This window comes from Pinus tabuliformis, chromosome 5_1 (genome assembly GCF_031772625.1).
Source record: "Pinus tabuliformis cultivar Carrire ecotype Pingquan chromosome 5_1, CPIR1, whole genome shotgun sequence".
Classification (NCBI taxonomy): domain Eukaryota; kingdom Viridiplantae; phylum Streptophyta; class Pinopsida; order Pinales; family Pinaceae; genus Pinus; species Pinus tabuliformis.
Window position 1 is genome coordinate 254,818,421 of NC_142305.1, and position 144,179 is coordinate 254,962,599.

The window sequence follows — 144,179 nt, forward strand, 5'->3', positions numbered from 1 at the left end:
CAAGTGTGAAGACATGGGTATGTATTCATTAGCCTCTATTGTTGGTCCTTTCTCTCATATTGTTGCGATGATGTTTCGTCTCTACAGTTACCCCAATACACAGAAATTCTCAGAGGAATGGGTGTCGCTAATAGAGGCTACTTCTGATGGCTATATCATGGATTGGGAAAATATTTTGTCCAATAATTTAACTACTCAAATCCGCAGTTACAGACAGAAGCACAATGTTATTGAGAGGACTTCTCCGCCTTTCTTTATGAGTGCCTATATCATGGACGCTATTTGTTTTTCTTATGATTTCCCATCTATAGGATGGAAGTGGACAATTCAATACCCTACCCCTATTCATGTTTACCTTGATATCATGTGGGAAACCAAGTATCATCCTCATTTTTATAAAATTTGTCATGAAATTATACTCCCCATTCACCAAGAGGTCTTTGGTAGCAAAGCACCTAGACTCTCCACTGAAGCTAATAGAGACTTAAAGCCATTACAAATTTAGTGGTTTGGAGAAGAATAATTTACTTATATTTGAGTTTTTTGGTTGCCTTGCCCATCCTCATGTTTTTCCTCTTTTTGTCCCGGATAAATTACTGGCCAAAGAAATTTCCTACCAAATAGTTGGTAATGGTTTGACTAAAGTGCTCAAGGATGCCAAGAAAATTATTTGGCCTCCTTTTCCTATTTCCTGTGGTACCTATACGTTGAAAAATTACAAGCATGCTCAGCTTGAAATTGACCAAATCAAAGCCTTTAGTTTTCCAACCATCCCAAACAGGCAATACGATCCCAACGGTGTCGCAAAAGAGGTCACGACACAAGCAAGAATCAGGTAGTTTTCAAGCTAGCCTAATAAATTCAATGATTTATTTTAGATGGTTCCAGAGTATTCTATGGTTGAAAATTTGGGGGCAGAATGTCTAACTCTCGAAGAATTGAGTAAGTTCAATCAATATTGTAATCGGAAAATAGCCCATCTGTTAGAAATTTTGTTAAGACGGTCTCGACAGAATCTTGAAGTTTCAAATACATCAACCTCCTCTTCAAAGAATCCAATTATTTCCCAAGTCTCGAAGATAGCTAATGCAACTGTTGAACAAACAATGAAAGTCAAATAAGAAAAGAAGTTGGATGAAGTGTGGGAGGAGTTTAATTGTGTCTTATCAACTGAAGAAACCCAGGATGTGAATCTTACAATCAACAAAGAAACCGGATAAGCTCTAGAAACTGAAGGGACAACCTCCTTCACTGCTGAGGCTCCTGAAAAGATTATTGTTCTTGAGGTTTCTGATAAAACTACTATTGTTGAGGATATGGAAATTATCCCAGCATTTCCTACTTCGAAGATAGTCCTAAAAATTGAATAAATCCCTCCTTTGGATGTATTTTATAGTCCAAAACATAAAGCAGTAATGAGCAGGTCAAGAAAGAAGAGGAAGCTAGAACAAGTACAAGCATTAGTTTCAAGCGAGACTCCTTTTAAATATCTCTGGAAAGGAACCCAAACAACCCCTGACAAAGAGTTAAACAGAGTTTCACAGTTTGCAAGCGCTTATGCTAATGCTACTATTGATAAAGTAGCGGAAATTCAACTGCATCTGAATGAAAAATACCAGAGGATTACTCATTTAGAACAAGATCTCCAGAATTAAAGGCAGGTGATTGAGCAACAATGGCAAGCAAACCTTGCCGAATTATAGAAAAGTTTTAATGGCTTAAAAATACAATTTGAATTTGAAATGAGACACACAGATGCACAAGTACAACAACTGCAAAAAATATTAACCAGTTGAAGGAAAATCTAGAAATAAATTAAGTCTAAAAGGAAGCATGAGAACTGGATACACTCGTAACAAAGAAACAGGTTGTCTTTTGTCACAAATTAACTTTAGTTCATGTTTTGTGTAATACTAGTGATTCTTTAGTTAACTAATTGTTCGATCAATAGACATTCTATGAAGAAATTGATGAGAAAATATTTGAGCATATAGATTGACAAGGCAGTGCTGAAGGAAGATAAGTTGATCTTCCTCGAATCGAATAATCTCAAAAGGATATTGTTTTTGGTGATTGGGACATCAAAATGAAACAAGCCAAAATGGCTATTATCAGAGCTAGAAATATTACTTCAAGCTTCATTAAATATATCAATGATACTTTATTGCAAGTCAATCATGCCTAAAGGACACGTTGCAAGATATCAAAGCTCTGAAACAGTCATGGCAGGAAACATCTAAGAATAAGGTCGAAGACATCCAAAGTTTATCAAAAGTAAACCTTGAAAGTTATTGGCATTTCTTGGTGAAGCCACATAGTCAATGGCTAGTGTTGAGATGTCTCTCAAATGCAATGACTCAACTTCTTCTAACACTCAGTGATACAGTATTTACGTGACAGATGCGCATGCAACCAATTCACCACCACAACTAAAGCCAATGACGGACATATGTGGAACCAGGGAACGAATGAAGAATCAGCCTAAAGCATAGCCATGAATTTCTTGTTGCAACAGATTGCTATCTTTATCTTTGCTTTATTTTAGCTTAGTTTGTTGAAGCTTTTTTTGAAGACTTTTATTTAGTTCACTATTTTTGTAATATTAATAGGCTATTTAAACCACCTTAATGCATTTTAGAAAGGGGTTCTCTATTTTTGATAGACAACTTTGAGCTTGCACTATTGTTTAAATCCAACGTTATCTAATTGAGAAGCTGAACCGGAAGCTATCTTTTTTTATGAGCAGAGTACTGATGTATCGAATACTATTATCTTTATATTACTTCTATGTTTCATTAAAATAGGTAATGAATTTCTTATAAGTTATTTCATTATATGAATGCTTTGAAAACAGTCAGACATTGTCACTATTGATGTGTAGGATTGTACCATTTATGATTGTATACGAGATAACAAGATCATATATGTGATTAAGTTTTAATCAACTAAATTAATTAACTATTTAATTAATTTATTTTATCTTATTTGTTTTTCTTTCATAAAATGTTCAATGATCTATATTGTTGCCTACTTTGTGAAATCTTTTTATGAATCTGTTGTAGCGGCTGCAACACCCTCCATATTTTTTGGCTTGCATCCAATTTCGGAGCCTCCATTGGGTTTTTACTCGATGTTTGCAAACACTTGGGCTCACCCCATGGGATCGTGTTAAGTCTTTGCACCCTCCTTGCTTGACTGTTCAACGAATAATGTTTTTGCATGTTGGCCACATTGTCACGCTTATAGTCATGTTCTAGTCATGCACAAGGTCCTTGCTTTGTGTGTACATGTTATATTCGAAACATTTGTTGCACTCACACACAAAGTTGTATGCATTGTCGTGCAAGAATCGTCACGGTCATTCAACGATCTATCACAAGCGTCGTGCTTGTCGCTCGCATCGTCGGTCAGTCATGTCGTGTATATGTCATCTTGATGGTTTGAGACATCTTGTAGTCAAGTCATGTTGATTGTATGTTCGCAAGGTCATGTATGCATAAATTCACTTGCTCACACACTTAGTCATTTTGTTGAAGATCTGACAACCGAATCACCCTCTAAAAGTCGGACCTCCACCCTAAAATCGACTCGACCGACTATCACCTAGAACAACGCAAAAGTGTCCAACAATCCATTTCAATCTGCACTACTTGAAAGTTGATCAACCCGCCCTCCAGCTGGTCAGCTAGAGAGTTTGACCGAGTAGTGACCCTGGGTCTCACTCCCCTCAAAAATTGCGCAAAAATTGTAGTCCTTGCCTACTCCACTGATTGAGGAAATTGTGTAGACAATCCGGACAAACACCTAGTGCCCATCCCTGTCTCCCTAAAAAAATTGCACAGTTTTTCCAGCCAGCCACCCAATCAGTGGGTCGGCTACTCACCCTAAAAACTACACAGATTTCATGAGAAAACCCCTCATCTACCCAGCATCTCGCTCAGCTCAGAAACTGCATAGAGGTATTCATCAAGTCATCCTCCCAGCAATTGCGTAGTTTTTGTCACCAGCAATCCCGCAACCCACTGCCAGCTCCCTCCAAGAATTGCGCAATTTTTGTCACCATCAATTCCACAGCCTGCTGCCAACTCCCTCCAAGAATTGCCTAGTTTTTGCTGCCAAGCCCCTCAGTAGCCTGCACTGCTTCCTTCCAGAAATTGCACAGATATACCATCCAGTCGATCCAAATCCCACAGACAGTCACTGTTGATCCGGATTATCCATCTCAGTTTCCCAATGACCTCAGCGCAATTTTCACCAGTAGTGCCCGGAGCCCGCATCCCAGCTTGAAACTTTCCTTGCGCAGTTTCATAGCCTTGTCCTCTCTCCCAATCACCTGCATCCGAAATTGAACGACCATGCATCATGGTATACTATGAGGCTTATGGATTTGATGTCATCTCGTCATGAGTGATCGCAGATACAGGACCATGAATAAGACATGACATGACGACAGACATGATGAACAAGGAGGACACATGCAAGGAGATGTGTTTGCGAACAAACGAATGAATGATGCATGAAAGGATATGTGTTTGCGGATGGGTGAGGAGAATATTTCGCAAATGAACGAACATGTCAAGCATGCCAAAGTATAAGCAAAGGAGCAATATGCACATGCAACATCAAGCAAACACCAATTAGCATCGAGACTCTACACACCTTTCCATGCAGAGGTGAAGTTGTGATACACCAAGAGGACATCCATCACTCAGCAGCACTGCATCTTGATATGCACACCAACAACAGCATGAACATGCCAGCATTGTCATGTTGAGTCGTGTCATGAGTCATGTCGGCCACATCACTACTGTGGGCCATACTGTTGTAAATCAATGTAATGTAACGTGGAAGTCCAAGAGACCCACATGTCATACGAAGAGTCATGTAAAGCTGAAGAATCAAATAAGTCAAATAATCATGTGGGAAGTCGAACAGTCACAAGGGCGAGTTCTGCCCTTGCCTATAAATAACCCATCATTTGTACATGCAAAGGACTTTTCACCTTAGCTCCTCCCACATAGCCTTGAGAGTCTGTAATATTTTCTTTATGAGAGTCTGTAATATTTTCTTTAAGGAGCAAGCAGTGGCTCCAACGCCCCGCCTACGGGTTAGTGGTGTATGGTGTATCGATGTGTCTTGGAACTTTTACTTAATTCAGAAGCCTAATAACAGGTCAGCACGTTTTCACACGTTTTGTAACTATTTGTAAGATTAATCTTGAACACGTGTAATACATGTTTCCTTAACCTGTGTTAAACAATTGAGCTCATTCAGCTGTTCTAATACATATATTTATGAAAATGTGTTGTATAAGTTGTTAACGTTGTCCTACCGTGTTAGTTACCTCCTCAGACATTAGACAGAACCTTTTGACGTAAACTTGTTATAACGACAATCGCATTCACGCAGACTATCCTGCTGGGTGTTGTACGTGCTATTTTCCCTTGTGTGTTGTGATTACCGCATCCGTGTGGACTACTACTCCGGAAGTTGTGCATGTCCTATTGTGTTGTGTGTCTCTGACAGAGTTGCGAATTCCTCCCTTTCGACTAGAGACTCACTTCCACTCTCTCTCTCTGCGGTGCAAGAACCCTGACACAAGTAACACTACCACGCATTAGGCACGTGAACCTCGTTGTTCTTAGACAAAGCAAACCACTCTCATGCATTGACAAGCAAGAGCTAAGGAAAACATTTAAGATAATGGCAATCGGGCCATCGTACCGGATGGGATTCTTACACTAAATGCTGTGACGTTTAGTTGAGAATTCATATCGGGAAAGTCCCCAAAATGTTGGTGAGTCCAGCACCGTCAACAAAATCACATATAAAATAAGTGAAGAGCAGCAATTGATATGAAAAATCAGTGAAGCTCATCCCCTCTTCTCACTGCAACCTCTTCTTCACTCTCCTTAGCAATCATGGTGCCCCTCTAACTGGAACCTCTTCTTCACACTCCTTCGAAATCATGGTGCCTACTCTAGCATGCTTGCTAATGTCTATGAGAAAATCCAGCGGCTTGAATTCCGTCCACCAATCATAATTATTTATCACTATAGCAGAAGAATGAAGAAACCCTAAATTTTCATCATGGGTATAATTCACCTGCCATAATATCTGCTCTCGAATCATCCTAATACCACCAGAATTGCTACTTATTGTCTCTTCGTCCAGTACAGACCGTTCAAAGCTTTTACCAGAGGGATCCCCAATCCTACCAGTGGCTCCCCCAACTAAACCTACGGGCAAATGGCCACATTTTTGAAACCATGACAATGCAATAATACCAAGCAAATTTCCAAAATGTAAACTCTCTACAGTTGGATCAAACCCACAATAAACTTTAGTGGAATTAGTCCTAGGGTTCGAGGAAGCTGATTGAAGATCTTGGTGGGTAATGGATTTGATCAGGCCCCATTCTTCCAATATGTCAATTACATTACTCTCTACGCTGAGAAGCTCTCTGTCCCTTTGAATTTCGCTTACTGTCGCTTGGGCATCTTTGGTGCATAAACTCAGACTAAGGTTGAGGTTTATATTATGTTTTTAAGCGCTGGAAAAACTACGAGCAATGGCAACAGTGCTGATATGAAGGTTTCAGGCGGTAGGAACATGCTGCAGCGAAGTTATCATGGCCATTGCCGTCAGTGCTGAGGCCATCGCCGCTGACAATAGCGAGCTCGAGGCATTGAATTCATAAGCATCATATTGTACTACATTAACCAATTCATTTGCCTTCCACCGCATCGATGAATATGTAAATGGTACACAGATTGGCTTGCGCAATAAACGTACAAAACACTCACTTTCAATTCATGTAAAACATGTAAATATGAGACAAAATGAACCTCAATAAGAACTTATATCCATTAAAGATAAAGAATTCACTTTCGATTCATGCAAAAACATGTACATATAAAGAAACATGAACTTGAACAAGAACTTGCATCCATTAGGACCATCGTTAATGACAATTCTAAAGTCCTCAGATAAACCTTTTGCTTTGCAATAACTTTTGAAGTGTATAGCAGGTAACCTAGAATATTCTCATGCCTGTCTTACGCCTACTAAAAAAGAGCAACCCAAACACGAATTTAGATCAAAGGTACCACGCAACGAGGATTAGTTTCAGCGCCTCCTGGGCCTCCAAAGAATATATTTTTACCCCATGCTGGATTACTGCGTGGAACGTATAGAGCCGTATAACATCTGGGCTTCTCTACAATAACTTGATATTCGGGATCAAACTCAGCACTCCTGTGATCAAAGAATTGTATGGCCCTCGTATATGCGGCAAAACCATCTCCTTCCGCATGATAATCTTTCCGATTGACTTGCAGTAATCAGGTTCAAAGGTTCACATACACATAAACCTGTACACGAATTTAGATCAAATTTTTTCAACTAATTGATTGTGTCATTAAGATAATTCCCGGGTATGATTGCTATTGTGTGAATGATTGTCTGAATGTGTGACCACTAATATTGATGGCCACGGATTCGGAGAAAGGCTAGAACAAGAGGCCAATGTTCCCGAATCTTCATAGACATTCTTGAATCCCTGGTCTGTGCAATTTGGAGTAGAGAATTTGTTGGGAGTGGGATGACCAGGATTTCCTATTTGTCGCCCTGCTGCTCTGCCATTTAAATAATGAGAACTGCATCATCATAATCAACATAGATGGTCAGGGGTTTTATCAAGAGGATTGAGAGATTGAGAGGCACAATGAAGATTGCAAGAGCACGAATTTGAGGACTGACATTAGCAATGGCAATGGAAACAATAGTTCCAGTTTAATGAGCATGTGTTTTAGTTGTGGAGAAGTGTCATCATGGAGGAACAATAGTAAAGGGCATTGCGAGCACCTCAAATAGATCACTGCAGCAATAGAAAATGAAAAACCTACAGTTAGAATTCTGAATATCGTTTCCTCACAAATGGATATTAAGTAATTTGCACATAGATTCCGAATTTGGCAGTGGTTGTGATGGACTGAACAAGAAACAGTGAGAAAACATGGATAACAATAGGAGACCGTCGTTGCTTCCAACTGCGTCGATTCTCTCGATTCACTCAGAATTATGGACCTCGACCATGCAATAGAAATTTGTTATATCGTCCTTTGATGGACTCCAAATTCTAGTTGTTGTTTGCATTAAGATTTTGATGGTCTATAGTTATTAGAAAATTTGTTGTATTTTTTCTTCCTTTTTCTATAAAGTAAATGATAACTTAACCATTTTATTGGATTAAACAACGGTTCACTGCCAAGGTGGATCATAGACCGAATGGAATTAATATGATGTATTGGCAAGATCACGACAATGCTTTCGTTAAGGTGTTCTGTACGATGAAAAATGGATGTAAGTTGAGCATACCGTGAATAGTACCTAAAAGGCCAAAACATAGATATGTGGTTATATTAATTTTAGTGAAAATTTTATATTATAATTTGTTTATAAAATTTATGGTGATGAATTTATGTAATTAAGATAGTTCTTAACGAAAGTACATTCTGTTTTTATACTGTTTTTTATATTATTGGCAAGTACAGTGATTGGCACCCATGTATCTCAGTAAATAAAAGTGTGTCTATGAATGACTAGTAATCTAGTGATTACAAATGGAAAATTGATTGTACCCTTAAGCATCTATATCTTCAAGAGATCAAGTGAAAGTAAAGCTCAGCAAGGATGGTTGTCTAGTTATTTCAGGGGTTGTGGATCTATGGAAGGATCTCTCATTAGTTGTTGAAGACTTGAAAGTGGTCTGCTAGTGAGGTTATGCGATAACTTTTGGATGTTGTTCAATGAATGAATTTGAGAAATCTGTGATTTGGAAGTTTAGGAATGGTACTCATAAATCCAACTTGTGAACTAAACCTTCATGAAAGTTATGAGACAACTTGATCGAGTTCACTCTACATGTTTTCAAAAATGAATAGAGAAGCTAATGAAGACTTTGCCAAAGAAAATCAAAGACAAGTGCTCGTAAAGGGAGGGTGTTGGAGATTTAACTCCTACTTATCTTATGCATATTAAATGATATTCCTCGTCATAAAATGTAGTTATGTGAGCTATTTGATTGTTGTTTATTGTGTCTTGCATGTATGCATTTTTTGAGAAAAAGGGAATATTGCATAGATTTCTTGTTTTTTGACATTTCGAGCTAAGTATTTTTTGAGAAAAAAGGAATATTGCATAGATTTCTTGTTTTTTGACATTTCGAGCTAAGTATCATAGTACATCATCAGGGAGAGATATAGAAAAAATATATATATAATTTAGCTAACCATAATAGGAATTAAATAAATATTAACTAATCAATATTAAATAAAGTGTGTCAACTAAATGGCTTCATAGAATATATAGATTTATCTTAAGAATATAAAATATTTAGATGCATTATTTAGAGAACCATAAGTTATTAAGATTAAGATATTATATAATATAATTTTTTGGATAATTTGTATTCATTATTAAATGAAATGATCAATTTACTTTAATTTATTAAGTAATTAAATAATTATTTAATTAAAAAATTATTAATTGAAAATATAATTTACCCTATAATCATTAATGTTAAGAGTATTAAAAATTTGGATGGTTTATCATATTTTATTTTAGATTTATTATAATATAAATTTTAGATTTATTATAATATAATTTACATTTATATTTAATTTTTAATTAGGTTTATTAAAATAATTATTAGGAATTAATCAGAATGATGAGAGATTAGGTTGTTGAGTTTCCGACTATCATCTCTATTAATGTTGAGATTTATTTTTCAATTCTCTCTGATTTTCCTTTTAAAATATAATAGTCAATGGTGGATATGACCTTGGAGAGTTTTGTCTTTAGATGAAATATTTTCTCAACTAATTGATTGTGTGATTAAAATGGTATTTATATCTTAAACCAACACTTAATATATTCATATGTGATGTTTAATAGAATACAATATAGTTTTGTTTGTGCAATATTCTTTTTAAATGGTGATGAATCTCATGGAGCACCAATGGTAACTTACGAGACCCGTAAAAGATAAGTTGTGATGAAAGATTTGTATGAAGGAATGGCAAGTAATGGGGTTTATTTTTTATTCCAAGCAATTTTTTAAATGGTGATGAATCTCATGGAGCACCAATAGTAACTTACAAGGCATGTAAAAGATAAGTTGTGATTAAGTAAGGTCACACGTGGTCATTTGGCCCAGTGGTTGCGACGGCCGGCTTGTGTCCCCCCACCTGGGTTCGATTCACATTGCCTGAAGCACTGCTCTGCAGCTTATTGTACCATTTCGTGTCGCCGCTCCGTCAGTTTGCAAAGTTGCCTGCGCGCAACAAATGTTTGTCTCAAATCAGATGTACAGATGATGCATATATTGTATATGTTGCTTCTTCAGCGAGGATGCCCTTCCCCCTCTAAATATATTTTTTTAGACAACAACAAAAAAAAAAAATGGTGATCAAGTTCTGTATCCGGGAATGGCAAGTACTGGGGTTTATTTTTTATTCCAAGCAATTTTTTAAATGGCAATGAATCTCATGGAGCACCAACGGTAATTTACGAGGCCTGTAAAAGATAAATTGTGATCAAAGGTCTATATCAAGGCTGGCAAGTAATGAGGTTTATTTTTTATTCCAAACAATTTAATAAAGCTTTTGTTCGAGTACAGATGTTGGAAGAGAAAACTGAGCTTTTATTATATTGATGCATAAATTAAATTGTGATCAAAGGTCTGTATCAGGGAATGGCAAGTAATGGGGTTTATTTTTTATTCCAAGCAATTTAATAAGGCTTTTGTTTGAGTACAGATGTTAGAAGAGAAAACTGAGATTTTATTATATTGATGCATAAATTAATTACATTGATAAACAAGATAGAAAAAAAATCCATGTCTACTCAAATTATAATTTAAAACTCTAAAAACAAATTATAAACTAAAATATTGCTAGTTATAGTGTTACACCCAAAAATACTATCATTAATCATCATAACTAAAAATAAATTAAATAACACAGAATATCTTAAACCCTGATACATGTATACAAAAGCTAGGCCTCAAAATTAACTCAATTGATAGATGCTCTTTGTGCTAAAACTCCACAAGTATTTCAAGGTCAAATTTTCCTTTGGGGTTACTAGTTGACTACGCAGCTCAATCTGCCTACTATCTGGAAGAGGGGCGCAACTCCGCAAGCACCGACATAACACCCACGCCCCATCTTTCATTTAAGTGTGGGATGAAATAATTTCCTTGGAAACTGAGCACTTATTATGCTACTGTACAAATTAGTTGCATTGACAAAGAGGAGGAAGAAAGATGTGATGTCCATTCAAATTATAAATTAAAATTTTAAAAACGAATTATAAACTTTAATATTAAAAACAAAGGCTAGCCTATAATGTTACACCCAAAAATACTACCATTAATCATCATAAGGAAAAATAAATCAAATAGCATAGACCATCTTAACCCTGATACTTATGTATACACAAGCAAAGCCTCAACGGTTAACCCAATTGATAGATGCTCATGTTCGAACTCCACAACCATTTGGAGATCAAATTTGGAGATCAAATCTCCTTATGTCAATCCGCCTACCATCTGGAAATTACTGGGAAGGAGGGGGGACAAACTCCGTAAGCACTGACATACTACACCTGCCCCATTCTTCATTTAAGTGAGGTAAGGATGATCTGGAAATTACTGGGAAGGAGGGGGGACAAACTCCGTAAGCACTGACATACTACACCTGCCCCATTCTTCATTTAAGTGAGGTAAGGATGATATTATTTCCTTGGGAAAAATATGTGTACGGGCGCACAAACAACCTACCTTTTGCTAGTGCTGTTGTATATTTGATGCAGCATCATTGTTAATTATTCTTCTTTTTAATATATATGTGTCGATTATGTTGTGTATGCATCCAAAAATATATATAATATACAACCCGATAGTTATCCATAATTTCAATTCCTCGTAATGTTGTCAAAGGAATCTCGAACTGAAAATATCCACACATCCTATTTCCCAATGCATAATAACCAGCTACTGATTCTAATATAACACAGTGCTGTCATGCCATGAGAACCAAAAGATAAACAAAGTATGTGAGGCATTGATGCGATATGGACTTCAAAATGGCTCACATGGATAAAATTCCAAACATATAGGAGATGACATATTATCATAGTGAATCAAAAAACCACAATATTACCATAATTAAGGTACCAAACAAAATTATAGGAGTCATCTATTGAGGTGGAGGAATTGCCTGGACGACCAAAAGTGGTCGGAATCGAGCAAATAAATTTCAAAAAATCTTGTAGAGACAGTGTTTGAATGGTGTTTTTGATGGTGGAAATGGATTCAGCACCATCAAAAACGTCTAGGACACCTAAAATTTTGAAGTTTATAAACTATGACTTAGATTTACCAAAATCCTTACCCGATTTTCTCTAAATATGACTGAAATTTCTATAACTTTCCGGGCAACTCCTGCATCTCATTAGACTATGGCAAATTATGTTTCGAGATCTTAACATTCTTTGAGCACTTACCGCTCACGGAACTCATACGTCAGTGTCTTGGAGCAACCTTTTCTAGGCTGATTCACCATTCCTCAGGTTAATATTAATCTGTGAGCCATATGTTCATGCACTCTATAACAATGTAGTACAATCTGTAAATGCATCCCAATATAATACTCATTCCAAAATACCACGTGGATTTATGAAGCTACAAGTCACTTTATCAGGCACAAATAGTTAAAATAGGGAAATTCAGAGCAGTTACTTTCCCGAATAAACAGGTAGCAAGTTACTCTGTTATAACCATTAAGAAGGCATATAAAGCATCCTAATAGTAATAGTTCATAAGATTATTGTACGTGATACTTGCTAGAAGTTTGAAAAGCCTATCCTTGTTTGCATTGCATTTACAAGAATCATATTTGACCACATTAACCAGGAGGCCAATTCATTTGCCTTCCACCGAGTAGATGAATATGTAAATGGTACACAGATTGGCCTGCACAATAAACATACAAAGCGCTTCACTTTCAATTCATGTAAAAACATGCAAGTAAATGACAAACATGAACCTGAATAAGAACTTATATCCACTAAAGATAGAGTTTCACTTTCAATTCATGCAAAAACATGTACATGTAAAAGAAATGTGAACTTGAATAAGAACTTACATCCAGTAGGACCATCGTTAATGACAATTCTAAAGCCATCAGATAAACCTTCCTGCTTTGCAATAACTTTTGCAGTGTATAGCAGGTGACCTAGAATATCCTCATGCCTCTCTTCTGCCTATTAAAAAAGAGCAACCCAACCAAGAATTTAGATCAAATGCGATAAAACGATGAATCAAGGAGAAGAAAGGGCCATACAAGTGAATTATGGACACACCTTAGATAGGCCAGTCAAGCCATCCCTTACTTTGGGGATGATAATGATGTGAGTAGGTGCTTGGGGTGCGATATCCCTGAATGCAAGTACCTGAGACAGTACAATTAATTACATCAGCTGCAAATCAAACAGGTTTGACATCATCCAACAAGCAACAGTCCGTCAAAGGGTTCATCAAAGGGATCAATAAAAGAGAGGTTTTCAAGTACAACAACAACAAAAAATCCATCCAAATGAAATGACTTTATAGTGAATGTTTTAATTAGAATAACCTTGTAACTGTTTAGCATTATTTCACCCGCCTTTAAGAGAGATGCTCCGCTTAATGCTTATAGCAGAGAAGGTTAAACAAGCAAATCTCTGGACCCTGGGTGGCATATCGGAGAGGAATGATGTGCATGAAGGGAAGCATATGCTCAAGAGGCAGCTGTAGGCAGGTGATGTAAGTCGTGTGTGTGAAAAGTAGAGGGGATATGAGATGGTCGAGACAGCTAGCCCTCAAAGCACTGCCTCACTCTCCAAACTTTGATTTACTCATCTTGTCCAAGTATTTTGCCCAACCTAGTTCATACTGGCAGAGCCCTGGTTCATCATTGCAGTGCAAGGATTTATAATGGCAGTCTTAATGGAGGAATACGACCAACAGGAATACACACGTGGGTTTTGACAGTTAGGCTTCTCAGATGTTAGTCCAATCCCCTATCTGCTTATCTTTTGGTTCACTCTGCTTGCCAGAAGACAAGGTGAGAACTGGACTCTGGGGCATGAATGTTGGCAAGAAACTCTGGAGGATTGCATGTCTAGGGGCTGGAGGATGGCCAGAAGCAAAGGGAAGGAGACAGAGGAACAAAGCCATGGCCTGTGCAGAGGTAGGCCGGAGATTGCAAGACTGCCTCCAGTGCTGGGTCAAAACCACTGATCATTAGGCTTCAACTTTCAGTAACGGCAGCTGCAGAAGATTACAACAGCAGCTGTTAAGAAAGAGGTAGAGGAAATTGAACCCAGAATAAGACAGTGCATGGAAATGACCAACAACTAGGACGAGAAACATTTGAGTGAGTACTATTACCTGCCCAAGCAGGTAATCCTAAGAGAATTTTCTCCTATTTGATCAACTTGCCAGACAGCAGCCCCATGATGATCCACAGAAAGCTATGCCTCAGAGTGCTCCACATATTCTCCAGTCAGTGCTTTCTTCCATATAACAGCTTCTTGAACGAAGGTGGGTCATCTACTATAAGGTACACAAACCATTTCTGTGATCATGTGCTTTCATTTAATATTAACAACATTCTAGTATAACAAGCAAGTTGAGTTGGATGATTGACCACTCTTGATTGTATCCTTGCTTGCACTCTCCCCCTGGGTGGTTACCCCTTCCCCCTAGTCCAATTTGGCCTTCCTTGAAACCTTTTCTTTCCACTGTCTAGGAGGGGCACAAATAGTAGACACTGATTGAAATAGTGTGTCCAAGGTAATCGATACGTATCACTTTCCATCTATTCAAACCAAATCCATTTTCCGGGTTGATTGTCATTTGTCGCCGGTGTTGATTACCCTTTATCCTCATCTTTGAAGAAGGGCCCGAAAACTGTCCTAAAAAGTTTGATGCAGCTAAAAGAAAAAATCATATATAGCCACAAATCAAAGAAAGTGTAAAATGCAAAAATGATGGTTGGGACAAAATAGTTTGTGGACAAAATCCTAGCCTGAGCTCTCCCTCCCTCATTAACCCTCACCCATTTCCTAACATATCACGCTCCATCTAAATAAAAGGAACTCAGGCATGTCCCAACCCTGATGAGTGATACACTGCTACATCTTTAAGGGGCATCAGAATGCATCAAGCAATTTGGTTACCCAAGCTATGCAAGAACGGAGAAAAGCATTGAAGTAAAAGGCCCTCTAGAGGGATGGTAAAAGTATGTCTGGAAAAGGGGTAACTTAAGCCCCATGACTGCTCCCTCTTCACATAATTACACTCATGATGTTGGGAGTATGTCTGGAAATGGGGTAACTTGAGCCCCATGACTGCTCCCTCTTCACATCATTACACTCATGATGTTGGACCTCATTCAATTGGTACCAAGAAGATGGCATCTTCCTTGAAGTCAACCCCCTTCCACGATCACCTTTATCACATGCACATTTGGATTGATGTGTTGACCTCGGAACTAACGTTCCCCTTATGGTTGAAAGGCCTTTGCATAGCCATCCACAAAAATAAGTGTAGTAACTTGTTTACAAATCATCAACTAGAAAGACATGTGAAGACAAGGCTTGTGTGAAGTACTTTTGTGCCTCTAGCATTAAATATGGTCCACTATGATACTTTTTATCGTTTCTTTACCTAATGATGTTGATCTTACTTAACCTTAAGGGCATGCCTTAGATGTTTATTCCCACATACATTGGATATCCCTTGAGGGATGGCTTGACACTTGTCCATCCCCTTGAAAAAAATGTCTAGCCCAACACAAGAGAACTTGTGAACTTGCAACCTCAACATTGTCCCACAAAGATGCACATTGGCTATTCAAGAAACCACACACTAATGTTTGATACCTTCCACACCTCTAGGAGTTTAACGCTAAGCGCAAAAGCTAGAACATTCCCAGGAGTGGTGATATACCCCAGAGGACCCAAGACACCCCCAAGTTGGCCTTGCACATCCTTGATGGGCGTTGCCTTGTTCCAGAGCCCTAATGATGACGATGATAACTTTCGATTCTTTTGGAGGGTTGGTAAGCTCCTTGATGATAATGCATGCCCTCAACTTGCAACATCACCCTTTCAAGACCTAGAGTTGCACATCCTTGATGGGCATTGCCTTGTTCTAGAGCCCTAATGATGATGATGATAACTTTCGATTCTTTTGGAGGGCTGGTAAACTCCTTGATGATAATGTCATGCCCTCAACTTGCAACATCACCTTTCAAGACCTAGAGTAATGATGTATGGATAAGGTGTTATGGCTTGGGGATGCACCCTTTCATATTAATGAGATGACTTGGAATGAGGAGCACTCTTGGACCCTTCTTGGCACATCACTTGATCGAGTTACTAAATTTATGAGGTTGATGTCATCTTGGAGAGCTTCTTTTCCCACACATATGGAGAAGAAGGAGGCATCTTATTATGTTTTAATGTTATGAAAGCTATCCTATAGTTCGGCTTGTGACCCACTAACCTTGCAAACACTTGAAATCATTTTTTAGGTCCTATTCTTGTAAATTTACTCAATTCAACTCTATTACCCTCTTATAAATATATGGGAGTTGGATTCAATGAATCCTTGCCACACTCAATATTTCTCTTGCAAAGAGTGCGTGCTAGTTTCTCTTTTTCTCTTGAACACAATGGCTCATTATGGCAGCGAATTATCTTGGGGAGAATATGTTTTGCATGGAGAGACTTTGTTGGATTGATGAAGTGATGCTTGGATGAATGATGTAAATTTAATACTATTTTTCTTCCATTTTGTTATAATTGTAGGAATTAGGGTTTCTCTTGTGCCATATTAATGAATGTTATATCTTTTATGAACTCTTGTATTTTCATATGTGAAGTTTGTCATCAATATCCATCAAGGGAACTAGATTGCATCCCTTGACCTTAAATTCACTTGTAAAGAGCTAATCTCTATCCCCCCTCCCTATCCAAGATCCTCTTCCTTTGACCTCATCTTCCTAACTCCATATGCCCAATTGATTGAAGGCACTAGTACTTGTGTGTCAATCAAATTATATTTTCCATTTTTATATTTTATGGTAAACGAGGGTTAGGATTTGGCAAAATCTAAATTTTATAGCTTGATTTTACCTGTACTTCATCACTCTAAAATTAGGCATTGCATCTATTAAATTTAGAAAGGCAAAATCTATTGTTTCATGAAATTTTCACCCCTCATTTTAGGGCTGACGTCTAGGGTTTGTTGTTTTATACATTTTTAGTCATTAGATACATTGTGATAACATTTCACTTGGTTACCACTCAATAGCCTTGGACCTTTTGTTGATACTATCATTAATAGCCTATATTAAAGTTTTTGTAAGTTTTGGACACTCCAAAAGATGTATTATCCTAAAGGCTAAAGCCCAAATTTATAACTACAATCCTTATATTGATCGTGGCTAGTGGGAAAACTATCTTGAAGATCTATAAAACTTACCTCGGGCTCCTAGGCATACCCGATAGTTTCCCTCAATCCATCTTCTCTCTCTCTCACCCCAAGCCTTTCTTTGTTGAAGACCTTTGTAGGTTGTATAAATTAACAGGCTCCTTAGAGAGCCATTTGGCTTAGGATTCCTTAGTCATTTAATCTCTAAGTCTTGTTGGAGAATCCTCCCTTGTGAGTATAGTATCCAACCACAAAACAGCAAGGGAGAAGCCCCTAAAGTGACAATGACGACTGATCTCATTGTTGCTCTAGACCTAGAGTGCCTAGTGAGGCCTTCCACTAGGCTGCTAGATTTTTGCAGTAACAAGTACTTGACACTAAACTTTCTCGGAGCAGAGACAACAAGTGAAGGGAGACCTATTATAACAAAAGAAGAGGACTTTGTTGAATGTTTTTGTCATTAATGCCAATGTCATCTTTGAATGCTCTTAATATTCGTCTATGGATTGCATTAATCGGAAGTTGCACTGGTCAAGAAACCCTAGAAAAATGAAAAGCTCTTGTGGTGTGGTCATGATGCCCCACTTTTGTTGACTATTTTGGATAAGAAGATCAGTGAAACTGCAAATGAGACCATCATCAATTGATAGCCCTCATCATGCCAATTCCAACAGTAGGTGGCATGCCCCATAACTCCTCACAATTGAGGAGATATGCCTGGTTAAAATCTGTGCCCGAAAGTTCGGTCAAGGTCCCCAAAAGGAGGTGATGAATGCAGCTTGATGTTTGGTTAATTAGTGGCATATATTCTAAAGAAGAGTGATTAAATAGTGTTGGGCTTGTCAGCCCTCCTAATAAGGAATATCCTTATCAAATTTGGTTTGCAAAGGAGGATGTGGTCACAGGCATATTAATTAAATATTGTTATTAAATTGGCACCAAAATATTTAATTTTTGAAGATTTGAATTTGAATTTTTGTTGAGCCTATTTTGTAGGTCAGCTCCATGACCTACTCGGCATGTCAGCCCCTCTAGACGACCCATCCATCACTATATATTGAGGGTTGGGTTTCCCCTTCAAGGTATCACTCTCTCACACAGATCTCAAGCAATTACTATCTGAGACCAAGAACAGAACGTCTATCTGAAGTAGGAGGCCGAAATTTTGTTGGGGATAAGCTGTCTTTTGTTAAGATCAAATCTAGGCATCATCATCTATCATCTGCTGATGTTCTTCATTGTTTTCCTAAGGGCAGATCAGAGTTTTTAGTGGAAGCTTTGTGGACAGATCCTGGAACATTTTTGTGGTCAATACTTTAAGGTTATTCGTGGGTTTTTAGGGCTATCAATTACAGAAATATTCAGCCTTCCTTCGCACCTACAGTAGGGCTTTCTGTGGCAAGGATTTTCAGCCCTTCTGAGGCACCTTTTCCGAGGCTCTTTGGCCCTGTTGGAGAAGCCTCCTAAAGCTCAGACTTGAGGTCTGTTGCAACGTACTGAGGCCAGATTCTGCATCTTTCTGTGGACTATTTCGTATTAGGCCTGAGACTTATCTCGGCCTTCCTTCTGTGGTGATTTCAAGGGATTTCAAAGACTCATCTGAGGTGAATATTCGTTGGTTTTCTGAGGTTGACTTGGCACTAAATTGAGGTTTATTCGGACTGACTGTAGCATTGAATCTAACGTTTCTGCAGTGGAATGTTCATGACATAATTTCCGATTCCCCTGTGATTATTTGACTCTGTGGCAGGACATATCTGAGACCCCCTTTTTAATTTGTGACAACTTACAAGACATTGACTAGTTGCAAAGTCTGATCAGAGGGACACTTAGGGGTCATCTTTCAATCCTACTAAGGAAACTTGTTGAGTCGGGACCTGAGCTATTTGAGGTTGATCCGAGAGCATACCTATAGCATCATTTTGATCCTATGGAGGAAAAAAGAAATGTGCAATGTTGTGCATTTAATTGGTTAACATTATGTTGTTGCAGTGGCTGTCATACCTATGAGATTGTTGGTGTTTTGTTATAAATATATACCCTTTAGATGTATCTACCTGTAGCTGTGATCATTATTTTGCTCACAGTACTTTGTAATGAGCTTTGTATATGCTCCTGTAGCAGATGATGAATTATATGCTAGTGCAATGCAATGCAGAGATTGAAGGCAGAGTATGAACAGAGGTTTGCAATGTTGATAGTGTTTTATTGCAGGGACCAGAGGTGACTATGGCCGAGTTTAGTGTCTGAGACACAGCTAGTGCATATGGACACAACTTTAGTGAGGCTGCCATGTATACATGTGACTGACAGTGGTTTTGCAGGAGTATAGTGAAAGCATATTGATGTAGTTGTCCAATGTTGTTTTGTGTGTTGTTTGTGAGGAGACTGTTGCAGAGATCCAAGTAATTGTACGCAACTGGAGTTGTTATGTATTGTCATAAGCTACGTACTATGGTTATGATGGCAGCTTGTCCAGTGAGTTGATGTATTAGCAGAATGTGTGACTTGATGTTTTGACATTGTGTGAGAGAGTTTGTTGTTGTTGACTTAGAATTTGTCAAAAATTGTTGAGCAATGTTATTGGCTTGTGTGGGCATCTAATGAGTACTAGGGTTTACAGTGCTTCTAACTTGCTTGTTGAACTAGGGTTATGACAACATTTATATAGATGGGGGTTAAAGAAGCCTAAGTATTGGCAGAATCCAAACATGTATTTGACTGTGTGTTGTCATAAGTTCTAACTGAGTTGTATAGAGTTGGTTGTCATAATCGACAATATAGTTGTGTATTGAGTCATAGCTTGTTTCCTAGGGTTTCACATATATATGATGATCAGAGGTCTTGTTTTGTTGAGATGCTACCAAGGTGTTCTGAATATGTTTGTGAATTAGAGGTTGCCGATATGAGTTGACAGGTTGATGTAACTTGAGCAGAGTTGTTGTGGCAATGGACTTGACTGAGTTTTCATGCTGCTAGGGTTTAATTTTTTTAGCAGAAGCAGAGCAGGGATGCTAGGGTTCTCTCATTGATAATAGAGACAGAGTTGTTGTGGTGATGCTGCTGAAGTGCTGAGTGCTAAGCTTTGATTCTTGTGCAGAGAAAGTTGGTATTGTTGTTGACGTCCTTCTGCCAGTATTGCAGACCGACAAAGTCAGCAGATTGCTTTGATATTATATATTTTGATATTGAGCACAGGTGCATCTAGTCTGAAAATTGTGAAACATGGTCTGCTATGGTGAATTGAAGGTCGGAGTCTTCAGGGCAAGTGGTGGCTTGTTGCGTAGGCTGGCAGGGTGATGCAAGGCAGAGAATGGAGTCTCCTTCAAGTTGGAGCCTGAGAACGCTTCAAGGTGGCAAGGTGGTGCTAGGGCAAGTTGGAGCGTCTTTCTAGTTGGAACTGGTAAACCAAGGTGTTGGAACATCATTTTAGTTGCAACTGATAAAACTAGGGCGTTGGAGCATCCTTTCAATTGGAGCTGATAAAACTAGGGTGTTGGAGCATCCTTCCAACTGGAGCTAGTAAACCAGGGTGTTGGAACACTCTTTCAGTTGGAGATGATAAGTCTGAGGATTGGAGCCTCCTTCCAATTGTTGCTGGAGAATCTCGGAAGTTGGAGCTTCCTGTTGATGTAATCTTTAAAGACCTATATTAAAAGCATTCAGCAGTTTTTCTCCCGAAAAGGTCTCCACCTAAAAGATCTCTTTCGTACTTTCTTTGATGTTATGCATCGTTGATAGGTGTTGTTAACTGTTCATGTAACGTGATGTTGATTTATGTTTTGATCTGATGCTAATGTGATTTGATGCTCTGAAGATTAAAATTAACTAATTTAAGTGAAACACTGATTCACCCCCCTCTCAATATGTCCAACAGACCTGAGGGAGTTGATGGCAGCAGTGAAGCAAAAATAGGAAGCTGAAAACAGGAGAGAGGAATCACCCCCCAGTTCAATTACAGTTGATTCTACACCAGGGCTCTGAGTAGCCTCAGTCATTCCAGGTTCTGTTACTTACGTTTGACAATGTTGCTCATAGATATAACAAGCTTGCTTGATTTAGCTCTAGGGAGATATAGGCTCTGTTTTAAGACTTCAGTTCTCTGTGATGGACTTAGAAAAGCAAAACTGATCTCAGAACAGCCCCTTATTTTTAGACTAGGGCACAGACTGTTTGTACTTTTTTCTATATATTATTAATAGATGTACTCATTAAATTCCAAAAAAACAAGCATATCTCTGGCCTGTATGAGTACAAGAATCATTAAGATGAGAGTAATGTTTCTTGGTTTTCTTCAGTTACTGCAAGGATGAAAAAGAATGAAAAATTAAAATATGTTAGGTCCATGATTGACCAAATGCAACCAAGGAAACTAAGAAGGCAGTACCAAGAGACCTCTGGACTGAAACAGTATATAGTATATAAAATAGCTGTAATGTATGGCTGAGAGCGAATAACTTCCAATCTAAGAAACATATCACACGTAAGCCAATGGTCAGACTGAAGAAACACAAGTGTCAGCAAGTTAGTTTCGATGAGAATTTTGTCTACATCTTCATGAATCATCACTCATTTCAAGCATATCTACTAGATTGGTTTTCACATGTGAGACTTGCAGACTATGACATTAATAGCATTATACATTTGCTGAGTAATCACATATAGGCAACAGCAGGTTCCAAATCAAGTTAAGCAGTTATCCATGCATTTGCTCCATTAAGTTCTCTGCCTTTCTGCTAGTAACTTGTACAATTTTTTATATGTTGTAAATTAATAGAACAATAATGCAGCCTTTTAGAATAATTACTATAATGTGCAAATCTTTTAGAAATGCATCGTCTTTTTGGTCTTAAGGTTATCTTCAGGAATATTCCTTTATTTTGAGTTAAATTTGCAAATTTATTAATTAGTTCGCAACAGATTTATATGATGTGGTCATTAAGATATTCAAGAAAAACGACGTTGAACCAAAGCTTATAATGAGTGACCCATTTTTGCCTGAGGCACAGCTAGTAACAACAATACTTTTGATATGGTCATCTCTGCAGAGACTAAAAAGGAAACATTAGTTGTTGAGAATGATGTCGGAAACATTACAAAATGATGTTTCAAAGAAGGACATGTAGTTGGCCCCATTCGGTTGTCGAACAGACAGCTTTTTCTATGTTATTGTCTCCTTTAGTTACCTTAACAGATTCTTCAGTTGGGCCTTTAGTCAGTAAAACAATTAGGCTCTTTGGAAGATCATCAAATAAAAAAGTTTGGTCTTTAGTTTGACATCCTTCATCATTCCCAGTCGTTACCAAATATCTCGAAGCAACAAATTCACTATATTGATTTTCTATTGTTCATGGCATGGAGTGATTAATTGGTAATTGTATCCATTGAATTTGAAATCTAATTCTACAAAACTTTGAAATTAATCTCTTTATCTTCAGTGAATATTCAGTTTGAAAATTTACATTTAGCCTATCCATATATCTATCAACTGATCTGATATTTGCTACATTTCGAATGGTGTACATCTACTAGTTAATTTTGTCCCTACTAAGATTACTTTTATTCTTCGGTGAATTCACTGTAACAGTATTAGAACATTAGGCAAATTTAGGCTTAGGTGATCAAGTTAGATCTCGGATAAACATTACTGTTTATTTAAAAGGAAAATAAAGATCACCATCATTTCAAATAATGATACCATTAAGGTCAAACAAAATGAGCCTATGAGCATATCTTCCTCGGATGCAAGGAGACAAGTTAACAGCCCAAGACACACAAGCATCTCACAGGAGTGGAACTCTGCCCCTTCCAGACCATCAGCAAGTCATTTCAAGTGGCATGGTTTGCCTTGAATAGCAGTGATGAGTCAACCTGCATTTGCAGATAACAGCTAGTGATCGCTGATCTCACTGACAGCTGATAACTGATTTTTGATAGGTTTTGCCACCTTCAAGTAAAAAATTGAGGCCAATTCTATAATATACACACAAAGACAATTAAATCTAAATTGAATAATGATTATTAGGTTAATGGAACCAACAACTCTTTGCCCTTTGATAGTTAGCGATTTAAGAATATTCACAAGTAATTGAACAGATTTGACTCTAGAAAGGATTTTTACTATGTCAAATGCACCTGTAATTTCTTTGACCATGGATAGCTGCCAGTTAGCAAATATGCAACTCTTTACATGTGATGCCAATTGAATAGGCATTTGTTGTTACAAGGTCAATTCTAGGTCCTAGTTTGGCCCTCAGCAGACACTGCTTGTGAAGCACACACAATTAAATACTGAATTGACAGATAATATATATATATATATATATATATATGTATACATATATTAGAAATTGAACGATGATTCTTATAATGGAAGGGACCCTAGCTTAAATACAGCCTTGGGTACCTTTACATGAGGGGGCATGATCTTTTGATTGTGCCCCTTCTTCCTAAATTAAACATGAAAACATATTTATTTTTTTTACGTAACATTGTCTTCCTCTCGAAAAAATGTTTTGTCCTCAAAGCATAGGTAACAAAGGGTGTTGTTGACTGAATGTTTTTGTCTCCCAAAAGTCTTCTTCTTTTGGTAGGTTCTTCCACTTAATAAGGTATTCTTTGATTACTCATGATCGCAATTTCATTTCCCTGGTGATGATGATTCCTTATGGTTCTAAAATGATTTTCCCTTCATCATTTAATGTCGGGAGTGTTGTTTGCGCCACTTGGTGTTTGCCTAGTTCTTTTTAAGGCAAGATACATGGAAAACATTGTGAATATGGTTTTTATCAAGAAGGCTTACGTTGTATGCTACTTGGCTGATCTTTTTGTTAATCTAGTATGGTCCATAGAACTTTGTTGTCAATTTGTTTTTTCTCTTCTTATGTAATATCTCCATGTAAAAGGCGGCAATTTTTTCGATCCATTTTTGTTGTTCTGTAGAAAGTGTTTTCCACTGGAGAAGGTGTTGAAGACTATTATGGTAATTCGTATTAAAAACTTACTTCCCAAAAGAAATTGTCTCCACTTGGCTAATGCATACATAATGATGAGCATTTCTTTGTTGTATTTAGACTTTAAACATTCCCTTTTATTGAGCTCCCTGCTTTCAAATGCTATTATATGGTCATCCTACATCAACATTGCTCCTATTTCAAAACCTTAGGCATCACATTCAATTACAAAAGGCTTTGAAAAATCTAGAGTTGCTAATACTAGTGAATTGGACACAATTTCCTTTAAGGTTTCAAAACACTTTTCTGCCTTATCATCCAATTGGAAATAGTTCTCCTTTAAAAGGTTTGTTAAAGGTGTGGTTACATGAGCATAGCTTCGAATAAATTGTCGATAGTACCCTGTCAACCCTAAAAATCCTAGTAATGTGGTGATGTTAATTGATTTGGGCCATTCTTTTATAGCCTCGATCTTATTAGGATCTACCTTTACTCCAACCTTGGATATTATGTGCTTGAGGTACTCTACTTCTTCCTTCCCAAAGGTGCATTTGGACATCTTTGCATAAAACCGATGTTCTTCTAGTATGGTGAGAACTTGTTCTAGATGTTGTAGATGCTCCTTCCTTGTTTTACTATAGGCTAGAATATCATTAAAGAAAACTAGCACAAACTTCCTTAAATATGATCAAAATACCTCATTCATGGTAGCCTGAAAGGTTGTTGGAGCATTAGTTAACCCAAAAGGGATTACCTTAAACTCATAATGACCTTCAAGAGTTCGAAAGGCAGTCTTTGCTATGTCCTCTAATCTTATTCTAATTTGGTAGTATCCGTATTTTAAGTCCAATTTTGAAAAATATTTGGCTCCATGAAATTCATTTAGCATTTTGTCTATGAAAGGAATAGGGAACTTGTTCTTCATCGTTATCTTGTTCAATCTTCTATAATATACGCATAGCCTAAACGATCCATCCTTCTTCCAGACTGGAACCACTAGAGCAGTGTAGGGCTTCCACTTTTTGTGATGATACCACATTTTAAGAGATCTTGGACTAATCTTTCAATTTCAGTCTTTTGATGATGTGGATAACTATATGGCTTGATGTTGATGAAGATTGATCCTGACTTGACTTCGATTGTGTGCTCAATTTCTCTTTCAAAAGGCATCTTCAGTGGAAGATCTTGGAATACCTTTTTGTGTTTTTGAATCAATTCTTGAACTTTAAGTGGTTCTTCGCTAATCAATTTTGAAGCCAACTCTTCCATCTGATGACACTGCACTACATAGTACACACATTGGTGCTCCTTTACGGATCAGCGTCATCATCTGGTGGGATGATATAATTTGATTCTACGGTGGTTGAAAACCATATAGCTTATATTTTTGCCCCTCCCATCTAAACTTTATAAATTGTTTTTAATGGCTGGCAGAATAAGTGCCTATGGTTTGCAGCCATTGGATACCTAGGACCACATCCACTCCCCCAAGCGGTACAGTGTAGAATGGGGATTCTATATTGTAGTCTTGAATCTGCAATCTGATCTTATGACATCTTCCTACTTTTTCGATTTTCTTCCCATTTGCTCTTATACCAGATGAAGCACACAAAATTAAATACTGAATTGACAGATTATATATATATATATATATAGAAATTGAATGATGATTCTTACAATGGAAGGACCCCTAGCTTAAATATAGCCTCCGGTGCCTTAACATGAAGGGGCATGATCTTTTGATCATTCCCTTTCTTCCTAAATTAAACATTAGAACATATTTAATTTTTTTTACATAACAGCTTGACTTGTTGGATTGTTGGTTGATTATCAAATTCCAACAATCCAATTTTGTCATCATTACCTTCCAGCAATCTCTCTCTCTCTCTATGTTGTTCCAAATGGACAACTTTTCTTTTGTGCCTAAAGACCTCTTCAACCAAATGATTCCTAAGTGTGACCTACAAAAACAGATTCATCAACTCAACTAATAGCATAACAAGCCACTCAACACTCTAAAAATAGAGGTACACTTAATTCATAAAGCCTTTCATCTCTAAAAAGACAACCATGTTGGACATTGGGTTTAGTGCTCCCCGTGTGTTTCGTGACATGGACTAACTGCCTCTCATGGATCCTAACTCTGGTGATTGTAGCAGAGACTAATGCCTACAGGTTTTGGTCTAACGGCAATCGTGATTCTAACAAGTGGTATCAGAGCCATGGGTCTCGAGTTCGAAACTCGCCCAACTCGCACTGGGGGGGAGATTGTTGGACATTGGGTTCAGTGCTCCCCGTGTGTTTTGTGACATGGACTAACCACCTCTTGTGGATCCTAACTCTAGCGATTGTAGTGGAGACTAATTCCTACGGGTTTTGGTCTAACGGCAAATGTGATTCCAACAAACCAAGAAACTTTGAAGGCATTCGTAAAAGTAACTGGGAAAGAATTAACCAAAATCTAGATGAAGTTTGAACTTACAAAAGAGAACAATGTTAAACCAAGGTCCTCAATTGAAATCACAGGAAAATAGTAGATCTATGTGTTAACGTTTGTAGCTCACGCAAGTACTTCCGTAGAGGCTTAAGTGTCTAGGTATGTGGAAGCCACCTAATTGACCCTTAACCTTAGCAATTACTTGCAATTGACGTTATAAGGAAAAAATGACTTAATCTAATTAAATGAAAAGGTTATTTGCATTAGTGAATTACATGAATCTCAATCATTGATATCAAGTAATATTGAGATCTAATCTCAACCATCGATCACTTTGGAGATTAGGGTTGTGGATTCAGCCAATAACTCAAACTTATAAAAGGAAGGCTATGCTAAGGTAGAAAACAACTTGAGCACAAAACAAAGTGAGATAGTGAGATCTCAATGATTGGGTGATGAAGGAATTTCATCCAAATTGTGCAAAGTTCAAAGAAGAGTGTAAGGGGCAACAAGGGAAGGAGTGGGAAAGACTTCAAGATAGTTGCCACAGTCATGTGACTAGCTAATGAGGGCCCCAACATCCTGAGCATATAGATGTAGGAGGGAGCCATCATGGTGGCATGAGTTACCTCTTTTATCGGCTTGCTTTTTCCATCTCTCTAGCGCACCTTTTACTTTCTATGATTTATCTTTATTAGGTGCATAGCTTAGAAGCCAAGCTTGCTTTTTGTATATTTCCACTACCCATTAAAAATGAAGCAGTTTATCACTCATTAGGGTTGGGACTTTCAAGAGTTTCTTTTGTTATAAAGCATTAAATGCTTAATGAACTAGATGATGGCTAATGACGAGGGTAGAGCTCATGCTATGCTTTTGCCCGCGCACTAAATAATGTCCTAGCCATCTTTTGCATTTTACATTTTCTTTCATTGTGGCTTTATATGCTTTTAACTTTCCTTTAGCTACATCAACCTTTGAGGCCAAGTCATTAAGCCCTAACTCAAGGATGTGGATAAACGGTGCCAATCCAAATGACCAATGACCACCAGCCCAAAAAAATGAAAATGGATATCAGGGAGATATGGAAAATGTAAGTATGGATTATCTTGGACATGCTACATCAATCAGTGCTTCCCTAGTAGTGCCCTTCCCAAACCCTTAGGCCTCAAAGGAGGTCCCACAATACTAGAGTTAATCTCCCAAGTGAAGTGAGGTAACAAGAATAGAATCAAAGATCAGTCAATCATGCAATTTGCCTCGTGATCCATATTGGTATGCCCATGACATTAAATGAAAACACATGACTGCAAAATGGTTAAGTACATGTCGATACTTGACAAGAAATGATAGATGGGAGAGAGGTCTGACCGGAGAAATACGTGGAGGATCTGAGCATAATGTTATGTGTCGATCATATAGGGCTATTGGCTAGCTGACTATCCAAAGAGGAAAACTTTTCTCTCAGGGGTTACCCACTTTTTGGTGGGTAACATTCCAAAAGTTGATATGACCCAAACATTAATGTCGTAGTTCATTAGTGTTGTCTACACTAGAAACCATCGCAAATCTACCTCGTCTTAAAGAAGATGAAAATTTCCCCAACTTTTACATATGGTCAAGTTCATCACAATAGTCAAAAGAAACTATTTTAAAACCATCATTCATGTCCTCGATAACCCATAAATATCACCAAAACTCCATCGTATTGTAGGTATGAGCGACACATTATATAATAAGAAGACTCGATCCCATTCCTAGAACACTAAAAGCTTCCCCAAACTTAGTGTTGTCGATATGAACATTGCCACATATGGAAATAGGTAGGGTGGAATCATCACCAATAACAAATTCCTCTCCATTATATTACCTTGCTAGTTGAGAGTAAGAGTTGGTGTTTTGTCACATGCCTACTAGCTCCACAGTGAACAACCCATTCTAATGGAGAAGTGGAGGCCCAATATGCACTATGAGGGTCCATTAATTCCTTTATGGACAAAATAGAAAATCATGATATCGTTGTTGCCCTTATAATGTTGGAAGAAATTGTCATTGATGTCAAAGGGTAAATGAACCAACACTTGTTTGATGATATGTGTGCACAAGTTAGTGAATTTGGATGCAAGAGAACCCTTGATTGGTAGCCCCTGTGACACCATTTCGTTTGATAGGTGGTATGTTTTGTGGGTCCTCTTGGCTGAAGAAGTATTTAAGGTCGAAGTTTGATACCCCAAATGGATGGGTGTCTCACCGGCTCCTACCCCACAAATTTATGGCCTTAGTAATTCATTGATGCCCCTAGAAGGAGGTCATAATTTGGCCCCTAATCCTTGTGTCCAAATCGGCCTTGAAGAGAGTTGTTCAAAAGACAAAAATTAAATTTTTTTAGGAATGTAAGCCTCCTCATCCAAGTATGATTTCCTCTTATAGGTCGGCTAGATAAAAGTTTTGTTTGTATTGTCTATGGGTTGGTCATCGCCATTGCAGCCCTCCCTACTTCATGTATAAATAGAACATTTGGTAGCCCTCCTAAGACACCAAATTCTCAAGTATCAATTCAAGAATTCCTTTGGTTTTATACTATTGAAAATAGCAGCGAGAAAGGCCTTCTTGACTTGTGCATGGTCGAGAAAGACCTCGATCAATCCTTCTTTAGCATGCAGGAGTTTGAGGACAAGTCACGGAGAAGTTAACTCGTGCAAAATTTGGAGGCTCAGTATTGTTTCTCTCCAAGTGTGAGTTTATATTTGGAAAAGGACGAGTGAGTATCTCAGTGTCTATTTGAGGCAAGGATGTGTTAGAAGAGTCAGCGCAACTTAGTTAACAAATAAATCACAAGTCCAAGTTCTAAAAATTAACTTGCCAGATTTAGCATGAGTCGAATAGATTAAAAGGAGGTCGAAGGCACATCATTGTATCATTATTGTTGAGCACAAGTTTGTGTGAGAAAGGGTTCTTGCTAGCAGAGAGAATTTTCCTTGTGATGTGAACTAGGATTTAGGGAGAAATTCCTAAGAAATAGGGGTTCACATTTGCGCTAGGAAATAGGGATTTTTAGCGCTAGAAAATAGGAGCCAAACAAGACAAGGAAATAAGAGCTAGGTCAAGTTCTTGCCATGAGGTTTCGAGCTAAGTATTAGCAGAGAGAGCAACCTTGTTTTTTGTTGAAACAATTTGCCTCGTAAAGAATTCTATTTGCTCAATTATTCTCAATAAAATCTATTGGCAAGGACAGGGTTTTCCCAGTTTGGTTCCCTAGAAAAAATATTGTGTGACTATGTTTTTATCTCTGTTTCTATTCTACTACTTATTTAGAGTAGAGAAATTTTGTCTTGGGGAATTGAAGTTAGTTTCAGTTTGTTCATCATAGTAGTTGCAGAATTTCAAAGAAAATCTAAATGGTATCAGAGCAAAGAACAGTGTAAAGACCAACACCAAAAAGATCATATTTGTGAAGAACAAAGATCAAATTTGTGAAGAGCAATTCTTTGGACAAGGAGGATGGCATACCAAGGATTAAGATCATATCATTGTTTAGACAAAGCATCAAACTTCTCCTCATGGAAGGAAAGGATCACAATAGTGATGGACGATAATGGGGTAGGAGAGTTTATCAAGAATCAAATCCTGCCTCCTAAATATCCCCAACAGTTGGCCCAGCATACTGAGAATGATATCAAGGCAAAGAGGATCATTCTAGAGGGGGTCAAAGATCATATTATTGCTCATCTCTATGAGAAGAAGACAGTGTTTGATATTTTTAAAGCCATTGTGGATCTATTTCAAGGTACAAATCATGCCAAGACATTAGCTCTTAAGGAGAAGCTAAGGAGCATCAGGATGAGCAGAGAAGAGCCCATTGTCACATATCTTTTGAAGTTCACTTAGGTTCGAGATGAGCTACATGGTGTGGGTGTCACTGTACCAAAGAGTGACCTTGTGAGCTTTGCTCTACTAGAACTTCATATGTCTTGGTATAATTTCCAAGATGTTGTCAATGGACAAGAAAATTTTCCTCGTTGGGAAAGGTTATGGACTAACTGCGTTCAGGAAGAGATCTGGAGAGGGATTGGAGATGGTAGATCGGCAAAGACAGAGGACGAGAAGAACTTTGCTCTAGCAGTCAAAGCCAAGGGTAAGAAAGGCAAAGGGAAGGTTGAGTCCATATAAAAGGGCGAGAAGAAAAAGAACGTTCTAAGTAAGATCAAGTGTTGCCATTGCCATGAGTTTGGGCACTATGCTACTAAGTGTCATAATTGGAATAAGAGGTCCAATAAGAATCATGCGACTACATCAACTAAGGTAGTAGATGGGTTTGCTTCTCAGTTCGAGAAAGATTTCTCATTGATAGCTTGCATGGCAAGCTCAATAGGCAGCAGCACGTGGTATATTGATTCCGGAGCATCCTTCCATATGACCAAGAACAGGGAGTATTTCAACCAATTGGAGGAGAAGGACATGCAAGTTCATCTTAAGCTAGGAGATAATGGGAAGTATGCGACCAAGGGAGTTGGTACTGTCAGCTTTGAGAGGGAGTCTAGGAGCTCTCTCCATCTCAGATATGTCCACTGTGTTTCAAGCTTGAATAAGAACCTTGTTTCAGTAGCTACCCTTGAGGACAAGGGATATGATGTCATTCTCAGCAGAGGTAAGGCTTACCTCAAATACTTAGTTTATGGAGCAGTGAAGCAAATAGGTGTGAGGACGGTGAACCTTTATAGATTGCAGGTTGAAACATGTGCAGTCTTGAGCAGCAAGGCAAGTGGTGAGCATTGTAGAGATGTTGGAAAACTTTGGCACAAGCGCATGGGACACTTGCATCATGGGGCGTTGAAGATTCTTCAGCAAATAGCCACAGGGTTACCAGCATGTAGTTTTGATAAACATGATGTCTGCCAAGGGGTGCACACTTGGCAAGTATGCCAAGAGTTCTTTTCAGGGCCAAGACAGCGGAGTCAAATGGATTTTGGAGCGGTGGCATTCAGATGTATGTGAGCCCTTCTCTTCTTCGTCTCCTATGAGACACAAGTATTATGTTACTTTCATTGATGGTTATTCTCGGAAAACTTGGACATTTTTTATGAAGAAGAAATATGAGGTCTTAACCAAGTTCATGGAGTTTAAGGCCTTGGTAGAAAACCAGACCAGGAAGGAAGATCAAGGCAATGAGGAGTGACAATGTTGGAGAATATGTCTCCAATACCTTCAAGGAGTTGTGTGCACACTGCAAAGAAGGGCATTAGAATTGATGGCACCCCATAACTCTTTGCAAAATGGGGTGGCTGAAAGGAAGAACTACAATATTGTTGGAGCGACCAAGGCCATATTGCATCATCAAGGATTGCCTATGTTCTTGTGGGCAAAGACATGCAACACTACAATATTTCTCCAGAACAGGAGTCCACATAGGGTTCTTGGTCGAGTTACACCGAAGGAGGCTTTCACAGGCAAGAATCCTGATGTTCCACACTTTTGTATCTTTTGCACAAAACTTTATTGCCTTGTGTCCAAAGATAGCAGAAAGAATACAGAGCCCACAACTGAAAAGGGTATTTTCATAAGATACAATGAGACAACTCGAGCATGCAAGGTGTACTACCAGGATTCAAGAGGACGGTTCTCAGGCGGGATGTGAGGTTTGCAGAGTCCAAAGCTCTAAGGGAGTCCTTAGAGCGAGAGCAAATTGGAGTACCTGAGATGGAGGAGCTACTTGCTCCCAAGAAGGAGCCTCAACTAGTTGGTAAGAGGCTTGCACAACAGGATGCAAAGCAAGATGATGAGGACAAGAGCAAGAACCTACTCAGTTAGAGACTCCTAGCATAGGGAGGAAGAAAGCCAAGGGGACCGAGAAGTTGATTCAGGAGGCCTAGGAGCAAGTTGAAGCTCCTAGCACCATGTTCAAACAAAGCAAGCAACAACAAAGGCACATAGGTTATATGGCACTGATGACAGAGGTGGTGGACATTGACCCTTCTAGTTATAAGGAGGCAACTTCTCAGAAGGTTTGGCAGGATGCCATGGTGGAGGAATATTCCTCCATCATGAAGAATAATGTCTACGAGATTGTGCCAAGACCTAAAGGGAAAATTGGTAGTTAGCTCATGTTGGGTGTACAAGGTGAAGCATGGAATAGATGAGAGTGTGGAGAAGTACAAGGCCATATTTGTGGCCAAAGGCTTCTCAAAGATGAGGGCATAGACTATAATGAGACTTTTGCCCCAATAGCACGGTATTCATCCATCGAAACTATTCTGGGACTTGCAGCATAGATGGGATGGAAGATCCACCAGATGGACATGAAGACAACATTATTCAACGAAGTGGTTGAGGAGGAGAATTATATGGAGTAGCCAAAGAGGTTTGAGTAGTTCAGTAGAGACACATGTGTGCAGGTTGAAGAGAGCTCTTTATGGGCTCAAGTAGGCTCTACGAGCATCGTACACTCTTATTAACAGCTACATTCGATGATTGGGTTTCACCAAGAGTGAGGTAGATATCGACCTATATTACATCATGGTTGGAGGGCTTCTGGTCAGTCCAGTGCTCTATGTTGACCAACTTATATTCACTAGAGAAGATAGCTTGAACAAGGATTGCAAGGAGGACCTTGCAAGGGAGTTTGAGATGAAGGATATGGAGCTTATGCACTATTTACTCGGCTTGAAGGTTTGGCAGGGTGTGATGGTAAGATCTTTGAGGGACAGGGGAAGTACATTACAGAGATTCTTTGGAGATTTCATATGCAAGATTGCGGGCCCACAGCCACGCCTCTAGTCACAAATTGGAGTAAGGTGGATGCTAGCAAAGCATAGCAAGTAGATGCTATAATATACAAGCAGCTCATCAATTCATTAATGTATTTGGTCAACACACAACCTGATATTTGTTTTGCATTCAACCAACTGAGTCGATTCATGATGGAACCGACCAAAGTTCACTGGATTGCTACAAAGCATGTTTTGAAGTATCTCAGAGGCACAGTGGATTATGCATTATGGTACAGGCATGTTGATGGAGTGAGACTTGAGGGCTTCACAGGTGCAGATTGGGCAAGGTGCTCCACAAATTGGAAGAGTACTTCAGGTGGCATCTTCAGCATTAGGTTAGCAGTTATTTCTTGGTACAGCAGGAAGCAGAGATCAATTGCACTCAGTTCAGCAGAGATCGAGTACATGATTGCCAGTTTGGCAGCATGCGAGGCTATTTGGATGAGGAAGTTGCTTGTGGGACTTTTCAGATAAAGGATGGAGCCTATTGTGATACACTATGATAATCAAAGTTGCATCTAGCTCTCTAAGAACCCAATGATTCATGATCGCTCAAAGCATAACAAGATCATGTATCATAAGAGATTGTGTGTAGAAAGGGATAGTGAAGCTACGATACATTCCAAAAGAGGAGCAGACAGCAGACATCTTGACCAAGGCATTGGAAAAAAGCAGTTTTGTCCATTTCAGAGATAAGTTGGGAGTTGTACAGAATCCCTTCCTCACTAAGAGGGAGTGTTGAAAATAGTAGCGAGAAAGGTCTTCTTGACTTGTGCCTTAGTCAAGAAAGACCTCGATCAGTCCTTCTTTAGCATGCACAAGTTTGAGGACGAGTCATGGAGCAGTTAACTCATGCACAAAGTTTGGAGGCTCAGTTTTGTTTGTCTCCAAGTGCGAGTTTATATTTGGAAAAGGATGAGTGAGAGTCTCAGTGTCTAATTGAGGCAAAGATGGGTTAGAAGAGTCAATTCGACTCAGATAACAAATCAATGACAAGTCTGAGTTCCAAAAATTAACTTGCCAAATTTAGCATGAGTTGGTGTAAGAAAGAGTTCTTGCTAGCAGAGCATGTAAGGAGCAACCTATATGCAACTTGAGAGAGAAAATTTTCCCTGTGATGTGCACTACGATTTAGGGAGAAATTCCTAATAAATAGGGGTTCAGATCTGCGCTACGAAATATGAACCAAACAGCACAAGGAAATAGAAGTTGGGTCGAGTTCTTGCAGGGAGGTTTCGAGCTAAGTATTAGCAGAGAGAGCAGCCTTGTTTTCTGTTGAAACAGTTTGCCTTGTAAAGAATTTTGTTTGCTCAAATTTTCTCAATAAAATCTATTGGCAAGGAGAGGGTTTTCCCAGTTGGGTTCCCTAGAAAAAGATAGTGTTATAGTGTGACTGTGTTTTTATCTTTGTTTCTATCACGCTGCTTATTTAGAGTAGGGAAATTATGTGTCTTAATGAATCAAAGTTAGTTTCAGTTTGTTAATCATAGCAGTTGTAGAATTTCAAGGAAAATCTACATATATAGGCCAAGCCTACAAGGAAGTATCTAATGAAGTCCGAGATTGGAATATCTTCTGAGATAAATTCATGGGTCTAATGTTGAGTTGTTTGCTAAAGAAAAGACCTTAGTCCTGAGACTAGACCAAAGCTTGATCTAAGGCTTTTTCTGAGTAGACCTAATTCGTTTCTGAGGCAATTCGAAGCCCTTTTCTAAGGCCCTTCTTTTGTGGTTGTTTCAAGCCCTTTTTTGAGGCCATCTTCCTGTGGTTGTTTCAAGCATTCCTGAAGCAAATTTGTGCCATCTTCTGAAGCATTCTCGGCCCCCTTATGTGCCAAAATTTCGCAGAGCTTGTTGTGATGATAGGGCCATAAAATCCAGAGACCTAAGGCCAATCCAAACATGTGACAAATCTGAAAATATGAGGCAATTATCCAACTCTGAGGCAGATCGAAACCTGTGACAAATCCAAAGTCCTGAGGCATATTTAGGGTTGACTAATGCTGAGTCTAAGGCCAAGTCTAATATAGTTTCAAGGATGATCAAGGGTGGTCGAGCTTGTTTACAGTGTGATAAATGTCAGTAAGGTTTGATAAAGCATTTGTGACCAAGACAAGGCTGAAGTGATTTTCCTGAACAGACCTTAAGATCAAAATTAGTTTGGAACAGGCCTCGGTGCATGTCTTTGATACTTGTCTTGTAGAAGTCATGAAGCAGAAGCTTTGACGCAACCCTTTGATGAAGTTAGGGAGCTGGTTTTGATAATGTTTTTGAGAAGACCTTGAAGAAGTCGTGAGGCAAAATCAAAGGACAAGAGTAAGGAAGGACCAATGTCAAGGCGCATTAGTGAAAAACAAGACACATACACAGTTCCACTGTAATATTGATGACCTGAGGTATTAGTTAGGATTCTTTGTTTATTTGTTGGTCAAAGCTTGTGGGGCAAATCTAAACTGATTGAGCATTGTTGTAAATGGGCCACTATCCCTAGTACGAGAGCTGAAGAGTTCTTTTGTTTTATCTTTTATTCTAAAGGGTGGTAGGGTGGTGTTAGGCAAGGAAGTTGTAGCTTCCTTCAAGAGGTTGTTGCCTCCTTCTAGTGGCTGGTAAACCTAGGATTGTAGCCCTGCCACTTGTGTTAGTAAACTGGAATTTGTAGCTTCCCTCAAGAAATAAATAAATTGTTTATATATATATATATATATATATATATATATATATATATCTTATGTTCCTTGATGTGATGTTATTGGTTAATGTTTTATGATATTAAATTGTAAGAAAAGTGAAATATTGATTCACCCCCCCCCCCAACAAGTATTTCCAACAATTGGTATCAGAGCAGGTTACCCTATAATAGTCTAATCACTAGAGGGAAGATCGTGAACAAATAAGGATCTTATGGAAGGCATCTCTTCTAGGAAAATTTCGGTATTTGATCGAAATGATCCATTATGGAGAAATTGCAAGGAAACTTGAAGGCTTTAGGAGTGGATGTTTGGCTCTCCATTGTAAATGTTTACAAAGCTTCTAAAAATCCTCCAACTGATCCTAATGAGAAGTTGTTTAGCTATAATTCAAGAGCTCTTCATGCCATCACAAGTGGATTGTCGAGAACCATTAAGTCCAAGGTGATGATGACATGTACCTCTGCCAAAGAGGTTTGGAATAAACTTAAAATTGTTTATGAAGGTGATGCTTAGGTCAAGCAAGTAAAACATCAAAAATATAGAGCTCAGTTTGAAAATCTAAAAATGCATGAAAAAAACGATATTGGGACTTATTTACTCAAAATAGATGAAGTTGTCAACTCTATCAGAGGATTAGGAGAAGAAATTAAAGATCCTTGATAGTACAAAAGGTATTGTCATCGCTTCCTTTGAGATACAATGCCAAGGTATCTACCATAGAAGAAACCAAGGCCCTGACCAAGATGACAATGGAAGAATTATATAGCACTCTTATAGCATACGAAATGTGAATAGATACAAAATACGGACAATCAAACAAAGAAGCAGCCTTTAAAGCCACAAAGAAGAGAAGAGACAAAGAACTCAAAATCAAAGGAACTCCAGATGAACCGGAAAGCACAAAGGTAAGTTACCTTTTAAATGTGTCAATTATGGCAAAATAGGTCATTATGCTAAGAGCTGTCCTTTTGGGGAGAAGAAAAGCTCCATAAGAAAATCTGTATTCTATAAAAGGCAGCAGATCCTCAGATGAGAGTGATATAGAAGAAGGGGATTGCAACAGAAGTTCTCTTCATAACCAAAGAAAATTAAAATAATGATCATGATGAAGAAGAGGTCACTGATTCAGATGAAGAAGAACCAAACATGAAAATAGATCCTTTTTGGAGACTCAAGAATGATTCAGAAACCGAACAGGAAGATGAAGATCTTAAAGAAAAATTGAAGAATAATGAAAAAGAAAATGCCAAGCTCATAAACAAAATTACAGAATTGAAAAACGTTATGAAGAAAATGTCTCTTTAAAGGTGCATCTTGAAGAAGAAAAAAGAATTGAAAGTAATGAAGATCCAGATGAAGCAGAAAAAAGAAGATTGTAAGCCACTTGAAGAGAAAGTTTTATCATTCAAGGTTGAAGTTGAAAAGATCAATAAGAACTTGAACAGCTCGCTCGTGTTGGATAGCATTCTCAACTATCAAAGACCATTAGGCAATAAAACCAATCCTGCTATACTGGTGCATCCTCGAGCAAAGAAGACACAAGCTCCAAGCCTCCAAAAGAAGAAACTCAAAGGGATTCTAGAAATGTTGCTACTTCAAGAAGTTTTGTTGATCAGCAATGGATTGAACCACCTCCAAGACACAACAACATCAGAATTTCGGATATAAATCAATTCATTGTAAAATAAATACAAGAGCCAATTATGCAAGCAACAGGAATGATTATGGATTTGCAAGAAATTACCATAGATCGGCAAATGTTTGTGGATCTACCAACATAAACTACAATCCATTTGAACCACTAATGAATCAAAACATTGTATGCTACAAGTGCAACAATCTTGGTCACAAGGTACAAGACTGCAGACTTGAAAATGCTCCAATCATAAAGACAAAGAAGCCAGCTATGAAATGGGAAAGGAAAAAGATGGAAGATTGCAATCTAGCTTTGATCATTGAAGACAAAGAAGATGAATGGTACATAGACAATGGATGCTCGACACATATGACAAGAGATCAAAACAAACTTGCAGAAGATTTGAATATCCAAGGCACCAATATGTTCCTTCTTCAAAAAAGACTAAAACACATTAAGCTTAAGCTCAAGGAATGGAACAAGAAGGAACATGGCAACATTTTTGCAGCCAAAAAAGCAGTAGAAGGAAAAATGCAGGAACTCAACCAAGCCCTTATCACAGATGGCTTTGATGAAATCAGGAATGAGCAGGTCACCAAATACCATCAAGAATGGGAGGAATTGTGCAAACAAGAGGAAATATTTTGGAGGCAAAAATCGAGGGTTCAATGGCTCAAAGAGGGAGAAAGAAATACTAGCTTCTTCCATAGATCCACAATGGCGAACAGAGTTCACAACAGAATTTTAGTGATCAAGGATGAGAGAGGTATTCTTCACAACTCTCATGCTGAAATTGAAGAAGCTCTAGTCAAGCACTTTCAAAGCATTGCCAAAGAAACTTGTTATAACAGAGAGAACTCCATCAGAAACTTCACAAGACACATTCCTAGGCTGGTGTCCAATGAGGACAATTTCAACCTCAACAAGCCAGTAACCGAAGAGGAAGTCAACGAGGTGCTCAAAGAGATGCAAAATGGTAAAGCATCGGGCCCAAATGGTTTCAATGTTGATTTCTTCAAAGCCTACTGTAGCATTGTTAAAAAGGATATTTTAAATGTGGTAGAAGATTCCAGGATGAATAAAACCATTCTGAAAGCTCTGAACACTTCTTTCATTGCTCTTATCCCCAAGCAGAGACTGCTCAGACTCCGAACAAGTTTAGACCAATAGCTTTATGTAATGTGGTCTACAAGATAATATCAAAAGTGGTGGCCAACAGACTAAAACCTCTCCTTCCATCTCTAGTTTCTGTGGAACAAGCCGGTTATGTGGAAGGTAGGCAAATTCTCAACAATATTATTCAAGCTCACGAGGAGGTTCATTCTTTGACTATCAACCAAAAGGCTGGTATGATCATGCAATTGGACATTGCTAAAGCCTATGATAAACTAAGTTGGAACTATATCAAGAAAATGCTTATTGCCTTTGGGTTTGATCACCACTGGGTAAGATGGATCATGGCCCTGGTTACTTCCTCAAGTTTCTATATTCTGGTCAATGGCTCTCCCTCTGAAACATTTCTTCCCTCGAGAGGCCTCAGACAGGGGGACCCACTCTCTCCCTTCCTTTTCATCCTTATGATGGAAGGACTGGGTCGATCTATCAATCATGCCAAAGAAGTTGGAAAGATCAAAGGTCTCCAACTTACTGATAGGGGCCAGGCGTGGACGCATCAACAGTTTGTGGATGACACGATGTTGCAAGGAATCCCTACAGTCAAAGAAGCTCATGCATTCAAACAGATTCTAAATGAATTTGCCAAGGCTTCAGGTATGGAAGTTAATCTCACCAAATCCAAGATCTTTTTCTTTAATACTAATATTGCCATTCAAAAGAACATTGCCAAAATTCTGGGCTTTCAAAGAGATTCTCTTCCCTCTAAATATTTGGGGATACCCCTTACTTCTAAGCCGCTACAGAAAAGCATCTGGGGGCCAATTATTAAGAAACTACAAGACAAAATCAGAAAATGGATGTTTAGATCCTTAAACCTGGCAGGCAGACTAGTTCTCACAAAGGTTGTTCTACAAGCAATCCTAGCTTTTATGCTTTCGATTCTCCCAGCTCCCAAAGGAGTTCTACAGCTTATCAGAAGCATTCAAAGAAACTTCCTCTGGGGAAAGGGGGAAGCAAAGAAAAAATGGGCCTTGGTAGCTTGGGAAAAAATCTGCAAACCCAGAAATTATGGAGGACTAGGATTAGATGATCCTGAAATTCTAAGCAAAGCTTTAGGGGCTAAATTATGGTGGCGTTGGCTAAAAGAACCAAAGGCTCAATGGGCTACAATCTGGAAAGAAAAATCTACCAGTTCATGGCCTAGTGAGGATCATATAAGAATGGATGGTAATATCAAGGGATCACACATTTGGAACAAGGCCTAGGACAATAGATGTCTAGTTCAACAGAATGGCTTCTGGGAAACTAGAGAGGGAAACTTAGCTCTGTTTTGGGAGGACAGATGGCAACAAGAACCCATTCTATTAAAAGAAGAATTAAAGGAACTGAAGGCAGAGGCAAACGCTAAAGGATTAATCAAAGTTAAGGATTTTTGGGATCGAACCAACAATGCAGGAAAGTGGAGACAATGGAGGAATTTAGATCTTAGAGATGACAAACCCTTAAAAGACAAAGCTGATGTAATAATGCAAGAGTTAGATAGAAGGAAAATTTTAGCTTCTAAAGGGAATGACCAGCTAAGATGGGGCAATGACAATGAGGGTGCCTACAATCTTAAGGAGGCAAAAACAATTCTCCTTGGTTTGGCTTCCCAGGCTCTGGATAAAGCTTGCCAAAGACTTTGGAGACAACAAGGGTGGATGAAAATTAAACTCTTCACATGGCTGGTGCAACACAGGAAAATTTTGATTTGGGACAATATTAGGAAAAGAGGTATTTTGGGGCCCTCCAGGTGCCAGCTTTGTGAAATGCAAGAGGAAACAATGGAGCATATTCTCAACAACTGCTCCTTTCCCTCCAAGCTGTGGGATTCTTTTGCCTCCATATTCCAGCAGTCGGACAGAGACTTTGGAAGCATCACCAACACCCTGAACAATTGGAGAAGCAATTTCACAAATAACGAAGTTCTTAGCATTGCCTGGGCTCTAACTCCAAGTTTCATAATCTGGAACACTTGGAAAGAAAGGAATAACAGGATATTCAAGGAGGAAAAAAAACCGCCCTTGTACCTTCATAATCAAATCCTAAAACAACTACATGAGACTGTAAGCTCCATTGTCCGGAATTTCCTGTGAATCCTCCCTCGGCTTCTGAGTGGAGGATTCTCTGCCAGTTTGGACTACAAAGGTTGATTCCTCAAAGCCTAGGAGGGAAGAGTATTTTCAAAGACTCAAAGCTTGAATTTTTGCAGCCTCCTCCCAAAGGATTTTTAAAGTTCAACATTAACGGAGCCTCAAAGGGCAACCCGGGTTCTGCGGGTCATGGCGGAGTTCTAAGGGATGAAAAAGGGAATATCTTGTTTATTTTCCATGGCCATCTTGGAAAAGCCACCAACAATGTGGCAGAAATTATGGCTATGGAACATTGTTTAGAATACTTGCTTCTAGATAATCGACACAATGTGATTGTGGAAGCGGATTCTGAGTTAATCATAAACTCAGTCAAGAAGATCAGCTGGGGCACTGCTTCGGAAAAGGTCTCTAAGAACTGGAGGCTCAATCAGATCTTTCAAAGGATCCACAACCACCTTCAAGGCCTCCGTACCATCACCTTCAAACATGTTCGAAGGACGGCCAACAAGCTGGCGGACCTCCTGGCCAATCAAGGAGTGAATTGCGCAGAGGAAAAGTTTGCAACAAATTGGCAAGAGCTAACTGGTCTGGTTCTTAAGGCGAAATGCCATGATCAAGCCGAAGAAGATAGGTTGATGTTCAGAAACAGGACCCTGGAAGGTAATACTGACAACCCAGAAGCAGCATGAGCAGAGAAGTGGACTCTCTAAGTTTTACAGGGTTTAGCATGCTTTGGCGGTCTATTGGTCGCAGAAGCAAGTTCACTCAAAGCCTCTGTGACGACAAAGCGGGTAGCTCTTCTCTAAGGGTTTCAAACAGACCAACCAAGGCCTCTTCTCACATTATCTCTGGCAATCTGGTTTGGCGTGTGGATGGGAGCAGAGGCCTCTTGACGCCCCCGACTTTCCAGTTTCCAGTTTCCCGGGTGGTTTTCGCAAGCCCCGCGAGTGGTAAGCGGTATCTTCCTTTTCGCAGCGATCACAATCAATGATGGACGCGTGGCAGTAGGACAGTTTGAAAAATCGCTATGATCGCACGTTAAATGGCGGCATTTACGGTTCAGCGATATCCATCTCCGCCGTTGGATCTGCCGATTAAGATCTACAGTCGCTTTTCATCGGGCTTGTTTGTGGGGCCTTGGTGTTTAGGGCGGACCGTCGGGTTATTTTAAAGTTTTGCTTTTTAGAGTTCTGTTACGAGCACCGGGTCAGTTTAATTTTAACTGAGCACTTTAGGTGGCTATTTTCCCGAGTTTGTAATCCTTTGGTTTTGGTTTTTTTTTCTCCGTACCATTGGTTGACTTCACCATGGTTTGGGGCCCACTCTGTTCGTGGGGGTGTGTAAAATATGTAAATCAGTTTTGAATTAATGAAAGGATCGTCTCTTGCACTAGCAAAAAAAAAGAACATACTTATTAATGGAAGAAATGAAGTTTGTCTCACAGATCTTGAATCTTTGATTCACAAAAAAAAAATCCGTTGGTGATGATGATGGTTGTTTGATTCTCAATCCTTCCTTGAAAATCACCACAAAGCTCTTCCCCTTACTTCTCCAAGACCAACAACGCAAAATGACCAAATAAAACCAATAAAATCGCTTATGTAGTCACGGCTCCATGCGCCCGACAATGTTTTAGATCTCGCATGAGGTTTGGCGATATTTTGCCGAGATTTTGAAAATATCGCAATATTTACCTATTGAGATTTCGTCTCCTTGAAAATCTTGCAATATTCACGATATTTCACGAAATATCATCGATACTATCAACACTATGAAGAACTATAATAGTTGTGTTAGGCTATTTAGATAGTTAAGAGATAAATAAGATCAACTTGGTCTAATATGTCTTTAGGTAAAAGTATTTTTCTTTAGTGTATTTCTTTAGTATGCATTTGTAGTTATGTAATCCAACAATCACAATATGTTCTAGATATAGAGTGATTCAACAACTCATGTATTCTCCTTGATACTAATGGCTATTGATCCATGGCTTAACACTCAGTTGGTCCATAACTTTATTTAAAACAGCATGTAGGGTCATTTGTTGAAGATCAATTGTGAGAGACTCTTATCTACAAGTTTTTCTTTTGCATTAATATATTGCCTCAAGTGGCCACTTCAGTTGGGGTCGTGTTAACCCATAGATTTGTCTATTGCAACTGTAAGGTTAAGAGCCAACTAGCTTTCATGAGGCTAGTGTTTAGGGTCAACTTTCACATAGGGCAAAGATGACTTTCATGGAGATTAGATACAATTTTTTTTATTGATAACTCAAAGTTACATGAACTTTTTCAAATATAAGTTTTCCAGTTTTAGGAAAATTTGTTATTTTTTAGCAATCTTTCTACTTTTTGGTAGACGAGGTTCGAGGGTCTGTAAGTCAAAGATGATTACTTATTGTGAGCATTGTGAGCTTACAAATCCAATGGGATTTTTCCGAGTGACATGCAAGACATTTCTAGTTTTAGTAGTTAGAGTTTTAGGGCTCATACAAGAACCCTAAGCATATATTTGAATTCCTTAAAGAAAATTGAATCCGATGAACATGATTTCATTGACATGTGAGAGGTCTCTATTTTTAGTAGTTCTTATTTTTAGGCATATATTTGTTAGGGTTTTCCTAGCAATTCCCAACATTTTTGTCTTTTCCCATTTTTTAAGGGGATTGCTATTTTCGGCATGTCTATTTTTAGCAAGTATGGTTGCCATGCAATGTGACAAGTGGCAACAGGTGAAGGTGCCATGTGGCAATGATGTGGCAATAGGTGTCATCTCATGAGAGCTAAACTTGTGTTTCATTTAGGACATGAGTTGACACATCCTCGCTTATCATCTACAATTCACTTATCTTCAATTGAGTCAAATAGGGCAACCTCACTTGTATCCAATCCTATTCAATTAAATTGAGATGCATGAGTATACATGAGGAAGTTCCCATGAGCATTGTGAAGTTTTGCATGAGCACCTTGTTGGGACCTAAGTTCATTTGCCTTCACTTGTGTTTAGTTAGCCACATGCAAGGCAACTTCAATCTGCTTCATTTGAGTTAGGAAGGGCACATGATTCTTACATGAGTGAGGCTCTTGTTCCATGTTGCAAGATAAAGTAGCCCCCCCTCCATATCAAGCATGCTTCAATATGGATACACTAAGACGCAAGTAATATGTGCTTGATATGCGTATCAAGCGGGGTGATAAAGGAATCAAGTTTTTGACAAGTATATCACTCATATTGATACGTGTGTCAGGCACCATACAACGCATATCTCCTCCGCCTTTGTACTTTGAAGTTTTGAACCCTTCTTTTTGTTTGCAAAATGAGTCAAAAAAACCACTCATAAAGCCTGTTGTCGCTTAAATTGTACAAGCACGGTGCGACAATGACTCAGGGGAGGGTTATCACTCTAATCCCTGCCCTCTTTGTTCTACTTGCCTCCCAAAAGCAAGCTATGGGGCGTTGTCCCTATGAAATGTGAGAATGCAATACTCGTTGGTAACCAACAAGTTTGGAAAACACAACTGAATGGCCTAGCCACTTCGTTAATTTAGCAAGTTTTAAAGATTAGATTAGATTATTATGTGAGGCCAGTGCCTTATGGAGTTAATTATTTGCTTTATATCAATTTATACCAAATGATCAGATGAATAGTTGTTGCTTGGAGATGCTTTTCTATCCTATATGATATGCAAATCCTAAAATCTAGGTGACATGCAAAATCTTGGTTTATTTTAGTTAGATGCCTACTCTAAATGTATCCTTCCTCTTAACCATTTTGAAGCTAGTCTCTAGAGTAGGTTGTGAGAGAGAAGCCAAGGGAAGCACGCTAAAACATTGGTTAATGATACCTCCCCTTAGGTTCTAACCACCCGATGCCTTTGGTGCTTCAGAGACTGTGGCTCTGGCGACTGCAAAGTCACCTTGTTAACCACTAAAGAGGTGCTAGGCTCCTCAAACTAAGTGAGAAAGGTGGTTTTATTCTCTATCGACCAAGCTTATGCTTGGAAGTAAATTAGTTAATGTAACCAAGCTTATGCTTGGAAGTAAATTGGTTAATGCAAGAAACTAATCCTAGAATGCAAGTGCAAGAAATGGGTGAATGCCTTAAAGTGAGATTACTTAATGTTCTTAAGTACTTAATCACAAATGATCTTCGATTATGACAATAGAATACTTAAACAATATATGAATGATATTCCCCACAAGATAAAGTGCTCAAATCTAACGGTATCAAAAATGTTGTCGGTAAAACTAATAGACAAATTGCTTAAATGACAAATAAGACAAAAGCAATGCTAAATAACAATGAATAACCAATATGCCAAGATACACAATTAGAATCTATTATCTCACTTATGATTAAACTTGATCCACAAAAGATAACCAATTCAACAATGATCAATGTAATCATTTCTCCAACAATGTTACTTAGAGCAATTATCCAAACTTGTTTAAACACTTGTCAACCTGATTAGAACACTTATGCGAGATAATGCAAGAGTGAAAATAGATGTCAATAGTGCAAAAGAAAACTGTATATCAGCCAATAAACATAAGATTGCAGCAGTAGAAGAATCATAAAATTACACCCTTAACTGCTTATCCAAATTACAAGGAACAAAACCAGTGAAATTAGACGAGCTTCAGCACTTTTAACACTACTGCAAATTTTTATATTAGATATTAATTAATATTACAGCCTCTAAAATAATGAATTATGCCAACAAAGGTAAGTTCAACCAATGCAAGTGACAGTACAAATGTGACATATGACTATCAATGAGCTATTATACCATTGTTATGAGCTTAATCATTGTTTTAGGTTAAACGTAGATGATTGTAGCATATAAATCAGATCTGAAAATTTATCAAACAAATCACTAAATCCACTTGTATGCAATCAATAAGATCTCAAAATTGTTGCTTAGTGACTTTAGGTTATTTTCCAATATCTTATGGGATTGATTAGTGGATTTAAGGTTAGATTTAGAGTGTTTTATTACTGAATTGTTAAAATTGGCAACTATGGCCAAACTCCATGTGGGTCTTCATATTTATGGCAGCTGATATTTTTCTTGGATTCCTCTCGTCGAGAGGAGTAGGATTGATCTAAAGATCATACGATTCCGACATGTATTTATGGAGATATGAATTTATTTGTGTTATGTGACAATTCGTCAAGGTCGGCCAGCAACCAAATTACCCCCATTTGTCCTCAACGTTTTATTATAAATAGAGGTGGCCTCCATGTCATTTGGTCACTCATCTCTTGAAGATCTCTCTCTCCACTTGTTTGGGTTTTAGTGGAGATGCCCTAGCCCTAAATGCAAAGATGAAGAATCCTCTAAGCTGCCCTAACAGTAATGAAGGAGACCTATTTGTTGTCCTAAAGGAAGCTCTTCTTCACAACAAGGAGAGGATTCAATCTGGTCTTAGGGAGCTCATATACGCTAGCAAAGGAGGCTCTAACAGAACCCTAGCCGCAGTCAAGAAGAAGGTTTCTACACTCAGCTAGTCGCAGTCCTAATGGGAGGACTATAGTCTTACCCTAGCCGCAGATAATGAAAAGATTTGGCCACAGTCCTAGGGGATCTCTAGCAATCAAAGAGAGTTACAATATGCTGCCTAAAAGGTTCCTAATCCGCAGTCCAAACCCTCAGTCTAATCCATAGTTTCAAAGAGGCATCTATCTGCCCTAGCCGCAGTGAAAGGAGAAGGTTCCAGCCACCAAAATAGAGGTCTATAGCCGCTGTCAATTTGTGCTTCAAACCGCAGTCAAAGTAGGGCTAATACTGCCCTAGTCCCAGCCCTCAAAGAGGTCATCTTGGCCGTAGTTGGAGAGGACCCTATCAGCCACAAATGATGAAGGAAAGCCATAGTTAAAGAGGTCCATATCTCAGTAAGAAAGGAACCCTTAAACGTTGTAAGGAAAGTCAACTAAAGTAATCATATCACAGCTTGGATTATATGTCCTAATGCCATATTGTTGTAGGTGACAGCGTGGCCCATTTGAGATCTATTCTAGGCATGTTGACGTTGTTCTTAAGGGGCAGAAGAATCCACAAAAAGAGAAGCTAGGGTCTATTGTTTGAGGCCTGTTGGATCACTAAGCTACAACGAAGAAATACCCTAACCAGTCACCACGTTATCAGCATTAAGTCTCTCAGTGATTGTATCCTAGAAGTGTGGTGACTATGCAGTAATAAGGTTGATCTCAGGTCTAGCGCAGCCTCAGAGAGAAGGTCAAACAAGTCTGTCTAAGATGATCTCTTAGGAGAAGATTGGAAGACATTGTTGTTCAAGGGTAAAGATAGCTGGGTACTGTGTGTAGACCTTACTTGCTGCTGGGCTAGGCCGCAAGCCATAGCCAGCAGCATAGATTGTGTTAAGGGTTGCACAAGTCAGTCTTGAAAATATGGCAGTGTTGGAACCTCAACTTGGATCATGATTGTATCAAGGATAAGGACTGAAGTTTGATGCATCATCTCATGTAGCAATGACTGCTAGTACTGCAGGAGGAGGACATCATTCTGTTAGATGCAGCATGGTTGGATGCAGCATGGTGATGGAATCACCTTGGAGAATCAGCTGAAGAAGTATGCCTTCACCTGAGTTTGGATATGCAGTCCTTGTCATCAAATCTACAACCTCATTGTGTCATCTTCATGGTGAAGATCTCTGATGTCTGATCTTGTCAAGTCAAAGTGTTGACTTCTGATGTATATGTACTATCTCTCTCTCTGCTGAACTATTGAAAAATATAAGAAGAATTGATCAAGGGTTTCCCCACATTGGGGTTTGTCCCTGGTTGGTGCCACATCTTGTGTCCTCTTGTCTTGGCTTGTTTTCTGTGATTTATGTTTATGTTCTATCTGCACTTTACTATCATGATGATGAAATTGCACTAAGCATAGAGCATACTTAAACTTAACATGGTATCAAATTGCACTAAGCATAGAACATACCTAAACTTAAAATGGTATCAAATTGCACTAAGCATAGAACATACCTAAACTTAACATGGTATCAGAGGTGAGGTGAAGACAAAGCCCAAGCAAGAGTGAAAGAGCAATCACCAAAGGCAGTTGGACAAGGTCAAAGGCTCAATGGGTTCCTCAAAAGGGTAAAATCCCTAAGCCTCCATCAAATGCACTAGCTGCTACAAAGAACAAGTACACTAAGGGTGGAAGGAAAGGCAGATGCCTTACTTGCAATAAGTTTGGCCATTATACGAAGATGTGTCTGAATAGAAGGGGCACATCACTTGATGATGATATCAATCATTCCAGGGGCATCTTCAATGATCGAAGGAATGACAGGTACAATGGCAAAAGAAAAAGGAATGCAAATCATCAACGAAATGGCTCACTCTTCAAGAAAGCAAGGAACTCCAGGTATGAACGGCTAACTCTTCAAGAAAGCAAGGAACTCCAGGTATGAAGAATCAAATGTTAATTCTGATAAGCAAAAGAAGCATTAACTTATATTGGCCCTCTCCACTACTTCTCCTCCGAACTCTTTGGGAATCTGGCTTATTGATAGTAGTGCTTCAAGGCACTTCATCGGATAAAAGGAAGCTCTCTCTAATTTGATAGAGAAGGAAACAATCGTGGAGATTATTCTTGGAGACAATGCCACCTATCCCAGAAAGGGTGTAGGGAATGCTACCCTTCAATTGAATGAGGTTAGCACGATTCATTTACAAGAATTCCTTTATGTACCTGATCTCAAGAAGAACGTATTGTCCATTTCGGCAATGGAAGTCAAAGGTTTCTAGGTGGCATTCATCAATGGAAAGGTACGTGTTTGAAAAAGGAATTTTCAAGATGCTTTTACTCTTGGGTTTAGGGTTGGCAATTTGTATCAAATTGCCATAAGTCCAATGGAGACCGTGTCATATGTCACATCTCTTCTATGGCACCAGAGGTCTGCCCATCTTCATTGTGAGGCCCTACCCGATGTGAGACAGATGGTGACAGGGATGCCTGAATTCAAGAAAAGCATGGAGGTACATGTCCGAGATGTACCAACGGAAAACTTCAAAGGGACCATTCCCTTCATGTAATAGCAAGGCCACAGACGTGGATCAACCCGAGGGGTTTGAGATTCATGATTAGGAAACTCATGTATGCAGGTTGAAGAAAGCTTTCTATAATTTGAAGCAAGCACCCCGCGCTTGGTATGAGAGGATTGATAGCTATCTGATGAAGTTGAAATTCACTAGGAGTGACGTTGATCCAAACCATTGCTTTAAGGTTGTGGATGATAGACCTCTCATACCGGTACCTTATGAGGACGACCTCTTTCTGACAGGTGCAGACCCTTTCATTTGCAAAAGTAAGAGGGAGTTGGATTCCGGATTTGGAATGGTGAACTGCAAGCCCGTGACTACCTCGATGAAGCCTAACTTTAAGAAGTTATGCGATAGTGATATCGGACCTGATTTGGGAAATGCCTCTAATTTTCATAAACTCGTACTAGCATTGATGTTCTTGGTGAACTCCTGTCTGGATATATGTTTTGCAGTTAGCATGTTGAGCTCATATATGGTTGAGCCTCACTGGATTGGTGCCAAGAATCATTTGAGATATCTTCGGGGCACAATCTCTCATGGATTGAGATACACTGCCGGAAATGTGAAGCTGCATGATTATTCTGATGTTGATTAGGCAAGCAGTGTGGAGGATCTCAAGAGCACTTATGGGCGCTGGTTCTCTTTGGGTTTTGCTTCGATATCCTAGATGAGCAAGAAGCAGAAGTCGGTTGCTTGGAGCACCGATGAGACCGGACACATCGTTGTGAGTATGGCCTCATGTGACGTTGTTTGGTTGTCGAAGCTCTTCTTTGCGCTAGTTGGACACGTGCTGGATACCACCGTGATATTTCGTGAAAACCAAAGTGGGATTCGATTGTTGAGGAATCATGTGTTCCATGATCGCTCCAAGCATATAGACATCAAGTACCACTTTATCTGGGATATGGTACAACAGGGAGCAAGAAGGATCCAACACACTGGAACTGATGTGCAGGTCGTCGACATTCAGATGAAGCCCCTGGGAAAGGTAAAATTCTTGACTTTCCGAGAACGACTAGGAATCGTGGAGAGACTCTCTCCTGAAGGTCCTGTATGATATGGACATTGAGCTTTGGGAGCTCCGGGGGGCTTAGGGTACTTCTTGGAGCGATGAGCAACCATAGGGTGAGTGGTTCAGCCTTACCCTAGTGGTCTGCTATGTAGGCAGGATGAGTGGTTCATCCTTCTCCTGCTGAGACACAGTCATAGGGTGAGTGGTTTAGCATTCCCCTAGTGATTTGTTGTGTACAGGTTGAGTGGCTCAGCCTTCCCCTCAGATACCCCTGGCAACATATAGGCAGGATGAGTGGTTCATCCTTCTCCTGTTGAGACATCCTACCCATGCAGTCTGGGACTCATGGGAAGTACCTCTCATCTGGCCAATGAGTAGGGAAATGAGGATAGGGACCATAGTAGTACCGATGGACGCATCGTGTAACTATTGTACTCCCTATGCTAGGATGATATTGATCTGGGATCAATTGGAACTGACTTCAAATCAATAAGAGTGGTATGATACGCTCTTTATTTAGAACTGGTTTCGGATCAGTAAGAGTGGTATGATACACTCTCTATTTGGAACTGATTTCGAATTGTAAGAATTTACAGGGTAAGTTTCTCAGAAAGAACACCAAAAGGACACCGCTCACAACCAGATCACAGATCAATACACCAGTATTTTTGACGTGGTTAAAACCCTCAAAGAAAGAAACAGTCCACGGCCTGCGCCAACGTGGCTACTACAGGCAATTTATTAATCAAAGAATGAAAATTTACATAAGCTTTTCTCATGCACGGATTACCCGAACAATGACCCTCCATGCGCTTTAAATAGAACTCATGGACCAATCGGGTGTCAAGCCACGGATCAAGTGTCGGTAATACCGAGGAGAGAATGAACCGTCGGATCACTACATATCGTGACCGTCGGATTGTAAGTTACAAAATGTACAACGGTAAAGAAACATACTTTACCTAACTCTACACTAGACCAAGTTGAACTTAACTATATCCTATGTGTCGGAATATCCTAACATCCCCCCTTAAGAACAACTTGGGATAGGATTGAAGGATTTACAAATATGACACAATAGGAGAAGGAAGGAGGCACTAGAGCCTATCCCCCCTTAGTGACAACTTCCTGAACTCCAAGCATATATCGAAGTTTAGTGAACTTCGCCTCTGTGAGAGCCTTTGTGAAGATGTCTGCAACCTGATCATTTGTTGAACAATATTGCACTTCAAGAACATGGTCATGAATGAGCTTTCTGATGAAGTGCATGTGTAGTTCAATGTGTTTGCTGCGCTGATGCTGGACTGGATCTTTGCATAGCTAAATGGCACTTTGATTATCACACCAAAGTGTGGTTGGATGCTGCTGCTCAAAGCCAAACTCTGATAGGATCTGACGAAGCCACAAGGCTTCCTTACTAGCTTCCACGGCACCAAGATACTCTGCTTCTGCTGACGAAAGAGAAATGGCAGCCTGTTTCTTACAAGCCCATGTAATAGGGCCTGAACCAAGAGTGAAGACATAACCGGTAGTAGACTTCCGATCATCAGGGTCACCAGCCCAATCAGAATCAGTGAAACCAACTAATAGAGGAGCTGCTTTGGCACTGTAATGAATCCCAAACTGTACTGTACCTCGAACATAACGAAGTATTCTTTTAGCTGCTTTCCAATGACTTTCACGGGGGTTTTGCATAAAACGAGCAATAAGGCCAACAGCAAAGGAAAGGTCAGGACGAGTATGGGTTAAATACAAGAGTTTTCCTACAAGTTGACGGTATAAGGTAGCATCAACTTCAGGAGAAGTACAAGAGACTGAAAGTTTGACTCCAGACTGAAAGGGAGAAGGGGCTGGCTTACAGTCTTCCATGTGAAAATGACGAAGAATATCACAAGCATACTTGGACTGGGAAAGGAAAATACCCTCCTTGGATTGCAAGAGTTGAAGACCGAGAAAATAGTGTAAGTGTCCTAAGTCTGTCATTTCAAATTTCTTTTTAAGGCTGGACTTCACATGGTTTATAAGGTTGGGATCACTACCAGTAAGAATAAGATCATCAACATAAAGAACAAGGCTGATAAGGGAGTTGCCCACTTTCTTGGTGTAGACAGTATTGTCAGAATGACACCTAGAAAAGCCAGATTCTAAAAGAAAGCTATCCATTTTGGCATACCAAGCCCGAGGAGCTTGCTTGAGACCATAAAGAGATTTCTTAAGTCGACATACAAGGCTGGAGTCTGTTTGGCTGAAGCCAATGGGTTGTTCCATATAGATTTCTTCATGCAAGTCCCCATGCAAGAAGGCAGATTTAACATCCATCTGATGGACTTCCCATTTTAAAGAGGCAGCAAGGGAAAGAACAAGGCGGATAGAGTTCATTTTGGCAACAGGGGAGAAGGTTTCAGTGTAGTCAATGCCTTCAACCTGTGAAAAACCCTTAGCAACAAGACGAGCTTTATGTTTATCAACTTTCCCATCTGGTCCATACTTGGTTCTGTAAACCCATTTACATCTAACAAGTTTGCGTCCCTTTGGTAGAGGAACAAGATCCCATGTATCATTTGTCATCAATGAATGATATTCTTCATTCATAGCTGCTTCCCAATGTGGATGGCCTGAAGCTTCTGCAAACGTGTCAGGATCATGATTTACTGGAGCTTGAGCCAGTAAAGAAGAGGCTCTTTCAAACTGAGAACGTGTACGCCGCTGATCTGTAGGATCACCGGCAAGATCACCTGCTGCATCCCGAGTAGCACGGACCCATCTTGGAAGTTGAGGATCCTGAGAAGGTGGGGGAGGATTATCATCCTCACTTTCATCATCTGAAGAAGAAATGTTTTCAAAAGTAGAAGAGATAGAAAGAGGTGGCACATCCGCCGGACTAGGCTCACAGGCCGATTTATTTTCATCAAATTTTACATCTCTTCTAATGATAACATTTTTGGACTTAAATGGAATAAGTCTATAACCTTTTACATCTTCAGAATATCCAACAAAAGTACATTTCTCACTCTTAGGTTCTAAAGCTTTATGCTTTTCATCTGGAATATGGGCCCATGCTTCACTTCCAAAAACACGAAAGTGACTTACATATGGTTTAATGGAACTCCAAGCTTCTTCTGGAGTGATATTCTCTAGAACCTTAGTAGGAGTGCGATTGATTATATAATTTGCACAATTAATTGCTTCGGCCCAAAAACTAAGACTGAGTCCTTTAGATTGCAGCATACAATTAGCCATTTCCTTTAAGGTGCGATTTTTTCTTTCAGCTACACCATTTTGTTGTGGAGTGTATGGAACAGTATGTTGCATTTGAATTCCATTTTCGGTGCAAAAGTTGATGAATGTGTTTTTGAACATATTCTCCACCATTATCAGTTCTTAGCTTAAGAATTTGATGTCCAGATTGTTTTTCAACAAAGGCTTTGAAGGCCAAAAATGTGTTAAATACTTCGCTCTTGAGTTTTAAGAAGTATACCCAAGTGCGTCTGGAGAAATCATCAATGAAAGTTAAGAAATACTTGCAGCCAGAGAATGAAGCAACAGGAAGAGGACCACATAAATCACTGTGCACAAGTTGTAAAGGGGCTGAGGCGTGCCAAGAGGCACGTTTGTCAAAACTGTCCCGATGATGTTTTCCGAGTACACATCCGGAACAAACACCATCTCTGCAAGATACCATAGGAAGACCTGTCACCATATGTTCTTTACATAGATGCTGAAGGGAGCGATAGTTTAAGTGACCAAATCGCTCATGCCAAAGTTTGCTCACTTCATCATTATGAGCAACAAATACTGAGGGAAGATTTGATGACCCAAAGTTGTGAAACTTATACAACCTTGTGGAATCATCAGCAATACCAGTAGCTAGAATTGATTACAACATCATGAGGTGAAAATTCAACAATTTTACCTTCACCTGAATGAATTAGCTGATATACAGATAGAAGGTTGTAGGATAAGGTTGGAACACATAATACATCATTGAACTGACCATTGTCCAGATGAACAGTTCCAGTCCCTACAACATTAAGAGATCTATCATCACCAACATATATATTTTTGGTGTTATGGCCATGTGATAAGAGGCTCCAGAATCAATGAGCCACTCATGAGAAGGAGAAGAAGAAGATACATTTAATGCATAACCAGACTGAGATGATTGACAACGACATGCAGAAAGTGCCATTCCGGAAGTTGAAGTTGAAGTATGCTCCACATGGATGTTATGTTTCTTCATTGCGGCTTCCAAGGCTTCCATCTTCTTAAAGCATTTAGATTCTAAGTGGCCATCTCGATTACAAAAGTTACAATGTCTATCAGTCTTCTTCCATTTGTTTTTATTGGTCTTATCATTTTGCTGAAATGATCTTTCATTTTGAGGCTGAGTTGGTTTAGGACCATTCTTTTGAGGATATGACTTCTTAGGATTCTTTGAATTTGGTTGCTGCTGGGCGGCTAACGCTTTCGTGGAAGAGTTTCCAAGATTAAGAAGACCAAGGTGTAAGAGTTTTTCTTGTTCTCTTATTAAAGAATCACAAAAAGAGTCAAAAGAATGGGCTTTGTAGTCTTTTCCTTGACAAATGAAAGCTTCCCTTGTAGAATGGAAAGTGGAAACAAATACAGAGTAGGCTGGTCCCAACTTAGTAAGGATGGAATAAATAAGGTTACCATCTTCTTTCTTAACCTTAACACCTTCCAAGAGATATCTAAGGGTCTTGAATTTGGACAAGAAATCTTCAATGCAAAAAAAATTATTAGGATCCAAAGTAAGCAACTCATTTTCAAGTTGATGGGCTTTAATTTCATTTTTAATCCCAAAAACTTTAGCGATTTTTTCCAATGCTTCATGAGGAGTCTCAAGTTCTGCAATATGGAATCTAAGATCAGGAGAAATAGACATCCCTATCAAACCACGTGCTTGATCTTGTCTATTTTCCCATTTTGCAGCCTTGTCTTCATCTTTTGGTTTCTTCTCTTGGTCTGTAGCTATTCTGTAGAGACCTTTACTTCTAAGTAAATCTTCCATGTAGGCTATCCATTGGAAGTAGTTAGTGCTGTCAAGAATGACTTGGCATGGACTTTCCATTTTTAAAAAAAATTGAAGCTGAAGATGCTGAAAGTAAGTGTTCCAATGGATAGATCTCGAAAAATTAGGCTGTTTTAAAAAAAAACGGCTCTGAAAAAGGCTTCCGGATGAAGAAGTTATGGCTTTTTGAAAAAAAATTGTTGAAGTTGCCGGCAAAGTGCGCAAATGTGCGGGAATGAAAAAATCCGCCCCCACAAAATGGAGACTTGAACCCAAGACCTCTACTCTCTTAAAATAGCTTTGAACCAATTGATCTATACAAAAAATTTGAGAGAGAGAGAGAGAGGGAGAGGGGGGGGGGCCTTGGTTTGCGTGCTTGCCTTGAGAAAGCTCTTTTTCCTTACAAAACACAAAACCCAACACGAATATGCAAAGAAAAACGAACCTTGCGGCTCGAAGTTAGCTTTAGCCAAAAAACTAGATATTTAAAAAAAAAAATCTCAAAGTTAGCTTTAGCCGAAAAACTAAATATTTTTCTCAATGTTTCTGATTTTCCGAGATCACACTAAGGTGCAGGGAAAAGAGCATACGCATGAGAAAAATCCTTCCTTTCTGTTTCTGATTTGCCCAGATCGCACAGAGTCGCAGGGCAAAGAGCATACGCAGAAATGAAAGGTATAGATCCGGTTAAAAAAAAAGAGCTAAATAAACCGAAACCGAAATAAGCAGAGAGAAAATAACAGTAAACTGCAAAAACATTGTATACCTCCCGATCTGAAAAATGACGTAGCTAGGGCTACCGGAAACCTTTCCGCGTGAAACGAAAGGGGTTCCTCACTGGAACAGATGCTCCGAACGCAACAGAGCAGTCCTCTCGGCCCGAAAGCAGTCAGAAACAGCAGATCTAGGAAACGACAGCCGCATGCAGTTCTACCGGCTTCAGATTTGGATCATCAACGGACGCGGCCCTCAAATAGCTCTGATACCATGTAAGAATTTACAGGGTAAGTTTCTCAGAAAGAACACCAAAAGGACACCACTCACAACCAGATCACAGATCAATACACCAGTATTTTTGACGTGGTTAAAACCCTCAAAGAGGGAAACAGTCCACGGCCTGCGCCAACGTGGCTACTACAGGCAATTTATTAATCAAAGAATGAAAATTTACATAAGCTTTTCTCATGCACGGATTACCCGAACAATGACCCTCCATGCGCTTTAAATAGAACTCATGGACCAATCGGGTGTCAAGCCACGGATCAAGTGTCGGTAATACCGAGGAGAGAATGAACCGTCGGATCACTACATATCGTGACCGTCGGATTGTAAGTTACAAAATGTACAACGGTAAAGAAACACACTTTACCTAACTCTATACCTAACTCTACACTAGACCAAGTTGAACTTAACTATATCCTATGTGTCGGAATATCCTAACACGAATCAGTAAGAGTGGTATAACACACTCTCCTCATTGGAACTGACTTCAGGTCAGTAAGAGTGGTATGAGACACACTCCTTTATATGGGACTGACTTCGGGTCAATAGAGGATGGTATGATACATTCTCGATCACTTCTTCTTCTTCATAGTTCAACAAAGCAGAGCAGTGCAGGGTACTGATGGCAGAGATAGTACGGACTAGTAGATGGATTAGCAGATGGAGTTCTCCCTAGTTGAGAGGGAGTGTTAAAATTGGCAACTAGGGCCAAACTCCATGTGGGTCTTCTTATTTATGGCAACTAATATTTTTCTTGGATTCCTCTCGTCGAGAGGTGTAGGATTGATCTAAAGATAATCCAATTCCGACATGTATTCATGGAGATATGAATTTATTTGTGTTATGTGACAATTCGTCAACGTCGGCCAACAACCAAATTACACCCACTTGTCCTCATTGTTTTATTATAAATAGAGGTGGCCTCTGTGTCATTTGGTCACTCATCTCTTGAAGATCTCTCTCTCCACTAATTTGGGTTTTAATGGAAAGAGAGGCCTAGAAGAAAAGGTATATACACTGCCCTAGTGGAGATGCCCTAGCCCTAAACGCAGTCATGAAGAATCCTCTATGTTGCCCTAACAGTATTGAAGGAAACCTATTTGTTGTCCTAAAGGAAGCTCTTCTTCACAGCAAGGAGAGGATTCAATTCGGTCTTAGGGAGCTCATATATGCTGGCAAAGGAAGCTCTAATAGAACCCTAGTCGTAGTCAAGAAGAAGGTTTCTACACTCAGCTAGCCACAGTCCTAATGGGAGGACTATAGTCTTACCCTAGCCGCAGATAATGAAAAGATTTGGCCGCAGTCCTAATGGGAGGACTATTGTCTTACCCTAGCCGCAGATAATGAAAAGATTTGGCCGCAGTCCTAGGGGATCTCTAGCAGTCAAAGAGAGTTACAATACGCTGCCTAAAAAGTTCCTAATCCACAGTTTAAACCATCAGTCTAATCCGCAGTTTCAAAGAGGCCTTTATCTACCCTAGCCGCAGTGAAAGGAGAAGGTTCCAGCCACTGAAATAGAGGTCTCTAGCAACTGTCAATTTGTGCTTCAAACCATAGTTTTAAAATTCGGCCGATTCGGAACGAAAACGGCCAAGTTGATCCGTTTCATTGCCCAGAAATGTGACTCGGTGGAGGAAACGGTTCAGTAGGCCGAGTCAGCGGTGACTTGGCCAACTCGGCCGTTTCTGTATTGACTCGGCCGAGTCATAACCAGAGGCCTGTAACCCCATCAAAACAGTGATTTGACATTTTTTTAATGAAATTTTGAAGTGTTTGCTGATTGGTTTGAACTCCAATGTGTTTTATGAATTAGTTAAATGTTATTTGGGGTCCATTTCCCCCTCCCAAACCCTATTTAACACACTCAAATGCTCTCTACTATTGATATGCTATTCAAATTTCATGGTAATGTTAAATTCTTAAAGTAAAAGTGACATTCTCCTTAATCTTCATTTTCATCTTTTTACTTAAATTTTTAACATTACCATGAAATGACTCACGATGTTTGAGAGTGGTTTCGGCTTCATTGGATTTCATATGGAGAAAGTAGAATTTTAGATTTCATTCAAAATCCAGCAGACTTATTAGTTTTTCAGGATTTCAGGATTGGAGGATTGCAATGTTTCCATTGAATTTTGTCATGTATTAGGGTATGGAACTCGTATTTAATCAAGAGCACCAATCCCTCTATGTACCTTGATGTTAGTGACATTGGTTGTCGAACTCCTCTGGGATTCGCTCCCAAACCAGGAGCTTCTAAAAATGTCGCTCCCGCTCCCTTTTTCGCTCTCGCTCCCCACTTTCGCTCCTGCTCCCAACTTCCAAGTAACACTGAGCCAGATGATGTTGGCAACTCTAGCAGTAGCCAGTAGTATTGGTCACAAACTTTTGTTGTAGAGGCCATTTATAGCCTCCTTGGTTATGTGTTTTTGTTTTGATCTCTATATCATCATCGTGTATGTATTGGACAATGCATTGGGTGCCATTTTGATATAATGGATATATTCATGAGCCTACTTTGATCATATGTTGTCTTCTATCTATATTCTAATGTTGTGTGTTTGGAAACATGAATGAAAATCTTTAAAATTATGTGTTTTTATAAAAAATAAATATTTAATGTATTTTTTACAATGACCGAGTCATTGAAATCGAGCCGGCCGAGTCGATATCGAGTCGGAGTCGACCCTCGGCCGAGTCGGAGTCGGAGTTGGAGTTTTAAAACATTGCTTCAAACCGCAATCAAAGTAGGGCTAATACTGCCCTAGTCCCAACGCTCAAGGAGTTCATCTTGGCCGCAGTTGGAGAGGACCTTATTAGCCACAAATGATGAAGGAAATCCATAGTGAAAGAGGTCCATATCTCAGTGAGAAAGAAACCCTTGGACGTTGTAAGGAAAGTCAGCTAAAGTAATCATATCACAATTTGGATGATATGTCCTAATACCACATTGTTGTAGGTGACAGCGTGGCCCATTTGAGATCTATTCTAGGCATGTTGACGTTGTTCTTAAGGGGCAGAAGAATCCACAAAAAGAGAAGCTAGGGTCTATTGTTTGAGGCCTGTTGGATCACTAAGCTACAACAAAGAAATACCCTAACCAGTCACCACATTATCAGCATTAATTCTCTCAGTGACTGTGTCCTAGAAGTGTGGTGACTGTGCAGTAATAAGGTTGATCTCAGGTCTAGTGCAGCCTCAGAGAGAAGGTCAAACAAGTCTGTCTAAGAAGATCTCTTAGGAGAAGATTGGAAGACATTGTTGTTCAAGGGTAAAGATAGTTGGGTACTATGTGTAGACCTTACTCGCTGTTGGGCTAGGCCGCAGGCCATAGCCAGCAACATAGATTGTGTTAAGGGTTGCACAAGTCAGTCTTGAAAGTATGGCAGTGCTGGAACCTCAACTTGGATCATGACTGTATCAAGGATGAGGACTGAAGTTTGATGCACCATCTCATGTAGCAGTGACTACTAGTACTGCAGGAGGAGGACAGCATTCTGTTAGATGCAGCATGGTGATGGAATCACCTTGGAGAATCAGTTGAAGAAGTATGCCTTCACCTAAGTTTGGAGATGTAGTCCTTGTCATCAAATCTACAACCTCATTGTGTCATCTTCATGGTGAAGATCTTTGATGTCTAATCTTGTCAAGTCAAAGTGTTGACTTCTGATGTATATGTACTATCTCTCTCTCTGCTGAACTATTTAAGAATATAAGAAGAATTGATCAAGGGTTTCACCACATTGGGGTTTGTCCCTGGCTGGTGCCACATCTTGTGTCCTCTTGTCTTGGCTTGTTTTCTGCGATTTATGTTTATGTTCTATCTGCACTTTACTATCATGCTGATGTGATTACTAATTTGAATATTGTGATTGTGCTAATATGGAAAAATTGAAGTAAATTGCGCTAAGCATAGAACATACCTAAACTTAACATGAAACCATTGTTGTAACAAAATGATTCAGAACTGAAAACAAAACAGCAACGAAAATGTGGGGAAAGAGAGCAAACCCTTAGGCCAAATGGCCTAGCTTGGTGACTAGTTTTCTTTCCAATGACTTGAGACTTGGCCCAATGACCTGCAACACAAATTGTCACTTGAAAATAAATGGATCAGCCCAACCAATGGCTAGTTGAAGCCTTGCTTGTCAACTTTGGCTCTTAAAACCCTAGCCCAACAAGCTAGTTAATCTGCAACACCAAGTGTTAGCCTAATAAACTCAAATTTCTTGATTCAAATTACCATAAACAAATGCCAAAAAATTTCAATGATGCCCCAAGCTTGCAACCACAAAAATTAGCTGAAAAATTGTTGCAAAACCCCACAACTTGGCTAAAATGATTGCAAAACCCCAACGGAGGAAGGGAAAGACTCAATAGGGCTAGCGACTAGGGCTAAATGCCCTCCTAGGCATGCGGCATAGGGCTAGAAGGCCTCTAAGGCCTGTAGCTACCTAGGAAAAGGCCTAAAAGGCCTGCGGCTTGAGGGAGGAGGCCCCTAAAGGCCAGCTGCAAACCCTCCAAGGGTTGTGGCTCAAGGGAAATGGCCCTTAAGGCTTGCGGCCTCAAGGTTACTTGGGAGCAGGAGCGAGAGCGACATTTTTAGAAGCTCCCGGTTTGGGAGCAATTCTGGGAGCGTTTTGTATATAATATATATTTTTTATATTTTGATGCCTATATGTCAACAAAAGCATGTAGAATGAAGAATTAGATATAAAAAACATAAAAAAGACATAGATTGAACCATATAACAACAATCATCTAGAAGTTATAATCTTCATCAACCACGTCCACAAGTTAGTAACATACAACATATTGAGTCTCATGATTCATCAATCTTAAAGTTTCAAGCTTTCAAAATTCAATATATAGCATTTATCATCATTGATCACCAAAGTTGTACTTGTAAGCTAAGTGTAACCATTACAACAAATAATATCTAACATGAAATGAAATGTTATAAAATGAAATTAAATTAAATGTAATAAATTGAAATGAATTGAAACAACTTTCAACTTTCATGAAGCATCATATTCATAATTCATTACTAATGAGTTATAATTGCAAACTTCAAAATTAAATTGTCATATATTGTTTACAAAAATATCATAATAAATATGAAAGAGTCAATAGTTATAAAACTACTAGAAACTATAAAAGACAAGTAAATCTATTATCTATTGCTAATGCTTGGGCCTCTTGCCACCACGAGAAATGTCTAATTTTTTAGTTTTGTTGGAAAATCAGGATCTTTGTCATTAATATCACCCTCTAAGCATTAATATCCAGGAGTATCTTTGTCATTACCTCTGGATTTGTATGGGGATCTTTTTCATTAATATCACCCTCTAAGCATTAACATAGGATAGAAAAAGCATAGCATGTCAAGTCAAGATTTAGTTTGAGTGATGCATACATTTTTAGGAGGGTCATGAATCATGATAGAGGAGTTCGACAACCAATGTCACTAACATCAAGGTACATAGAGGGATTGGTGCTCTTGATTAAAGACAAGTAATACATGACAAAATCCAATGGAAACAATGCAATCCACCCAATCCTAAAATCCTGAAAAACTGATAAGTTCGTTGGATTTTGAATGAAATCTAAAATTCTAACCAATGTCACTAACATCAAGGTACATAGAGGGATTGGTGCTCTTGATTAAAGACAAGTAATACATGACAAAATCCAATGGAAACAATGCAATCCACCCAATCCTAAAATCCTGAAAAACTGATAAGTTCGTTGGATTTTGAATGAAATCTAAAATTCTACTTTCTCCATATGAAATCCAATGAGGTTGGAACCACTCTCAAACATCATGAGTGATTTCATGGTAATGTTAAAAATTTAAGTAAAAGGATGAAAATAAAGATTAAGGAGAATGTCACTTTTACTTTAAGAATTTAACATTACCATGAGTCGCATATCAATACTAGGGCCATAGGCTTGATCATTAGGTTGCCCCACTCAAAACTTATTTGTTTCTTTGAAAAAAAATTGCATTTGGAATATTACTGCAAAAAAAAATTGCAAAAACGACTAAACCCTCCCAAAAACGCAGGGATCATTTTTTTTAGGGAGCGCGCTCCCGCTCGAAGCGCGAATTGGGAGCGGGAGCCAGAGGGGGAAGGGAGGGGCGGGGCGGCGCTCCCCCGCAATCCTATGCGGCCTAGCCCTAAAGGGTTGTTGCTAAGGGCAAATCCCTTAAAAGGGTTGCGGCAGGGGTGAAGGAGGAGGGTCGAGGCCTCCAGGAAGCTGGACGGCTCCTCTAGAGGGTGGTCGAGACCTTTGTAGGCCCACGGCTAGAGCTGGAAGAGTTGGACGGCTAGGCCTTGGGGGCTAAAAAAATTCCGATGTCTGCAACTGCCAAAACTTGCCACAAAACGTTGCAAAATATTGGACGTTGGACTTGGAGGATGAATGGAGGTCAGATCTTGCCTTCCTTAGCTTAAATCTACCTAAAAAACCCTAGCAAAAATCCCTTTAATCAATCTGAAGCTCACCTACACAAATGAATCAAAAAATACAACAACCCCAAATATATACAAAATATAAAAACCCCAAAAAATAATAAAACCCTAACTGCTACTAAACAAATGAGTTGGAAATATTTTAGAAATAATTTACAAATTATTTACAAATATACAAGATTTGCAAATTTAAAATTTTCGAGAAACATTTTTTGAGTAATAGCAATAAATGTATGTATTTTTCGAAAAAATTGAATATTGGCCAAAAACCCTCATGCAAAATTAAAATTCCATATAGAAATCTTCGAGCCCAAACACAGTCAGCTCTTCCCCACAATATTTGAACTTGGAGCCCAAAGGCCAAGTCCCTGCAAATCTCTATAATTTTCCTCAAGTAGAATTGTCAGATCATATGGTGAATCAGATCACCTGAGACAAATATATATATATATATGGAATGTTCTTATCACCGACAAATGAAATAACAATTCATAAAAAAATTGGCATAATATAAGAAAGCACATACGATAGATCAATGGAAGAAAAACACCATGAACTGAACCCCATAGTCTTTCTATTATGATATAGAAATGTTCCCAATAGAGAAATGGCTCAATACCAGCGTTACAAAATTTACCTCATCCAAAGATATTCAATAGAAGCAAAATGAATTCTATTTATAGAAAAATCCCTCCAAATGGAAAATAACGGCTAGTTGGCTTGATCCCTGTCAAAATAATCTCAACCGTTGAAAATAACTTGATCATCTTTTAATCTCCACCATTGATTTTTTAATTTTGAGGAAAATTCGAAATTTTCTTAAAATCCACTTTTAATTAATCCAAAAATTAATATTTTGGATTAATTTCCTCAAAAATTTGACTTTGACTTAACCACCAAGGTCCAAGGGCTCAAATTTTCTTAAAATATCCATTTTTGCCTTGGTGGGGGACCTCCAAAATTTGACTTTTCTTTGACCCACGAATATTTTATTATTTTCCACTTGGAGAAGAATTAAGTTCTCTATAATTATTTTAGACTCAAAATTAACTAATTTTAAATTTTCTCGCTTAGGATTTTAAATAATTTAACCAGAAAAATAAATTAATTGACACTAGAGGGGATTAATAATTTTTTCCACCTTCAAATATTTTAGCGATGGTGCCTAAGCATGAGGGACCATGCACTAAAATATTATTTACATCAAATATTACAATTAATTCAACCCTCAAAGGGGGAATACACATTTACATATAGAGTTTCATGTCTTAGACTCTTTACCCAATTCTGCAACACAATATGATCAATTCTACAACACAATATGATCTAATATAGCCCAAGTGGTTTGTAATAAAATAATTTAGCCAAATGTGCTTAAATTATTCCCAAACCACTTTTACAAAGACTTGATATAACACTAAGACTCACCTAAGAGCTTGTCGATTAATTACACCCTAGCTTTGGGATTTACAATGATAACACAATGCTGGAAGATGCCTTTGAACTTTGAAAAAATTCCTTCGCATCTTTGCACTCTGCTTCCTTGGACTGTTGACAAAGTGTGGTCAACAGAGCCTTTGTCCACTAGCCCACAATTTTTTGGATCATTTCACAATTTTTTCGGCTTGTTAAAAATAGCCATTTTTTACTAGCGATAAAATCACCCATGGGTAAAAATCTTCAACGTATGATTCTTTCAGGACTTTATGGCAATTTTCATAACGCTGCTTAAAACCAATAGTAAGAGATTGATTTTAAGTGTTTTCCTTGCACTTTAGGCGATTTTAGTTCATTGTTCTGCAACTTCAATTGCTGAAATAAGGGGATAATAGTGAATTTATGAATTTTCCAACTTATACTAACACATAAAATTATAAATTCAAAGTTTAAGCTTTGCTGATTTGACAATTTAGTTGCATATTTCTAAGTTTATGAATGCACAACAGCAAACTTTTCTTGCAGATCTGATGTCAAACATACACCCAAGAGTTCAGATTTGAAGTTTGAGACCTCAAATTACTTATGGATACTCCCTTGAGGTTAGAAAAGAATTAACCTGAAGTGAGATGGACTGTGTGACATGACATTTCAATTTCCCTAACGTTATCGACACACCTTTGGGGTCTTCCAAACAAAGGTATTTCCTGATAATAGGTGCTGTAAATAATAAGTGAGAGCATGAGAGTGGTACATGTATTTGGTGTACTTGGGTGGCCTACCTTAGGCTAACCTTTCTGTATTCCTGCAACAACATTAATGATGGCATTTATTTTTCTCTCCACTATATCCTGTGTTTACTTTGTGTTGAGATTTTCTGTTTTATTAAATTTGGGAAAAATCTCATGTATGTGACAACAATAGGATTAGTTGCTATATTAGCTCCAGTATTTTTTGAGGAGGAGTTAATGCATCCTATATTTGTTGTGAGGAAATTTATGATTCAGTTTTATGCTCCAGCTATATAGAAATGTAATCCCGTAGAGGATTATAAGAGTGTGTAGAGAAAATAGGGAAAATAGGGAAGAGCTGAGAGCATGTGTGAATTATTAGATTTGTTGTAATCTCCTTTGAATAATAAGATTGCCGATGCCTCTGTTCTGGTGGACGTAGCCCAGATTGGTTGGGTGAACCACGTTAAATCTCTGTGTTATGGTTTTATAAGTTTTTTGTTTTTGTGTTGTGTATGTTTCTATTATTTCAGCTGCGCTTTGTTTAGTCTAACAAATGGTATCGCGCAGCGGAGCGTGGAGGGCCCATAACCTGGAGCTGGTGCGTGTGACAGATCGACTGAAGGTGGAGTTTCAGCGATTGGCGCGGTTTTAGCAGAGACAGTCGCGCCAATTTGGCAGTAAACAAATTGGCGCGTTTTATTTTTGAACAGACGCGCCAATTGGCGCGCATCCGAGGCTTATACTCGCGCTAGAGATCCAATATTCAGATTGGCGCAGAATCGACGGGATTAAGCGCACCAATTTTGCGACACTTAAACGGATTTTCCTCTGGCGCGGTTGATCGGCTGTCAACGGAGTGCCAGGCAGTGGATGTGTTTTAGGCGCGGTTTTTTCGCTGTCAAGGAGCGCCCAGCAGATTTTCCCTCTGGTAAACTTGCAATTTTGGTTTTTTCTTTTAAAATTGTGATTACACGGTACGACAGAGGCATTTTCTAATTCGGAATTGGAGATTGTTTGTTTAATACAACATGGCAAAAACTCAAAGTGCTCGTTTTGAGATCGAGAAGTTTAATGGCAAAAATAACTTCGAGATCTGGAAAGTGAAGATGCACAATCTGCTTGTGCAACAAGGCGTGGCAAAGCCGCTGTTGGGAAGAGCCAAACAGCCTTACCCCATGACAGATGATGAATAGAATGAATTGGATGGAAAAGCTCTGAGCGATATTCGACTGTGTTTGGCGGATGATGTTTTATTTAACATCGTGTCAGAGAAAACTGCTGCTGGTTTGTGGACAAAGCTGAAAAAGCTATACATGACAAAATCCTTGACCAATAGGATCCTTCTGAAGCAACAATTGTACAGTCTGCGTATGAAGGAAGGTACAACTATTACTGATCATTTGAATGTCTTTAATACTCTCATGGTGCAATTAGAAAGTATAGAAGTAAAATTTGAATCAGAAGATAAAGCTATAACTTTATTGTGCTCGTTGCCCGAGTCATGGGATCATTTTGTTACTTCTATCAGTCTAAGTATATCAGAAACCCTTGAATTTGATGATATTGTTGGAGCTCTGTTGTTTGAAGAGACAATGAAGAGGTCAAATGCCGACACCTCTACATCAGAAGCAATGATGGCTAGAGGTCGTTCGAGAGAAAGACGCTCTGGTAAGCACAACGACTCACGATCAAAATCGAAAGGGAAGAAGAGTAAGGTAAAGTGCTGGTTTTGTGGCAAATCGGGACATTTGAAGAAGGACTGTTGGAAGAGACAGCAAGCATCCAAAGAAGACTCTTCGACAGCGAAGCAAGAAGCAAACACGACAGATACAGGTTCGGCATCTGGTTCAGGTATGAGTGATGAAGTGTTATCAGTTAATTTGTCAAATCATGATCAACATTGGCTGTTAGATTTTGGTGCATCAAACCACATGTGTATTCATAGAGAATGGTTTAAGACGTATAGATCAATTAATGATGGAGTCGTGTACATGGGTAATGATGTCACATGTAATATTGTGGGAATAGGGAGTATACAGCTGCAAATGTTTGATGGGACAACCAAAATGTTAACTAATGTAAGACATGTACCAAATTTAAGGAAAAATCTAATTTCACTAGGAGCACTTGACACAGATGGATATAAAACTGTAATTCAAGGTGGAGTAATGAAAATTTACAAAGGTATTTTACTAGTAATGAAAGCTAAGAAGGTAGGAAATCTATTTCAGTTAGAAGGAAGAACAGGGTCAGATCATGTGTCTATGGTGTCTGAACATGAAAGTAGTTCCATTCGCTTATGGCATCAAAGGTTGGGCCATATGAGCGAAAGAGGGTTAAAAATTTTGGCTGATCGCAAGTTACTTCCTAATCTAAAGTCTGGAAAGTTAGATTTCTGTAAACATTGTCTGTTTGGAAAACAAAGTAAGCAAAAGTTTAAAACAGGCAAACATACTAGTAAAGGAATACTTGATTATATCCATTCAGATGTTTGGGGTCCAGCCCCTACAACTTCATATGGTGGCTCGTCATATTTTGTATCGTTTATTGATGATTTCTCTAGGAAAGTGTGGGTCTACATGTTAAAGAAGAAGTTTGATGTGTTTACAGTTTTCAAACAGTTTAGAGCATTGGTAGAAAACATCACTGGTAGAACTATAAAATGTTTAAGAACTGACAATGATGGTGAGTTTACGAAAATTATTGCAAGGATGCAGGGATCGAGAGACATAAGACCACTGTTTATACTCCTCAGCAAAATGGAGTTGATGAACGCATGAATAGGACTCTTTTAGAGAGAGCAAGGAGTATGCTAAGTAACGCCGGTTTGCAGAAGGAATTGTGGACAGAAGCGGTGGCTACAGCTTGTTATGCGATAAATCGATCACCATCCACGGCGATAAGTTGCAAGATTCCTCAAGAGGTATGGAAAGGTCACCCTTGTGATTATTCTAAACTCAGAGTGTTTGGTTGTGATGCATATGCTCTAGTGCCTAAACATCAGCGAACTAAATTAGATCCAAAGTCAAAAAGGTATATCTTTGTTGGATATGGTGATGGAACAAAGGGATATAGATTGTGGGATCCTACTACCCGCAAGATCATCATCAACAGAGATGTAAAGTTTAATGAATCCTCTCTTGTACAGTTAGATGTAGATAATAGATTGAAACAGGATGATGTATCTGATTTTCAGCACATTCAGTTTGAAAGCACTTCTAATGATAGTCATGATGACCATAGTTCAGATACTAGTCATGAACAGGTTTCAGAATCAGATCGTGAACAGGGTTCAGATGTAGATCATGAGCAGGTCTCTGATGCTGATCATGAAGAAGTTCCTACAGATGGTAATCAGCCAATTGTGGAAGCACCAGAAACATCCTTAAGGAGGTCTACAAGAATCAAACGCCCTCCTAGAAGGTATGATGATTATGTTACTTCAGTTGCTTTAACAGCTAATGACGATGAACCTCTGTGTTATCAGGAAGCTGTAGAAGGTTCAAAAAGTGAAAAGTGGAAAGAAGCTATGAAGGACGAGATGATGGCATTACACAAGAATGGCACATGGGATCTGGTTGAACTTCTGAAAGACAGGAAAACAGTGGGATGTAAATGGGTTTTCAAGTTGAAACGGGGTGTGAATGATACTGAGGACAGGTACAAAGCGAGGTTGGTCGCAAAAGGTTTTTCTCAGAAAGCAGGCATTGACTTTCATGAGATTTTTTCACCAGTTGTTAAAATAGTTTCAATTAGAATTGTGTTAGCATTAGTCGCTTTGCTTGATTTAGAATTGCAGCAACTAGATGTTAAGACTGCATTTTTACATGGAGACTTAGATGAGGAAATTTATATGGAACAACCGGAAGGGTTTGTTCAGCATCGCAATAAGAAATTTGTCTACAGGCTCAAGAAATCATTGTATGGCCTGAAGCAGTCGCCTCGGCAATGGTACAAGAAGTTTGATTCTTTCATGTTGAGTCAGAAATATATAAGAAGTGAATATGATCATTGTGTTTATTTTAAGCAATTAAATGATGGCATGTTCATTATCTTAGTGTTATATGTTGACGATATGCTTTTAGCAAGCAAAAGCATAGTGGAGATCAACAAGTTAAAGGCTCAGATGGCAAGGACGTTTGATATGAAAGATCTGGGAGCAGCAAGGCAAATTTTGGGCATGGAGATTTTCAGAGACAGGAGCAATGGTAAGCTGTGGCTATCACAACAGAAGTATATTGAGAAAATACTCTTGAGGTTTGGTATGAACAATGTGAAGCCTGTGTCAGTCCCTTTAGCTTCCCATTTTAAGCTTTCTTCCAGTTTATGTCCTAATACAGATGAAGAAAAGGAATATATGTCTCGAATTCTGTATGCCAATGTAGTAGGATGTTTGATGTATGCAATGGTTTGTACTCGACCAGATATTTCTCATGCAGTTGGGGTTGTCAGCAGGTATATGGCAAATCCAAGTAAAGAACACTAGTCAGCAGTGAAATGGGTGCTTCGGTATTTGAGAGGCATAAGTGATTATTGTATCACTTATAACAGAACTAGTGAATTGGTTTGCGGTTATGTTGATTCCGATTTTGCAGGTGATTTGGATAAGAGAAGGTCAACTTCAGGGTATGTCTTTACTCTTGCAGGTGGAGCTATTAGCTGGATGTCAAAGCTACAGAATATTGTTGCTTTATCCACTACTGAAGCAGAATACATAGCTGCTTCACATGCTCGCAAAGAAGCGGTTTGGTTGAAAGGTTTGATTGGTGAGTTTGGCAGGTTACAGGACGACATCAAATTATTTTGTGACAGTCAAAGTGCAATTCATTTGGCTAAGAATCCAGCCTATCATAGTAAATCAAAGCATATACCAATCAAGTACCATTTTGTAAGACAGGTTATCACTAAAAGGGGTGTTTCTCTTGAAAAGGTGCATACGAAGGAAAACTGTGCAGACATGTTCACGAAACCAGTTTGTTAGCGAAGCTGCGTTGGTGTTTGGCTTCTCTTGGCTTGCAGAAAAGATAAAAATAATAAATGAACAAGGCATCAGGCTAATTGTTGTCAAGGTGGAGATTGTTGAGATTTTCTGTTTTATTAAATTTGGGAAAAATCTCATGTATGTGACAACAATAGGATTAGTTGCTATATTAGCTCCAGTATTTTTTGAGGAGGAGTTAATGCATCCTATATTTGTTGTGAGGAAATTTATGATTCAGTTTTATGCTCCAGCTATGTAGAAATGTAATCCCGTAGAGGATTGTAAGAGTGTGTAGAGAAAATAGGGAAAATAGGGGAGAGCTGAGAGCATGTGTGAATTATTAGATTTGTTGTAATCTCCTTTGAATAATAAGATTTCCGATGCCTCTGTTCTGGTGGACGTAGCCCAGATTGGTTGGGTGAACCACGTTAAATCTCTGTGTTATGGTTTTATGAGTTTTTTGTTTTTGTGCTGTGTATGTTTCTATTATTCCAGCTGCGCTTTGTTTAGTCTAACACTTTGAAGTTCAAATGTTTGTGCAAAATCAATTATGGTATCATAACTCAATTCTAGGTCATTCAAGAAATGCCTCAAACTAAATACATGTATGGGAAAATCAAAGGGGATGGGATATCAAATCCACATGCAACAAAAGGCAATGGCATAGATGAATTTATTCCTATGTATTGCAGTCACTAGGCAACAGGCACAGCAATGGAAATACATTTGCATGCATTCCCTTAGATTTATAGATATCTTAGTCACCTCAATAAAACTTAGAGAAGACCAACAGGTTGGCTCATCGGTTCGAACAAATTGTTTCAAAGTCCTGTTGGGTTACAAGTTGTTATTCAGGCTACTGATCGTCCACATATTCCAGCGTGGGAGGGGGATGGAATCCTGTGAAGTTCTCCTTAGAAAAACAGAAAGTAAAACTTATTAAGATAAATTAAAAATTAAAAAGCAGAACTACAACATATACTAGAAATGTTAAATAAAACGTAAATGCAAAAGAAAAAATAGAACAGCAACAACGAATTCTATGAGATGTCAGTGCATATCAAATAATCAAGATAATTGGATTCATCCTATAGGCCCCACGAATCCCGAATCCATCGTGTCCGACACGATTCTCTCGAGATTCGTGTCCAAAAACCATGACACATCGTGTCCTATTTTGACACGTCGAATCCAACTGTGTGTCACGATTTTGGCAGCGTGTCCTGTTTTCCAGGACTCGTTAGGCGGCAAAAGTGACCTGCACGGGTATGAAAAGGCCGCATTTGGTCATTACAGCCACGCATATTTTCATTTGGCAAGCGTTTTGGCAGCTTAATGATCAAGTCTAGGCCCTAGTATTGATATGCTATTCATGGTAATGTTAAATTCTTAAAGTAAAAGGATGATGAAAATGAGGTATGAAAAGGCCGCATTTGGTCATTACAGCCACGCATATTTTCATTTGGCAAGCGTTTTGGCAGCTTAATGATCAATTCTAGGCCCTAGTATTGATATGCTATTCATGGTAATGTTAATCTTCATCTTCATTTTCATCATCCTTTTACTTAAATTTTTAACATTACCATGAAATGACTCAGGATGTTTGAGAGTTGGTTCCGGCCTCATTGGATTTCATATGGAGAAAGTAGAATTTTAGATTTTATTCAAAATCCAGCAGACTTATCAGTTTTTCAGGATTTTAGGATTGGGGGATTGCAATGTTTCCATTGAATTTTGTCATGTATTAGGGTATAGAACTCGTATTTAATCAAGAGCACCAATCCCTCTATGTACCTTGATGTTAGTGACATTGGTTGTCGAACTCCTGTATCATGACCCTCCTAAAATTGTACGCATCACTCAAACAAAATCTTGACTTGACATGCTATGCTTGTTCTCTCTTATGTTAATGCTTAAAGGGTGATATTAATGACAAAGATCCCTATACAGATATAAAGGTAATGACAAAGATACCTTTGGATATTAATGCTTAGAGGGTGATATTAATGACAAAGATCCTAATTTTCCAACAAGACTAAAAAATTAGACATTTCTCGTGGTGGCAAGAGGGCCAAGCATAAGAAATAGATAATAGATTGACATGTATTTGAATTTTGTATGTACTATGCATGCTAACAGCTATAGATGAAGATCTATATTTGAAATCAATAAATTTGTATCATTAATTAAAATTTGTGTAAGAAATATCTAATTTTTAATATATATATATATATTTTAATAAAATAATATATAACGAATCCTACGTGTCCTGTTCCGGGGGTCAACGTGTCTGAATCCGACACCACGAATCCCGAATCCCCGTGTCAGGTGACTTAGCAAATAATATGGGTTACACAACCAACACAGGTTGGAAAAACAACAATGGTAAATGGTTTAAATGGAAGAAACAAGCAAGCACACACAAAAATAACAGAGAAACAAACATAAGAAATTAATCAAGACCTGTCAATTGGATTTCTCTTGGGTGGCTGGGAGGAATGATTGCTATCCTTCCCACCCAAGTTCCCACAAGTGACATGTTAAGATCATATTGAGTATATTTTTGTAATGCCTTCAGGCCTTGTTTTTGAATGCCTTGAGCCATAAAGAATATCTTGCCTTTACCTACAAGTTGAAGGGTGAGGCTCTTGGCTACATGGAAGAAGAAAAAAAGAAATTAATCAAAACTAGAAACTCCACACAAGCCTCAAAAGAGGTGGTTTGTCCAAATTAAGAACTCTCCCAAGGCTAAACAATTGGTATTTAGACAATCAAAAACCGAGTTTGACAATCACAGTAAACACAAAGGCATTACAAGCAAAACTGAGAAAATGTCAACGGCTCCCAAGTATGACAGCGGTAGTTGAATCATGATATCAACAAAAGCATGGGCATATGCAGTACAATAGATATTAGACTAAGTCTTGAGTACAAACTTGGAAAAAATAAATAAATAATATATATGAATTGATGTTTCTCAATTGTGTCTAGGTAGTTAAGAGGATAACTTGCTATACTCCCCACCCAAGTTCAAATCCCATTTGTGACATGTTTGCTCCTCATGAGCCAATTAAGGTTACAAGGTACTACCAATCTCACTCTCACTTAGCTGCTTGAGGGTGGGACAAGATGTTTCCAGACATTTTGAAACCAAATGGGTTAGGCGCAATCAGTTTGACATTGAACTCACTAGTTTCAGGGTAGAGATCCTGGAGAGGTCATGGGTTCAAGTTCAGTAGAGTCCCTCTAGGTTTAGAATACATATTTACTTCAATGACATTTACCCCAGGTATTATGCACAAAATGTGAGGAAACACTTGGAGGGTTTCCACAAGGACATTTTCCATGAAAATAAAATATGTAGATATGACTTGTGCCTCTATCTCTTAGACTCTCAATGGAAATGAGTGCCCTAGTATGAACATGAACACCTTGCGAGTGGTGTGGGACAAACCAGTATTTTTGGCAGACAAGGGGCAATAGAGTCTTGATGGTTTCAAACAACAGTTGTAGGAAACAAATAAATGTAAGCCTAAGATATTTTAATGCATATTGGCAACAACAAAGCAACAAGGTAAAAAAAGGAGGCAATCTAATATACAAACAACTGGAAAGAATCGGTAGAGATGTTTGGCAAGCAGAAGGGACATAAGCAATTTCAACAAGGTTTGACAGATGGGTGCATAGGTAAATTCTAACAACATTAAAAATATTGCTTGGATGGTAGAGAGATCCAACAGAATGCAACAGTGAAATATTTAATTTCTACGTTGCAAAGAAATCTAGAAGGAAGCTTATAGATGTTTCTGAAAATGTAAGGGAAGCACATAAATTGTTTGGCAGGATCATGGCCAAGGAAAGCACACAATGAGCACATAGAATTGTACCAGAGCATGCACATGGGAGTCATGTGGAACAGAACATTAGGGCAAAAAAAATGGTCGGGTTGAGATGGTGTTGATGAGAAGATTACTGAGACAAGAGAGGTGAGATTTGAAGCTTTGGAGCAAATGTTATCTGAAAAAACTAAGAATATGTTGATTTTGGTCATAGGGATTGTTCAACAATTATTGAGGTATTGGGATTGATGACACTCCAGTTTTTCAACATTAAGACCGTTGAACTCAGCACTAGGCAATGAAATGCACCCTGTAAAATATATGTCTGGTCAACTTTTTTGACCTAGAAGCATGCCAAGTAAAGCTACACATCAAGTTAAGGAAAATGAATGAGGAAAAATAAATCTCCTAAATGGTTTGGAGTAATCTAGTTCAAAACCTATCAATTGGCAGTTTAGGGTAATCTGAGTTAAAACCAGTCATAGTTGGTTTACAGGTAATCTTGTTCAAAATATGCATCGACAAATTTATTGGAAATCTTGTTTGAAGGGAGGGTATTGGAGGGGAAAACAGTGAGCTCTGATGTTACATCTTATGTATTTTGTGACCTGGTTTCTAACATGTTAGTAATATAAGATAGCATTGAAGATAATGATAACAATTGTTAAGGTTAGTTAAATGTTTAGCAATCCCAAACATCTAAAGGTACCATAAATGATATAATTTTCAATGAGATCAAAAGCGGGACATGTATTCACTGTACTTTGGTAGCCTACCTCAGGCTAATCTTGTTGGGCTGCAATGTCATTAATAGTATATGCCGTTATCTCCAGATTCTCCACCATATCTAGTGTTTATTTTCATGTGCATGCATCATTATAAAATCTCAGAACGTAAACCCAAACCTTTTCGTAACATAGCTTCTCATACATCTCCAACTCATTAGATTTGATCCACAAAATGGTGGCATCAAGGATCATTGTTGTAGCAATTCTCCTGCTCAAGGTATTTGCAATTACATTGTCTAGCATACCATTGTACCCATGAAAATATCGGAACAACATACTTGTCCATACTAGCATTATGATTCATTATTGGGCTCGGAAATAAGCTATCCAATGTGTATGACCAGTTTGGTTGTGAACTCTAGCTTGAACTATAAGTGTTTCTAACATGATGATGTTACAAACATCCATGAATAAGCTTCCAATATTCTAAGATAAGAACCACTAAAAGATATATGTACACTGACATATTTCCAACTAAACTGGATCAGCTACATACAGGCAGAGTTAGTTCTCTTTAAACATTTACATATCAAACATAATAATCTAGCATGTATAAAAAGTTTGACAAGGTTATTTGAAAGTTAAAACACATATTGCTCAACTCAAAAAAACATCAGATGTTAAAGCTGAGATCAGTACCTTCTCATCCTCATAAACCACTGTACTGGGAATCTCCTTCTGCAGTATTTTGTCAAATCTATAATACAAAACAGACATGAATATGTCAAATTTTCATTCGCATGGCTTTCTAATCATTAAAAGATATACGAGAAATGGCCACGTTTGATCATATATATTTGTGCATGTGTATGTACTTATATGCGTAAGTTTGGTTGATATGTCTCTACACACTGTTTTTAGTAATTTTTAAAAGAAATCCATATTTGCTCAAAGCAATATATTAAAACTTTTGCATAGCTTACTATCTGTAGCCCATAGGTAGGCTTGGAATTTTAATTACTGGACTATAATAGACAGCCTTTGATTAGTGCACTACAGTCCAAAAATAAACTATGCACTACAGTCCAAAAAGAAACTATCTTATGGTCCAGAGATAAGATCTTCTATATTGTCCTTTTATCAAAAATTATTTTTTATTAGAAAAAAACTCAAATCCAGAATGTCCACGAAGCATCTAATGTAGTAACCCATAGGTGTAGACAAAGTGTAGTTAAAATGGCAAATAGATGCTTTTATACCATCAGTCACACTTGAAATAACAAATGGGCCATGTTGTGTGTAACCACTAGAGGCTACTCGTGTAACCAAGAGATCTCAGTAATCATTTAAGTATTTTAAAGAAAGCAACACCTGCAAAATACAGGTGTTCATGTCTTACCTGAGACTTACTTTAATCGCAGGATATTTATGCAATCATAAGGTTCTAACACAGATATGCATGGTTCAAACATTAAACAAATCCAAACCAACCGAATGCAAGTAAACCCTACTTCCAGAGAATGCCAACGAAAACAGCTGAATACTTGAAATTTGCGATCCTCCAAAACATAAGAACCATCATGACATCACGGTAAGAGCATTCCTTGCCAGGCATTCTTCCATCAATCTTTGCTCGCATTCCCAAAGAAAGGAAGCATACAAGCATTCAGAGCAAAAGGAGATGTGGGATTTAACTTGACATTGGACAATACATTTTCTCACCAAAATAATTTTAAGGGTTCTAATGTCTTAAGGGATATTATGATTCTAATGTTTGTGCTAATCATTGTAAGCTTCAAAAGCCCTCGAGACAACCCCTCACTCGTTTACTCTATCAAGAAACTGAACGTTTGCGATAATGAAGATTGCCATTCTTGTAGCCATGGTACTATTTGAAAGAGTAGTATGCCAGATCTACGCATCATGGGGTCTGTCCCAACATCTGAAGAAGGTACTGTCGAGAAAGGCAGCCCACTACCTCTAGCTTGCCTTGAGTATAAGGACCTTGAACAATTATGTTTCCAGCAACAGGAAATGCAAAAGAGAATGCAAAACGAGAACGGAAGAAGAATAGGGGCCAAGGGATTTTGAAGATGAGAAATGTGAACCCAACTCCCAGCATATATCATAGATATAAAATTTATCGGTGATGTACTATAACGGGAACGGAACAAGAAACGGGTCTCCTGGTCAAGTTTCTGGTAACATAGTTGAGCAGAACATATGACACACTGAGCAGGGCAAAAAATGGTTGCCTTTAAATCGTCCATAGATTATTGTTCTCCAGTTATTTTTAACAATTCCATAAAGAAATTTCATTTGCCGATTGGTAAAATCTCTTTACACATTGGCCAAACATTCACATAATACTGTCTTGATCTTTATCTACACGATACAATTCAAATGAACACGGGATAGAATATGACTTTCGTGGAACAATTTGCAATCATGCATATATGATAAAAATATATTTTCATAAAGTCCGACGAATGCCTTTCGCTACCCTAAACCCTAATGAAGTCAGATTGACGTAGAGAGACAGGTTTGAATACAATTGCAAAAATAATAATATTTATTACAGCTGCGGACTGCTGCAGAATCCCCTGTAATGAAATTGCGTGTGTGATTGGAAACTAGAAGTATCAAAATTGAAGCTAGAAACCAATGTAACAGAATTGCGTATGTGATTGGAAGCGAGAAGTATCAAAATTGCACCCGCCAAAGTTCGAAACTTAATTGGAGTATCCGGCCAAAAATATAAGAGGGTACGAGAAAAAAAAATGCATACATTGTAGGTTTATCATCTTCTGGTGGTGTGGCAGCAAGAGCAGCTTCCTTCTCGGACGCCATGTGATGAGCTTCGTTGAATGTAACTCCCAAATGAGAGCCCAAAACTTTCAGCCTCAAAACCCTTCCTAGATCCAATAGCTTATTCATTAATTCATTTCATTGTTGATTAATTCATTCGGTGATTTATTGCTACTGCCTCTGCCAATATAAAGATGTCAATAAAGATATCAATAACCAAAATATTCGATGCGGAATACCTTTTTTTCTCCGAATATAAAGATGCCGATAATCAAATTATTCCATGTGGATTGCGAATTGAAACCTATGGAAATGAATAAATGCCTGTTATTTTTCAACTTTTCAACCATTATGGTTTTTTTCATGTTGGGTGGAAAATTTATTTACTCATGTTATTACTAAGGTTGTACAAAGTCGATGTTATTATTAAGATTGTGTAAAGGTTAATTGAGTTTAAATACTTATGGAATAAGATTGTGTAAAGGTCACTTGAGTTTAAATATTTATGGAATGGTTTATATAGTGCTTCTTCTTATCTCTTTCGTGTCTTTTTAACTTTTCAATTATTATGGTTTTTTCATGTTGGGTGGAAAATTTATTTACTCATGTTATTATTAAGGTTGTACAAAGTCGATGTTGTTATTAAGATTGTGTAAAGGTTAATTGAGTTTAAATATTCATGGAATAAGATTGTGTAAAGGTCACTTGAGTTTAAATACTTATGGAATGGTTTATATAGTGCTCCCTCTTATCTCCTTCGTGCTTTTTTAGAGTGTGGGAGTTGTATCTTTTTAATTAATCTGATTTCCATAGTCTATTATGGAAATGGGGTTATAAAAATTTTCTTTCTCTGAAGTTTGAGGAATTAATTTATTGTATCACCATTACACTCAACTCGTCGAGAGCTATCAAGTGATATAAATTTTATCTCTATCTGACTCCCAAATAGAAAGATATGTTTCACTTGAAAACTGATAAATTCAATTTCGTCACACCAGCTAGGACTGCCACATGGCATCCACGTAATCCTACCGACCTCTTTGGGATAAGCCACCTCGACCCAAGCTATTGAGTTCCACATGACCCATTCCCTTCACACTTTAATTACATTTCTACATTAAATCGTGTCCATAAGAGAAATCTAGTTTGCATACAAGTGTGCACCCTTGACACACACTTGGATCCCCTGAATCCTGAATTGTTCTTCCACTAACATAAATATTTGACTCTACAGACAACCGTGTCACAAACTTTTGTGTCATGCACAAACACCCGAATCACCCAGATTTAGTCACTAAACGAATTTAACATCCAACGCCACCCAAGCAGGGCCCTCATTAGATATCACTACTAAATCAGCTTAACTGCGAAAAATCCGATTTTATTCCAAAGTGCACAAGTGCTGACTAGCTGGAAGCCTAGATTTATGAATACATCCACTAGTCCAAATGCATCCACCCATTTTTGCATATCTAGATTCACTAAACAACAAGGACTTAAAAAGGGTATCTGGCCCAGATACAAATGTCGACTACAACCTAGACTTAGACTGATAGAATAAGAGAACTTGAAGGGATTTGACTATAACTTCCTTGATGCAAGGTGTTGCTTAGAACATTAATTTTATAATGATAAATCCATATTTAAGCTTGAACATTCAAGGCGATATCCTTAGCCATAACGCATTCAATGGATCTATCAATATGCCTAATATCATATACTGAAACAAGTTAAGTTATAACTGAAACTTCTTTGTGCATTCAAGCACTACAACATCATGCATACCTATAAAATCAATTTCATTGACCTCAAACAAATATTATTAGGTCTAAATTATTTATCATACATTACACAACATTAGCCATAACCCTTTATTAGGAAAGGCAGTTAACAATCTTCAATAAACAGAGATCTATGACATTCACAACATATTTGATAATGGAAATCACACATTGTAACAGATTAACTAAGCACATCAAGCAATCATAAATAACCATGGAAATAGCTTTGTAGCTCATGAGAACAATAACAACACAAGGACCAGCAAGTCCCTCATGACCACTAGAACATATAAATGAAACATTCATCATAAATGAACAAGAATATTATATTCCTTAATTAATAGTGTTGATGCAAACACTATCATAACACATACTAAACATTATTCATCGTTCATGGTGCAACATATACACAAGAAAATACACTTATCTGATCAACTTGAATGATTGGCAATTGAAAGAGGGACTTCAACTCTCCACCCAACCATAGGTCAACTACATCGCAATATTTCTTGCAACTAACCACCACCGAGCTAGATCAAAAGTTTAAGGAGTTAAGTGCTCATGGGAATTTCACACCAATAACAAGTCAACCAGATCATAAAGGGGGTGCACTATCCAGGTGGCTTATGAACTGCCTCCTATAGTAGACAACACAATGACTCTTATGCCTCGTTGAACACATGGGTTCAACCTAGGTTCAGTGAAGTTCTACTCAATCTGAGAGTATGATCTCACTCTAAAGGTAGTTTATTAGCTATATTTTCATGGCAACCACTACATGAGTTCAGAGAACATTGTCCATGTGGTTTATCAACTACCTTTAGTAGTAAGCACCATAGTGTCTCCTCTTGCCAAGTGGTTTATCAACCCATTCAACGAGCTCTAAGTGGTTTATCAGCCCTAAGGCAAGCACTTTGAGTTTTTTCTGCTAAGAAAACAAGCACTACTGAGTCACTTTATCCACTGACTCTTCATTGGCCCATCACAAAACAAATAAACAACACTAGCCATACACCGAAAAAAAACAGGGACCATCATCCTTTCTTCTCTTCTCTTCTCTTCTCTTCTTGCTCCTCTATGAGCTCCCATATTCGTTTCTCTCTATGTTCTTCCATCCACTTATGTTGTGTGTCTTATTCCATATTGCATCCTCCTCCTCATCCTCATCCTCGTTGTGCTCATTCTATTTCTCCACCAACACATTCCACGAAAACAAAGGTAGTATGGGGTTCGTACTTTAGTCAGTTGGCCCATACTCAACCTCCCTGTCTACTGCACAGACCCTTTTTAATTCAATTAGGGGATAGGTAGAATGAATAAAAGAAGTGGCCTAGGTAAATCACATCCCAACCAACCTCTCCTCCTCAAACTTTGAATCCATGTCTTCTCCAACTTAGTCATTATTTGTATTTACTCATAATTTACATGAACCGATATTCATAGTGACATATACAAGAGGGATAAGAAAAAGGGTTGTTACAGATCCCACCCTCTTAGGGGAACACTGTCCTTAGCGTTCTATACACTAAACACAAATTCAATCATGAGCTTTATATATACATAATTATTTTCATTCATTTACATGGTAAACAAAAATGGTTAAGATACCCTCATTTGATCAACCATTTCCCAAATGGCTTCTTTTGGTGATAAGTGCTTCCATTGCACCTTGACCTACTCTATTACTCGATTCTGGAACCTGATCTACCTCCGATCTAGAATGTAGTGTGGTTCTTATTGGAATTCTCCCTCATATTCCACCTATATCACAAAGCAATCAACAAAACACATATTGTTTAAGCAAAAAATTATGGAAAACATCATGTGCTTTCATTGTGGGAGGTAAGGCTAATCTATAAGCCACTGGCCCCACTCTTTCCAAAATCTGAAACGGTCCACAAAACCTTGGTGCCAACTTGGAACAAGATCATTTTCTCAGTGAACTCTTCATTGGTTTGATGTATAGATACACATTCTCTCCCACTTGGAATTCCTTGTCCATTCTCTACTGATCTAAGTAACTCTTTTGCATGTCTTAAGCTGCCATTAATTTATGCCTAATAGTAATTACTTCTTTGCCTATTTCCTTGAGCATTTCAGGTCCAAGAACCACCTTGTTCACTAGATCATTCTAGTTTATGGGTGTGCTACATTTTCTGCCATACAAAACCTTAAAGGGACTCACCTTCAATGATTCTTAATACCATTATTGTAAGCAAATTCCACCAAGGGTGGAATCTCTTCCAACCTATTGGGTTGATGCATGACATACATTCTCAACGTGTCTTCTAGAACCTTGTTTACTCTTTTAGTCTGTTCATCCATTTGAGGATGATATGATATGCTAATCACTAACTTTATCCCAAAACCAACAAACAATTCTTTCCAAACCTTTGAGGTGAACTTGGCATCCCAATCCAAAATGATGTTCTTGAGCATACCATGTAGTATAAATATCTCCTCCATGAAAAACTGTTATGTCAATTACCTTGTGGGTGAACTTTACAACTATAAAATGAGTTGTCTTGCTCAACTTGTCCACTACCACCATTATAGCATCATGTTGTTTAGATGTTGTTGGCAATCTTGTAATGAAGTCCATAGAGATGACTTCCCACTTCCACTAAGGAATTGAAATTTTCGGTAATAATCACGTTGGATGTTTACACTCCACATTAACTTGTTCACATTCCCGGCACCTGTCGATGTAATCAACAACTTCCTTTTTCGTGCTTGGCCAATAATATATTTTCTGAATAGTTGTTATCATTTTTTGATAACCAAGATGACCTTAATGAGGTCTTTTATGAAATTTATCCAATATGAGCTTCTTCAAGTTGCCTACGTAAGGCACATACCATATGTCCTTGAATTTCAGCATACCATCGTCTATGACTAGGAAATCCTTACTCAATGATCCTTTTGGCTCTTGTTGCAAGCGTTCCTTCACGCGATGATAATGTTCATCCTAAAGTGGTGCTTCTTTGATCTATTCTTTGATATCAACTTCACAAGTGTTTATGGTTGCTAAATGTGCCACCCACAGGCTTCTACTAAGTGCATCTACTACTTTGTTCTCTTTGCCCTTGATGTACTTTATTTCAAAGTCAAACTCATTGATCAAGGCTATCCACCTAGCTTGTCTTGCATTTAACTTAGGTTGGTAGAAGAAATATTTCAACCCCATGATCTGGTGATCTGAATGTTGGACAAACTTGTTAATGTTATGCAAGCTCCCTCATCAGTATTAAAAAAAAGCGTTTAGGATCGTCTAAAATTAACCAAAATGTGAGGAATTACCTGTCAAGTGATGAGTGCCTTTTATGAGCAATTTATGAGGTTAATTAGCTGTTTAAAACACATATACAACAAGTATGATCCGGATTTAAACAGGAACACAACAAATTACAGATATAACCATAAATACAAAGATGCAGTAGAAATAACACTTCATTTCATTAATATCAAATACTAAAATATGCTTACAAGCAGAATGGAAATCAGACTAGCTTGGGCAATGGTAGTTTATCTCTAAGAAGAGATGTCCCGGCTACATACCTCTAAACTGCGTTACAATGAGGCTCAAGGGCCTTTTTATTATTGAACAATAAGAGCAAACCTTAAACAACCAAAACCCTAACCCGAGGAGATATAACACCAAGAGTTTATGGGCCCCGTTGGGGTGAGTTGGACAACCAACTTCCTGGGGTCACAACTTGGTCATATTATCTCTGTTTGACGTGCATGATGACCCGTTGGAAGGATCTCTCTGAGGACTACGACTAAAAATATGATTTTAGAAAAAAAATCGCTAGCAGTAGATTGCCAAAAAAACGTCGTTTAGGGAAAAACGGCTCCGGAAGTTTAGGACCCAAAAAACTGCTAAAAATAGTCAAATGTGCTACAGTTAAGGAAATTGAAAAACTCAAAGAAACAATGGTGGGGGTCCGAGTGGAATTGGCAGGTGGCCACCAATATCCACCTGGATCATTCCTCCCCCCTTAGGAAGCAATGGTCCCCATTGCATTGAGTTCCTCCATGAGATGAGGAAACTCCTGTTGAACTTGGTCCCTAGTGAGCCACTTGCCCTAGTGAAGGAGTTGGCCTGCTTTGACAACTCGATACAGTTGGATCTTCTATTGGAGAGTATTCTTGATCTACATGTCCATGATCCGAATATTTGTGGCTTTCTCCATGCAATCTAGATTTAACTCTATAGGTGTGAGTTGTTCTGCAATGTTTGATGTGTCTAGCGATGGTGGGAAGTATGGTCGAAGGCGGTCCACATTGAACACTGGTTGTAGGCCAAGGAATGGGGGAATGTTGAGCTCAAATGCATTATTTCCCACAACCTTGGTAATGATGTAAGGACCATATCAGAGTGGTCTGAGTTTATGATAGGCTCTGGTAAGGCGTTCCTTCTGCAAATGCAACCAGACTTTGTCGCCCACCCGAAACTTGTGTGGCACCCGATGTTGATCATGTCTCTGCTTGTACTTGGCATTTGATTTCTATAGAATATCATGGACCTGTTGGCAGATATGTTGGATGTGATCAATGAAGTTGTTTTCCTTATCGGCTTCCGATTGGACATGAGCCGAATCTGCCTTAGTAGCTGCAAATGGTATGGCCACATCAATGGGATATAGTGGTTGGAATCCCAAGCCCACCTGAAAAGGGTTGTGGTCAGTCGAGCTGTAGAGAGCCTGGTTATAGTTGTGCTGGACATAGAGAAGGCTCTCATCCATGTGCGTGGATGCTTTGAGTTGTACATGCGCAGAATGTGTACGACCATCCTGTTGACGACCTCTGTCTGGCCATCAGTTTGGGGATGGAAAGTTGTGGAATTAGTGAGCTTGGTGTCCAGCATCGACCAGAGACTGGACCAAAATGTACTAAGGAACCTACTGTCCTGATCTGATATGATAGACTATGGGATCCAAAAGTGTACCCACACTCATTCAAAGAAGAGTTTAGCAATGGTTTCTGTTGTGATCTTCTTCTTGCACGCCGCCAGAATGGCCATCTTCGAGAATCTGTTGACGACCACAAAAACACAGTCGTTGCCATGCTTAGTAGAAGGAAGGCCCGACATGTAATCCATGGAGATGGATTCCCAAGGTTGACTAGGGGTAGCAACAGAGTATAGAGGCCTTGCTTCTTGATGGTCGATTTGGCAATGGCGTAGGCAGTGCAAGATCTGATGTACTTCCCGACATCCTGTCGAATATTCAGCCAGTAGAAATAATTATGTATTACTACCATTGTTTTCTCGACCCCAAAATGCTCAGCAGCCCGACTATAGTACGCTTCCCAAATCATCTTGGCTCGCTCGCTTGAAGGAACACAAAGGTGTCCCAGGTGGCATAGCAGGGCATCCTAGAGGTGAAAATTTGGAACTTGCTAACCCTCCAAGAGCATCTGGTATGTGTGGCCGAACTTTGGGTCGCTTTTGTAGAGAAGTGGCCAATCAAAAGTCTCGTGCCCACAAGAGTTGAGCACGGTGGTTAACGCCATGATCGGTGGTCGGCTAAGGCAGTCTGCAACATTATTGGTGCTACCCTTCTTATACTTGATATTCAAATGGAACTGCTACAGGTATGTGGACCACTTTTCATGACGATCATTCTGCAACTTCCCTTGCATTTGTATGAACTACAGGGGTCGGTGGTCTATGCGGATGACCGTTTCCTTCCCCAAAATGCAATGCTTCCATTGTCGGCAAGCCTGCGCAATGGAATACATATCTTTTTCATAATTAGGATACTTTCGGACTGTGTCTGAAAGTGTCTCACTGTGATATGCCACTGGATGCCCCTGTTGAGTAAGGACTACCCCAATAACATAGTCAGAGGCATCTGTCTCGATCTCAAACGGCTATTGCAAGTCTGGTAAAGTGAGCACCGGAGCAAAGTAGAGGCGATGTTTCAACTCTGCGAATGCCTTTTGTTGAGATTTAGACCAAAAGAATTTTGATTTCGCTCCTCCCTTGGTGACTTGACTCAAGGGCCGAGTGATATGAGAGAATCCCAACACGAACCTGCGGCAGAAATTGGCAAGACCCAGAAAGTTACGGAGCTCTGTCAGAGTGGTTGGGGCTGGCCAATCCCGAATGACTTGGATCTTGGCTGGATCCACATGCACCCTTCGTTGATCAATAATGTATCCCAGATACTGAACTTGGGTCATGCCAAAAGTGCATTTCTTCAAATTGGCACACACCTTTTGTTGCCGCAGTGTTTGGAGAACCTGTCGGATGTGGTGGAGGTGCTCTTCCCAACTCTGGTTGAAGATCAGGATGTCATCCAAGTATACCACTACAAATGAGTTGGTAAATGGCCACAAGATGTCATCCATTAGCCTCATGAAGGTTGTAGGAACATTCGTCAACCCAAAAGCCATAACCAACCATTCGGAAAGGCCCTCCTTGGATTTGAAGGTAGTCTTCCACACTTCGGAGGGTTCAATTGGTACCTGGTGATAGTCGGACTTCAAGTTGATATTGCTGAAATATTTTGCCCCCTTCAGTTGGTCTAGAAGGTCATCAATCCATGGGATAGGGTACCTATTCCGGAAAGCGCCCTTATTTAGTGCCTGGTAGTCAATACAGAGTCTCCAAGTCCCATCCTTCTTCTGTACCAACATGATCGAGCTCCCACAGGGCAATGAACTCGGACGGATGTGACTTTTTTGCAGCAGCTCCTGAATCTGCTTCTTGATTTCGTAGTTCTCCAGAATGGAGTGCCATAGATTGGTCCATTGGGCAGCGACGCACCTAGGGTTAGATCGATGGAGTGCTTGACCTGACAGTGGGGGAGGCGAAGATGTCCTTATACTCCTCCATGACCTTATCCATCTGTTGTTGCCGTGCGGAGGGGCCTTGTTTGGAGGTCGTGGCCACCGTCTTCTTCTTTCCCTGAGGACGTATCATCAGGAAAACAAATTTCCCGGTTTTGGAAATGAGCTTACTGCATTGTTTTGCAGTAACCAAAGAGATGGTGGTAGGCGGTGCTACCTTCAGTATCCTGTACAACTTATTTCCCAAAGTAATAATAACAACACAAGGCCTTGACTCATGCACAACATGTCGCTTCCACAAGTATGGTTGGCCTAATAATACAACACAAACATCAAGGGGAGAAACATCACATAATACCTGTTGAAAATGCAACAAGATGATGGAGCTTAGTGGAAAGGAGTCGCCTTCACTAAGTGGGCCCGCAGGCTATTTTTGGCACAAAGTCTATTTTTAGACATATGGATCATGGTCTATGAGTTGCAGGATGTTGTTTATGGATGATTGGTCATGTTGGTAAAAATAGATGGACTTCTATTTTTAGACATATGGGCGGAGTCTATTTTTAGACTGCCAGACTAAAAATAGAACAGTCGAATATTATTAGCTCTTAGTAATATTTGGACTATAAACATTATCTTATCCTCTTGGAGCACTTCAGTTCGAACTACAGATGTGGCACATGCAGCTGTCAGAAGGAAACACGCTTTTCTTGTGGGTCAGTTGAGCTATTGCATACAGGACATCAGTTAGAACTCATGTGGTTGAGTTTCGGTGGAGTTGATTGTGGAGTTGATGGAGCTGTGTTCAGTTTGACTTGGTTAAACTAGTTGTATTTAGTCTAACTGCAAGTACACTAGTGATGAGTGATGTGAATTAATTGTTAAATTAATTCACTAATTATTAACTCATAAAGCAACTAAAGAATACATCAGTTAACTCAATGCATGGACAGTTCAGTGGAGACAGGTGGTAGAGGTTGAGATTGCTATCAGTTGTGACTATAGTTGTGCATGAGATCTTGCACAATTAGTGAGATTGAGTAATGCCAATGAGGATTGTGTGGTTCAGCCAAGCAAATACGAGTTTGCTTCAGCCATTCATCATTATTCTCTTGCAGGATTGCGCAGTGGAGGCAGGCAAACAGTGGAGGAGATTTGAGGCATCAGATCTGAGCTAGTTTGTGTGTAACAGGTGGAGATAGTACTGAGTACTTGTGAGGAGTATTGTGCTATGTATTGTTACATGTTCTCAATCATTATAATATACAGATAGTGTGGGGTTTTCAGCTGTATGCTTTCCCCGGGTTACATACTGTGTTAATGTGCGCATGCGATTGATGTTTCATTGTTTTTAATTCTGCAAAATTGATGATCAACGTAGAGGAGGTTATGTATTATGCATGTATTCCACAATAGTGTATAATCGGGATAATCTCTGTGAATAAGTGTCATATTATTCAAAATTTCTACAATACCTCATCCATGAAGGGCTTGATGTTGTATGGAAGGCGGCACTACTGGCTCACACGAAGATCTCGTCCTTGGTGAAGCCACCTGATGGTGTACGGTTGTGGATGTGTTGTGGTCGGTAAGCCCAGCCACTTCACGACCTCTGCTGAAATGAGGTTCTTTTGGCTCCCGCTATCGACAATGAACTGTAGTGGGGAACCCTTTACCCACATTTAGGAGTGGAAGAGGCGCTCCTCCTCCTCTAGATCTTCGGGTTCCTCCTTCTAGATATTTGTGGTGGCAACGGTGGCATTGGGCTCTGCATCGATAATCTGCTTCCATTTATCATCCCCCTTGTCGGGTTCTGACTCAAAGTCGTAACATGCATCTGCTTTCGATGCCTTTAGCTCGGCCACCAGTGATTGTTTGGCCCTACACTCACTTGTGTTGTGAGTGGAGCTCTTATGGAACTCACACCACTTTCCTGTGTCCTTCTTTGTCTTCGCAACATTGTTCTTTGCTTGCAGCTTTGGCAGGTTGTCCTGGCCCACCCCGCCTTGGCTTTGTCCTTTGTTCTACGGTTTGGGGGAACCTTTCCCTTGCTTCGGATTCACAGATCCAAAGTCTCACTTCTTTTGTTTAAAATTTTGCTCGATCTTGACCGCATATCGGTATGTCGTGCTGAGTGAGGAGATTTCCAGGAATTCCATCTTGTCCTGGATGTACCTGTGCAGGCAGCCAAGGTACTTGAGAACCAAATGCTTCTCAAAATCCTTAATACGCAACTTCGTGTGAAGGGTATGAAAAACATTGGTAAACTCTGACACATCTTGGTCCCTTCCCTGTCGCAGCATTGTCCACTTTAAGTATTTATCCTCATAGCTCTTGACAAGGTAGTGCTGCTCCTTGATGGCATCTCGGAACGAGTTCCAAGTGGGTGCGGCTAAAAACAGTGAGTTCATACTTTCATCCTTCTGCTCACAGTAGGTTTCCCACCTGTCGTTGACTTCGGGGGTTGCTTTGAGAAGTGCAAAGGTGATCTTTTCCCGACTGGAAAAATCATGAACGGAAAAATATCCTTCTAGCAGATTTAACCATTTATTCATAACGTCTGCATCTATCTAACCCTTAAATATGGGAATGTCAAAGTTAACTTGTACCTTAAAGGGTGTGGCGCTTCCAGAGTAGCTGCCGAAGTAGATGTGTCGCCCCTAGGTAGCCGCTGAAGGATCTAGGAAAAGTTGTCCATCATCGCATTCCTTTGTCACTCGAGGGCTTCCTCGAGCAAGATTTTGATAGGATCTCATGCCCCCTTGTCTTTCTTTTCATCCACCATGGGAAGCTGTCGGGATTTGCGAGGCTGGTTTTGCAAAGGTTTGACTAGTTCAAGCCCTAACTCCTTATATCCCGACCTCGTTGGGGACATGCAAAGAAAAACAGAGAAAGCGAAGACCGCTTTGATACCACTGATCCATATTTAAACAAGAACGCAACAAATTATAGATATAACCATAAATACAAAGATGCAGTAGAAATAACACTTCATTTCATTAATATCAAATACTGAAATATGCTTACAAACAGAATGGAAATCATACTAGCTCAAGCGATGGTAGCTTATCTCTAAGAAGAGATGTGTCGGCTACATGCCTCTGAACTGTGTTACAATGAAGCTCAAGGGCCTTTTTATTATTGAACAATAAGATCAAACCCTAAACAACCAAACCCTAACCCAAGGAGATGTAACACCAAGAGTTTATGAGCCCTGTTGGGGTGAGTTGGACAGCCAACTTCCCAGGGTCGCAACTTGGTCATATTATCTCTATTTGACACACATGATAACTCGTTGGAAAGATATCTCCGAGGACTACGACATAAAAGACCATTTTAGATAGAAATTGTTGGCTGTAGATTGCCAAAAAAACGTCGTTTAGGGCCTCAAAACAACTCTAGAAGTTTAGGACCTGAAAAACTCCTAAAAATAGTAAATTGTGCTACAATTAAGGAAACTGAAAAACTGAAAGAAACAATGGTGGGGGTCCAAGTGGAATTTGCGGGTGGTCACCAATATCCACCTGGATCAAAGTAAATTGCAGAGAAGTAAAACACAACAACTCATAACACAAAGCTGATAAAGGAGTTCACCCCTCCTCGGCTACATCTCCTTAGACCTGCTTCAATGACTAGGTCCTTTTTGGATTAATGGTCAATTCTATGATTACATGCACCTGCGGTGCTCCAATGGCTTTGCAACCTGCACCATTGGATTCATAAGACCCAAAAACCCCAAAAATGATTAATCAAGCTTTGCAATTGGACTTCAGTTGATATAGGTTTGACCTCTTCTCCTGGTGGCCCTAGGCTTCCTTAAACTTCAACGTAGCAAAATCACGTACAAAATTCCCTTTCTACCTCTGCAACCTATTCCATTGTGTTCAGAGCATCCAAATCATCTAGGAATGACTCTTTCTAAGCCAAAATTGGTCGAATTTAGCAAAAGTTATGGTCTCTTCCATTTTCCCTATGAAAACTCCACCAAATCAGGAGAAACTCCAGTTAGCCCTGCCAAAATTGGAGCAGCGCCGGATTTGTCAGGCCTGCTAAAACCGCCACCAACTAAATATACGCTTAATTAAGGGATAAGCATGATTTTATTAGTGTTAATCCCACGTAGCGTGTTAAACACGTGGTTATCGTTAGCGTTGGCTCCGAGTTTTGCAGTGTTGGTCATATGCAGAGGGGGCTGGTCCGCGGGGTTGGCCCTCTCCTCCCCCAATCCGCCACGTTTTACTCTTTAAATAGCAAGCGCGCCAGTAGTTTGTTAAGAAACATTGTTGCGACATAGTGGTAAAACTTTGGGTTTGTGTGGGCGAGGTCGTGGGTTTGACTCTGCCGCCTTCCAAATAACATTTTACCCGACCTTTGAGAGGGCACGTGGTGGCCTCCGGGCTTGCCACATGTCAGCCTCTCATTGGTCCACCTCAAATGTCGTTGACCAATAACATGCCAACACTTGTCACAATGCGATTGAGCCACTTATCGAAATATTCCTTGGAATATTATTTTTGTTGATTGGGTTGTACGGATGCCTATTCAGCATCTTAGTCAGCCATGTACCTAAAATTTTGCCTATTTGACAAAAAATATAGAATTCTCTATCTTTCTCATATGAGTTCCATTTGAGTGAAATTACTTGCGGTAGCATCATATCGCCGAGAAGGATGCAATTGTTCAGTTTTTGAGTGATTCTGAGCATTTTGATTTTTGAGCAAATTTTTGCCCCTAATCCAGATTCTGATCACTCCTTCCCATTGACAGGCTTTTGGACCCACAAAAGTTGGTTATCTGATGAGGGATGAATGCTCTTCTCCTTCCCAAGTTTATCAAATAATTTTACTTGGAAAAATCTCCATGACAACCACTTGGGTTCACTGACATGCCTTGCCTTGCAAATGGCTTGGTACTTCAACCAATGTTCTCCTTTTGTTGCTGACCCAATCGAACATTTGTTGGCTGCTTATGGATTAAACACCATGCTATACCAAAGTGATCCCTTGGTGCTTGGAAAGCTTACTGATGGCCTTCCCACTGAGAATCATGTTCCTCCTTTGCAACACATGCATTCGATGCAAGCTTCTCCTTGGAAACCACTTTTCCAAGTTAAGCCCATCTGAGTGAACTACAACAATGAGTTCCAATATAAGTAATAACAAGAAAAGAAATGACGATTCTTTTACCTCCACGGTTCCAAATTGCACATCTGGAAGAATGCATTCGCCATATTTTTCGCTTCTTGGCGTCAACACATCAAATGGTCTACAATGGCTGCAATTTTTTTTTGGCATTTTTGTCCACTTTCGCTTCTTGATTCCATCATCCTCCAGTATTAACATGCTGCTCATGTCATGATTTGAGAATGAAGGCTAATCATGAGCCTCTTGCTCAAGCGTGGACCTTCCAAAATCCCGCGACATCTTGTCACAAGAAACACCATTAACCTTGAAAAACACTCATGCAATAATATAACTTGACGACCTCTTCCTTTTGCTTCTTCAAAGCAACAAATGTCACATCATGTGAATATCGCCATGTACGCTTACATATTGGTGTATGAACCATCGACTAAACACAAGTCGACAAAACATGCTTCTTTAAACAACTGACTTTCAAGTCAAGCAAAAGCATGTACAACAACTTGACGATTTACAACAAGAATTCCACATTCTCATGAAACAATTCGTCACATCTTCCTTTCATCTTTGGAGACAAAATCAACTCTTCCAAGTCGATATAACATACATGTAACAATCAATTGACCACACATGCTGACACTCATGCATGTGCAAATGATCAACATTCTCAAGTTGAAAACATACATGTTAACAAAGCAATCAACCAACATAAGTCGATCACTCATGCATGTTAAAGCATAATGAAACTATTAGAAATTCCATTGTTCACACACACAAACTCTCATGCATGTATAACAATTCTCAACTCTCTCACAAGTACAAGAATCCCATTGGTATGTACGAGTACTTAAAGAGTTGAAATGACCAAATTTGCTGCAATAAAGTGAGTCAACATACTCCACTTTCGAACACCTTCCTGGCATAAACATGCAAGTTCAAGAATGCAACATGCATGCAAATTTGTTGTTTCAAATTGTCATCTTTGTTGCATCTAAGTGAGTCAACATAACTCTACTTTTCCAACATCTTTCTTCATGCAATATGCAACATACTTTCAGGAGAAAATAAATGCATCCAAATAATAAGGAAATGCACCAATAAGGCAAGATTTGCGTCAATTATCAAAAGAAATGCAAGGCCTTAATTGATTATCTAACCATATCTTTTAAAACCATTTCAATGGCGCTTCTTTCAGCTGCACTTCATCATGTGTATCATCCTGACCCACATCAATTATGGAATCCTATTTTTCATTCTTTCCAAAATCTCTCTCCACATTCTTCAAATGTCATGGATGACTTGTTGGATGCAAAGTCCAACACTTGTCTACAAGATGGCCCTGCTTATGGCAATGAGTGCAAAATAATTGCATCTTCTTTTCAACATGGTTTCCATTATCCAATGGACCTTTGGCTTTCTGTCTCTTTTGTTTTGAAAGTTTCTTGTGTATGGCTATCCTCTTCCAACACCTCGAAACAGTATGGTTATTCAAACCACAAAAGGAACATGTAAATTTTCTCCAAATCTTATGTGAAATTTTACCATGTTTATCATAATCAAAAGAAACTTTATTAAAGGCAGATTTATACCCCGCACATTCACTTTTGTCGCCTTCTTGAAGAGGTGAATTTGATGACGTAGTGGCTCTCTTCAGAATACCAACAATGGTTTCAATGACCTTAGAGCTTTCAACATCCTCTTGTTTTCCATTTCCACTAGTTGCATGCTTATGAGCATCTTCTTGCAAAGTGGGTATAAAACTTTTGCATTCCTCATGAACACAAACTTCACAAACTTGAGGTAATGAGCATGTAATGAAAGTCCTTCTTGGAACACCTTCATGTGCCTCCTTGGCTTTGGAGCATTCTCCATCATGTTGTCCATAACCAATACCCAAATACCTAGGCCTTTCCTCAACAACAATTGGCTCAACTATGCCTTGTGCATGTTTGCATAACCCTTTACCTTCATAACCCATCTTCATCAATAATTTGGACCCTATTCCTCTAATGTGTCTTTCAAAAGCACCAAAACATTCATTTTGAGAGGAAATTGAAGATAAACTTGAATTGCATACCTCATTTTCATGCACATACTTGGCTAGGGTTTCCTTGGCATCACGGAGTTGAATCTCCATCTCATGCATTTTTTCAAGAATCTATTGCTTCTCCTCCTTCATTTTCATCAACTCCTCTTGAAGTCTAGTGTTCTCCTTCCTATCTTCATTCATCTCTCGCACCATATCTCTCATGATGATAAGCTCTTGCAACATCTCTAAATCAAAGAGTCTTGCTAAGGAGGATGGGTTAGAAACATCACTTGTTAAAGCTGCCATCACACTTGTAATGCATCAAAAAGCTTCATAAAGCTTCAAAAAGTTTCTCAACAAAGAAGCATCTTAGCCCATCTCCCTTCTTCAGCTTACACACATAAACTTGCACATAGTTAAATTCTCCTTGCACAAATACAAAACCAATAACTAATTTTCTAGCTAACCATGGCAAACCATCTCAGGGTTAAAATGAGCTAACAAGTGTTCTGATACCAACTTGATCTAAATGTTGGGCAAACTTTTTAATGCTATGCAAGCTCCCTCATCAGTATTAAAAAAAATGCATTTAGGATTGTCTCAAATTAACCAAAATGTGAGGAATTATGTGTCAAGTGATGAGTGTCTTTTATGAGCAATTTATGAGGTTAATTAGTTGTTTAAAACACATATACAACAAGTAAATTACAAAGAAATAAAACACAACAACTCATAACACAAATCTGATAAAGGAGTTCACCCCTCCTCGGCTACATCTCCTTGGACCCGCTTCAATGGCTAGGCCATCTTTGGATTAATGGTCAATTCTATGATTACATGCACCTGTAGTGCTCCAATGGGTTTGCAACCTGCTCCATTGGATTCAGAAGACCCAGAAACCCCAAAAATGACTATCCAAACTTTGCAATTGGACTTCAGTTGATCTAGGCTTTACCTCCTCTCCTGGTGGCCCTAGGCTTCCTTAAACTTCAATGTAGCAAAATCATGTACAAAAGTACCTTTCCGCCTCTGCAACTGATTCCATTGTGTTCAGAGCATCCAAATCATATAGTATGACTCTTTCTGAGCCAAAATTGGTCGAATTTAGCAAAATTTATGGTCTCTTCAGTTTTCCCTAGGAAAACTCCACCAAATCTAGAGAAACTCCAGTTAGCCCCACCAAAATTGGAGCAGCGCCGGATTTGTCGGGTCTGCTAAAACCGTCACCAACTAAATCCGGTGCTTAATTAAGGGATAAGCATGATTTGATTAGCATTAATCCCACTTGGCGCGTTAAACGCGCGATTAGCGTTAGTGTTGGCTCTAGGTTTTGCGGTGTTGGCCATATGCGGAGGTGGGCTGGTCCTCTCCTCCCCCAATATGCCACGTTTTACTCTTTAAATAGAAAGCGCGCCTATAGTTTGTTAAGAAACATTGTTGCGGCATAGTGGTAAAGCTTTGGGTTTGTGTGGGCAAGGTCACGGGTTTGACTCGACCAACCTTCCAAATAACATTTTACCTGACCTTTGAGAGGGAACGTAGCGGCCTCCGAGCTTGCCATGTGTCAGCCTCTCATTGGTCCACCTCAAATGTCGTTGACCAATAACATGCCGACACTTGTCACAATGCGATTTAGCCACCTATCGATATTCGAAGGAATATTTTGGGAATTCTTTTTGCTGACTGAGTTGTATGGATGCCTAGTTAGCATCCCAGTTAGCCCTGTACCCAAAATTTTCCCTGTTTAACAAAATGAACAAAAGTCTCTATCTTTCTCATACGAGCTCTATTTTGGGTGAAACAAGTTGCGTTGGGATCGTATCGCCTTAGATGGATGCAGTCATTCATTTTTTGAGTGATTCTGAGCACTTTTGTTTTTGAGCAAATTTTTGCCCCTAATCCAGATTCTGATCATTTGGGATTAAAACAAACTTCCTTCCAAGCAAGTAGTGCCTCTACATTTTCAATGCATGCACTATTGCTACAAGTTCCAAGTCATGAGTGACATAATTCCTCTCATGATCATTTAGTTTTATCAATTCTTAATAGATAATAAGCCCTTCTTGCATTAGGACTCCACCGAGTCCTTCCTTGCAAGCATCTGTACAAATCATGAAATCCTTTTTCGGATCAATTATTCTCAATATAGGAGCATGCGTAAGTAGATGTTTTAATAGTTCAAAACTAGTTGCGTACTCTAATGTCCAATGGAATTTAGATCCTTTCCTTTGCAATGTTGTGATTGGATGTCTAATATTTGATAAAATTTGAATGAACCTCTGGCAATATTTGAACAAACCCATAAAGGATCTAACTTCTGCAACATTCTGAGGAGTAGGCCACTCCATATGGCCTTTATCTTCTTAGGATTTACTAACACTCCTTCCCTTTAGATAATGTGTCCCGAGTAAAATCACATTTGTTGAGTTTGGCATAGAGCTTGTCCTCTCTCAACAATTGCAATATTGCTTTCAAATGTTCTTTGTGCTCTTCCTGGGTTTTAGAGTAAACCAAAATGTCTTCTACGAAGACCAACACAAAATTGTCCAAATATGGACTGAGGACATTGTTCATTAGACACATAAATGTTATTGGATCATTTGTGAGTCCAAATGACACCACCACAAATTAATAATGTCGATACTTGGTTCTAAAAGCTATCTTGTGGATGTCTTCATCTTTAATCTGCATCTAATGGTACCCAGACCTCAAGCCTATTTTTGAAAATACTGCAACTCCTCTCAACTGATCAAACATGTCATTAATCATAGGCAAAGGATACTTGTTCTTTATTGTGGCTTTATTTAGTTGTCTATAGTCAATGCACAACCACAACGTGGCAACCTTTTTCTACACAAATAGTGTTGGGGCTACTCACGACGACACGTTGGACCTAGTATATCCCCTATCAAGCATTTCCTTCCATTACAATTTCAACTCCACTTACTCTGGCATGCTCATGCGATATGGAGCCTTTCATAATGGTGATGATCCTAGCAATAATTTGATTGAGAAATTGAGTTCTCTTCTTGGTGGCAATCCTTATATTTCCTCAAGACATCGCTGAACTGTCTTAATATCATATGCTCTTCCATCCTATCTCTGTCATCCTTCAATTCAAAGGTCACCTGCACTGCATATAAGGCCCTATCGTTCGGCTGCATGTTTTCATTTGCAGTCTTGACATCTACTGAACAGTCACGTGCTTTTTTATCTCCTGCAATGTCACTCTTTCTCCTTCATTGTTAAAACATTCCAATCACTTGTTACACAGTCTTGTGGCTTGGTAGCCAGTCCATGCTGAGTAGAACATCCTATGAACCCAACGGTAACAGATGCAAATATGCGGAAGTGGGCATGTCATCTATTGCTACTGGGCATGATTTCACCACATTTACAACATGCCTTTTGGTTCTCATAGTTAATTAAATGAACCACATTTTCATGGAATTTCTTCTACAATGCACACTTTTCTGCAATATTTGGACTAAGATAATTGAACTTAGAACCTAGGTCAATCAAAATCGAAACAGGTTTCTTATCGACTGTACCTTCCATCTCGATCATTGAGGCTCAGTGTTCGGCATGCTTGTTGTCCAATGCAACATATATTTGTGACTTGATATGAGCCACATCATTCAATGTTTCTACTTCTTGCACATTATACAACTTTGGCCCATTATGTTTGTAACCACCCTCCTCACAGATCTACCCAAGTAACCAGACAACTGAGGTAAACATGAGACAAGAGGCTACAATGATTGGACTCAACTTCCTATGTGACCTTAAGGAAGTGAAATCGACAAAACACATCAACCAACCTATCCACATCAGCAACAAAACCCTCAGGAGACATTTTGACGACTCAATCATCCTGTCCCTAGGTCCCACTGATGTTTTGGACACCTTAAGTCTCAGACGCTCTCATGCTATAGGCATGAGAGCCTCCAGAAACCCAAAGTCATTTTCACAGGCTTGTCTGCTAGCGTCCAAAGACCCAATTTGCCAGTGTTATACCAACGTCCTTGGGATTTGAACCACTTTTTCAAGCCCAGAGCCCAGGTCACTACCTAGAATGGAATGATAACTTAGGAGCAGTAAAATAATAGGGAAATGATGATGCATGAACAATAAGTTAAACAAGACCTTAATCAGACCCCTACTAGCCATGACAGGCATTTCGTCAAACATGTCACAAACATGTAATCTATAGGTGTAACCAACAAAATTAAACATAGGGATCTTGTACTTATCTGAGGATCACTAAGAGCCATTGTTCCCTCATGCCATATGCTACGTTACCATCTATTAGGCCATAGACACATTATAAGCAAAAACATGTTGAGAGCCATACATAACTGTTGTCATAAAAGACACATATAACCAGCATAATAACAACATAAATAATCATGAAAGTACAATCATATAAACCACATATGATCCATCAAAATGCTCATAGAAATACAAGGAGAAATGACCTCTAATTAATGGTGCAAAAACCAAACCGGGGATGGGACTTCCACGTTCCACCCTACCATAGGATGGCTGAGCCAAATCTCTCTTCAGCCATTCACCCTCGTGCCATATTCTAAGCATGAACATGGGACTCAAACCAAAAGAACTAGCCAGGGCATATCGAGGCTAAACCACCTTGCCCTCATCATTAAAAACCAGACTTTACTGTAATCCATCCTGGATCACTAGGCCAACACAATGAACACATAAGAATAGGCTTTATCGTGATCTCCACCTGATCACTAGGCCAAACAAGCATGGATGCCATCATATTTCTCCACCTACACCATGAGGAATTTTCCTGCCTCCTAGTCTCTCAAGCTTTATCGCAATCCAAACCTAGATCACTAGGCCCTAAACCAAAACCCACTCTCTAGGCTTTACCGCATATCCCAAACCCGAGATTACTAGGCCCAACGGAGAGCAAACCACCTCTTGGATTTATCGTATATCCTTCCATTCACCAACAAGGATTCCTAGGCCATCTGAGGCAACACAAAATTCGGCTTTACCGCAATCCACAATCCGGTTCACGAGTTACTAGGCCATGTGTTCTATCATTTCGGAGATCCACCTCACTCAGCTTCGAATCCATTCGGCAATCCAGCTCAACCAAAACATGAGAACCCCAATCACACCATGGTTATCCGAAATGGCAAGGCTAGGCTGAAAACACTGTTACACATGGCAAAACCCATGCCACAACAACAAAAGAACCACATGCAATACCATGCATGCCAAATCTAGTAAGGAAAATATACATGCAAATCGACACTTGCAATGAATCTTGTTGTAGCTTCTTAATCCCACCTTTCCCTACTTTCACTTCCTTTTGCCTTTCTTGATCCAATGCAAAAATGCTCCAAGAAAAACTCTAAGTGTCCAAGAGTGACAGAGAGAGAGAATAATGAGAGAGATCCAAAAATCAACTGACAAAAGGCTACCAATTGATCCTCATAAGCCTTTTTATGAATGAGGCCTCTATTTTCTTCATTTTCCATTATTTTCTTTCAATTTCCTCCTCACATGCAACTTGTGACATTTCACCTCCCTTTTCTCCTAATTTCCATTATTTTCATAAATAAATGTGCCAAAATTGCCATTTTTCCTCTCCAAAGCCTTAGCCATTGCCTTTGCCAATTTCCTTAACCATAAACACCCAAATTAACACCCACTAGGATGGCTTGCCCAACATTCAGCTTGGAATAAGTGTCCCATCAACCTTGGTTATTATTTTTTCCTTTATTAACTTTTATTACATGGAATTTTCATGAGGGCTGTTACAATGTTGTCGCTGAGGATGGTCTTTCTACATGTGGTTCTATCCAAATGTCCAACACTAAATGGGTCATCTCCCAAACCCCTCATATTCCTCTCGTGTAAACTAAGAGAACCAATCTCTACTAGCAACAATAGATTTTTGTTGATGCTCGCCCTTAGCAGGAATGGTAAACTTCACAAACCTTCCTCCTGGTTGATGTCCTGGAAATTTATGCCCTTTCCTTTAAATATGGACCTACCTCTTGCTTTCCAATCAACTCATAATATAATTTTATGCTTGGACTGTTCATATCGATCCCTCATTTTTCAATTGGTGTGCTCCAAGGCTTTTTTCTCATCAATCTCAATTCAATCCCTATGGAAGCCCACTTAGGTACCTATGAATGTTTTCCTTCTAGGTACACACGTTAGCAGCTCTAAGAATATGTCGTGTACTCATCAGTTGTAATTTGCCCCAATTTGTACTCATGAAACTCTTTAACCTTTCTGTCATAGAACATTTTCGATAGGTACCTTTCTTAGTAATATCTCTCAAATCTTCTCGAAGATAACTCTTTATCTCAAATGTCCTTAACATTCCTCAGGTATTCCCACTAGATATTAGCTTTCCTTCCAAGCTAAAAATAATTACTCTTGCCTTCATATTCTTAGAGTAGTCATGCACTTTAAAACACTGCTTCATTCCCATTGACCATATTTATGCCTCTTCAACCTCCTTGACCTCTCCATCATCGATAAGGGGGTTTTGCCTTCTTAATTTTTTTTGGAATTAAATGTTTCTCATTCCTTCTCTACTGGTGATGTCTCCTAGTTGCGACACTAAACAATTGCTCATGACTATTTGTTCTTCTCTCCAAAGTACTCAATGGAGTTCCTCCTCTCATTGTATCTTCGCTTCCCTTCATATGCCTTTTCTTATATTTGCTACCTTATGCTCTATTAGCCTCCAATTTTGTTACCCTTCATTTTGTCACCATGATGGATAATCATCAAAATTGGATATCTCACCATCCATCCAAGTGTCATGAAGCACTCCCTTGCAAGTCAACAACTTATGTACCTTGAATAAAGTGGAATTTATGGAGCTCATGGTACAAAACCTTGTTTTTAAGCATCTACGTAGTTTGTCTGAATAGAATCCGTGAATGTGCAGTTTCTTCCACTATAAATTGCGTAGGTAAATCAATAAAAAAGCAAAAATAAAAAGTGAGATCTAGAAGCATTGTTGGGCGAACCATTCCTAAAAAAAGCCTTGAAATCATGTTTATTCGAGCCTAACCTCATTTTTGAGGAAACTAATTCCCATTCTTCAAGGAGCCCTCATCCCTCTTTTAGTGGATCTCATACTTGGACTAAGGATATCAAACTACTTCCTTTTGGCCTATTAATCAAGCCATAGATGGGGGAATGGGGGGAGGCTACTAAGAGTAAGTTTATGCTGGGGGAATCATGTTGGAGAGCTAATCATTCTTGGACAGGATTGAGATCAATCGAAGGAGCTTCACAACATTAAGGCACAAGTTTTGTAGCTCCTTTATGTTTCTGAAATTAATACAAACAAGTGTTTCTTCTCACTGCATTGTTTAATGGATTAATTGATGAACTTCATGGATGGTTTATGTTATTTATATTTGTCCATTGGAATGATGTTTATTACTAGTCTCCTTGATCACTAGTTTGAATTATTGAATCATTTATGGTGCATATGCCTTTGATCCTTTGTTGTTTCCATGTGTACAGGTCTAGATTCAAGCATGGAGGAGATGCATTGAAGCACATCAAGCATGCCATAATAAGGTATGAATTTCCTTTTTCCACCTTGTTAACTTATGATTCAAGAAAAGATAGATTCAGGAAGGAATTAGCTTGATTGTCTGTTTGTTTCTAGTTTCCTTTAGGATCTAGGGAGATTGCTTGTGTCCGCACTTGCGATTTATCCGCCTAACAAATTGGTGACTTCAGTGGGGACATCCTATTATTTTCCATCTCCTTGTCTTTTTATTCTCGAACCTTTTTTGATAGCTTTTTCTGAGTCTTAACAATTTAATGATCTTTCAGATTTTGTGATTTGTTTGGATACTTTCTTTTTTTCTTTAAGTTTCTCGACCTGCGCGGTTTCTATTTAGAAATAGAGCACAAATTTGTGCAAATTACCTTTAGCAACAGTGCAAATGCGCACTGTACTATAATGTATACCCGCGCATACTCTAAGAATCTTTTGAAAAAATAGTTTTTGCTCTCATTAAGGTCTGAATTTTAGTTTTTTAAGGCTTCATTACATTTGTCTATGACTCCGGTCAGTCTTCGTGTGTTTGATCGAGTGTTGTGAAGGGATTTTCTTGAGATTTGTCCATTTTCAAGGATTGAAAGGTAGGGTTTATCAAGAATTAGTGTTTTGATGAGATGTGCTTCTTGTGTTGCATTGAAAACATGAGTCATTTTTATTCCAGTACTGAAGTTTAATCAGAATTACACTTTAAGCGCTGATTTCATAACACTCATTCAAGCATTTTCATTTTACGGATTTCTTTGGGTGTTTTGAATTTGAATTCCTTTGGTCATTGCTCAAAGATTTGTCTCAGTTTCTTAACAATTTTTGCAAAAAAAATTCCCCCCTCAATCACTCGGCCTCGGGGGGGCTAAAATCATCTTGTGTTTGTTTTGAAGAATTCTCTTGCATAGATTACATTTTCATAGTTAGAATTATCATTTCATGAACGAAAATTGTGCATAGATTACATTTGCATAGTGTTCACGAAAATTGTGCATAGATTACATTTACATAGTTTTCAAGCAAATTGTGCATAGATTACATTTGCATAGTTTCAAGCAAATTGTGCATAGATTACATTGCATGGTTTGCAACTTAGAGTTTTGGATTGCATTGAAAAGTTACAATTGGTACATTTTGGAGTTAATATTTAAAAAAAGAACATCTTTACTTACTCTAGCTAGAATTCATTAAAATGAAAAGATTACAAATTTCATATTTGATGCACTAGAGTTTTGAGTCAAGTCATAATACCATCAGTTTCACGTCCATTTACCTATTGAGTAAATAATAGCTTAATAACACAACGTTAATGAAATTCATCTAGAATTTTTATTATTTTTAGGGCTCTTTCCACCTACAGTAGATTAGGTTGTATGGATTTGGAATAGGAAAGTAAGTAAACTTTCCAAAGCTACAGAAAAATAATAGAATATCGAGTTAGGGAGAGATCCAATTATTTCAGTTTTGCTATGGGAAGTTTTCTTATACATGAGTTAAGCATGAGATCATGTCGGATCTGGTGAAGTGATCGTACCCACTTCATTGGCTATGATAGAGCGATTTGCACGTATTACAACAGTGCCGAAAGGTACTTGGGGTCACTTGAAAGTAAACCTCCAATTAACCATGTTGAGGAGCTTTCAAGGGGATTGAGTTTTGTAACTCCGCCCTTGCTTGTACATCCGATTTACGACTGTCCCCCCAAGTAAAATTGTTGTAGTTGGTAAACTTAGTGACCATAATCCTAGGGCTCTACCTAAGGTGATGGCAGAGGGAAGGTCATGTTGTGCCTGGAACAGGCGTTGACTAGACTCACTTGGACTTTTTGGAGGGTAATCTTTGTTCGAGATGGCATAAGTGAAGTTACTTGCCCCAGACTATTTCATTAAGTAGGTTGTCAAGGTAACTGGTTCCAAATGCTTATATCTATAAAGATTTTCACTTTGATCTCTGCGATGTTGGATTTCATCACCAAATAGTAACTATTAATCTCTGTGACAAGTTAGTTTGTATTGTTTGAATCCCTAGATTTTTTAGCGTGTGTTACCTTGTTTGTTTTTACTTTTTACAATACCTTAGGTGTGGATTGTGAATATTATTTAATTTAAATAAAAAAAACTTATTTGGATTGAATCTAATGGAAACAATGCCGGAATTTACTAATAAAGACCTCCCTTTTAACGGGAATCCTAATCCTTTTCCTGATTTTGCAAATGTCAGTCCTCCTTATATGGCTACATTGTCACTTCCTGAATTCATGATAGGTTTACCTGTATGGTTGTTCTTAACTTCTTTAATTCCAAATACTCCAATTACACCAACTCAATTGAGTTTTTCAACTCAACCGAGTTCTCCATCTCAACATCACCAACCTATTGTTGACCCTTTACCTTCTTCACCCAACATGTCCTCCTCCCTTTCTTCTTCTTCACTTGGTAAAAGCCTTGATGCTAGTAACCAAGTGACTAAGAAGAAGAAGAAGCAAGATAAGAAAGTAGTCAACCAACCAACCATGGCCGTAAGTATTGGTAATGTTGAGGGAACTTCTACAATGCATCATAAGCCCAAATACCCTTGCAAGCTTTGTAAGGGTGACCACTTCCTTATCAATTTTCCTCATATTCCTAAGGTTTTGGAAGTATGGTCCAATAATTCTCATCAACTTACTGTTGATCCATCAACCAGTGATTCTCAGATTCCAAGGAAAAAATATTAAGGTAAGGTTTCCTTGTAGGCTATGCAAAGGGGCTCATCATAGTCACCTTTTCCCTAACATCGATGAAGCCTCAAAATTGTTCAAAAATCTTGTTGTTTCATAGTAAAATCTTCCAACTAATTACCGTAAAATTTCTCCCCATCTATCGTCAGTTGAAGAAGTGATTGATCTAAATCCAAGTAGAGTCAACCCCACTCTTCCATTAGAGAGTGAAACATGTATCACTCAGGTTGATGGACTATTTGTTGATCACGTGGTCGAATCGATTCCATCTTCGGTCGCTCCCACTCTCCCTTTAGAGAGTGAATTTCATATCGCTCAGGTTCTTCTTGTTACCTCAGATTCTCTACACATGGGAGAATTTCATCTGTTGCTTTTGAACCCCATCCAAGTAATGAGGCTATTTCTTTTGATTGGAGTAGACTGACAAAACCTCGTCTTCCTTCTTCCACCCCTTTCCAAATCATTGTGAAGGCTTATGGTAAGAATGTGTGTCGCACAAATGTAGATGAAGGTGCTTCTGTCAGTGTTTTATCCTCGACTGCTTGGAAATCTTTGGGTTCCCCTCAGCTTGTGTCTGTTACACAGAATCTGTTAGCTTTTAACAGAACCGTTAGTGAACCTTTAGGGATCCTTCCTAAGTTACCTATTACCTTGGAAGGTAAAACTGTCTATATTGATCTTATGGTAGTCCAAGGTCCCTTAGATTTCAATTTGCTCCTTGGGCGAGACTATGTCTATGCCATGAAAGTTGTTGTATCGACACTCTTTCGCATGATGTCCTTCCCTCACAATGGAAACATTGTGATGGTTGATCAACTTTCATACGTTGATCTTGCTTCGACTACCAGTCATCTGACATCCCTGAATGTTCCTTATATGGAAGTGGTACCTACCCTGCCACGGGTTAATTATGTGGCAACTAGTCCCATGTTTTCAGTTACCGATGCAAGAGATCCTCTCACTATCTGATCGACTTATTTTGACTTAGATCCGGTAACTGACGTGTTCAAAACTTTAATGGGGGCATTTAAATATGATTTTCTTATCCCTATTGATCCCCTTGACATGTGTTCCTTCCAAAGAACTGTTCTTCCATCTGATGAAGAACTTTTGAAAGCCATTATTAAGGAGTGTCCCATGACATGCATTTCTTCCATATGGAAGCCATGAACAAGTTACATGAGGATGGTTCTTTTACTGTGTCAAACTCGCTAAAAAATGAAATAAGGTCTCAAGAGGATAGTTCTTTTACTATGTCAACCTTGTTAAAAATGAAACAAGGTCATATGAGGATGGTTCTTTTACTGTGTCAACCTCATTAAAAAATGAAACAAGTGCATGAGGATGGTTCTTTTCCTATGTCAACCTAGTTAAAAAATGATATAGATATCTTGAGGCTGGTTATTTTCCTATGTCAACCTCGTTAAAAAATGAAATAGGTCTCATGAGCATAGTTATTTTCATGTGTCAAGCTCGTTAAAAGATGAAACAGATCCTCCCCTAATTCAGTCGATTTTTTTCATCTGATCTCATAAATGGATCTTTGGGGACATGTGACCTTGCAGTCATTATGATGGGGGCATGAAAACCACTCTCAAGCACAATTTTCTTTGTTTCAAGATTGTGCAAAAATGAAACCACTCTCAAGCATTGTTTTCTCTGATTCAAGCTTGTGTAAAAATGAAACCACACTCAAGCACAATTTTGCTTTGTTTCAATCTTGTGTAAAAATGAAACTTATCTCAAGTCCATTTCAGTTATTATTTTCAAGACTCGTTAAACCCATGAAAATCCTGAGCTTCCTTCACTATCTTTTCATGCTCATAAAACGTACATGAAGATGTTGAGTCCTTTCTGTCTTTTCCTACTCATTAATTAAATTGAATGTCGGTAAGATGAAGATATTTTTATCACTTTTTCAAACTCGTTAAAACTTACGAAAAAGTGAAACCATAGAGTCCTCTTTTAAGCACTTTTCAGACTCTTGAAATATGAAAACATCGTCGAGTACTTGATTGTTCAAACTCGTAAAAGTAAATGAACAACTGTCCAGTCAGTATAAGTTTACCCCTTTTACGGACTAAGTTAGGATTGTTTATGAAAAAGGTATACGTTGATCAAACATGGTCAATAGAGTTCTCTCTTGTATTATTTTATCCTTTTTCGGACCTGAGAGACTAAACGTACGAAAAAGAACATGATGGAGTTTAATTATGTTTTTCTTTTGACTCCCGAAAAGTGAAAAATGTCGAGCTTTACATTCTCCAGGCTCGTTAGAATTTTACGGTAAAAGAAGTGAATGAGTTTCCTTTTTGTGTACATTTCAAACTCTTAAAATAAAATGACACCGAGTTACCCCTTTACTAGACTCGTAAAAATTAAATAGTACAGGACTTGTTAAGCATAACGAGGTTGAACCACTCCTTCTTAGGGTTCGTTAAAAATACTAGGATGGACTCATCCGAAGGATGAGCTTACAAGAAAAGCATATGTTATCCTCCTCAAGCTTGTAAAAAATAAATAGGTACTTGCCAGTAATGGTGGGGGAAAATTGAGAAGAAAAGTTTGTTTCTTGTATTTCAGGCAGTATGTCGCTCTTGAACATGACACTCCATCACATATTTGTTCAGGTTGGGGAATCCATTTGTCTCATAGTTAATCAAACCTTATTGAAAGTATTCAATTGGTTTTGGGTATTATCGTTGAGTCAAATGCTGCCAAGTCATTTTGTCGTGTCACCAATATGTTCAAGAGAAGTCTAAACCTTAGTTCAAATTACCTTGTGATTTGTAGCCTTCAATCTCGTCTGCCATCCCTGAATAAGTCCTTGCAAACTATTTTCCAAAAATTGACACTATGTTTTGTTTCGTAGTCTTTCCTGCAATGGGTTGCTTCCTATCGACTTTAGCTCATTATCTAGGAAGTTGATTTATAAACCTTCAGTACCTTGAGGCTTGCATGCCTTAATGGCAGGTTTCTCGCCTTCGATGATAGGTTCTCATCATTGGCCTTCGATCGAATGATTCTATGAGTGTTTGACATCAAATCATCTATTCATACTTCATAGATTGTACTGGGAGTACCTTGAGAGCCATTGTCATTATTGGTGGTTTCTCCCACACTTGTTAATGGTCCACATCATTGATTGGTAATCAACTGGTTTCTGCCATGTTTGACTTCAAGGCATTTACTTGCATGGTTAGATTCATACTATGGATCAAGAGATGGAGATCAAGACCCTAGATCTAGTTTCATCCATCCAGGTTGTGAGGAGTTTTGTATTCATGATTATACAAAGAGTTTTATGTTTGATGGTTGCGTCCATCCTATATCTACTTTGACATTATGTATTTCCATACTGTGCTTTAAGACTTTTATGTTTTGAGTATGGGAATGCCTACCTCAGTGATGATTATTATATTGCATTGTAATCCTTGATTGATTGTTGCAGGTTTCCAACCATGATCTTCAATCTAATCCTTGATATGATAAAGTACTTCAGTCCTCAAACATTTTTGAATTTACACTTTAGGGGGTAATTTGTTACACTTCATTTTGTCACCATGACAAATAATCATCAAAATTGGATCTCTCTCCATCCATCAAAGTGTCATGAAGCACTCCCTTGTAAGTCAACAACTTATATACCTTGAATAAAGTGGAATTTCTGGATCTCATGGTACAAAACCCTATTTTTGAGCATCTACACAGTTTGTCTGAATAGAGTCCGCACATGTGTAGTTTCTTCCACTATAAACTGTGCAGATCTGCACACTGTCTTCCACTATAAACTGTGCAAGTAAATCAATAAAAAGTAAAAATAAAAAGTGTGAGCTAGAAGCATTATTGGGCGAATCATTCCCAACAAAAAGCCTTGAAATCATGTTTATTCGAGCCTAACCTCATTTTTGAGGGAACTAATTCCCATTCTTCAAGGAGACCTCATCCCTCTTTTAGTGGATCTCATCCTTGGACTAAGGAACTCAAACTACTTCCTTTTGGCCTATTAATCATAGGTGGGGGAATGGGGGGAGGCTGCTAAGAGTAAGTTTATGTTGGGGGAATCGGGTTGGAGAGATTATCATTCTTGGAGAGGATTGATATCAATGGGAGGAGCTTCACAACAATCAAGGCACAGGTTTTGTAGCTCCTTTATGTTTATGAAATTAATACAAACAAGCATTTATTCTCACTGCGTTGTTTAATGGATTAATTGATGAATTTCATGGATGGTTTATGTTATTTATATTTGTCCATTGGAATGATGCTATTTATATTTTTCCATTGGAATGATGTTTGTTACTAGTATCCTTGATCACTAGTTTGAATTATTGAATCATTTATGGTGCATATGCCTTTGATCCTTTGTTGTTTCCATGTGTACAGGTCTAGATTCAAGCATGGAGGAGTTGCACTGAACCACAAAGGGGGGTCTTCATCAAGCATGTCGTAATAAGGTATGGATTTCCTTTTCCTGCCTTGTTAGCTTATGATTCAAGAAAAGATAGATTCATGGAAGGAATTAGCTTGATTTTCTGTTTGTTTCTAGTTTCCTTTAGGATCTAGGGAGGTTGCTTGTATCTACACTTGTGATTTATCCGCCTAACAAATTCATACTTCCGAAGTCCCAATGAATTTGCTTGGACTTATACTTTCCTAGTCAGTTGGCACCTAACTCATGTTGCTTCTTCCTTTGCAGATCCGACAAGATTAGCAATATTAATGCATTTACTTCTTCTTGTTTCTCCCATGCTCTAACAATCTTTTCATTATCATCCTTGAAACTTCTACACTCAAGCCTCAAGATTCTAAGGGTGGCCAACCAGTTAGGGGATTCTTCCTCTCTCCTCTTCACAACTGAGTCTTGTCACTGACAATGTTGGGACTTGTTGTATTGCACCATCTTGCTACTCATCCCTTGATTCCCCATTGGCCCTTGGTATCTTCTCATGTGCTATCGCACACACATAACTATTAGTCAAATCAAAATACAATCAAACATATTTTCCCATCATCTCGGCATGTTTTCAACAAGCATGTTTATGCGAAACCAATTAAAACATCCAATCTTAGGGTAGTATGTAGGTTAGAGAAAAAAATAACATATCAATAACCTATCATGCCAACATTCACAACAATTAACATTATGAAATCAACACGCACATGCATATACAATCAATGGTCAAAATAAACATGATTCTCTATGGTTCTGCACAAATCTTCTAACATTATCTTTCTAGGCCCATTTAGTTTGAGTGTTGAACTTGGGCACAATACCGCTATGTAACAGGGCTCCAAATTTTATTTCCAAATGTCCAAGAACCTTCATTCTCATGCCGTTCTATAACACTCCCTCCCACCCAATTCATACCTTCTTAGGCTATGGGAGGTGTTACCTTTTAATTAACCCGATCTCCAAGGTCTACTATGAAAATGGGGTTTCAAAAATCCTCCTTCTCTAATGTTTGCAGGATTTATTTTCGATATCACCATTATACTTAGCTCGCCGAGAGCTTTCTTGTGATCTCAAATAGAAATTTATGTTCATCTGAAAACTGACAAATTAATTTTTTCCATGTCAACTAGGAATGCTACATGGCATCCAAGTAATCCTATCGTCCTTTATGCCACATGCCACCTTGACCCAGGCTACCAGGTTCCACAGGGGCCCCTCCCTTCGCACATTAATTATATTTCTGCATTTGATTTAGATTAATACAGGAACACAATAGAATACAAATATAAACATAAAGATGCAGAAGAAATAAAACTTCATTTCATTAATATCAAGGAACTAAAATATGCTTACATACAAAATGGAAATAAACTAGCTCAGGCGATAGTAGCTTATCTTTTAGAAGAGATATGGTGGCCACATGCCTCTAAACTCTGTTACAATGAGGCACAAGGTCCTTTTTATTATTGAGAAATAAAGGGAAACCCTAAGAAACCAAAACCCTAACCCTAAGATATGGAACGCCAAGAGTTTGTGGGTCTCGTCGGGGTTAGTTGCACAACCAACTTCCCTGGGTCTTAACTTGGTCATATGATCTTTGTTTGGTGCGTGCGATACCTCATTGGAAAGATCTCTCTGAGTACTACAGGATTGGTGGCAGGCCCCTACTATGGATATGGGCCTACTGTGGACCTCAAAAAAACATCGTTTAGGGGGGTCAAAACAACTTCGAAAGTTTGGGACCCAAAAAAATGCTAAAAATAGTAAATGATGTTGTAATCAACGAAACTGATGAAACCAACTAGAGGTATAGGTGGAATAGGCAGGTGGCCACCAATATCCACCTAGTTTAGTCCTCCCCCCTTAGGAAGTAATGGTCCCCATTACGTGTAGAGCCTCCATGTGGTGAGGAAATTTCCATTGAACCCGGTCCCTAGTGAACCACTTGCTCTGGTGAAGGAGTTGGCCTGCTTTGACAACTCGATATAGTTGGTTCCTCTGTTGGTGAGTGTTATTGATTTGTGTGTCCATGATCTTTTTAGTTGTGGCCTGTTCCATGTAGCTTGGGTTGAGCTTTGTTGGTGTCAGCTGCTCAGCAACGTCAGATGTGTCCAATAATGGGGGAAAGTATGGTCGCAGTCGGTCCACATTAAATACTCGGTGCAAGCCAAGGAACGGTGGAATATTGAGCTCAAATGCATTTTCCCCTACAACCTTGGTGATGTTGTACGACCCATGTCAGAATGGGTGAAGCTCACAGTGGGGCCTAGCAAGGCGCTCCTTCTGTAACCAAACTTAGCATTGGCTCTATCCAATATGTCATGGACCTGCTGGTGGATGTGTTCAATGAATTTGTTAGCCCTATCAGCTTCAGATTGGGCATGAGCCGAATCTACCTGAGTAGTTGCAAATGGTATGGGCACATCAATGGGACATAGTGGTTGGAATCCCAACCCCACCTGAAAGAGGTTGTGGCTAGTTGAGCTTTGGAGAGCTCTGTTTTAGTTGTGTTGGACATAGGGGAGGCTTTCATCCCATGTGCATGGATGCTTCGAGTTGTACATGCGCAAAATGTGCACGATCATCTTGTTGATGACCTTTATTTGACCATCAGTTTGGGGGTGGAAGGTCGTGGACTTACTGAGCTTGGTATCCAACTTTGACCAAGGGCTTGACCAAAATGTACTTAGGAACCTGATGTCCTGATATGAGATAATGGAATGTGGGATCCCAAAGTGTACCCACACTCGTTTAAAGAAGAGCTTAGTAGTGGCTTCTACTGTGGTACTCTTCTTACAGGCTGCCAGAATGGGCATCTTAGAGAACTTGTCAATGACAACGAAAACACAATCATTTCCATGCTTCGTAGAAAGAAGGTCCAACATGTAATCCATGGAGATGGATTCCCAAAGCTGACTAGGAGCCGGCAGAGGAGTATATAGGCGTTGCTTCTTGATTGTCGGTTGGCAATGGCACAAGCAGTGCAAGATCTATTGTACTTACCAACATCTCATCGAAGGTTTGACCAATACAAATACTTTTGCAGCACTGCCACTGCTTTCTCTACTCTGAAATTTCCAGCACCCTGACTGTAGTGCGCCTCCCAAACCATCTTGGCACGCTCACTTGAAGGAATATAGAGGTGCCCCAGGTGACATAACAAGGTGCCCTAGAGGTGAAAATATTGAACCTTCTCGCCTTCTAGAAGCGTCTAGTATTTGTTGTCGAATTCTGGATCTCTCTTGTAAAGATGTGGCCACCCCGAAGTCTCGTGTCCACAAGAGTCGAGCACAGTGGTCAGCGCCATAACCGGTGGTCGGATGAGACCGTTTGCAACATTATTGGTGTTTCCCTTCTTGTAGTTGATGTTCAAATGGAATTGTTGCAGATATGTGGACCATTTCTGATGTCAATCGTTATGCAATTTTCCTTGTGTCTTTATGAACTTTAGGGGTCGATGGTCTGTGTGGATCACTGTTTCCTTCCTCGAGATGTAATGCTTTCATTGTCAATAGGCCTACACAATGGAATACATATCTTTGTCATAATTGGGATACTTTCGAACCGTATCTGAAAGTGTCTCACTATGGTATGCCACCGAATGCCCCTGTTGGGTAAGAATGACACCAATAACATCGTCAAATGTGTTTATCTCAATTTTAAATGGTTGTTGTAGGTCTATTAATGTGAGCACTAGTGCAGAGCAGAGGCGATGCTTCAACTCGATAAATGCCTTCTGTTGGTATTCATACCTAAATATTTTTTTTGAAAAATATGTGGAAGAACTTATGATTTGTTTTTTATCCAACGTTTCGGGCTTTCTAGGTGAGTCCATCATCAAGGAAATTATTATCCACAATTTGAGATGCATGAACATGAATAACAGAGCTTATTAATAGTTATATAGAAAATAAATGTATTTATCGTTGGCTTATTAAAATAACTTTGCTTTCGCTCTGCCCTTGGTGACTTGACTCAAAGGCCAAGTGATATGAGAGAATCCCAAGATGAACCTGCGATAGAAATTAGCAAGACCCAGAGAGTTGCAGAGCTTTGTTAGAGTGTTTGGGGTTTCCAAATCCACAATAACTTATATCTTGGTTGGGTCCAAATGCACACCTAACTCATCAATGATGTACCCCAAATATTGAACCTGGGTCATACCAAAAGTGCATGTATTCAAATTGGCACACAATTTGCGTTGTCGCAAGGTTTGGAGTACGTGTTGGATATGATATATATGCTCTTCCCACTCTGGTTGAAGATCAGTATGTCGTCCAGGTACACTACCACGAACGAGTTGGTGAAGGGCTGCAAGATGTCGTCCATCAACAGCATGAAGGTTGCGACGACATTCGTCAACTTGAAAGGCATGACCAGTCATTCGAAAAGGACCTCTTTGGATTTGAAAGCGGTCTTCCATACATCAGAGGGTTCAATTGGTACCTAGTGATAATGGGACTTCAAGTCTATCTTGTTGAAATATTTTGCACCCTTGAGCTGGTTTAGAAGGTCATCAATTTGTGGGATTGGATACCTATTTCGGACAATGATCTTATTCAATGCCCGATAGTCAATACAGAGCCTCTAGGTTCCATCATTCTTCTGTACCAACATGATCAGGCTCCCAAAGGGTGATGAACTTGGGTTGATGTACCTTTTCTACAACAACTCCTGAATCTGCCTCTCGATCTCATTATTCTCTAGAACATAGCATTGATAGATTGGTCCATTGGGTAGTGGTGCGTCGGGGGTCAAATCAATGGAACGTTTGACTTGACAATGTAGGGGTACCCCTATGGGTGATGTGAATATGTCCCTGTACTCCTCCACAACCTTGTCCATCTGTTGTTGTCATGCAGAGGAGCCCTGTATGGAGGCCATGGAGGTGGCCACAATCCTCTTGTTCTTTCCTTGAGGGAGAATCATAAGGAAGACAAATTTCCTAGTTTGGGAAATTATCTTATTGCATTGCTTCGCAAAAATCAAATAGATGATGGTAGGTGATGCTACCTACAGTGTCCTATATAACTTATTTCCCAAGGTCAACGCGAGGCCTAGACTCACACATAACATGACACTTCCATAAGTATGGTTGTCTAAATAATACATCAAAAACTTCAAGAGGAGCAACGTCACATAGTACCTCATTTGTGAAGGGTTTCATGTTGTAAGAAAGGCGACACTGTTGGTTGACGCGGAGATCTCGTCCTTGGTGAAGCCACCAGATGGTGTATGAATGCGGGTGTGGTGTCATTGGTAGGCCCAACTACTTCACGACCTCTGTTGAAATGAGGTTCTTTTTTCTCCCACTGTCAACGTAGCGAAGAACCCTTCACCCACATCTGTGAGTGGAAGAGGCGCTGGCCCCACCCCCCCTCCTTTGGATCTTCAGGCTCAATATTCTGGATCTTGATGGTGGCAACGATGGAACTCGGATCTGCATCAATAATATGCTTCCCTTTCTCATTCCCATTGTCGGGTTCTGACTCAGAGTCGAAACATACATATGATTCAGAAGCCTTCAGCTCGACCACCAATGACTGCTTGGCTCGACACTCACTCGTGCTGTGAGTGGGGCTATTATGGAACTCACACCATTTTCTTATGTCCTTCTTTGTGTTTGTGGTGTTGTTCTTTCCTTGCAACTTCGACAAGTTGTCCTGGGTCACCCCGACTTGGCTTTATCCTTTGTTCTATGGTTTGGGAGCGCCTTTCCCTTGCTTTAGATTCGCAGATCCAAAGTCTCTCTTCTTTTGTTTAAATTTATGCTCGATCTTGAGAGTGTATAGATAATGTAACACCCTCCTCCCACATCTACCCAAGTAACTGTTCAACTGGGGTAAAAATGTGACAAGAAGTTACTATGATATGATTCGACCTCCTAAGTCACGTTAAAGAAGTCGAATCGATGGAAACAAACCATACATACCTTAACATCAGCAATAGGACTCCTAAGAACCATCCCAACCTTTTTACTAACCAGCCCCTGAGTCCTATTGAGGTTTTATACCTCTGGACACTCCCATGTTATGGGCATGATAGCATCCAGAGAACTTTGGATGCTCCCACAAGCCTGCATGCTTTGGGCTATTTCCAGCAGCCCTGTGCAAGAGTTCGGGGAATTTAAGGCACTTTTCAAGCCTAGAATTCTGGCCACTAACCAGAACTTGTTGTATCTTTCGGAATCCATTAAACACATGATGACATGACTAATAAACAAAAAAACTAATTCCAAGTCTAGGCCTGACCATCCCCAACCAGGACTGACATTCTTTCAAACACTTGGCATGAATGAAATCTATAGGTTTAAATAACATATTTGAACATAGGGGTCTTATACTTATACGAGATTCTCTATGAGGCATTATTTCCTTATCACTTTAGCTGCAGTTTCATCCATTAGGCCATAGATACATTGTTCATTCATATACAAGTAAAAATATGATGGGAGCCATACATAGCCACTGTCATAATACATATTCATAACTAGCATAATAACAACAAAAATACCAAGGATACAATAGCCATAGAATCCACATATAAACTAGTATAATAATCATGAGATAACAAGGAGAAATAACCTCATATTAATGATGCAAAACCCAACCCGGTATGGGAGTACCATGTTCCACCTGACCGTAGAATAGATGAGCCAAATATCTCCGCAACCATTCACCCCCATGCCATGTTCCAAGCATGAATGTGGGATCTCATAGTACACATCAATCCAGAACTATCCAGGGCTTCTAGAGGCCAATCACCTCAACCCATCAAATAGTGATTCCATCTCAATGTTGGACATCACAAAACCATCATCAGCTTGGTCTCTATCCAAGCCTTCCAGGGCTTTAGAGCGTTTGTTACAACTAAGGCTCTACGATTAGTAACTCAACACACAACTTATATCAAGCTCAAGAGAATTTGTCCAGCCAAGGCTCCAAGACTAGTAACTCAACCCACAACTTATATCAGGCTCTAGAGCATTTGTCCAACCAAGGCTCCAGGACTACTAACTCAACCCACCTAGGGCTCCAAAGTGTTTGTCCAACCAAGGCTCTAGGACTAGTAACTCAACCTAAGTTGTTACAGGGTTCCAGAACGTTTGTCCAACCAAGGCTCCAGGACTAGTAACTCAACCCAAGTTGTTACAGGGCTCTAGAGTGTTTGTCTGTTGGGTCCCTATAATACTAGTGATTACCCCATTACTATTGTAGTTATACCCCTTATTTATATTGATGTACCCATGTAGTGCCCATATTGTTACTATTGTGCCACATAGAAGCCCACTATTGTTATTGTTGTGCCCTACAATATTATTGTTATGTAGGCTTTGATTGTATTGGGACCACTTAGACTCCTATATATAGAAAGGAGGTATTTTCATTTGTATCATCCAAGAATTATTCATTTATGTAATGTAAAGGAGGTTTCCCCCTCGAAGAGGCTGAATTCTAAGTCATGGATCTCTCTTTTCTATCTTTTTGTGAGCTGGTTTCATAACATTTGGTATCAGAGCTTTGGATTCTAGGGTTTCGCTGCTCCAAACAGGTCATCGTGGCATTTTCGCTATAACTTTTTTTCTGTGACGTTTCAGAAGTCGCAAAAAAAACCCATTTGAGAAGAATTGGCGCTGAACCTTGGGTCCGAATTTCAGAACTTTTCTCGCGATATTTTCGGAGATATGATCTGAGGAAGTTGGTCTTTTTGCAGACTCCTGAATTACATTCAAAACAGGTGACCTGGGGAAAATCGTCATAACTCTCTCTCTGAGGATCAGATTGAAATTTCGTAAAAAGGTACATAAAGAGGACGGACTGTAGTTTCTTGTGGGTGAGTTTCAGATTCAAAGGTTGAAACAGTGACTCGTGGCACGTCGTACAAGTTCGCTCTACTGAACCAGTCTAAAAGCAAGTCACTGTGGGAGATTTCACATAACTCTTCCTTGGAGAATCCAATTTGGCTCAGACTTGTGGCATTGGAAAGAGGACGCAGAAGGCTACTACAGATAGCAATTTTAGAACTGGATGATCCGAAATCACAGAGATACATCAGATTCAATATCAGGCTTTTATAAAGTGAAAAAAGGTGTGTAGTTTTTTTTAAAATTTTTGTGTAAGCTTGGTTTAACGGAATTCAAAGGGCATAGTAAAGCATTATTATCGAAAACCGATGCCCCGAGGAAAGAAAATGCAAACACCTAGTAAGGAACCTGAAAGCTCTAGCATGACTCATGAAGAAGAGGAAGAAATGCTACATGATATATCAAAATTACAAGAACAAGTGCAACAAATGTCACGCTCACAAAAGCTAACAGAAGCTAAGATAAGTGGCGTGGAATCTAAGATAAATGGCGTGGAATCTAAGGTAAATGGCGTGGAATCTAAGATAAAGGGCATGGAAGCTAAGATGGATGGCATGGAAGCTAAAATGGATGGCATGGAAGCTAAGATTGACGCTAAATTTGATGGCATGGATGATAAGATGGATGAATTGAAGAAGTTGCTACAAGAAAGGGTCACTAATGGTGAAAAGGTAGTAAAGGAAACTCATGATGAGAATAAAAGAAATGTTAATCATGATTCCATAGACTCTAATGTTGGATCTAAGACTCACCATGTTCCAAAAATCGATATGAGGAAGTTTGATGGCAAGGATCCCGCCACATGGATATTACAGATGGAGCAATTCTTCGATCTCAATAATGTGCAAAACACACAAAAGGTACGTATGGCAACTTTATATTTGGAACCAAATCAGTTTGTATGGTATCAATGGCTTTGTTCTCGTAAACAATTTATCACTTGGGCAATTTTTACGGAAGAATTGATAGCACATTATGAGGATACAAAAAGCAACACTTTTTTTAGCCAATTGATGAATCTCAAACAAAAGGGTTCAATAATGGAGCACATTGAGGAGTTCCAAAAATTGAACATAAGGATAAAAGATATTCCAGAGGAGCATAGGATTGATGTGTTCATAGGGTCTTTAAAGGATAATATCCAACATGATGTGCGCCTTTGGGAACCTGATTCATTAGAGAAGGCATTCAGGTTAGCAAGAAAAATGGAAAGCAAAATTATGGCAACTAGGAAGCATACCATTCACAACTATAAAGATGGAAGTGTTGTTGCCCATAGTCTTCCACAACCTACAAGGTTGACACCGCAACAATTGGAAGAAAAAAGAGCAAAAGGGCTTTGTTACAATTGTGATAGCAAATACACAAAAGGTCATAAGTGTGCTGAGAAGAAATTATTCTACATAGATTGTGAAGAGGAAGAAGAAAAGGAGCAAGAAAGGTCAAAAGAAGAGGATATATTCCAGGAACAAAGCCTATATGAAGAACAAATAAATCCGACCATATCTTGTAATGCATTGGCGGGAATTACCACTCCTCAAACCATCAAGATAGAAGGACAAATCAAGAAGAAAAAGGTGATAGTGTTGATTGATTCAGGAAGCACCCACAATTTTATTCATTGTAGGGTAGCAAAAGAATTGAATTGCTTCCTATATCCAGCACCAGAGTGTCAAGTGATGATTGCAAATGGAGGAACAATAAATTGCTCTGGAAAGTGCCATAATATCAAGCTATCCATGGGAGAATATGTATTGACTAGCCCAATGCTTTCCATTCCAATGGGAGGTGCTGATGTTGTACTAGGAGTCCAATGGCTACAATCCTTGGGTACAATAGCTTTTAATTTTCAAGAACTTTTCATGAAATTTTCTGTGGAAGGAAAGGAAGTTGAATTAAGGGGTATTGCAGGGAAACCAGGAAAGATAATCAGCTCTAATGGTATGACAAAGCTTCTAAAAAAGGAGCAAAGGGGTGTAATTGCACAATTATGTTCGCTAGATGTTTCCACATTAGAATCATCTATTTCTCCAGATCTCCAAAAAGTCCTGGACAATCATTCCAAGGTATTTGAGACTCCCAAAGGTCTCCCACCTATGCGTGATCATGATCATGCTATTCATCTGATTCCAGGAAGTGTTCCTCCAAACATCAGGCCGTACAGATATCCCTATGTCCAAAAAAGTGAAATTGAACGTATGGTTGCAGAAATGCTAGAGGCTGGTATAATTCAACCGAGTCAAAGTTCTTTCTCTGCTCCAGTAGTATTGGTGCACAAGAAGGATGGATCATGGCGCATGTGTCCGGATTATAGGGAGCTCAACAAGCTCACTATTAAAGATAAGTTCCCCATTCCTGTCATTGATGAATTACTGGATGAATTGCATGGATCAATTTACTTCACCAAGTTGGATCTTCGTTCAGGATATCATCAAATCAGAATGAAGATTGAAGACATTCCGAAAACGGCATTTAGAACTCATGAGGGTCATTATGAATTTTTGGTCATGCCTTTTGGCCTTACCAATGCACCTTCAACATTTCAAGGTTTGATGAATTCAATTTTCAAACCATTCCTTAGAAAATTTGTGTTAGTATTTTTTGATGATATACTTATCTACAGCAAGTCTTGGAAGGATCATGTTGAACATGTTGACAGGGTGCTACAACTATTGGAAGAGAAACAATTATATGCCAAAAGATCCAAATGTTTCTTTGGAGTCCAGGAGGTGGAATATTTGGGTCATATTGTATCTCATGAAGGAGTTAAGGTAGACCCTAGCAAAATTAAAGCCATTAAGGAATGGAAAATCCCCACATCCATAAAGCATTTGCGCGGATTTCTTGGGTTGACAGGGTATTATCGCAAGTTTGTTAAGAATTATGGGAGAATAGCAGCACCTCTAACAACATTATTGAAGAAAGATGCATTTTCATGGACTCCGGAAGCAACAAAGGCCTTTGAACATCTTAAAGAGGCAATGTGCCAAGCACCGGTCTTAGCTACACCGGACTTCACAAAAACCTTTATTGTGGAATGTGATGCTTCAGGAAATGGAATTGGTGTTGTTCTAATGCAAGATGAAAGACCCATTGCTTTTGAAAGTCGTCCAATCAAGGGAAAGTTTCTAAGAAAAGCTATTTATGAGAAGGAAATGTTGGCAATACTCCATGCACTTAAGAAATGGCGACCCTACCTAATGGGAAGACACTTCAAGGTAAAAACAGATCATGATAGCCTTAAATACTTTTTAGAACAAAGATTATCCTCTGAAGAGCAACAAAAGTGGGTCACAAAGATGTTGGGTTATGACTTTGAAATCATCTACAAAAAAGGGAAGCAAAATGTGGTGGCAGATGCACTCTCAAGGAAGGATGAGGATGTGGAAGCATTGTTGTGCGCTATTTCTATTATCCAACCAGATTGGATAAATGAAGCAAGGGAGGAATGGAAGAATGACGAAGAAGTATGGGCACTTATTCGAAAGCTACAACAAGATTCCAGTACGTCTGATACATTTAGCTGGAAAAATGATTCGTTATGGTACAAAGATCGCTTATACCTCTGTAAGAATTCCCAGCTAAAACAAAAGATTCTTATGGAATTGCACACTTCTCCCTTAGGAGGGCACTCAGGATTTTTAAAAACTTACCACAGGGTTAAGAAGGAATTTTTTTGGGATGGCCTTAAATCAGATATTCAAAAGTTTGTGGCAGAATGTTTGGTTTGCCAGCAAAATAAAGTTGAAACAATTAAGACACCGGGTCTATTACAACCTTTATCCATTCCAAGCCAACGTTGGGAGGAGGTATCAATGGATTTTATCACAGGTTTACCCAAGTCTGAGGGAAAGAGTGTCATCATGGTGGTAGTTGACAGACTTACCAAGTATGCACACTTTTGTGCATTATCACATCCATTTAAAGCCAGTACAGTTTCTACTGCATTTATGGAAACAATTCAAAAGCTACATGGAAACCCAAAGATTATTGTAAGTGACAGAGATCCCATTTTCACTGGAAATTTTTGGACAGAATTATTTTCTTGTCTTGGTACTCAGTTAGCTCATAGCTCATCTTATCATCCTCAATCTGATGGGCAAACTGAGATAGTAAACAAATGTTTGGAAGGATATCTTCGTTGCTTTGTATCTGATAAACAGACACAATGGGTCAAATGGTTGCCTCTGGCTGAATGGTGGTATAACACTTCCTTTCATACAGCAACAAAAATGACCCCATTTATGGCACTTTATGGGTATCAACCACCATCCATCACATCATATTTAAGAGAAAATTCTAAGGTTCAGGCAGTGGAACATCACATCGAACATCAACAACAAGTCCTCCAACTCTTAAAGGATAACCTTGTGTTGGCACAGAATAGAATGAAACAACAGGCAGATCAACATCGCAGTGAAAGAAGTTTTGATGTAGGTGATTGGGTATTCCTACGGCTACAACCATATAAGCAAATGTCCCTCAAGCAAGCTAAGAAGGATAATAAATTATCACCAAAGTATTATGGTCCGTACAAGGTGTTGCAAAAGATTGGTACTATGGCATACAAATTGGAGCTTCCTGCAGCTTCTCGATTGCACCCAGTTTTCCATGTTTCATGCTTAAAGAAGGTTATAGGCGACAAGCTCCCGGTTCAAACAATATTGCCAGAACTTGACGAAGAAGGAAAAATTATATTGGAACCAGAAGCAGTGATAGAAACAAGAACTCGACAGCTACGAAATCGATCAATTTCAGAGTACCTTATCAAGTGGAAGAACTTATCCGCTGAAGATTCCACATGGGAGGACGAGAATTTTATGCAGAAGTATCCTGAACTACTCAAGCGTTGAGGACAACACTTTTTTGAAGGAGAGGGGCATGTTGGGTCCCTATAATACTAGTGATTACCCCATTACTATTGTAGTTATACCCCTTATTTATATTGATGTACCCATGTAGTGCCCATATTGTTACTATTGTGCCACATAGAAGCCCACTATTGTTATTGTTGTGCCCTACAATATTATTGTTATGTAGGCTTTGATTGTATTGGGACCACTTAGACTCCTATATATAGAAAGGAGGTATTTTCATTTGTATCATCCAAGAATTATTCATTTATGTAATGTAAAGGAGGTTGCCCCCTCGAAGAGGCTGAATTCTAAGTCGTGGATCTCTCTTTTCTATCTTTTTGTGAGCTGGTTTCATAACATTGTCCAACCAAGGCTCCAGGAACTAGTAACTCAACCCAAGCTAAGGAAATATGAGAACCAACCAAAACAAAACAAAGAAATAAACCCTCAATCACCATGACTATCCAGGAAATGACAAGGCTAGGCAAATCCATTGTCAATCCAGGCAATCCTCCATTCCAATGATAGATCATGACCAAGAAACCACATGCATGTGCCATTCATTTCGAAACTAGTGAGGAAAATACGCATGAAACTTGGTAACTGCAAGCAAAACACGTTGTAGTTGTTGATCCTGATGTCCTCTTCCACTTTCCTGCTCTTCCTTTTCCTTCTTGCTCCAAAACTCCAAGTATGCCACACTCCTCCAAGAGTGCTCCAAGGAAACTCTAAGTGTCCAAGAGTATGAGAGAGAGAGAATGGAAGAGAGCTCCAACAAAACCTGTCAAAAGATTACCATTTGACCCTCATAAGCTTTTTTATTAATGAGGCCTCTATATTCTTCATTTTCCATTATTTTCCTTCAATTTCCTCCTCACATGAAACCTGTGACCTTTCACCTACCTTTTCTCCTAATTTCCTTTATTTTCATAAATAAAATGCCAATTAATGCCTCATGCCTTTCCAAAGCCTTTACTAATTTCCTTAGCCATACTAAATCAAATGAACACCCACTAGGATGTTTTGCCCACCATTCAGCTTGGAGTATGTGTCCCATGACCATGGTCTTATATATTTTTACGTGAATTTTTAACTAGGGTTGTTACAGAACCCTCCCCCTCGAGGGAACACCGTCATCGGTGTTCAATGAGACCTATAACCAACGAGACTGCTGAAAATAAAACATACTGCCCATGGATCTTTATAACACAGCTCGTTGCAGTATTTACAATGACCATCTACTAAAACATGACAAACATACCGTTTGCTAGAGCTTTATAAGACAACTCATTACGATATTTACAATAATAACCACATATACACACATACACATTTGCTTCACCCAACAAATAACCATAATGCCTGTGGAGCTTTATAAATCCAACTCGATACAATATTTACAACAGTATACACATATACACATATGCACATTTGCTCAACTAACAAATAAAAGGATATGATGTCTACATCTGCAACAAGGGAATCCAGAGGCTCACACCTCCACTCTCAATGTAATACCGGGATTGACCTCCTTCATAGGAAGTCCAGAATCCATTGCAAGGTCAAATATGCATCCAATGTCCATTGCTACAATCCAGTGCCACTTGTCTTCTTAGTGAACAATTACAGGCTCATTGTTCCAGGGCACACTCCCAATGTGCATTTGATTCCCTCTGGTAATGATAACGACCAAAACAAATCCATCCCCTGCCTTCACTTCTCTACTACACAGTCCCTCGAGCAATCCGGTCATCCCCTTCTGCGCAGTCACTCACCTTCCAGGTTCCGTTGGCAGCCCCATCCCGGGCAGTCCATCCCTTGGCAAGGCTTCCTTGCATCGAAATATATAAAAAACAAGGCATATCCCTACCTTAAAACCATCATACCGGTCATAGCAGGGTCATGGAAATCAATGGACACTATTGGGTACCAATGTCCCACAATGGCCCTGCTCCTGAATGCTTTACCAACATATTGTTTCATGTTCCAATTCCTTTTGTTGTTGCAAATTATTGCAGTTGATTTCAAACACCCAACTGGGCATGTTCATGAATTCCTGTACCAAGCACATAATTTCCATTAGATTTAAAATAAATTGAAATAAATTTACATCATACCTCATTGGTAGTTCATCAATAAGGTACACTTGCAATCCTGTTTACTTCCTGTCACAACAAGTCAAACTAGCATCTTTGACCAAATCAACATGTATAAAAATATCACATCAGGTTAGCTCAAAACACAATCATCATATATCAAAATCATGAACCACATGTAATCATCATAAACCAGAATCATAGATCACATTTAATCAGCATAGGTCAAAATCATAAATCACATGTATAATAAAATTGAAATAAAATTTTGTTACTTATCCTTTAATCAAACCTTAGCTTCTACCTCTATCCTTATTCTCTACGCACTCTGGATCGGTTTCCACACCCAACAAACACCCAGTGCCTTCTCCTCAACCATGTGCACATACACATAGTGTGTATCACACACATACAACACCATGTAATACATGCACCTACACCTGACATACAACTCATACACCTACACCTAGTGTACAACACAACACATACATACACCTACACCCGATGTATGACACAACACAATACATACATCTATACTCGATGTACCACCCCACACAATACATATACGTACACAAAGTACAACATAACGAATACACATGTCACAATACCATGACTACACAATGCACATACATAGTACCGCATGTACACACCACAACATGTACGACAGGCACATAATACCACATGTACAACACGTACACAGTACCACCTGCACAGCGTGTGTACAACATCACATGTACATGACACCACCTACAAAACGTGTAAATAACGCCACATGTACATTGTACCACCTATACAACATGTACACAACGTCAGACATACACAACACCACATGCACGACATGTACACCACACCAAATGTACACAACATCATATACACGACATGTACACAACACCACCTACACACAACACCAAATGTACAACATGTACACAACACCACATGCACACAACACCACATGTACAATCATGCACAAAACACCATATGTACATAGCACCACATGTAGAATCATGCACACAACACCATAGGTACATAGTAACAAATGTACAACATGCACATAACACCATATGTACATAGCACTGCATATACAACATGTGCATAGCACCCTATGTACACAACACTGCTTATCCAACATGCACACAACACTGCATATCCATCATGCGCACAATACAATATGTACACACACTATATACACCACACCACATGTGCACAACATCACAGATGAAGCATGTATAACATATACAACATATGCACAACAGTAGTACCACACATCCAAAACCACATTGTCTCTACCAAACAACCTTGCTTATAGTGTCTTATCCATGCTTGTCCCAGCATGCCGCAGACCACATTGCTTTCATTCAGCTGAAGTATCCCTCAGTATAGCCTGTCCATAACATAGACATAATATAATCACATATTATCAACTCATAACCACATGATATTGACCTCATAGATTTGTCATGACTACTCTCCCTACTTGACTCCTCATGAACCAGGAACCTCTTCATGCCATTCACCTGCGTAAGCAATCATTCCTTCACAAGAATGATTCCTAACAACCCTATCAAACATGACATACATACATACATATATAGATATAAACATTAGCTTTAAACAACCATGATCCATGACGACCCTATCAAACACGACATACATACATACATACATACATACACACATGTATACATATATAATCATCATCATAATCATGATCATAACATAATTACTAGATATCATAAGGTCAAGGTTAAGAGAAATCCCTTTATCTGTGCACACCATGCATAACATTGAGAACAATCGCTCCAGACATAGCCAAGGCATCTGATGCCTCAGATCTGTTTACTTCACCTTTCCGGTTACCTTTCTCATGACTGTCCTGCACTGTCCATTTACACCAATGGACCGAACCAATCCAATTGATTGTCATATTCTTACCTTCAACTTCCCTTACTAATACATTGAGCTTCATTCAGGTCTTACATTACCTGCTAGGTTTCATTCATCTCTCACTGAGCTCCATTAATTTTCCTCTTTCCCAACCAATTCCCAGGACTCCCAAAACAATAAAGGCAAGACAAGAAATAAACAAGAAGAAAACCATGGCAAACCAACAACAATACGACACCACAACCAAAGTGGCATGGCCATGCAGAAGAAGCAAAAAAAACCACAATCAAGCACAACAAATCACAAAATACCAAAAGCATAAGACTGACAACAGACACCATGACTCAATCCCCATGGTTCCCAGTGCTTCCAAATGAAAGCTCAACTTGAGCCTTCTCCAATATTTCATGGCAGTCTCTTTGGCCCGCAATCCCCTACATCATATTGCCATAAACACATAATTGTCGGTGCATAAATAAACATAAAAATACACAAGTTACCTTACCTTGTTGTTCCATCACGTTGCTTGTAATCGAACACATCCACACCATCTCTCAAGGGACTCCAATTCCCTTAACAGATCGACTTGTAACTAGAGACTAGCTAATATACCTATCAAGTACATGTTCATGAATATAGCACATATCCACTTCATATATGCAAAGCACTCATTCATTTTGAATTAGGGTTTCCAAACATAGCCAAAGGAATTATTGTCCAATTCCTTTCTTTTACCTTGTTGCAGTCGAGGCTTACTATGTATTGTCACATCACCCAACTGTTAGTTATTTAAGCACATCAATTACTACCTTGTCACGCTAGTACCAAGCATGTTTCCTACAACTGTTTACATATGTCAACGACATGTTCCAAATATCAAGACAATCATATCTGTCAATTTGAAATCAACCTTTACAAAGACTAACCATCCTGTCATAATCCCTAGTCAACTCATAGTCATTAGACATAATGCTGCAATGTCACCTACTACACTCAAGTACATATCAACCGTCTCAACACATATGTATTAGTACAATCATCTTAAAACAAGATCATTGGAACACATACTCATATTATGCAATTCATCAAACATTCGACCAACTTGCAACATACCATGTTAAATAAATCAACTAGATGACATAATAGACACCAAACACTCAAACACCAAATAAATATCATAATCAAACAACCAAGCACAAAGTAGACGACATAAGAAATTTCATACCATAATGTATCTCAAGGGAGGCAATCTTGTCTGCACAATCAATCTAGATTAACATGATATAACTTCACAACATATCAACTCAACCACAAACAAGATCATGATATCCATAATAGTCACTAGCTAACGTGTCCATATCATAAGGTCATAAAAATTTATCATTCATACATAATAATCACATCTGCGTAGTGATTCTAGATTAGTATGACATAATATCACAACATATTAACTCATACCTAAATGTCATAACCCTAACCATTCACATAGACCAATACAACTTAATATGATACATATAACACCAAGATCTTAATGTAATAACCCAAATCATCAAGTTACTAGCATATAACAATGACAAGTTATATATCATGCTCATCAACAACATATAACTTAATCATCAAGTTATCTAACCTAAAACAACAATAGGAATGCATAAAACCAGTAGTTAGTATCATTCATGATGATCTGACACATGTGTATATGACTACACTGGTCAACTAACATTTATCATACATGTAAACATAATAATAATAGAATGACAAACATGTATATAACCCTAATGCATATAACGATCCATTAACTAACATACATGCATGCCAAACATATAATACATGTATGACGACATGCTCTTACCTCGAGGTCCAATGCTGCAACTTCACTTTGATGGTCTGCATCTCCTACTCTATCTCAGCCAACACATCAACATCATAACAACCAACAACATCATGATGACCTCAACTGCATACAATGACCTCACAATGCATGTCTGACCTACTATACATGCATAACTATAACCAAGACAATGCATGCATACTAACATATAGACACTGAAATGCATAACAAATGCATATACAACCATACACTCATGACGACACATCCCACAACAACACCATCAACCTTCACATGGCGACATCACTGCAACCATGATCAACACCATGCAAATGCAACAAACACATGGACTACAAGCATAAGGAACACCTATGCAACTGACATGAATGCATGACCAACACACCACCCATTCAGTCTGAGGGGTGAACCATGCTCTGATACCACTATGTAACGCCCTCCTCGCACATCTACCCAAGTAACTGACCAACCAGGGTAAACATGTGACGATAAGTTACTATGATATGATTTTACCTCCTAAGTCACGTTAAGAAAGTGGAACCGATTGGAAACACACCATACAAACCTTAAACATTAGCAATAAGACTCCTAAGAACCATCCCAACCTTTCTGCTAACCGACCCTTGAGTCCTACTGAGGTTTTAGACCTCTTAACCTCTGGACACTCCCACAAGCCTGCATACCTGCGTCTAGGGACTATTTCCAACAAACCTGTGCTAGAGTCTAGGGAATTTAAGACACTTTTCAAGCCTATAATTATGACCATTGCCCATAACTTGTTGTAACTTCCAGAATCTATTAAACACATGATTACAAGACTAATAAACCAAAAACTAACTCTAGGTCTAGGCTTGACTATCCCCAACCGGAACTGACATCTTGTCAAACACTTGGCATGAATGAAATCTACAGGTTTAAATAACAGATCTGAACATAGGGGTCTTATACTTATTTGAGATTCGCTACAAGGCGTTGCTTCCTTATCACTTTAGCTAAAGTTTCATCCATTAGGCCATAAATACATTGTTCATTTATATAAAAGTAAAAACATGATGGGAGCCATACATATTCACTATCATAATACATGTTACACTAAAATTTGTCACCATGACTACTTACAGTTAGTATGGCTCCATCAACTGTCATACTATCCTCCTTGGCAAGCCTCATACCTCTGCTCTCCATGTCAAACTCCAAGAAAGAGAGAAAGTCATTTAAAATCTATATATCTCTGGGTACGCAGTTTCTCTTAGCCTTACCTGCATGTACGCACCCCAAGTTCACAATACCTGCGTACTTGTACGCTCTGTATGTAAAGCAATGGGTGCGTACTCCTGTAAAGGTCAAAAGGCGCAAGTTTCACTCCAAAAAAGTTACTTGTGGTCATTTCTAGAACCTTCTAGAAGCTTGTTTGACGTGTATGAAGCGCCTCCAGATGGTTCATGTATCCCTACCAAAGAGGAACTTATCCCATCAAGAGGGGAGTTATCCCATCCAAAGAGGGGCTTATCCCATTGATGGTGGACCTAAATAACTTCCTCTAGAGCACTATAAATACAGGCATTGGGCCAGAGGGAGGGGAGGTTGAAAGCAGAACATTCCTAAGGGTAGATGCTGCTGGAATTAGGACTCCCTTATAAAGCTTGAGAGGAGAGATTCCCATCATTTCCTAGCCTTATTTGAGAGTGGGTGAGCTGATCAAAGTAAAGGAAAACTCTTGCTGCACCCTAGGAGGGACTTGCACAACACCAAGGCTCAGGTTGTAATGGTTCCTTTTGTTACCTTTTAATGCAAATGAACTTATTTTTCTCAACAGATTGTTATTCATGGTTTGTTTCATATACTCCTTGGTCTGTATGATGGATATGTATTGTTTTGTGAGTTTATCAGGTGCTATTTAATCTTTTGGCTTGTTAGTGAATGCAGGTTTCGAAGAGAAGGAGCAGCTCATCCGGATCGGCGAGGCTGGACTACTACAAAGCGTTGGACTAAAGGTATGTTAAAGATCCCCTGATTACTTGTATTTGCAATGCATGTTTAGAGAAAGGTAGGATTTATTTGTCTTGTTTGTCACTAGAAAGCTTTTGCTTCTAGGGAGGTCAGTTGTGTCCGCACTAACGACTCTTTCCGCATGACAATACATATTCATAACCATCATAATAACAATAGAAATACCAAGGATACAATAGTCATAGAGTCCACATATAAACTAGTATAATACTCATGATATAACAAGGAGAAATAACCTCATATTAATGATGCAAAACCCAACCCGGCATGGGACTACCACGTTCCACCCAACCGTAGAATGGCTGAGCCAAATCTCTCTTCAACCATTTATCGTCGTGCCATATTCCAAGCATGAATGTGGGATCTCATAGAACACATCAACCCAGAACCATCTATGGATTCTAGAGGCCAACCACCTCAACCCATCAAACAGTGATTCCACTTCACCGCCATACATCACAAAACCATCATCATATTGGTCTCTATCCAAGCCTTCCAGGGCTCCAGAGCATTTGTTCCAGCCAAGGCTCTAGAACTAGTAACTCAACCCACAACTTATACCAGGCTCTAGAGCATCTGTCCAAGCAAGGCTCCAGGACTAGTAACTCAAACCACCTAGGGCTCTAGAGCGTTTCTCCAACCAAGGCTCCAGGACTAGTAACTCAACCCAAGTTGTTACAGGGCTCCAGAGCATTTGTCCAACCAAGGCTCTAGGACTAGTAACTCAACCAAAGCAGTTACAGGGCTCCATAGTGTTTGTCCAACCAAGGCTCCAGGAACTAGTAACTCAACCCAAGCTAAGGAAACATGAGAACCAACCAAAACAAAACAAAGAAATAAACCCATAATCACCATGGCTATCTAGGAAATGGCAAGTTTAGGAAAATCCATTGTCAATCCAGGCAATCCTCCATGCCAATGACAGATCATGACCAAGAAACCACATGCATGCCAAAACTAGTGAGGAAAACATACATGCAACTTGGTACTTGCATGCAAAACCCATTATAGCTACCGGTCCTGATGTCCTCTTGCACTTTCCTGCTCTTCCTTTGCCTTCTTGCTCTAAAACTCCAAGTATCCCACACTCCTCCAAGAGTGCTCCAAGAAAACTCTAAGTGTCCAAGAGTATGAGAGAGAGAGAATAGAAGAGAGCTCCACCAAAACCTATCAAAAGCTTACCAATTGATCCTCATATGCCTTTTTATTAATGAGGCCTATATTCTCTTCATTTTCCATTATCTTCCTTCAATTTCCTCCTCACATGCAACCTGTGACCTTTCACCTACCTTTACTCCTAATTTCCTTTATTTTCATAAATAAAATGCTAATTAATGCCTCATGCCTTTCCAAAGCCTTTGTCATTGCCTTTGCCAATTTCCTTAGCCATACTAAATCGAATGAACACCCACTAGGATGTTTTGCCACAATTCAGCTTGGAGTATGTGTCCCATGACCGTGGTCTTATATATTTTTATGTGAATTTTTAACCAGGGTTGTTATAGATATGCAATGCCGAGTGAGGAGATGTCCAGGAACTCCATCTCATCTTGGATGTACTTGTGTAAACATTCATGATACTTGAGTACCAAATGCTACTTAGAATCCTTGATACCCTACTTCGTGCGAAGGGTATGAAAAATATTTGTGAACTTCAGAACGTCTTGGTCCCTTCCCTACTGCAGCGTGGTCCACTTTATGTAATTACCTTCATAGCTCCCGATAGGATAATACTGCTCCTTGATGGTGTCTTAGAAATAATTCCAAGTGGGTGTGGTTGAAAATAGTGAGGGTCCCCTCTTGTCCCTCTTCTCACAGTAGGCTTCCCACCAGTCCTTGACGTGGGGGGCGACTTTGAGGAGTGCAAAAGTAATCTTTTCCTGATCGCAACAATCGTGAACCAAAAAATATCCTTCTAACAGATTTGACCATTTATCTACGACATCCACTTCCATATGGACTTCAAATGTGGGGATGTCAAAGTTTGCTTGTACCTTAAAGGGAGTGGCACCTCTAGAGTGGCTGCTGGATGAAGATGTGTTTCCTGTGGGTAGCTGCCAAAGCATCTAGGAAAAGTTGTCCATCATCACATTCCTTTGTTGCTCGAGGGCTTCTTTGAGCAATATTTTGAAAGTATCTTGTGCTCCCTCATCTTCATTTTCTTCCGCCATGCGAAGCCATCAAGGTTTGCGAGGTTGGTCATGAAAAGGTTCAACCAGTTCGAGCCCTAACTCCTTATACCTTGACCTCATTAGGGACCTTGATTTTTGTTAAAGTAAGTTTTACATGCTTTATTAATTAGGAAAAAATAGAAAATATCTTTTGAAGGAAAGTTTGCTTTGGTAGCATTTGTGTCTTTGAAAGAAAAAGGAATTTTCGTGAAGTGATTAGTGGTCATGTCTCGTATGTTTTGAAAAGATAAAGAGTTTGTTTCTTTGTTTTTCATTGCCAAGAAAGTTGTCTTTATTTCAAATTTGCATTTTCCAACTCTCTTAGCTAGGAAATTCATTGAAAAAAGAAAAAAATTAGTATAAATCATCCTAAGTGCATCTTTTTAGTGGATTTCGGTCGAGTCTACACACCATCAGTTTCATCTCCACTACCTTTTGTCTTAAAGAAAAGCCATAAAAAATTAACGCTTAAAGTAAAATCAACTTAGTAACTTTTATTTACTAGGGCTCTGAAACACCAATATAGATCAGGCTAGTGTCTTGGAGTAGGAGAGTAATTAACTCTCCAAGACAGCAAAACCAAACAAGTAGCTCATCTTGTGGTAGGATAAATCCAATTGTTTCATTTGTACTCTGGAAAAGCTCCTCTTAAAGGAGAAGCACGAGCTTGTGTCCGAACCAGTGAGGGGATCAATCCTCCCTCTTTGGGAACGACGCCAGACACGCACGTATTACAAACGGTAAACCTCGGATTAACCATTGTCGAGGAGCCAGGGGTCACTTGTCGGTAAACCTTGGATTATTGTCAAGGAGCCGGCAAGGGGATTGAGCTTGATACTCTGCCCTTGCGTGCTGTCGGAGTGTAGACTGTTCCCCCAGGTGCATTTGTTGCTGTTGGTAACCTTAGTGACCATTATCTTTAGGATTCTACCGAGGTGACGGTGGAGGGAAGATCCCACTGTACATGGAGCAGACGTCGGCTAGACTCACTTGGATTTTCCGGGGGGTTCACTTCACTCGAGACAGTTAAAGTGGAGGAACTTGTGCCGGTCTATTCATTAAGCAGGTTGCCGGGGTAACTGTTCCGCCCACCACTTCTGTACTGAATTCGGCGATGTTGGGTTTCATCTCCAACTAGTGTTTTCGGTCCGGAAGGCTACTGTTTGTGTATGGTTTGACGCCCTAGATTCTTTAGGCGTGTGATTCAAATTTGTTTGGTTCTTTAGAGACTTTAGGTGGTTTACTTTGAGATTTTACTTTGTTTGCGTGTGCAGTAGTTAAAAGTTTTTAGCTGTGGCTGAATTACCGAGACAGTCCCGTAGACTTCGGGGCAAGTCTCCTGAGATTGTTACCGTGGCCGATTTGTTGAGGAAGTCCCGTAGATTGCGGGGCAAACCTCCTGAAGAGGTCCCGAGTGATTACGAAGGTTTAAAGGTCCTTGTAACTCCTAGTGGCAGTAAAGTAGGTTCACCTGAAGAAGGAGAATCGTCGTTGGTAGTCCATCCAGATTACCAAGGTCTAGAAACAGGTTATAATCCCGAAGAAGTTGCAGTTTCCGAGCTTGCTGGTAGTTTTTCATCTACTAGTGATATAGGCGAAGAACCTGAAGTATCTGAACCTGTTACTCCAACTTCTGGTGCACCTGATTCACCTAGGGTAGAAAGAGTCATCACCGAAAATCTTCCTGCTGGTTTGATAACTATTGAAGAACTTGCTCCAGAGGAAGAATTAGGCGTATCTATCCTTGAAGATCAACCTACTATTGATCTAAGAGAGTGTGAATCTATCTTTTACAGTCCTCCTAGAAGTACTACTTGGTACCTTTCGTTAACCAATTATTTAGACAACTTAGGGATAAGTTTTTCTCCACCTCGTACTCCTTTTCCACCTGGAGGTATTTATACTCCTGTAAATATGTCTGGTCAGTCGTCCGTGTTCACTCAATCTCCTGAATCTTTCTTGTACGGCGGTCCTTCTGTTCCCTCCGGGTATCAGTCACTTTCTGGTACCTTTGCGGGAGCATCTCCTCAACCCCTTGAACATGGGTTATTAGCTGGAAACAATGGTAATAAACCATTGGGTGTAGGGGACATTTACATGATGTCAGGTTCAGTTCCTGGTTCTCAACCTCAAGGTGGCCAATTACCGCCTGGGGGGCAACCTCAAGGTACACAAATTGCGTCTGGGGGGCAACCTCAAAGACAATATGTACCCATAGTACAATACATTCCTCAAGGTCAACCCCAGCCTCAATATGTATCCCAGGTTCAACCTCAGTATCAGTATTTACCTCAAGGGTATCAACCTCAAGGTCAAGGTCAACCCCAGTATCAGTATTTACCTCAAGGTTATCAACCTCAAGGTCAATACTCGAGTCAAGGTTATCAACCACCTCAAGGTCAATCATATGTTCAAGGTACGGGAACTGTGCCTTTCAGTTATCAATCCTATCCTCAATCCGGTTATGGATCTCAATATCCTCAACCTGTCATGGGTCAATACCCCGGAATGAACATAGTGTGGGATCCATCGCAAGTTCAACAGGTATTGCAACCAAGTATACAGTTGTCATCTCAAGCTGGACAACCCTTAGTTGCTGGTCCATCCCAGCAACCGATCCAGTCTAATGTTCAAACTTCTGTAACTTCGGTAGTTACTCAGCCGCCAATTGCACCTAGTACTCCATCTCAAACGGCTGCTGCAACTACCGCAACATCTGCTTCTTCCACCACACTTGCTTCTGGAGTATCGACAGCTCCGGTTTCTACTGTCTTTGCAACTAATCCTCAGACATCTTTACCATTGTCTGGATCTACGATTCAAACTACGGTTCAGATGCCTGTAGGACAGCCTGGTTTAAGTACGGTTGTCACTAGTCAACCACAATTCACTTATCAACCGTACCAGGGACAGTACCAATACGGGCCTGCTGTCCAACAGCCGGTTTACCAGTATCAACCGTATCCTGGGTACACTTATCAACAACCTCAGCAACCCCAGTACGGTCCGGTTAATCCTGGTTTTCCAGGAGGATATAATATCCCGAATGCGATTCCTATTCCAAGTTATCCTGGATATCCTCCTCCTGGGACTGGTCTAGTGACCCAGAGTTTTAGGGATCCTAATCGGCAGTTACCGTTTATCGCAACTTTGGATTTACCAGACTTGTCGCGCCTAACGAACGATCCAATACAATATCTTCCGTTCTGGCCGCCAATGCCAAATAAGTTGCCCAGTGATATACCCAAGTTCGAAGGTAAGTCTGGAGAGGATCCGTCTAATCATGTGATGACTTACCACCTCTGGTGTGCTTCAAATTCCATCTCGGATGATTCGATCCGCTTACGTCTTTTCCAGCGTACGCTCATTGGTCTCGCGGCCAAGTGGTACATTGAGTTACCACGGGCCTCTTTTTACAATTTTAGTCAGTTAGCTACCTCGTTCCTAACTCATTTTCAGTTGCCGGTCAGATATGATAATGGCACGGAGCTACTAACTTCACTAAAACAGTCGACGTCCACTTATATTTCCGATCATATCCATGAATGGAGACGTCGACGGCGATTAGTGAAAGTTTTTATCCCGGACCAAATCTTAGCTGAATGGTTTGTTAAATCATTATTACCGAAGATTACTGAAGATGTAGCTAAGGCCGGAGTAGTTACTGAAGAGCAAGTAATTGCTCAAGCGCAGTACCTTGACTTAGTTTACACTCAGTCAGGTATGTTACATGAAAAGATCCCAGATCTTCCAAAGTCAAATCAAATCACTGCTGCTCCTTCGGGATCTCATGCTGCTGATGGCATGATTGGTTCGGTAAATACTAAAAGCAAGAAGAAATCTTCAAAGAATTCTTCGCCCATTATAACCTTACCAGATTCCCCGACAGGAGAGTCTTCTCCTGAAATTTCCGCTGATATTCACGCTGTAGAGTCATCTACGGCTAAATCAAAAAATGGTGGGAAGAAGAAGGATAAGAAGAAGGGTAAAGCAGACAAGACTCCAAAGGAGAAAACAGAAAAGTCGGAATCCAATGACGAAAAGCACAAACCTCAATATCCTTGTCTAATTTGTGAAGAGGATCATTTTACAAGAGATTTCCCCCATCGGGCCGAGGTTGTGAAAATCGTCAAAGGTTCCTCAACTCCTGCTGTTTTGAAAGATCCATTTCCAAAGCAGGAGAGTAAAATGATAGGTTCTTCCTCGAGTGCCACTGAAGAACCCATATTGATGATGTCTCATGTAAGGATTGCGACTCGATCTCACGATTATGGTAGTAAAAGTCCTGTTGATGGATCGAAAGAAGCAGAATCTTCTCATTCAAATCCATCAACCTCAGCTCCCGGTTCCGATCCACTACAGATCGAGAAACCTAACCCTGACTTAGTAATAAAACCGCCCGTCAAGGGTGTACTTCGAAGGTCTGCTTTCAATCCACATGCGAGAGCGGCCCAAAATTACAACATTGTTGAGGATTTAGCTGTTTCACCCTCATCAATGTCGGCTTTAGAAGTGCTGCAATCATGCCCAGCACAGCGAAAATTACTTTTGTCGGCTATAGGAGCTGTTGATGTTCAGGACCCGAACCTGATAATCTTTGATCTAGAAAATAGTACACTGCGTCTCCCTCATCAGATGGCTTTCCAGATTCCAGTGATAGTAAAAAACAGGTCTATTCATCGGACTGTAATTGATGAGGGCGCTTCCACGTGTATTATGTCGATTCAGTGTTGGAGATCGCTTGGTTCTCCTTCCCTGAACCAATCCCCGACAATTCTTAAGGCCTTTGATGGCCGTGGGTTCCATCCGTTTGGCATTTTACAGGATTTGCCTATAGGGGTTGAAGGAAAAACCGTTAGTCTGGACGTGGAGGTGGTTGATGCCCCTCTAGACTACAACCTTCTCTTGGGTCGAAGTTGGTCTTACGCTATGACAGCGGTCGTTTCATCGATCTTTAGAGTAATAAAGTTTCCACATAATGGTAAGATCGTGACAATAGACCAGCTGGCTTATTTTTCATCCGACCCAGCCTCTTCAGAGAGTATCCAACATGTCGGTAAAACGACTATCCCTTATAAGGATGTTGGCGTAGGATTAGTTAAAGATTCCGGTTTACTGGGAACTTTTCCTTTTCCTCCAATCAACGCAGACCCTTCATTCGCATTCATTCATATGATTACTTCAGACACTATTATTTATGACGATCCTTGGATTGTCCCATCTGAATCTGAGATAGATTCATTCGGTGATGCAATGCCTTTGAGTCCATATGAAATTGCTTATGAAGCCGTGCAGTCTTTTTCCGACCCAAGTTCAACCCAAATCGACCAAATGAATGTGGTCCGTGAGGAATCCCTTTTCGCATCAACCTCGGAGTTAATAACGTTTCCCGAAGTTGTGTCATCTGACGAACAACTTTGTGAAGTCTTGTGTGTAGACGATTTACCATGGGAAGATCACCATCATAGATCTTCGTTTTTACCTGAGGATGATCGTTTTGAAAATGATTTCTCATCAATTTTTACAGCTGAATATGTCAAAGACGCTCAGAGTCCCATGAAACATCCTGATTCAGAGCTGAATTTGGGAAACGTTTCTCGTACTATTCCCATTGACATTTCAGTGAAGCCCGGAATTGTTGAACACATTCATATAGGTGCCTCGTGTTCAGATGACGAAATTCAAACATACAAGGCCCTATTTCAAGAATTCCGCGACGTGTTTGCCTGGTCCTATGAGGAAATGCCAGGAATTGATCCCTCCATTGTTGTTCATGAGATCAAGACTTACCCGGACGCTAAACCCGTTCGGCAACGTCTGCGTCAGATACACCCTCGGAAAGCGGCTGCAATTAAAGCAGAAGTTGAGAAGCTGTTGAAAGCAGGTTTCATTTATCCGATCCCGTTAACGGATTGGGTATCGAATATTGTTCCGGTTAACAAAAAGCAGGGAACAATAAGAATATGTATTGACTATAGGGATATTAATCGTGCTTGTCCCAAGGACAACTATCCAACACCCTATATCGATCAAATAATTGATGATTGTGCTGGCAGTGAAATATTTTCCTTTATGGACGGTTTTTCCGGTTACAACCAAATCAATATTCTACCTGCCGATCAACCAAAAACGGCTTTCATTTGTCCATGGGGGACATTTGCTTATTGCAAATTACCTTTTGGGCTTAAGAATGCCGGAGCCACTTTCCAAAGGGCAATGTCTTATGCATTTCATGACATCAAACACATTGTGCAACCGTATCTCGATGATTTGCCCGCTCACTCCTTACGTCGAGCTGATCACCTTGTCCATTTACGAGAAATTTTTATGAGGTGTAGGCATTATCGTATACGGTTGAACCCACACAAATGTGTCTTCTGCATAGAAGTGGGATGATTGCTGGGATTTGTAGTTTCAAAAGCCGGCATTCGCGTCGATCCCTCGAAGGTCGAAGCTATCATCAAATTGCCTCCTCCTTCGAGTTTGCGCCAACTCCAAAGTTTGCAAGGGAAAGCAAACTTTTTACGCCGATTCATTCCTAACTACGCCGAGATTACCAAGGGTTTTACCCAGTTGTTGAAACAAAATGCTCAATTTTCTTGGGATGAGATAGCTCAGAAATCTTTTGATGCGCTAAAGCACGCGTTGACCCATGCACCGTTGCTGCATCCTCCCAACTACAACTAGGATTACTTTTTGTACCTCGCCGCCGCTCATTCCACCATCGGAATGGTCTTAGTACAGGAAGATGAATTCGAAACGGAACATGTGATATATTATCTTAGTAGGACGTTAAATCCCACTGAGCTAAAAAATATTCGCATGTGGAGAAATTGGCCCTAGCAGCTGTTCAAGTTGTCCAACGTTTTTGTCATTACATTCTTCTCCATAAAACTACAGTCATTTCGGATTGCAACCCTATGATTTACATTTTGACTAAACAATTGCTAGGGGGCAAGTACTCTAAATGGATCGTTATCCTGCAGGAGTTCGACTTAGAATTTGAAAAGTCTAAGTCTAAGAAATCTTTAGTTTTTGCAGAGTTGATGTGTGACTTCCCGCGTGTTGACACAGAAACTGTGGCAGAGGAACTCATTGCGGACGAATCTCTGTTTCTCATCAGCACTTTAGATCCGTGGTATGGGGATATAATTGTCTATCTCCAAACCCAATCCTTTCGGCCTGAAGCTTCAAAGTCGGAACGCCGAAAAATTCGATTCCAGTCCCGACAGTTCAAAATTATTGGAGATACTCTTTATCGTCGTGGGGCAGATTTGGTTTTTCGTCGTTGCTTAACTCATGAAGAGGCAGAAAGGGTTATGAATGACTGTCATTCTGGAGCGTGTGGTGGTCATATGTCTAGGTATGCCACAGCTCAGAAGGTGTTGCGTGCTGGCTACTTCTGGCCGTCTATGTTTAAAGATTGTATCATTGCGGTCCGAAAATGCCACAACTGTCAAGTGTTTGATCGCAAGATGCGCGCACCACCTGCTCCTCTCCACCCTATAATTACCGTTGGTCCTTTTGCTAAATGGGGTATCGATTTTATTACATGTAACCCTCACTCGGCCGGGGGGCATGCATATATCATCCTTGCGGTTGATTATTTTACTAAGTGGGCCGAGGCGATGCCTACATTCGAGGCAGACGGTAAGACAGCTGCGATTTTCATATTCAATCATATTATTGCTAGGTTTGGTGTCCCACAAGCAATAATCACTGACCATGGGCGCCATTTTCGAAACATTATGATGACAGAACTTACAAGCCAGCTTGGTTTGCGTCATGATAGTTCTACTCCTTATTATCCCCAAGAAAACGGTTTGGTTGAGTCCATCAACAAAGTTCTAGTTATCACGATCCGACGAATCATTGGTATTCATCGGTCAAATTGGCACAACATGTTATTTTCAGTGCTTTGGGCGTACCGAACCTCAGTGAAAACATCAACAGGGTTCACTCCTTTCCAACTAGTTTATGGTTTGGAAGCAGTGTTGCCCATTGAATGTGAAATCCCATCACTTCAAATGGCTATCAGATTACTTCTAGCTACTTCCAAAGAGGAGAAGCGTCTATTATACTTAGCTAAATTAGATGAGGCTCGACGTGACGCTGCATTGGCAATCGAGACTCACGCAAAAAGAATGAAAGCTCAGTATGATCGCAACGTGACCCCTCGTAATTTTTCGGAAGGAGACCTAGTGCTATTATATGATCAAGCTAACGATAAATTAGGCGTTGGAAAATTCGTTCCCATGTGGCATGGGCCCTACATTGTTAAGCGAAAGCTAGCAAAAGGGGCCTATGAGCTGGTAGATTTTGATGGGGACTCTTTGGGTAAGCCCAGAAATGGACTTTACCTAAAGAGGTATTATGCTTAAATGATGGGTATGGAGATTTAGTTAGGTTAGTTTTTCTTTCTAGCTGGTGTGTTTGTTAGTATAGACAGTGTGCTTAGCTTAGAGAGTGTGTTTTTCGTCGTTATTCTGGCTTATCTTGGTTTTACTCTTGATATTGCAGATGTCGACGCCTCTCCAAACGTACATTGGATTTGCGGATGGTGCTTTTCGTAGTACACGGAATATCTCTTCCGCAGCTTGGGTTATCTATTCGCCCTCTGACGAGTTAGTTTCTATGCATGGGGTGAGCCTCGGTCAAACAACAAACAACATTGCAGAATACAGTGCAGTGATTGAGTTATTATCTGAATCTATTTCATTTGGGATTCGGAGTTTGATAGTGAGGTTAGATTCTAAACTCGTTGTATTACAGCTTAATAGAGTATATGCCATTAGAAATCCAGTGTTATTAAGATTATTTTTGAGAGTGTGCCTCTTGGAATGTGAATTTGATTACATTGAATATCAGCATATTCCAAGGTCATTAAATACATTAGCAGATGCAATTGCTTCTCGAATGTTAGACAGACATTTGCGATAATCATAAATGTAAATTCAAAAACATTTCATCATACATGTTTAACAAGATAAGCCGGTAATAATGATATATATATATAGATAGGAGTTTGTCAAAAATATACATCGTCTTTGATCATAGGTTGAAAAATACCTTATGATCGGCAAAAATGATAAGTACAAAAAACCAAAAATGTCACATGTGTCTACAAAAAGTGACTAGCCAATCACTGGTGGTGCTCTCTATACGAGACCACTGCCCGCGCTACCCTACACAGGAACCTCCTGAAAGGTCCTGGGACTGCGACCACATAGCGCTGAAGTCGGATAGGAATATCGTCTATAGTCGTCTCTGGTATGTCTGCCGTGAGACGCTCTAGGTCCTGTTCCAGCTCGGCTAAGGTCTCTGCGGCCGCATCCTGTGGGGCCGGTGCTGGTGCAACTGGTACTCTTCTCTCGAATGGCCAGAGATTGGCCGGACGCTGTGGACCTACATCTGCATTTTGAAATTTGTCACTGTCAGTTTTGAGACGATATAAAAACAAAAAAAAAGTAAATAATTAAAAAAAAAAACTTGCGAAAAATGAAGTACCTCTGTCGTCCCATTGTTCTCCCTGTGGAAGAATCATGTCTGGATCACCGCGAAAATCTACTCCGGCATAAGGAAAATCCTGGATCACAAAGACCTGGTCCTCCAACCAGTGCAAGTAACCCGCAGGAAATCGAACAACTCCCGCTCCCTCATCAGGATGCCGAGCCATCACCGCAACCCATCGCATCAACTTTGGCTCCCGAGGAGGCCCAGCTGCAACAGTGAGATGCTGTGGGATCAACATCGGAACCCTCTCTAGGGCAAAGCTCACAACTAGAGGCCCATACCCAAAGGTCTTTAATTGCCCGTTCTTTGCCCTAGTCAGTTGGCCCTTCATATTGGCCAACACAGTGTCACACCAATTGAAAATGGTGCCTCGGTAGCAATCTATCGCCATCCGCATTTGGGACCCGGTAGCAATATGCAAAGTGGCTGCGCCGCAGAGTCTGGTAACTGTAAAGGCAATTACCATAAGTTCAGGCAGGGATATGTATTTGATTTCTATCCCCTTCTCCTGGTTCTGATTGTTGCACCACTCTAGCCGGAGGCTAGCAAGGGATTGGCCACCCAGCCTAGTCCCGGACAGAGTCAGTTGCTCACCCCTATTAGGCAAACCAGTGAGAAAATATATGTCTGAGGGCTCTATCTCGAGCTGGTGCCCTCCGATGTAGAAGCATTGATCCTGAACGTTCCACCTTTCAACCAGCCATTCTAAGAATCGCACCTGGGCCCTCATGCCAGGTATGGCCCAGTATTTGTAGAGACCGCATGCCTTCAAAGCATCAATGGAAGGTTGATGATCTATTGCGGCCAAATCGACATCTTCGTGTTCTCTCTCGCGCCAATCAAGCATGGTGGGCAATCTACACACCAGAAAACATTCATTAGAATTCACTAAATCAAAAATTGATGGTTAACTTTTGAGATTTGGGGTTTTGAAATTACTTTGTGCGGAGTACGCACCCCGCGTTCAGAAACAGAGCGTGGGTACGTAGCTTTTCTGAAGGTAGGCTGCGTACTCCGGCCATTTTCCCATTAACGAAAATGTCGGGGTACGCAGGTCGCCCATGGGGCACCTGCGTACCCCGAAAGGCGGATCCTAAAACCCCAAAGCCCTCAAAAAATCAAACTAGGGCTTAAAATGAAATTCTAAACAGATGAAAACAAAGAGGAGGATGTTGTGAAATACCTGAAAGAGACGGCACTCGATTCCGACGGTCGGATTCTCTGCAAAGTCCACGGGAAGTTTCTTGCCAAAAGCCCTTTTCTCTCCTTCAACAGTAAAATGGTAAAAATGACATGGTAAAAGGTCTTTTTATAGGTTTTTTGGATAAATGAATGCTACGTTTGTTTATTTTTCACCATGGAAGGATATTTCTCAATGCATTTTTGCTTATCTTAAACAGGTATGAGTAATGTGTCATTTTTGTGCAGGACAAAAGGACTTTCAGGGAAAATTATCATTTTTTCACGAACCGAAACATCAGAGTCATCTTTTAAGCCCTTTTCTGACTCCTAAAATATGAAAAGATTACCGAGCGTTTCTTTTACACTCGTTAAAACGGAATTAAAAGACGATCCCCTTATAGCTCTTTTCTGACCGTAAAAACATGAAAAGATTGCCGGGTTTTTGTCGTTTCAAACTCGATACTGGAAATAAAACGACGTGTCCTTGATCGCTTTTTACTTTTCAGGTCAAAGGCACTAATCATGAAAGTACTCCTTGGTCGCAAGACTAAGCGGTTCTCTCAAGTATTATTTTATACTTTTTCGGGCTTGGGAGACACAACTTTACGAAAAAGTTCAACCTGGAGTCTTCTTAAGTTTTTCAGACTCTCTAAAAATGAAAAACGCTGAGTTTCTCCTATACTGGACTCGTTAAAATTTCACAGTAAAGGACCTGTTCGATTACAAACAGGAACGGACCACTCCTTCTTAGGGTTCGAATCAAAACTAAGTTGGACTCATCCGAAGGATGAGCTTATAATCAAGCATATGTTATCCTCCTCAAGCTTGTAAAAAATAAAGAGGTACTTGCCAGAAATGGTGGGGGAAAAGAGAGAAAAATGAGCCCATTTATTATCCTTTGTCTCAGAAGAAGCCTTATTACCGCTCTTGAACACGACACTTTTCATTCACCTGGGTTGGGAAATCCTTTTCCTCACAGTTGATAAAACCACATTGAAAGTCTTTAGCCGGGTATTAACTTTGGGTCAAATATTACCAAGCCATCTGTCGTGTCGTTATGTGTTCAAGAGGTCTCTACAATAAACATTCATCTGCAAAATACTCGTCATCCATTTTGACCATCCCTGAGTCAGTCCTTACAGCTACATTTCTTCAACTTGATCTATGATTTCGTGTTGTGGGCTTGCCTGCAACGGGTCGCTTTCTATCGACATCAGCACATTATCTAGAAAGATGACCTAGGAATCGTCAGTACCTTGAAGTCTGCATGCATCAATGGCAGGTTTCTCGCCTTTGACGACAGTTTACATCATTGACTTTCGATCGAAGGATTCCGTGAAATGTTCGACATCAACTCATTCATTCACATCTCATGGATTGTACTGGGTACTTTGAGAACCATTGACATCACTGGTGGTCTCTCTCACACTTGTTAACAGTTTACATCATTGACTGGTAATCAAGTGGTTTCTACCATGTTCGACATCAACTCATTTATTCGCATGGATAGAATCGTACCTGTTCGGGAAGTAGAAATGAAGACCCTGGATCTAGTTTCCACCATCCAGGCTGCGAGGAGTTTTGTATTCATTATACAGTAGACTAATCAAAAACAGATGGTTGCGTCCATACTGTGTCTACAAAAGTCTATGATTATGATGTATTGCAGAATCATTCCTGTATCAGAGCAGTAATAGTCAATTAGTTAAAGTTTTCAATCTGAGTATGGGAATGCCTACCTCAGCGATGATATGATCATATATATGTATTTTGTGTTGAATACTTGCAGGTTCCGACTGGGCTCTCTACAAGATAATCCTTGAAATGATAAAGTACTTCACCCTTCCTAGATGATATGAAACCCTAATCTACTACAGGCTTCGCACTTTAGGGGGCAATCTGTTACACTAAAATTTGTCACCATGACTACTTACAGTTAGTATGGCTCCATCAACTGTCATACTATCCTCCTTGGCAAGCCTCATACCTCTGCTCTCCATGTCAAACTCCAAGAAAGAGAGAAAGTCATTTAAAATCTATATATCTCTGGGTACGCAGTTTCTCTCAGCCTTACCGGCGTGTACGCACCCCAAGTTCACAATACCTGCGTACTTGTACGCTCTGTATGTAAAGCAATGGGTGCGTACTCCTGTAAAGGTCAAAAGGCGCAAGTTTCACTCCAAAAAAGTTACTTGTGGTCATTTCTAGAGCCTTCTAGAAGCTTGTTTGACGTGTATGAAGCGCCTCCAGATGGTTCATGTATCCCTACCAAAGAGGAACTTATCCCATCAAGAGGGGAGTTATCCCATCCAAAGAGGGGCTTATCTCATTGATGGTGGACCTGAATAACTTCCTCTAGAGCACTATAAATACAGGCATTGGGCCAGAGGGAGGGGAGGTTGAAAGCTGAACATTCCTAAGGGTAGATGCTGCTGGAATTAGGACTCCCTTGTAAAGCTTGAGAGGAGAGATTCCCATCCTTTCCTAGCCTTATTTGAGAGTGGGTGAGCTGATCAAAGTAAAGGAAAACTCTTGCTGCACCCTAGGAGGGACTTGCACAACACCAAGGCTCAGGTTGTAATGGTTCCTTTTGTTACCTTTTAATGCAAATGAACTTATTTTTCTCAACAGATTGTTATTCATGGTTTGTTTCATATACTCCTTGGTTTGTATGATGGATATGTATTGTTTTGTGAGTTTATCAAGTGCTATTTAATCTTTTGGCTTGTTAGTGAATGCAGGTTTCGAAGAGAAGGAGCAGCTCATCCGGATCGACGAGGCTGGACTACTACAAAGCGTTGGACTAAAGGTATGTTAAAGATCCCCTGATTACTTGTATTTGCAATGCATGTTTAGAGAAAGGTAGGATTT

At 39.4% G+C, this 144,179-nt stretch overlaps 1 protein-coding gene across 1 annotated transcript; it reads right to left on the reverse strand.

Moving 5' to 3' along the window:
• Positions 1-12,686: 12,686 nt before the first annotated feature.
• Positions 12,687-77,595, reverse strand: HIT3 (HIS triad family protein 3). The gene is made up of 5 exons (XM_089432080.1): positions 77,373-77,595; positions 75,284-75,341; positions 13,429-13,518; positions 13,212-13,329; positions 12,687-13,039 (listed from the first exon to the last, which is right to left on the reverse strand). Exons 1-5 carry the CDS (start codon positions 77,519-77,521, stop codon positions 12,972-12,974), a joined length of 483 nt encoding a protein of 160 aa, XP_089288206.1. The 5' UTR covers positions 77,522-77,595; the 3' UTR covers positions 12,687-12,971.
• Between the last annotated feature and the right edge of the window lie 66,584 nt (positions 77,596-144,179).

Excerpts from the sequence above, each read along its gene's own strand:
- HIT3 (XM_089432080.1), bottom strand. The coding sequence starts at position 77,521 with ATGAATAAGCTATTGGATCTAGGAAGGGTTTTGAGGCTGAAAGTTTTG. Across the intron at positions 75,342-77,372 it reads GAAGATGATAAACCTACAAT|ATTTGACAAAATACTGCAGA; the intron begins GTATGCATTTTT and ends TTTGTATTATAG. Across the intron at positions 13,330-13,428 it reads GCTTGACTGGCCTATCTAAG|GCAGAAGAGAGGCATGAGGA; the intron begins GTGTGTCCATAA and ends CTTTTTTAATAG.